The sequence below is a fragment of the Chamaea fasciata genome, unplaced genomic scaffold (genome assembly GCF_029207755.1).
Source record: "Chamaea fasciata isolate MVZ Bird 193981 ecotype frontalis unplaced genomic scaffold, bChaFas1.0.hap1 SCAF_25, whole genome shotgun sequence".
Taxonomy (NCBI): domain Eukaryota; kingdom Metazoa; phylum Chordata; class Aves; order Passeriformes; family Sylviidae; genus Chamaea; species Chamaea fasciata.
This window is the reverse complement of record NW_027094110.1, coordinates 2,439,717-2,575,519: the sequence shown is the minus strand read 5'-3', so window position 1 is coordinate 2,575,519 and position 135,803 is coordinate 2,439,717. Positions and strand designations below refer to the sequence as shown.

Sequence of the window (135,803 nt, the reverse complement as noted above, 5' to 3'; positions counted from 1 at the left end):
GAGAGGGGGATGGTGGGGAGGGAGAGGACCCCAAATCCCAGGGATTCTGGGATCAGGATGGCTGTGGGAGGGGGACTCTCAGGGCTGGGGGGCTCCTGTGCCCCCTTGGATCCCAAATTTCGGGGTTTCTGGAATAAATCAGGATAAATGTGGGAACGCGGTTCCCAGGGTTGGGGGGGCTCCTGTGCCCCCCTGGATTTCACATCCCGGGGATTCTGGGATCGGGATAACTGTGGGAGGGCGATTCCCAGGGCTGGGGGGTTCCTGTGCCCCCCCCGGACCCCTCAGAGCTCTGAACACGCCACAGGTCCCGGGATCCTCTGAGCCCCTCGCGGACAGAAATGGAGCAGGAATGTCCCCCCCGAGCCCTCCCGCCCGTGTCCCCTCGGCGAGCCGCGGTTTTCCAGCCAGGAAAATCCCGTGTCCCCTGGGCAGGGACCCTCAGCTCGTGCGCCACCACCGTGTCACCCCCTCCCTGTCTTGGTGAGGCGCCACCAGGATTTGGGATTCCACTTCGGGAAGCGCCACCAGGATTTTGATTAAAGCTGATCCCCAGCCACCCAACCCCTTCATCCCATTCTCCAGGTTCCGCCCGGGGGGACCGGGAAATCGGGATTTGGGGACCGCCGGGAGTCCCTGCGGGTGGCGACAGGGGGACACCCACCCGCTGGAAAACTGCAGCTCGCTCCTGGGAAAGCGGAGCCGGCGGCGAGGGCAGGGCTCACTCCGTGATTAATTAGCTTTGTTTTGAAACAAGGAGCTGCCTCCGCAGCAGCAGCAGCAGCAGCACAGGAGGAGGAGGAGGGAGAGGAGGAGGAGGGAGAGGAGGAGGAGGAGGAATAGGAGGAATTGTTGCCAGAGCCGCGTGTGTGCGCCGAGCCCCGCCGCGCTCGGCTGCCAGAGAAAGACGTGATTGTTGTCACCGTGCCTCGCTGCCAGCCCTCCCAGCCCTCCCAGTGCTCCCAGTGCTCCCAGCCCTCCCACCAACAAAACCCCCGCGCCCGGCCCGGCTCGCTCGTGGCGGAGCGGACAGGAGGAGGAGGAGGAGGAGGAGGAGGAGGTGGAGGAGGAGGAGGAGGAGGTGGTGGAGGAGGAGGAGGAGGGAGAGAGAAGCCAGAGAGAAACTTGTCCTGGGGATTAGTAGGAGGCAGGAGGAGGGAGAGGTGCACACAGGTAAGCTCTGGGCAGGTGTTTCCCCCCCAGCCCCAGGATCTTCTCACCTTGCCTGAGCCTCCCAGCCAGGACACCCAGGACGACGCTGCTGCCCTCTCCGGCCTCCCTTCCATCCCCGAAAACATCCGCTCTTCCTCTTTTCCCCCCTCTCTCCTCTTGGTTCTCCTGTCCCGCAGCGCTCCGGAGTCTTTGTTCTTTCCCTCCGCTCCGCTCCCAGGAGTTTCTCTCGCCTTGCGGGGGGGGGATATGTGGGATTTTGGGGGGCTGTGGGGTCACAGGGGAGCCCCGGGGGGTGTGACAGCGCTGCGGCCACCGCCGGGCGCCTTTTGGGGGACACTGAGGCGCCCTTTGTGTGCCCCCCACCCCCCCAACCCCAGCACTCTTGGCTCTGGGGGGCCGCGGGGGCTGCAGAGCCCAAACTGGGGGCGCCGGGGGTCGGGATTTGGGGAGCCGCGGGGGCTGCACGGCCCCCGCCGTGCCCAGGACAATCCCCCGCCTTGGGAAACAGGAGGGAAAACAAGCGAGGAGAGGCTGAGAGGAGGAGGGACCCCATCCGGAGGCAGGAATGTCACCTTTGGGGACATCGGGGCGCCTTGTGCTGCCTGGGGCAGGGGCTGAGCAGCCGGATGGGGTTGGGGGGGGGGGGCTCTGGGGGGCTGCGCCCATCTCCCCGTGTCGGACCGGGATCAGGGAATTTCGGGAGCGAGGTGGGAGCGGGCAGCCCGATAGCCCCAGGGTTTCCTGCCTGGATCGCACTGAACATTCCCAGGGCACGGAATCAATCCCAGTTTTCCTGCCCGGAGCCAGCTCAGCTCCAGGTGGGCGGGGACGTGCAGCCCCCTGCCCGCGCCCCCCTCGGGGGTCCCGGTTTGGAGCCGGCTCTTTGTCCCCCGCTCCGCCAGGAGACCATGGGAGGAACAAGAGGGAGATGTTCGCCGAAATCCTGGGAAAAAAAACCCAACCAACCAAACAAAAAAAAACCCCAAAAAACCAACAAAAAAAAAGGGGGGTTTTGTTGCTTGGAAGAGGCTCATCCCAAACCTGCCCTTCCCCGCCGGATGGAGAGGTTTAGGGAAAAGCAGCTCCAGAGTGAAACATGGGAATTTATCCCGCCCGGAGCGCGGCACGTGAGGGCTTGGAAATTTTCCTGGGATCCTGCGATCCTGGGATCTGGGGAACCCGGGATCCTGCGATCCCGGCCCTGTCCAGGGTATCCCAGAGCTGCTCCCCCGGGAATCTCAGCGCCCTTTCCCGGGACAGCCAGGATGCGGGAACGCTGTCCCTGCTCCCCGGGGGAATGAGCGATCGGCGCTTTCCAGCCCGGGAAGAGATCAAAGCGCAGCCGTGGGAGGTTTTCCCTGCCCTTGGAAGAGGCTGGAGAGGAGGGAAGGAGGCGTCGGAGCCGTTTCCCAGCCCGAGGGGGAAGCGCAGCGGGGCGAGGCGCTGCTTGGGGGGCGAGCGGGGCGTGTGTGGGGTCGGGGCCGGCGGCGCTTTGGCAGCGGCTCCTGCCAGGATCCGCTTTTGTCCCTGTCCAGCTCTTCCCGCTGCGTGTGGCAGCGGGATCCGAGCCGGGAGCGGCGCTGGGAAGGGTCGGGACACGCAGGGAGGGAGGAATTGCTGACACCGGGAAAGCCGAGGACGGGACGAGCCTTTGGGAAGGATCCCGGGGACTTTGGGGACGCTCCCGGCGCGCAGGAGCCCCGCGCTGTGTCCCGGCCGAGCCCCGGCTAGTGTCACCCGTCCCCGCAGGGACACAGCGCCTTTCCCAGCGGGAATTGTCCTGGGAATCCCAGGGCCGAGCCCCGGCTCCAGCGCGGCTCCGCTGCTGGCTGGGAAAGGGCGAGAACCGCTGCGTTGCTGCATCAGGGCTGCGCTTCCCAAGGGACCGCGGCGACGCCTGGGTGACAGCCTGGCTGCCCTCCCTCTTTTTCCACGATTCCCAGCGCTCCAGAGCCGCTGGATAATCGAGCTCCGTGTTTGGGCCGGGCTCTCGCAGAGACACGAGCCGTGCTGGACGCGAGGGAAGCCAAGGAAGGAGCTTTGCCCGGTCCTTGTGGTTATTTTTATCTCGTTCTCGCTGTTCCGCTCCGCCATTCCCAGGCTGGAATGGGGGCTTTTCCCCCTCCAGGGACGGCGGGAATCGCGGGAATGTGCGAGAGGAGCTCACAACGAGCTGGAAAGGGGCCCTGCTCCAGCCCATCCAGGCTTTTCCTGCCTCTCCCAGAGTTAAAATTCCCTTTATCCCTCTGCGGGACGAATCCCCGGGCCCAGCTGCTCCCTCAGCGCCGCAGGAGGCACCGGGGGGACAGCGCGGGGACTTCAGCCCGTGACAAATCCCCGGCCAAGGGTGACCTTTGCACGGCTTCTCGCTGCCCTTGGCGCCCGTCCCGGGGCTGGCAGCCAGCGCCGCTGCGAGCCGGGGTTTCGGGGATGCAGGGAAGAGAAACTATGTGCAAAGCAAACCCCAGCGGCATTCGGGGCTGGAATTTCCAGCTGTTGTGCCGATTGTTTGGGGGTTTTTCTGGGGGTTTTTTTCTTTTTTTTTTTTTTTGTCCATTGTAACCGGGGACAGCTGAGGAAGCAGCTGCCTCCTTCTGGGAAAAACCCCGGGACCTGTTGGGTGCCTTGGATTTGGGGCCAGGCCGAGCTCGGGAGGTGTCAGGACTGGTTTGATCCATGAATTGAGCCTTTTCTCCACGCCAGGCCGTCGGTTTCCTGAATTCCTCCGTTGCTCCATGACTTAACTCTGTTGCAGCGGTGCGGATTCCTTGTGGGCAGCTGGAATCGGAGCTGTCCCGTAGGCTGGCAGGGCAGGGGCTGTGCTGGGGCTCCGGCGGGATCAGGGAATTTGGGAATTCAGCTCCTGGAATTCATGCCACTAAATCCGACTGGACGGAGAACAGACTCCCAGCTTTTCCACATCCAGGGAGGGCTGGCTTGGAATCTTCCAGCGACGCTTGTGATGGCCTCGGGCTCGTTGCATCCCTGGGATTTTTGGGAATGTCACGGCTTTCCTGCAGTTTGCTTGGAAGTGGGTCCTGCTTTCCCTAGGCAGGCTGGGGACCAGTGTCAGGGAAGGGTGGTGGCAGTGCCACCAAGGCTGGGACAGTCCCCGCGGGGCGTGGGGTGGATTAAAGGGGCCGCGTCGCCCTCCCACCACTGCCCATCTGTGCTGACAAAATTCCAAAGGATGTTGTCACTCCCCGGCCGGGATTCCTGGCTCGGGCGGCTGTTCCTGCTCCGTGCCGAGTCCCCAAACAGCTGGGATGGCAAATCCTGGAGTGGAGGGCACAGGGTGACAGCACTGCCCTGTCCCCCGCCCTGCTGGGACGTTGCTGGGTGGTCTGAGTGGATCCAACACCTGAATCACGGCGTGTCCCAGCTGGAATATCGTGTCCTGGATGGAAGATCACCTCCCAGCTGGAAGATCACCTCCCAGCTGGAAGTTCTCATCCCAGCTGCTTCCTCCCCTCAGCCCCGGGCCAAGCTCAGACTTCAGCCGCCGGCCACTCCCTCTGGAGTTTGTGGGGGTTAAAATCCAGGTTCTGGAGCAGAGGAAAAACCCCATGGAAAGCTCTGGGACCCCAGGAAAAGCTCTGGGACAACACAGAGCGAGATCCATGCGCTGTGGGTGGGGAATGGGAAGGGCAGATCCCTGTCACGGATTTCCCCATTTTTCCCAACACTGAATCCAGACTGCGGGGACAGGATCGTGTCCGTCCCCGAGCCAGGACCTGCCGCAGCTGTGCTGGGCTCAGGATCCGGCAGCTCTGGGCTCCTTCCCTGCTCCTCCCTTCCCCCAGCGAGATGCCGGAGCCCTGATGGAAAGCAGCCGGCCCGGGAGGCGTGCGGGGTTAACCAGAGCCAGATGGGAGCCGGGAGGAACCGGCTGGGCCTGCAGGGGGGGCGAAAACGGGATCTTTTCCTGGAGAAAGTCCATTCCTTGGGGCCCAGGAAAGCCTGGGATCGCTTCCAAGGGAGCCAGGGCTGGCAGAGGTGGCCCTGGAAGAGGGTGGCTCATCCCAGGGTGGGACGCGGATCCTGCTGGGGATGGTGTGTAGCCCGGTCCCTGCAGTTCCCGAGTTGGGTGGGGGCTTTTCCCCCTCCAGGGGTGATGGAAACTGGGGGTTCCAGGCGTGAGGAGAGCTGGAAATGAGCCGAGGATGGGTAGAGAATCCCACTCTGCTGTGCTGGATGGGAGAGCCGGAAGTGCTGGATTTCCCCCCAAAATCAGCACCAAAGGCTTCTCCCACCTCGGCAGCACTTTCCCTTCCCTTCCCCTCCTTCCTTCCTCAGGTTTTCCTCATTTCCCTCCCTCTCCTCTGTCTCCCTGCTCCTTCCCACCCTCCTCTGCCTCGCCCCGCGTCCAGCTCAGCTCTGACCCTGCCGGGGTGACGGATCCAGCCTTGATTTCCAAAACCATTCCACAGCTCACTGTTCTGACAATGAGACGGGGCCTGCTGGGCTGCCGCGGGGCAGGAGGGAAGGAAAACACGGCTGGCTGCCAGGGGTGTGCTGCTCATCCAGCCCTCGGATGAGACTGAGCAGAGATTCCCAGTAAATCCCAGTGCCCAACGCTGCCTTCCCAGGCAGGTTCGTGGGGAGCAGGTTATCCGTGGATAACTTGGGAATGTCCCATGCCGAGGTGAGGCAGGGAGAGGAATCCCATGGATAATGGAGAATGAGAGAGGAATTCCATGGATAACGGTGGGGCAGGGAGGAGAATCCCATGGATAGTGGTGAGCCAGGCAGGGGAATTTCACGGATAATGACGAGCCAGGGAGGAGAATTCCATGGATAATGGTGAGGCAGAGGAATTCCATGGCTAACACTGAGCCAGGGATGGGGACCTCAGCAATTCCTACTCTGCGGAGGGGCTGGATTTGTAGACAACTCCCACCAGGATGGAGACAGGAACGCAGGCAGCGGGGACGAGGGACAAACCCCTGCGTGCCAGCGCCGGGGAGGTGACAATTCCTCCACCAGCCCCTTCCCAAACCCCCTCTCCTTGTGTCCCTGCAGGAGAACACCCGGACCATGAGGGCGACCCTGGCCTTCCTCCTCCCGCTCGTGCTGGCGCTGGCGCCGGCGGCGAGCGCTCAGCGCCGCAAACCGCCCCGCAGACCCACCCGGCCGCCCGCGCCCTTCGAGGAGCCCGTGGAGCCCACGGAGCTGCCCCCTCCCCTCCCTCCGGGCCCTCCCTCCGTGTTCCCCGACTGTCCCCGGGAGTGTTACTGCCCCCCGGACTTCCCGTCGGCGCTGTACTGCGACAGCCGCAACCTGCGCACGGTGCCGGTGATCCCGCCGCGCATCCACTACCTGTACCTGCAGAACAACTTCATCGCCGACCTACCCGAGGAGTCCTTCCGCAACGCCACCGGCCTCAAGTGGGTCAACCTGGACAACAACCGCATCCGCAAGGTGGACAGGAAGGTGCTGGAGAAGCTGGAGAACCTCATCTTCCTCTACATGGAGAGGAACCAGCTGAAGGAGGTGCCCGCCTTCCTGCCGCCCAACCTGGAGCAGCTGCGCCTCAGCAGGAACCAGATCTCCAAGATCCCCGCCGGCGTCTTCAACAAGCTGGAGAACCTGGTGCTGCTGGACCTGCACCACAACAAGCTCAGCGACGGCGTCTTCAACAAGAACACCTTCAAGGGGCTCAAGAACCTCATGCAGCTCAACCTGGCGCACAACATCCTGAGGAAGATGCCCCCCGGCGTGCCCAGCGCCATCCACCAGCTCTTCCTGGACAGGAACAACATCGAGGACATCCCCAGCGATTATTTCAAGGAGTTCCCCAACCTGGCCTTCATACGGCTCAACTACAACCAGATCTCGGATAAGGGGCTGCCCAAAAACTCCTTCAACCTCACCAACCTGCTGGTGCTGCACCTGGCCCACAACAAGCTGACCAACGTGCCCTTCATCAGCTCCAAGCTGGAGCACCTCTACCTGAACAACAACTCCATCGAGAGTGAGTCCCGCGGCTTGGCTGGGGAGGGGGTTTTTTTTTGGGGGGGGGGAAGAAAAACCTCGGGGAGGTCGTTTCTCACCCGGTGGGATGTGATCCCTTCCAGAGGTGGTGGGATGGGAGGGTCTGGGTGGGAGGAGCAGAGGGAAACCCCCGCTGGTGCTGCAGGACTTTTCCTGGGTTGTTTTTGGGGCCACGTGCCCCTGGAAGAGCTTCTTCCCTGGTAAAAATTGGGACTTTTAAGGAGAAGAGGCTGGATATTTTAGGAACAGATGCCAAACGCGCGGCTCGGGGTGGTGAGGAGATATCCCAGCCCTGCTCCGTGTGCGGAAGGAACGGGGAGAACAAGGCTGAGCAGCCAGGGCTGTCTCACACCATTCCAGGTGTGAATTCCAGCTGCGATTCCATGGGAGTGGAGCCTGGGATGTGTGGAAACAGAGCGAGCACAGAGGAGGAGACAGAATCCCACTGCATTCCCACTCAGCTTCCCAGCGCCTCAAGGGGCTCCAGGAGAGCTGGAGATGGGTTTGGGATGAGGGCTGGAGGGACAGGACACAGGGAATGGCTTCCCACTGCCAGAGGGCAAGGATGGATGAGAGATTGGGAAGGAATTGTTCCCTGGGAGAGAGGTGAGGGGCTGGGATGGAATTCCCAGAGAATCTGTGGATGCTCCACCCTGGGAGTGTCCAAGGCCAGGCTGGACAGGGCTTGGAGCAACCTGGGATAGTGGAAGGCGTCCCTGGGTCACCTTTCCACCCCAAACCATTCCAGGATTCCAGGATTCCTGGTCTCCCCAGATGTTTCCAAAGATGGAGCTCCCTGCTGCCATCACATCTGGCTCCAACGCGCGTTAATCTGCATTTTTAATCAAACACCAAAAATCTGAGCTGGGGGAGGACCTTGGGGTGCAGGTGGTGACTCCTGCTGGCCTCCCACATCCCCAGCATCCAGGTCCTGCCAGTTTTCCATGGAGACAAATCCTGTGCACGCCCTGACCCAGCTTTTCCTCTCCTGTTTCCCCTGGGTTTTAGGAGGTTCCCATCCCTGGAGCCAGGTGCTGACATCAGAATCCCAGGGTTTATTTTCCATAACGCGGGGCAGGGACATGTGGAATTCCAGAGGCGAGCACCGAGCCGGGTGCTGACGTTATCTCCAGACGTTATCTCCGGCCTGACAGGGCTGGAGCGGATTCCTTGATGTTTTTTTGGGAAGCTCGGGGCTGGCTCGGCAGGTTCCGGGAGCGGGATGCTCCCTTTTCTCCCCGGAATGCCACCGCATCCTCCGGAGGAACGCAACCTACTTCACTCCTGATCAAAAGCCGGATTTTCCCTCTTGCTGGGGCTTTGGGAACAGCCGGGGATTGTCCCTTTTGGTGGCAAAACAATCCCAGTTTGGGGTTCAATAACGGGGGGGGTTCAAAAATCCCTGTCCACATTCCATTTTCCCTATCCTGCCTCCTGCAGTTCCTCCTGTCCACATTCCCCTTTTCCCTAACCTCCATCCTACTGTTCCTGCTGTCCACATTCCCCTTTTCCTTAATCTCCATCCCATTATTCCTCCTGTCCACATTCCTTTTTCCCCAACCCCCATCCCACTGCTCCTGTTTCCACATTCCCTTTTCCCTAACTTGCCTCCTGCCCACACTCCCTCTTCCTTAACCTCATCCCACTGTTCCTGTTGTCCTCATTTCTCTTTTCCCCTCCTGTCCATATTCCCCTTTTCCCTAACCTCCGTCCCACTATTCCTCCCGCCCACATTCCCTTTTCCCTAACCTCATCCCACTGTTCCTGTTGTCCACATTCCCTTTCCCCTAACCTGCCTCCCTCTATTCCTCCTGTCCACATTCCCCTTTTCCTCTCCCGCCCACGCTCCCTTTTCCCTAAGCTCATCCCACTGTTCCTGTCGTCCACATTCCCTTTCCCCTAACCTCCGTGGCGCTGTCCCCGCAGAAATCAACGGCACGCAGATCTGCCCCACGTCGCTGGTGTCCATCCAGGACGTCTCTCCCTCCGACCTGGACGGCGTCCCGCGGCTGCGCTACCTGCGGCTGGACGGGAACCTGCTGAAGCCTCCCATCCCTCTGGACCTGATGCTGTGTTTCCGCCTGCTGCAGTCCGTGGTGTTTTAGCCCTGCCCCGCCTCTCCCAGGCCCGGCTCCGCTCGGACATTTCCCTCCCCTCCCTCGGCGGCGTTTGACACGTGGGACCCTCTCTCCTCCCTCCCTCCCTCTCCCCCTGCTCACTCCCCGCCTCCATCCATCCGTCCATCCCTCTCCCCGTCCTCCCGGTTTTTCCTCCCCCCCGCAGGGACGCTGGTGGCTCCTCGGGGACCGCTCCCTGCGGGACAGCGCCGTGTCCCAGCTGCCACCCCAGGTCACAGCTCCCTGTCCTTATCCCCCAGGCCATGCCCGGAGCCGGCTCCGTCTCTCCCTTCGCACCCAGCAGAATTCCCGGGAAGGGTTTGGATCTGGTCCGGATGGAGCTGCTGGGCTCGGGGCGTGTCCCTTCTCCCGGGAAAACGATTTTTGGAGCTGGGCTGGCCTTGAGGGCGGGTGGGATCGGTGGAAGTGGAGGGAGGATGGATAATCCGGACATCCCGGGGGATGGGGACACTCCTGTCACCTTCTGAAGAGCTTTGGCTCCACATTTCCCTGGAGGAGGAGGATCTCAATCCCTGCTGGAGCTGTGGGTTTGCCGGGATGGAGCAGGGAGGGTGTCCCGCCCCTGGATCCTGCACCCTGTGTGGGTCACACCTTCCCGCACCGCCCTGGGCAAGACCCGCCCCTTCCCGGCCTCAAATCCCCCATCCCAGCACCGATCCCAAAATCCTGCATCGTTCCCTGTAAAATCTGGGATCAAGGGCCACATCCATTGGCTCACAGCCCCACCCTAAAATCCTGCACCTTTCCCTGTAAAATCTGAGGATGCAGGGACACATCCATGGGGCCACATCCCAAAATCCTGAATCCTTCCCTCTGAGCTGGGGGGATACAGGGACACATCCATGGAGTCACAGCCCCATCCCAAAATCCTGCACCTTTCCCTGTAAAATCTGAGGATGCAGGGACACATCTGTGGGGTCACAGGCCCATCCCAAAATCCCGTACCCTTCCCTCTGAGATCTGAGGATTCAGGCCCAAAACCACGGCTCAGTTTCTCTCTGGAGCCAATCCCTCATTGTGGGTTTTGCCTTTTTTAAATTTTTATTTTATTAGAAACCAAAGGAAAGGAAAAGAAAAGGGACGAATTATCCTTTGGAAGAGCTATTTTTTATCCCTTCTCCTCCCTGCCCTCACATGTATCGCTTCCCCCTTTTCCATAGCTGTACCTGCATTTATAGGGTGTCCGGGTTTAGGGGGGATTATTCTCCTCTTTTCTCCCTGAGTCTCAGGATTTGGATTTAAAGGCCGAGCATTAAGAGAGGAGGAAAAAAAAAAAATCAAATCAAAATCCAATTGCAACGAGCATTAAATAAACCAAAGAAAGCTCCTTTGTGTCCAGGCAGCAGAAATGACCCTTCCTGGGGTGGCCACGGACGGGCACCGTGTCCTTGTCCCTGCTGATGGCACAGGGATGCTCCCCTTTCGTTCTCCATTCATTAAAACCTCTAATTAAGGAGGTTTTGGTTGGGGTTTTTTTTTTTTTTCCCCTGATGATAAAATTTCCTTTCCAGCTCTCCCTGCAGTTGGGTGGGACAGGTTTGAGCCCTAAACCCGGACGGAACCCCGCTCTGGATTTACATGTATTTATATCTGATGTGTATATAGACTGGTAGAATGTACAGATATTCCCTAGAGCCACGTGTAGCTCCCGGCCCAGCGACTTCATGGGAATTTTTTGTTTTTCACTCCCACTCCCCGCAGCAGTGAAAATAAAATCATTCACTAGGGACCCCGAGCCTCTCCCTGATCCATCCGCGTCCTCATCCAGTGGTAAAATTCCCTTGCCTGGGGAAGGAACTCTCCCGATATTTTTGGGGGGTTTGGGCTGGAGTGATGCTGAATTTGGGAAGGAATTCTGGGCTGGGATGGAATTCCTAGAGAATCCGTGGGTGCTTCAGCCCTGGAAGTGTCCAGGGCCAGGCTGGAGCACTCTGGGGTGGTGGAACCCCTGGAATGGGAATGGGATGGGGTTTAAGGTGCCTTGACCCCGAACAAGGGTTTGAGGGGTTGGGCTCACAGCCCTGGGGTCAAAGGCCGGGCCCCACGTGCTTTCCCTAACGAGCATCCCTGCTAATTAGGAGAGCCTCACCCTGGCTGCAGCTCCCAGGGCTGTGGATGCCGCTGTCATGGAGGTGACACCGAACATCGGGGCGGGTGACAACCCTGAGCTGCCCCCATGGCACCAGCGGAACCCCACAAACCTCCCCGGGGTGATTTTCCCAGTGGGAGCAGCACTGAGATCTCCCAGGCACCCCTGGCAGGAGCCAGGCTCCATCACGGGGCTCTAAAATCTGGGGTGCAGGGACACATCCGTGGGGTCGCAGCCGCAAACCAAAATCCTGCATCCACATCCATGGGGTCCCAAAATCCTGCATCCACATCCATGGGGTCCTAAAATCCTGCATCCACTTCCATGGTGTCACAGCCCCATCCCAGCATCCCACATCCTTCCCTACAAAATCTGGGGTCAAGGGCCACGTCTGTGGGGTCACAGCCCCATTCCAGTATCCCACATCCTTCACTGTAAAATCTGGGATCAAGGGCCACATCCGTGGGACCCCGAAATCCTACATCCCCATCCATGGGGCCACAGCCCCATCCCAAAATCCTGCATCATTCCCTGTAAAATCTGGGGTTTAGGGGCACATCTATGGGATCACAGCTCCATCCCAAAATCCCGCATCCTTCCCAGTAAATCCCGGGGTTTAGGGCCACATCCCCGGTGCCCCATCCGTCCCCGGGGCCCCTCTCCCGGCCCCGGAGCAGCAGCCGGGCTCCGAGCGGGGCCGGGGCCGCGCGTGTTCTCACACGAGTGGGGTGGGTGGCGGCAGCGGCTGCTCCTTCTGCGCGTCCCCAGCGCCGATTCCCACGTGAATCCCGAGCGGAGAGGGAGGACGGCCGTGGGAGAAGGTGTGAGGATGTGGGATGGGGCCGGGGGGGGTTTGTGGTGTTGCGGAGCAGGCGCAGGCACCCCCCCCCCCTCGCCCCTCCCGATCCCGCGGTTTCGTAACCGGAGCGCGAATCCCCCCACTCCCAGCGGGGTTTTCCCTCCCCGGGGAAGGCAGAGCCGATCCCCCAGGGGAGCCGAGCGGCCCCGAATCTGCTCCCTGCAAACCCTCGGTGTCCCCGCGGGATTGGGGTTGGGGCCGGGGGTGTGGGAAGTGACAGCCGCTGACTGTGGGGTCGCTGGAACCCCCCCGTTAGTGGGGTCAGAGGGGTGGGGGCTCCTCAACCGCTGTTCCCAGTGCTGGGAAGGTTCTGGATCCCCCAGGAATTTGGGATCAGGGGGAATTCTGGCTCAAATTAATCCCCCCTGCAGCTGGTGACCCCCCAGCCAACCCCGTTTGTGGGTTCTGAGCAGGGCTGGCACCCTCTCGCGCTCTCAGAGGGTTGGCCCCGACCCTTCGGGGGATGCCGGGCACTCAGGGACATTTGGGATGGGCACAGGGGCGCAGGGACCTTGCAGGTGACACTGTCCGTGCAGGCAATGCTGAGAGGGGACAAGGACAGGACATCATTCATGGGGTCAGGACAGAAAAGCAAAGACCCCAAAGACCCCATGGCCCTGGGGATCCTTCACCCTTAAAAACCCTTCACCCCTAAAAACCCTTCACCCCTGGGGACCCTTCATCCCTGGGGGACCCCACTGCCCTTGGGGACCCTTCACCCCTGGGGATCCCACTGTCCTTTGGGATCTTTCAGCTCCGGTGACCCAACTGCCATGGGGACCCCACTGTCCTGGGGACCCTTCACCCCTCGGGGACCCCTTCACCCCTAAAAACCCTTCACACCTCGGGACTCTTCACCCCTGGGAGACCCTTCATCTCTCGGGGACTCCTGACCCCTAAAAACCCCTCACCCCTAAAAACCCCTCACCCCTGGGATCCCTTCACCCCTAAAACCCCTTCACTGCTGGGAACCCCACTGTCCTTTATGACCCTTCACCCCTGGGAGACCCCTTCACCCCTTGGGGACCCTTCACCCCTGGGGACCCCACTGCCCTGGGGACCCTGGGCCAGCTCCTCCTTTCCCACCGCTGCCGCCCCCCTCCCGCCCCCCCAGCTGCCACCTCTCCTCCGTCACGGCGGCCACCGAGCCGCCTAATGAGGGGCTTAATGATGATTAGCGGCCGCTCCGTGCTGAGCGGGGCCGGGGGGGGGACACACTGGGGGCTGCGGGGGTGTCCCCGCGAGCAGATGGGTGCGTGGGTGGGCGACAGGAACGTTTTGGCGGCCGTGGGTGGCTGGGTGGGCACCAGGCTGCCCGGGGGGGGCTGCAGCGCTCGCCCGGCCCCTCCTGGGCTGGCCCAGCCCCGCGGTGACATCGCCCAGAGGGGTGGTGGCCCCCCGAGCTCAGCGCTGTCCCCGGGGTGGGGGCGCACTGGGTGGGGGGGGGCGTTGGGGAGTGTTTTCCCACCCTACCGCAGTGAGGGGAGCAGTGCTGAGCCCCCCCTGCACCCACATCGGCTTCCCTTCCCCAAAACACCCCAAACCTCTCAGAGTGTGAAGGTTTGGGGTGCTGAGCCCCCTGCACCTCCCTAAAAAGCCCCCAAACCACCCCAGAGTGTGAAGGTTTAGGGGTGCTGAGCCCCCCCTGCACCCACACCGGCTTCCCCTCCCCAAAAAAACCCAAAACCACTTCTGTGTGTGAAGGTTTGGGGTGCTGAGTTCCTCCTGCATCTGCACTAGCTCCCTGTCCCCCAAAAACCCCAAAATCTCTCAGTGTGTGAAGGTCTGAGGTGCTGAGCCCCCCCTGCATCCACACCAGCTTCCCCTCCCCAAAAACCACCCCAGAGTGTGAAGGTTTGGGATGCTGAGCCCCCCCTGCACCCACATCGGCTTCCCATCCCCAAAAAACCCCAAAACCTCTCAGTGTGGGAAGGTTTGGGGGTGCTGAGCCCTCTGCATCTCCCCAGAAAACCCCCAAAACCACCCCGGAGTGTGAAGGCTTAGGGTGTTCAGTCCCCCCTGCACCCACACGGGGTTTTTGGGGGGAAGGGGAGCAGGTGTGGGTGCAGAGGGGGCTCAGCACCCCCAGCTGGTGGTCCCGGTCTGGTGACACCACCTGGGGTGGCCCTGGCTCTGTCCCCCCGCCCAGGGGGGGCCGTGTCCCCACCGCCCCCGGGGACACCAGGGACAGGTCGGGGGACACCTGGGACAGATCAGGGGACACCAGGGACACTGGGGGGGGCTCACTGCCCCCCCAATCCCGCCCCTCTCGGCCCCAGCTCGGGCTGTTGGAGCAGAGCCACCGCCGGGGCCGCCTGGCCCTGGGGACAATGTGAGGTGGCAGCAGGGGACGCCGGTTTGATTGGCCGCATCCTGCCTGCCCCCTCGGCCAGACCCCCAGAGCAGCCCCCTCCTCCTCCTCCTCCTCCTCCTCCTCCTCCTCCTCCTCCTCCTCCTCCTCCTCCTCTCCGAGCGTTAAAACCCAGCAGCCCTTCCCCAGCCCCTGCAGCCGAGAGGGGCTCTCCACGCCGAGGAGGAGGAGGAGGAAGAGGAGGAGGGACAAGGGGGTACGTCCGTGCCGGCTTCGTTTGGCTCCTCCAGAGCCCCCACCCCGGGCTGGGAGGGTTTGTGGGGGTGCCGGGGGTCTCAGCGCCCCGGGAAAGGGCGGGTCTGGGGGAAAACAGCGGGAATTTGGGAGCAGCATCCTCAGGACAGAGTGAAAAACTCTCTGGGCCGGGTGGTGGATTTGGGGTTTGGGCTGGGAGAGGCTGGAGAAGCCGGGATCCTCCTCCTGCTCTGCCGTGGGTGTCCCGTGGGAGGGAATTCTGTGGGAATGGACCCTGGAGGGTTTGGATGTGGAGCTGTCAGGACTGGGGGGGTTCCCGTGCTGTCACATCGATCCTGTGGCCTCTGGCCCGCCAGGATGTTGGAAAAGCAGAATCCCGGGATGTAGAGCTGGATGTGGGGGCAGAAGGGGGGAGCAGCAGTTCCAGCTCTCCCCGGCTGCTGGGCTTGGGGGGCCGGTGAGCGGTTCCACCCACGGCCACGAGTGCCCTGACCCCCTCATCCCCTCCTGACCCCCTCCCGACCCCCTCCCGACCCCCTCATCCCCTCCGGGGCGCTGCGCTCCCCCCGGGGCTGGGAAAGCCGGGAAGCCCCGGCATCGCAGCGGGGCCTCTCCTGCACAGCCGTGCGTGAAATGGGCCGAGCAGGGTCACCAAACGTCCCCGGGGCCGGGGGCTGCCTGTCCCCTCCCGGGGCTGCCTGTCCCCTCCCGGGGCTGGGGGCTGCCTGTCCCCTCCCGGGGCTGCCTGTCCCCCCCCGGGGCTGGGCTCAGCCACATCCCGGCCCTTCATCCAGCCCTTGGTGACCATTCCAGGCCCCGTCCCTCGGCGCTGTGACCCTGGCCGCGCGCAGGATGTGTCCCCTGGGCTGGCTGGGAGTGGCCAGCCTGTGCCTGGGGACACTCTGGGCTGTCCCCGCCAAGGAGAGGAGGAAGGCGGACAAGCCCAAGGCCGACCTGAGCCTCTATGAAAACCTGGATTTGGACAACTACGACTTGACCTTGGATAACTACGGGGAGATCCTGGACCTGAGCAACTACGAGGAGCTCTACGACTACGGGGACCTTGTCCCGAAGGTGAGGGGGACACAGGAGAACCCCTGAGTGCACCCCGGGATGGGAATTCGGTGCCAGGGACGGATGTGGCACCGCAGGAGGAGCGGTGGCAGCGACTGCCCTGGCAGCTCTCCCGGTGCTGGGGAAGGTTTTACCAGAGCCAAACCTCTGCCAGCTCTTTGTCCCCTCCTGCCAGCTCTTTGTCCCCCTGCCAGCGCCTGGATGTGAGGATTCCTTCATCCCTCCGGGCGAGGAGGGGTGAGGGGGGAGTCCCTTGGAGAGCTTTCCAAGAAGGAATTAAGAACCCCAACCCAAATCTGCCAGTTAGTCAACCAAAACTAACGTCTGGGTGGCTTTAGCCAAATGCATCGGATTTAAACATCCTCTGTCTTTCCTGTACAATCCCAGAAAAGGTTTCCCACCTGTCCAGTCAGCACACCAGTGGATGCTCGGCCAGTTCCAGAAGGAATTGACAGAACCAAAGTACACTCACAGAATCATCCACGTGGGAGTTCTGATCCCCAGTAGACGCACAGGACTGGCGGGTTCCTCACCTTCCCAAGGCACCTTTTAAACACAAATAATTAGACACCCCGAGCTCTGTCAGCGGGACCTTCTGTGCCAAATTTAACCACGCAGCGCCTGTGACCCCTCACCGGTGCCGCCCACCCCGCAGGGGGACAAGTGTCCCTTGTCACACCCCTCCCACCCGGCTGTGTTTTTGCAGATCGAGGTCGGCACCTTGGCTCCTCGCCCCAAGGAGCCCCAAACCCTCCCAGAGCTGGGGGAAACCACGGCCGGAACCCCCAAACTGCAGCCCCCGAGCGGGGCTGGCCCCGTGCCCCCGGCGCCCATCCCCGGGCAGGGTGAGTTGTGTTCCCTTGGGATGCGTCCCCACGGCACAGGCGTGGGGTTTTTGGGGGAAAAATGGGAATTCTTGTGCTGCCAGCAGCTCTTTGTGAGGTTTTGGGGGTTGAGTCTGCTCACACAGCGAGGCGGGAGGGCTGCAGAGAGAGAGAGAGAAATTTCTGGGGGAAAAAAAAATAACGAACTCCAGCAAGGCAGCGAGGCTTTAATGAGCTGAGGCTTTGCGACAGTGGCAATTAGATTAGTGACAATTAAAATCCTGGGGAGAGGCAGAAATATCTGTATTCCTTCTCTGTCACTCCAGACTGGCACAAATTGAGTGGGAGGCGAAAGGAAATCGGTGCTGAGCTGCTTGGAGCCCCTCCTCGAAGGGATGAGGAACCTCGGGGATGGGGAGCTGGGGGAGAGGAAAAGGATCAGCTGTGGGGTTGGGCTCGGTTTTACCCCACCTGATAGAGCCTTTGGGGCAGCTGGGACAGATTTTTCTTGATGCAAAATCATTTTCTGGAGTTCTGCTTCCTCCAGTGGGAGAATCAAGGGGGCCAGGAGAGCTTTGGGTGTAAAAAAGCTGAATTTGGGAGCTTTAATCTCCCCTCCTCCTGCCAGGGGGATTTGACCCTGGGCATTTCATTTATTAACAGATTTTTTTTTTTTCTGGGAGTCTCTGGCCCTTCCCTGGATGGTGCTGGGGCTCTGACAGCTCCCCGTGTCACAAACTCCATGTCCCCAGAGCGTGGGAGGGTGGGCACATCCTCCCGCTGTTCTGGGGTGTTTTGTGGGGTCAGAGGGCTGTGACAGCTCTGGTGTCATGGACTCTGTGTCCCCACAGTGTGGGCATATCCCTGTGCTGTTCTGGGGTATTTTATGGGGTCATGGGGCTGTGACAGCTCCGTGTGTCACAGATCCATGTCCCCACGGCAGGGTGGGCAGATCCTGCTGTTCTGGGGTATTTTCTGGGGTATTTTCTGGGGTCAGGGAGCTGTGACAGCTCCACGTGTCACAGATCCATGTCCCCACAATGGGGTGGGCTCCTTCCACTGCTCTGGGGTATTTTATGGGGTCAGGGAGCTGTGACAGCTCCGCGTGTCACAGATCCGTGTCCCCATGGCAGATCCTGCTGATCTGGGGTATTTTCTGGGATATTTTCTGGGGTCAGGGACGGTTTCCATGCCCAGGGTATCTCTGTTCCCCCCAGGGCTGCCCAGCTGCCAGCTGTGCCTGTGCCTGGGCACCTCGGTGTACTGCGACGATGCCGGGCTGGAGTGGATCCCGGCGCTGCCCGCGGACACCGTGTACCTGTACGCCCGCTTCAACCGCATCGGGGCCGTCCGTGCCGCAGACTTCACCGGCCTCGGTGCGTCCGGGTCACCCTGAACCCAGGGAGAAAATCCCTGGTGTCATGGTTTGGAACGACAGGTGTCTGCCAGGGAAAAGCTGGAGCTCCCACTGGAATGGAGAATTTAAACTCCCTCCCTCCAAATTATTATAGTTTTGCAATTAAGGGGCTTTCAGGGAAAGATATGGGAATAGGGATAACAGTTCTTTACTGGGAATATTAAAAATATAAATGTAGTGGTACAAAAAAACCCAAGTAAACAAAAAGCAAATCCTAGAAACCGTGCCAGAGTGAGACCAGGCGCTGACCCGCTGTTGGTCGGGGTGTTGGTGTCAGCCCAGACAAACCCTCCTGCAGCGCCAGCTGCGGTTCTGCTGGAGCAGAGATGATCCTGGAGAAGGGCCCGGTGGCGCTGGGATGGGTCCGGGCTCCCTCTGGGAACCCAGTGCACACAGGCTGTGCTGCGGTTCTGAATGCCAGCGGCGATCCAGGCGGGAATGCTGGGCTCCTCCCCCTGGGTGGAGCCTCTCCCCGTGGGATGATGGGATTGTATCAGCCCTGCAGTGAGCCTCGATGGCCCATGGACAGCAGATATGCCCTGGGGGGAGGATGGGTCCTGGAAGGGATAAAGAACTCGGCCCCACCTGGTTTAACAGCTGCCCATCAACAGAAGGCAGCCGCCCCCTCCAGCCAGGAGTTATGAGATTTAAAAAAAAAAAAAAAAAAAAAAAAAAAATGTCTGCAACTGGTTTCAACAGATTGGGAATAGAATCCATCCTGCATTGCGACCCAAGACTCCTGGCAGCAGCCTTAGAGTAGAAAAGTTGAAAAGCAGAATTCTATCAGAAGCTTCCCGGTGGTGATGGGCACGGCCGGGACTGAATTCCTATGGTTCTGTAAGGTTCATTAGGTAGGATATTTAACTTGAGCATTTGTATTCCTACAGTTTTATAAGGCTGCTTAATTAGGATATTTAACAGGTACATTTGGATTTCTACAATTTTATAAGGATAATTAATTGGGATATTTAACAGGTGCATCCAGTAGGAGATTCAGTTGTGCCACGCGTCAGCCCCACTCTGCCCCACTTCTTATTGTAGGTCCCCTCCTCGGAATAACACCAAACAATATTTCAGGGATGTGTTTGGAAGCTCAGCTGACTGTCCTAGAATCTGAGAGGAAGGGTGGGAAAAGTCCCAGAGTTGGTTAAGGAGCTATATCACAGCAATCTGCAGAACTATTCAGCTATTTCTTCTGAATATACAAAAAAATGCATAAAAAAATGCAAAAATCATCACTGGGAAAAGGGGGAAAACCCAGGATTTGGATGGGGAATGCAGGGAATAAACCACCCTGGTTTTATTGAACCGTTCCCTCTTTTCCCCCTCCCCTCAGAGAAGCTGAAGCGCATCGACCTGAGCAGCAATTCCATCTCGTGGGCGGAGGCGGACGCGTTCCGGCAGCTGCCCAGCCTGCAGGAGCTGCTGCTGCCCGAGAACCTCCTGACGGCGCTGCCCGAGCTGCCCCGCAGCCTGGTGCGCCTGGACGCCCGACTCAACCACCTCACCAGCGCCGGGCTGCGCCCCGAGGCCTTCCGGGTGTGCCCCGGGGACAGCGGGGACAGGGGGACAGGGGGACAGCGGGGTGGGAGCACGGGGGTCATCTCTCTTGGGGTTTCATCTCTAGGGAGATTCGACCTTAGGGGTTTTGTCTCTAGGGGGATTCGTCTTTAGGGGGTTCATCTCTGGGGGGTTCATCTTAAGGGGATTCACCTCTAGGGGATTTGCCTCTAGGGGGTTCATCTCTAAGGCGTTCATTGGTTCATCTCTAGTGGGTTTCATCTCTAGGGGGTTCATCTTTAGGGTTCATCTCTAGGGGATTCGTTGGTTCGTCTCCGTTGGGGTTTCATCTCCAGGGAGAGTTGTCTTTAGGGGATTCATCTCTAGGGAGTTCATCTCTAGGGGGATTCGTCTTTGGGGGGTTCATCTCTAGGGGATTCACTGGTTCATCTCTAGTGGGGTTTATCTCTATTTGGGTTCATCTCTATTGGGGTTCGTCTTCAGGGGTTCATCTCTGCCCTCTCCCCGCAGGACCTGAGGCAGCTGCAGTTCCTCCACCTCTCCGATAACCAGCTGGATTTTATCCCGGTGCCCCTTCCCGAGAGCCTGCGCTCACTGCACCTCCAGGTGGGACGGGGTTTGCTTGTACCTGAGCCTAGCAGAGCCCTCCTCCTCCTCCTCCTCCTCCTCCTCCTCCTCCTCCTCCTCCTCTTCCTCATCTTCTTCCTTGTCCTAGTCCTGGCCCTGGTCCTCCTTATCCTGGGCCTAGGCCTAGGCCTGGTCCTCTTCGTTGTCCCTTTGACTCAGATTTGTCCCTTTCCTTGCACTTCCAGCTGGGATGAGGTTTACCTGAGTTTAGCAGATCCCACCACCTCCTCCTCTTCCTATTCATTGTCCTGGTCCTGGTCCTCCTTCTCATCCTCATCCTTGTTGTCCTGGTCCTTTTCCTGGTCCTGGTCCTGGTCCTGGTCCTGGTCCTGGTCCTGGTCCTGGTCCTCCTCCTCCTCCTCCTCCTCCTCATCCTCGTTGTCCTTTTTCTGGTCCTGGTCCTGGTGTTCGTCCTTTTCCTGGTCCTTGTCCTTTTCCTGGTCCTGGTCCTGGTCCTGGTCCTTTTCCTGGTCCTGGTCCTGGTTCTAGTCCTAGTCCTGGTCCTTTTCCTGGTCCTTGTCCTTGTCCTTTTCCTGGTCCTGGTCCTTGTCCTTTTCCTGGTCCTTGTCCTTTTCCTGGTCCTGGTCCTGGTCCTGGTCCTAGTCCCGGTCCTGGTCCTTTTCCTGGTCCTGGTCCTTGTCCTGGTCCTGCTCCTGGTCCTTGTCCTTTTCCTGGTCCTGGTCCTGGTCCTGCTCCTGGTCCTGGTCCTCCCGTGCCTCTCCCCCGCTCCCTCTGACCCGTGTTCTCCCTCCCCATCCCCTCCAGAACAACAGGATCCAGACGATGCACGAGGACACGTTCTGTGACAGCCAGGACCAGGGCCAGATCCGCCGGGCGCTGGAGGACATCCGCCTGGACGGGAACCCCATCAACCTCAGCCTCTTCCCCAACGCCTTCTTCTGCCTGCCCCGCCTGCCCACCGGCCGCTTCTCCTGAGCCCCCAGGGCTGGAAACGCAGGAAAGAATTCCCAGATCCCGTCCCAGACCGCTCAGACCCTGCTGCTCCATGGAAAAATGTGGTTAAGGTGGAGGGGTTTCACCCCAGGGTGAGCTCGGCGCTGGGGCAAACCCAGCAGGGAGTGATGAAATAAAAATAGAAGATAAAGGTTTTTAAATGCATTCAAAGCTTTGTTCTGGACGGTGAGAGCAGAGGGAAGCCTCCCACAGCCCCAGCCCAGCAGCTTTGCTTGGATTGGCAAAGATGGGATTTCCCTGTGTCCCGTTTCTTCTTCCGCTCCCTCCCAGAGCCTCAGGAAGATCCTGGGATCCCGTTCAGGGTGTTCCGGCCAGGGATCAGGAGCTGCATTGCCCCAGGGAGGTGACGCTGCCGCCACCTCAGGTGGGATCTGTCCCCTGGGCTGTCCCCAGCTCCAGCTGTGCAGCTCCAGGGGGTGTGGCACATCCAGGTGTGAGCTCTGGGCACAGCTGGGCTGTCCTCGTGTGCTCCCAGAGGGGATAAAATGAGAAATCCCTGCACACAGCAAATGGAATCTTCCATCCCCTCATCCCAAACCCACTACAGTCCTGGGAACAGGGACTGGGAGCTGTCCGGGCACTGGGAGGGATCTCCAGCACCCCTGGATTTGGGACTGCAGAGAAACCTGGAAACCTTTGAGTCCCCGCCAGGAGCAGCAGGAAAATCACTGGGATGGAGTTAAAATCTCCGGGATCATCCCGGCTTTCAGGAGCCGGGAGGAGCTGCCCAGTGGTGTGGGATATTTTCGAGGCGATGTATTCATCCCTTATATTTTTATCCACATGTAACCAACACCGCGAGGGGGATGACACATCCCCGGAGAATCCAGAGCCCCGAACTGAAACCGCGGAGCTCAGCCCACATCCTCGGAGCCCGGGGAGGCATCCGAAGGCGGCTGGAGAAAACCTGGGAAGAGGACCCGGCTCCTCATCCCTGGAGACCCGGAGCCCGCGGCGCTGGCAGAGCACAGAGAGGAGTGTGGGGCACCTCCTCTCGCCCCTTTTCCATGCAAAATCCAGCGCAGAAGTGGATTATTGACCGCAAATCCTTGGGAAATGGGAATTCGGAGGTGTTTCATCCAAAGTTCCAGGGTTTGTTGGCGCTGTTGTGGTGCCACCCTCGAGGCGGCTCTGCCTGTGGATCCGCTGTCCCCGCGCCCTCCTCCGTCCCCACCCACCCTCCCAACACCTTCCCACCGGCCTTTATCCCGCTGATCCCATGGGATGGAGCCCCCAGCTCCCTCCTCCCCAAATCCAGCCCCACCTCTGCCCGTCCAGAGCTCTGGAAAAGGTGGGAACCCTCCTGTCTCCTCCTGTCCCCTCCTGTCCCCTCCTCCCCGGGTGTGAGGGGACCCCAAATCCACCCAACGCCCCCAAATCTCAACTCTCCTCCAGCAAATCCCCCCGCCCCGTGAGCTGCTCGTTTCTTTGGGGAAAAGAAACCAGCAGGATGGAATTTCCCAAATTTTCCCGGGCCGGGCCCTTCGCGTTCGTCCCGCTAGAGGGCAAAGGGAGAGTGCCGGGAACGCCGGACCTTCCCTCCGGACCGCGCTCTGCCTCCTGCGGGCTCCGGGCCTCCCGGGAATTCCCGCCGGGATCGGGAATGGCCCGGGAATTATCGGGAGAAGGGTCCGGAGGAGCTGCAGAAGGCTGGGACGGCTCCCGGATTTACAGGGCGGGTGTCTGCCCCCGGCGGCTTTTGTGTGTCCCTGTCACCGGCAGGGAGGAGGGACCAGGACGGGGCGGGAGGGACCCCGGGCTCGGTTATCGATTATTGGGGCGGTTATTGATCACCACCTCGCTGGGGCTGTTTTGGGGGTCGATTATTGATTATTGGGGCAGTCATTGATGGCGGCCTCGCTGGGAACGGCCACCCCGTCCTGCCACTCGTCCCCTCCATGTCCTGGATCAGCCAGGAGGGCACGGAGCCCCTCCCCGGGGTTGGCATCGGGGTTCTGCATCCCTGTCCTCCCCTCCATCCCTCCTCCCTCGCCCGGGGAGCGTTTCCAAGTGGAATTCCTGGCTCTGCCTCCCTCCTCCCTGCTGGCTGTGCCGCTCAAGGTCACCTTTGCCTCGGCGGGGCCGCATTGTCACATATTGATCGCCGGGCTCCGGCAGCGCCGGCTCGCAGCGCTCCCGAGCCCCCGCCAGCTCAGCATCCTGCGGCTCCCGGCTGCTCCATATGGGCCTCCTCCCGCTCCTCTCCTCCTCCTCCCGCTCCTCTCCTCCTCCTCCTCTCCTCCTCCTCCTCCTCCATCCCGCCCTCCCGCACCAAAACACAGACGGGGAATTCTCCAAATTTTCCGAGCCCTGGAGAGCGGCCCCGCTCCCTCTCTGCCTCTTGAGGGATGTGGCACCAGCACGGCCCTTCCCCTGCGGGGGCAGGAGGAGCTGGGACAGTGTGTGACACTCCTGGGGCCTGTGTGTGACATCCCTAGGGGCTGTGTGTGACACCCCTGGGGGCTGCGTGTGACATCCTTGGGGGCTGTGTGTGACACTCCTGAGGGACAGTGTGTGACACCCCCTGGGGGACAGTGTGTGACACCCCTGGGGGCTGTGTGTGACACCCCTGGGGGCTGTGTGTGACACCCCTGGGGGCTGTGTGTGACACCCCTGGGGCCAGTGTGTGACATCCCTAGGGGCTGTGTGTGACACCCCTGGGGCCTGTGTGTGACGCCCCTAGGGGACAGTGTGTGACATCTCTGGGGGACTCTATGCGACATCTCTGGGGGGCTCTGTGTGACACCCCTGGAGCACAGCGTGTGACAACCCTGGGGGACAGCGTGTGACACCCCTGGAGTACAGCGTGTGACAACCCTGGGGGACAGCGTGTGACACCCCTGGAGTACAGCGTGTGACAACCCTGGGGGACAGCGTGTGACATCCTTGAGGGGCAGAACGTGACACCCCTGGGGGACTCAATGTGACATCCCTGGGGGACAGTGTGTGACCTCCCTGGAGGACTCTGTGTGACCTCCCTGAAGGACTCTGTGTGACATCCCTGGAGGACTCTGTGTGACACCTCTGGGGCACACCATGTGACACCCCTGGGGGACTCCATGTGACATCCCTGGGGGACTCCATGTGACATCCCCGGGGGACTCTGTGTGTGTCCAGGAGTTCCCTCCATCCTCCCCTGCCCAGGGATTTCCAACTCCACATTCCCAATTCCCTCTCCCCAATTTCCCCTCCCTTCCCCCGCCCCCCCAGATGCAGCCCAGGTGTCCTTTGGCCACCACGCGGGGACAGAGCTGTCCCCTGGTGTCCCTTGGCAGCTCCTCACCCAGGGCCAAACAGCAATCAGGGGAAGAGGATGGAAGTTTTCAGCTTCCTGGGCCCTGGGAAGATCCCCCAGAATGACCAAACCCTCATTTTCCTGCCTCAGTCCCAATGGGGATTTTGGGGTCGTTGCTGGAGTCATTAACTCCCCCCAGGAATTAACAGATTATTCTGATTATTAATGGTGCTGCTCCAATTCCGGACTTTTCCCCATTTTTTTCCCCCCCCAGAATATCCCAGCTCTGGGATTGATTAGGTGGGAGCTGGGGATGAAAGGGCCACCCACGAATTACCCTTGAGGTGTGGACAGCTCTGGGGTCCCTCCAGTTTTGGGATTTCGGGGTTGTTGCTGGGAGTTTACAGATTATTCTCATTATTAATGGTGCTGCTCCAATTCCGGACTTTTCCCCATTTTTTTCTTAATTCCCCAGAATATCCCAGCTCTGGGATTGATTAGGTGGGAGCTGGGGATGAAAGGGCCGCCCGTGAATTATCCCAGAGGTGTGGACAGCTCTGGGGTCCCTCCGGGGAAACTCAACAATGGGAACGGGAACGGGATGAGGGGGGGGGGGGAGCAGCCTGAGCTTTTCTTCTCCCCATTTTCCCCTTCACCACTTGAAAAACAAAAACAAAATCCAAAAAAAAATAAAAAAAAGGAGGAGGGAAAAACGCAGCAAAAAGCAGCAAACACGTTCCTTGTTTTTTTCTTTTCTTTTTTTTTTTCTTTTCTTTTTTTTTTTTTTTTATTTTTCACAGCCCCCTCCCCCTCGAACTGTGTAAAAATAACCGGTAGAAATTCAGATTTCTCGGGCTCAGCCCCCTCCCTGCAGCGTTCCCGAGGGACTGGGGGGTTCCTGCAGCATCCCGGGGCTTTCCTGCCTTTCTCTGGGATCGGGATCCCGCGCCCTGCTCGGCTCCGGGGCGGGGGATGTGACCCGACACCGATATTTTTAGCGGCGACGCGTTAGGTGCTGTCAACAGGAGCCCCTGACGCCTGGGAATGGCTCCGCGGTGGGAAACGTGAATTCCCGGGGAGGGGAGCCGCGGGTGAACCCGATTCCTGCTCAGGGAGCAGCTCCCAGGGCCCGGGCTGGGGGTTCAGGGGTGCTGGGATGGGGTGGAGGATGTCGCAGAGCAGGAGGTGGTGGCCCTGTGACAGTGTCACCTCCTTTTGGGGGTGACAGCAGCGCGGTGGCCCAAAATTTGGGATGTTCTCCCAGCCCGCTGCTGCTCCCAAGCCGAGGGCTCCAAGGGCAGCCGGGCACAGGGAAAATTCTCTCCAGCCCCATTCCCAGGGGGATCATCGCCCATCTGATCGCGGAGAGGTGATGAAAAGGAGGAAAACGCCAGCGGGAATGGCTCTTCCATGGCACATCCCGGCTTTTCCAAGGCCCACATCCACCGTCCTGACGGGAATTCAGCGTTGCCCCATTTTATTTTTTTAGATTTTTTTTTTTTTTTTTAATTTTGACCTAAATCCGAGCTCTTCCAGGCGGGATTTGGGTTGGTTTGGAGGGGATGCTCTGCTCGGGAAGGGTTTGGGGAGGCAGGGGAGCCGAGGATGAGGACGGGAGGAGGAGGAGGAGGAGGAGGGGAGCTCTGATTGATCGGCGCCTTTTAAAATAACCACGCGGGGCCTGGATCTTCCCTTTCTGTGGGATGTGGAAAACCTGGAGAGGGGGAAGAGAGAAACAGCTCCGAGCGAGCCGAGCGCGAGGAATCGCTAATTTATGATCAGAGAAGTGTTGGGGAGCTTGCAGGGGAAGGACGTGGCGTTCAGCTGAGGAGAAACCTGTTTTCTCCGGGGCTCGGGGAAAAGGCTTCCCCGCAGGGAAAATTGTGGGAAGGCAGAGCTCGCTCAGCCCAAATCGCTGCTCGAGGAATTGTTCCTGCCTGCCTTTCCCTCCCCTGGCGCTTCCAGCTGCGCGGGGAGGATTTTCTGGCCCTTCGAGGATTTGGGGGCCCTGCCCGCCCCGTCAATTCCCCTTTTGCTGGGTTTGTTTTTAGGGGGATGTTCCTTTGCACACCCAGAGCAGGAATTTGAATTCCCACATCCCGGAGGACTTTCCTTCCGGGATCTCCGGGACATTAATTTTTTTCCCCCTGGGGTGTGTGACCCTCTGGTGACACCGCTGTGGCCCCGCTGTCGCCGTCCTCGAGGGGACCATGAGGTGATGAAGGGTTTTTTTGGGGGGCTGAGCCACCCCGAGGAGCCGGGCGGGAATCGCGGCACATCCCGCAGGGATCGCTCCCTCCTCCTCCTCCTGTCCCCCGTGTCCCCTGCCTGTCCCCTCCCTCCCGGGGTGACCAGGGGTGGCTCGCCGCAGGGCAGCGGGCTCTGTCCCCTCCGCGGTCCTCAGAGGGTGACAAGCGGGTGACAAAGGCCAGCCGAGCGCGGAGGACAAACGACCCTGCAGGGGCCGCATCCCGAGTGTCTTCCCAGGAAACGCCCCACGGCCCCTCCCGTGACATCGGGGACTGTCCCCACCCCGAGGTGGCGGCGCAGGGGAGGTGACAGCAGCAGGAGGGGTGGCAGAGTGCATTTGGGGCGCGGGACAGCCCCGGGTGGGTTTTTGTTTGGTTTTTTTTTGTCCCTGCAGCTCCGTGGTTATACCGACTATTAATTAACTCACGAGAGGACAATCAGCTCAAAAATCAATTAATGACAGCTCCAATCAGCCCGGCCCCCGAGAGCTGCCAGGTTTCGCCAGATTAAAATTCCAGATGTGTGGGATTTTACCCGCCATCAGCCCGGCCCCGAGGGCTCCGGCACAGGCGGGGTGAGATCCCTGGAGGGCAGGGAAACTGAGGCCCGGGGCCCGAGGGGCGCTTCCCAAGGATTCTTCCCAAGGATTCTTCCCATGGAAGAGGAGAGCAATCCCCCCACAGCCCTCTGTGCCTCAGTTTCCCCCAGCTTGGCCCCACAGGGATGATTTGGGGTGCCGGGGCTCTCCATGGGATGATTTGGGTCAAGGTCCCACTCGGCACCCCAAATCCTCTTTTTTCTCCTCAAACACGAATTATCCCGTTTCCCTGCCGGCATCCAGAGGGTTTGCCAAAGGTGCCGAGGGCTGGGGACAAGGGACACGGGGGGTGGGCAGACACCGGGACATCCCTTGGAAAGGGAAAAGCGGGATGAGCCGAGCTTCAGCAGGTCATCAGCTGGCTGTGCCAAGCGGATAATTATTGGAAAATCATTGGAATGGCTCGGAGAACCCCTGGAATGGTTTGGAGAATGCTTGGAATGGCTTGGAGAGCCCTTGGAATAGTTCAGAGTGTCCTTGGAATGACTCAGAGAATCCTTGGAATGGTTTGGAGAACCCTGGAAGAGCCTCAGAGAATCCCTGGAATGGCTTGGAGAAGTCCTGGAGTAGCTTGGAGAACCCTTGGAATGGCTCACAGAACCCTTGGAAGAGCTCAGAGAACCCCTGGAATGGCTTGGAGAATCCCTGGAATAGCTCGGAGAGCCTCTGGAATGGCTCAGAGAATCCTTGGAATGCCTCAGACAACCCCTGGAATAGCTTGGAGAACGCTTGAAATGGCTCAGAAAATCCCTGGAATGGCTCAGAGAAGTCTTGGAATGGCTCTGGGAACCCCCTGTCATGGCTCAGAATGGCTCAGAATCCCTTGGAATGTCTCAGAGAACCCCTGGAATGGCTCAGAGAACCCTTGGAATGGCTCAGAGAACCCCTGGAATGGCTCAGAGAACCCTTGAAATGGCTCAGAGAACCCTTGGAATGTCTCAGAGAACCCCTGGAATGGCTCAGAGAACCCTTGGAATGGCTCAGAGAACCCCTGGAATGGCTCAGAGAACCCTTGGAATGGCTCAGAGAACCCCTGGAATGGCTCAGAGAACCCTTGGAATGGCTCAGAGAACCCCTGGAATGGCTCAGAGAACCCTTGGAATGGCTCAGAGAACCCCTGGAATGGCTCAGAGAACCCTTGGAATGGCTCAGAGAACCCCTGGAATGTCTCAGAGAACCCTTGGAATGGCTCAGAGAACCCCTGGAATGGCTCAGAGAACCCCTGGAATGTCCCATCCTGCCCTTCCCCACCCGGCCGTGCCCGGGTTCCGCTCACTGCTCCGACCCCGCCGGAGGACATGCTGGAAAATCAATGGCTGTGCTCGGGAATTATGGATCTGGGTGGATCAATTCCCGCTGAATTCCTGACAGGGAGGGAAAGGCCGGGAATGTGCCGCCCCAGCCCCTCCTGCGCCTGCATTTATTTGTCTTTTCAGTCGATTTATTCGGCGTTGGAGCTGCTGGGAGTGAGATTATCCCGCTGGGCGCCGTTTCTCGGGAGGGGGCGGATTTGGGAAATTCCAGATTTCTGATGGAACCCCCGGCTGCACTCCCAGCAACTGTCTCTGCAATTGAAACCCTTTTTCCCCCAAAAAACAATTCCATCAGGAGCTGGAGCTGATCACCGGCTTTGGGGGAAAATTCAGGAGATTCGGGAAATTTGGGAAATTCAGACTCTGGGGTGAATCCCGCCACCGATGTCACCAGGGACACCGGGCTGTGCCCCCGCTGGGTTTTGTCCTTGTCACTTTGGCTGTGCTGGCACAGGGCTGACCCTCCGGCATGTCCCACATCCCTGCTGAAATCCCAATCCATAAATATCCAGGAATCAGGATAAAAACCCCATTAGGGGGATAAATGCGGCGGTGCCGTGGATCTGCTTCGATCGCGTCCCGCTCTCCCCGTTTGCCATCAGCAGAGCCGCACTTTGGGAAATTTGGCTTTGAATCCTTAATTAATGGGAATTTGGGAATGTGCTGGATGCTGTCTCCATGTGGGAGAGGAGTTGAGATTCACGGGAATTGTTTATCCCGCCCTAATAAAGAAGAAAAGGCGGAAATAAAGGAAGAAAACGTGAAAATTGAGATTATGAGGGGGAATTCCCGCTCTGGCCCATCCCGATTTTTCCTGCAGGGATTGGGAGCGGCAGGGACAGGAGGGAGGGGACATCTGGTGCCATTGAGGGCGGAAAAAAAATAAAAATCAATTAATAATCGCGGCCACATCGATCCTGCGCTCTTCCTGCTTTTCCCTGCGCCGGGAGCAGATGGAGAATCCCAGAGCCGGGGGCATGGAATGGTGCCAGCACTTTTCAGGTGAAAAGTAGGGAATTTTTCCCCGAAATAAAGGATTTTTCCTTAAATAAAATGTGGAATTTTTTCCTTAAATCAAGTAGGAGCTGCTTGAGGGGTCTGGAGCAGGATGGTTTTGCCTCTCTGGGGTTTTCCCCAGGAGCCTCCAACAGCAAAAAACACCTTGAATCACGAAATTTTCCAGCTGGAAGTTCTGGAAGTGCTTCCAGAGGTGGGGAACGGCCTGATGGGAGCTCAGAGAAGGCTGTGAATGTTTTGGGGGAAAAGTGAAACTACCAGGAATGAAAGTGGACCCAGGGAAAATCAATTTTAGGGATTGGAATAGAATTTTTTTTTTCTGGGAAAATGAGGATTTTCTGAAATCCCACCATATTTATGGAAATCCCCCACATTGATTTCAAGGGATTTCTGCTTCCAAATGGATTTTGGGGGTTTTTTTTGGAGAAAGGAAAACTTCCCAAACTGCCAGAAGATCCCAGGCAAGCACTTCCCCGCTGGTGCAGAATCCATTCCTCAGCTCCCCCAATGACTTTCTCATTTTGCAACACGTGTTGCAAAATCCCCTTGGAAGGGGCTGAAATCCTGCTGGGAACGGCCAGGGAGGATCCTCGGGATTAACTCCTTCCATCTGCGGCTCTGGGGTTCTCCAACTATATCCCTCTTTTCCCTCCTTTTCTTTTTCAGGAGAGTTTTCATCACATCCCACCCAATGCCCATCCCATGGATCCTGTCACATGGAGCCCGTCCCATCCCATGGATCCCATCCCAAACCATTCCATCCCATCCCATGGATCTCATTCCAGGGATCCCATCCCATCCCATGGATCCCATGGATCCCATGGATCCCATCCCATCCCAACCCATCCCAACCCATTCCATCCCATCCCATGGATCTCATTCCATGGATCCCATCCCATCCCATGGATTCCATCCCAATCCATTCCATCCCATCCCATGGATCCCATCCCATCCCATCCCATGGATCCCATCCCGACCCATTCCATCCCATCCCATGGATCTCATTCCATGGATCCCATCCCATTCCATGGATCCCATGGATCCCATGGATCCCATCTCATCCCATCCCATGGATCCCATCCCACTCCCTGCCCCATTTGCACAACCAAACCCCCAGGCATTCCTCCAGCCCCTCCAGGAATTTCAGTTGGGATCAGCTCCAGGCCCTGATCCAGCCCCTGGGATCATTCCCAAACACATTCCCAGGTTTTCCTTGGAGTGGCCACAGCTCTGGAATCCTGCTCCTCTCCCTGACCATTCTGTCCCCATCCCAAACCCTTTTCCCCCTAAATCCCCTCCACATTTTCACCCTCATCCTTTCTGGATCGTGTTTTTTTGTGGTTTTTTTTTTTTTCCCCAGGAATTTCACTCCTTGAAATTTTCCCCCTCGGCCTCCTTGCAAAACCACTTTCCTGAGAACTTTGCCACGGAAAAAAAAAAAAAAAAAAAAACACCAAAAAAAAACCGGGAAAGAACCATCCCCTTGTTCCGAGGCTGCCCCGGCTCGTTTTCCAGTCACAAGGGTGAGCTGGAGCAAAACTTTCCATCCCTGGCAGGAACAGAAAGAGAGAGGGAGAAGGAACCAACCCTCCTTCAAAAAAAGAAATTTAAAAGGTTAAAAATTTCCCCCCCAAAAAAACCCCCAAAATCAGCAAATCCAGCGCTGCCTTTCCCCCGTGTCCCTGGGGTTTTTTGGGGAAAAATCAGGGATTTTGTGGCTTTAAGCTGGAGGAGGTGCCGGAGTTCTTTGGGATGGGAGTGCTGAGGGGTCGGAAAACAAATCGCAGCAAGTGTTGGTGGTTTTGGGTTCTTCCTGTGCCAGGGACGCTGGGAGCCATCCCTGCATCCCGGGCACCTTGAAATCCCGGGATTTCAGGGGATTTTTTTGGGGATACACAGGGCCAAAGAGGACGAGATGTGGTTTAAATTCTGAAGGCCCCCACAGAACTCCAGGAATTGGGGTTGTGGGAACACCCTGCCCGGGCTCTGGAATTGACATTTCCAGCTGGGAATTGTCCGGGAGCACCCACGGAGGCCTTGGAGAGGGGAAGTTTGGACACAGGGATTTTTTTTTTTCTTTTTTGGGAATATTTGCTCTGCAGCATCTTTGACTTGACCCGAGGGGCACCCAGGGTTGCTCGGGAGGGGTGATCCCAGTTGGAAGCACCACTCTGGATATCCTGGAACACAATTCCAGCCTCCTGGAGCCGCTCCCAGCCCTGCTCCACAAAAACCCCTCCGGGGACAGCAGCAACAGCCTTAAAAGGGGCGACAGGAGCGGCGGGATGCTCCGGAGGTGGCAATTCCCCAAGAATTCCCTCTTTTGTCCACGTCATTCCCCAAATCAGATCCCTGGGGGAATTTCGGGAGCAGGGATGGGGCTGGGATGTCCCCAGATCCCACAGGGGACGTGTCCCGGCTGTGACATCGGCGCCCAAAATCTCCGGCCGGCTTTCCCGGGAAGGCTGGATGTGGTTCGTAGGGATAAAGTGGGAATGCTGAGGGATGAAAATTCCACCCCCTGTCCTCTGGAAGTCCTGAAATTTACCCGGAGGAAATTATTGAGAGATCGAGAAAGGATTTCGGACAAACAGGGGGAAAAAAATAAGGGAAAAAAGGGAATAAAATATGGGAAAAGGGGAAAATAAAATAAGGAAAAAAGAAGAATAAAATCAGGTAAAAAAGGGGGAATAAAATAAGGATAAAGGTGAATAAAATAAAGAAAAATAGGGGAATAAAATAAGAAGAAAGGAAATAAAATAAGGAAAAAAGGGGAATAAAATAAGGAAAAAGGGGGAATAAAATAAGGGAAAGGGAGGATGAAATAAGGAAAACGGGGAATAAAATAAGGGAAAAAAAGGGGGAATAAAATTAGGGAAAAGGGGACTAAAATAAGAAAAAAGAGAGATGTGGGCGAATAAATGCAGAGGAAAATAAACCTTTGGGCAGCCTGGATTTGCCGAGGGATGCTGGGAAGGGTCTGGATCGGGAAGCGTCCCCAAAGGGGCTTTTCCAAAGTTTCCCCGTGCCCCGGGGGGCTCAGGGGTGTGGGATGGAGCCGCTGGGATTCCCTGACTTAAACCCCGCTGGTTTTTTATCCCCTCTGCCCAGCCCAGCCCAGGGCAGGGTGACACACCTTGGAGCTTTTCCCACCTGGATTTACGGCCTCAAACCCCTCTGATTTTTGAGGTGGCTTTGTCACCTCCGGCCCGAGCGCCGGCGGGGCCGGGTGACACCGCGGGGACAGCCCGGGGTGGCACCGGCCGCTGCCACGTGCCGTGGTTTTCCCGCATCCACGCGGCTCCAGGGCGGAGAAATGTCCCTTCCCTGTCCAACCCCCCGTCCTGGTTGATTTTATTTTAAGCTTTTTTTCCCCGGCTCGTGCTGCCACGGGACTCAGCGGGAGCCCACGGTGTGTCCCCGCGTGTCCCCTGCCACCCCCCAGCCCGTCCCTGAACTTGTCATCAGCTCCGGGAAGCGGCTCCAATAAATCACCCCGAGAGCCGGGAAATTAAAATCGTTACGGTGATAAATGGGGTTTATTTCGCTTCTTAAGGAGCGGGATGGTGGAACGCGGCGGGGAGGGAGGAGGGAAAAAGGAGGGGCTGCGTTTTCCAGCCGGGAAAAATGGTGGGATAAGAGAGGGAAGGTAGTGCTGAGGATTCCTTGCAGGGATGGAGGGAATATGGGACGGTGGGAGGTTTTTTTCCGGGGGGCTCGGTGGTTTTGGGGTGCTGTGCTGCACGGCTCAGGGCTGTGCTCACCCCACAGGGGTTTTCCTGGCCCCATGTGGAGTGGTCCAAATCCACAAGGAGATGCAATCCTTGGATCCAGGCGGGGGGGATTATCCACCGGGCTCGGCAGGGCCTGCAGCACCCAGATCCCACAGGAACCACATCCTGCAGCGCCCAAATCCTGCAGAACCCAAATCCCACAGAATCCAAATTCTGCAGCGCCCAAATCCCACAGGATTCACATCCCGCAGAACCGAGATGCTGCAGAATCCAAATCCTGCAGCACCCAAATCTTGCAGCACCCATATCCCACAGGATCCAAATCCTGCAGCACCAAAATCCCACAGGATCAACATGCTGCAGAACCCAAATCCTGCAGAATCCACATCCCAGCATCCCACAAGACCCATCCTGCTTCATCCAAATCCTGCAGCACCCAAATCCCTCAGCACCGACATCCTGCAGCACCCTCACCCCTCACTCCTGCATCCCAACAATTCCTGCATCCCTCAGAACCTGCATCCCTCGGCATCCACATCCTGCCGCACCCACGTCCCACAGCATCCACATCCCAACAATTCCTGCATCCCAAATCCCACACCACCCAAATCCTGCAGCCCCCACAGCCCACAGCCCCCAAATCCCACACCACTGATACCCCACAGCCCCACATCCCACATCCCGCAGCCCCACATCCCACATCCCATATCCCACATCCCACATCCCACATCCCACATCCCACATCCCACACGCCAGCCCCGAGCCCCAGCCTGGCCCCGCAGCAGCTCCCTCAGCCAAGGGCAGCCCTGCACGGAATGACTTCAGGACTTGGCCGCGGACGGCGGGGATGGGATCCTGCGCCCATAAATCACGGCTGACCCAAGGCACAGGGCATTTCCTGGGATTAATGACCGGCTCCGGGAGGAGTCAGTGCCTTGGGATGAGGCCAGAGATCCCATTTACCCCACCCGCTGCTGAGTCCCGGCACGCTCCTCGTGCCAAGGTCAGCAGCACCTCCTCCAGCCAATTTTTAAAAGTTTTATTAATAAGAATAATCAAGCGTTGGGGATGGATTTTCATTTCCCACCACGGCGGTGCCGCCAGGTTCCTGCGGAGGGATGGGGGATGGACACCCCTGATATTAAAAATGGAAACGGAAAGAGCATCCCCGTCCCCCAGGAGCCTTTTCCCGACTCTCCTGGGGACAGGAGGGTGTCGGGGACATTCCTTGGCCTCTCCTGGAGTTCCCACCGGGATTTGATTGTCGGGAAGGGATGGGGCAGGGGAAAACCGGGTCCCGAGAGGAGCAGGATGAGGGATTCTCCCGATGGATGTTTGCGGGTTGCCGTGGCAACGGGAGAGCCGGGATAATCCTCGGCTTTCCTTCCTTCAAAGGGGAGAAAGTTTTGTGCTCCTGGCCGCGGGCGGGAACGCGCTGGGATCGGAGCCGTGGGATGCGCCGGGAATGCGGGAACAGCGCCGTGGGAAGCTCGGGCTCCGCTGCCGCCACTCCCACGCGTGTTCAGGGACACGAAAACACCCAAACACGCCGGGAAAATTCCAAGCCAAACCCATCCCGTGTGGCGATCCGGGGGAATTCCAAGGGCTGTCCTCCCGTTTGGGATCGCTGGCTGTTGGTTTGTGGTCCCCACCCGTGTCCCCTCTCCCGTCACGGGGACAATCCCTGGCTGCTCCCCCGGGTTCTGAGCTGACCCACAGGCACAGTTTTGGGCCGGGAGAGGATCCCAAACACATCCCAAGGTGGAATCCAGGCCCTGGGCAAATCCCAGTCCTGGCCTTCCCCACCCAAGGAGAGCAGCCCTGGTCGTCCTGGGCACCACGGGGAGGAAAATCTAGCTGGGAAAACATCCCCAGCTCCATCCAAGGAGACGCCTCCAGCCAAAGCTCATCCTTGTCCCAATCCCAAAGGGAGCCCAGCGAGCAGGGAGCATCCCAAATCCTGCTGGGAGCCCCTCCCGCTGCCGAGCTGCTCCTCCCGCCCTCCCTGCTCTCGCTGGGAAGTTTTATGGCCGCTCTCTGTTTGTGATTAATCATTTGGGTTTAATTGCTGCTGCTCCAGCTCAGCCAGGCTTTGATTCCTCTTGGTTGCTTCCCTCAGGATGGAGAAGCCCGGAGCGGGAGCGGTCCCTGGCAGCAGGAGGGGCAGGTTTGGGATCAGGATCCTGATGGATCAGGGTCCCAACAGAGCCCTGGGAGCTCCCACAGCCAGACCGGGGCTGGAAAATGGGATTTTGGTCCAAGCGCTCAGGGTTTGATTCCAGCTGGGAGCCAGCAGGGCTGCCAGGAACACGAGGGTGGCCCGGGGTCATCCCGGGACATCCTGGTGGGTGACACTGGGTGGCCACACGAGTGTCACACCAGGGCCTGTCCCAAAGGGGCAGGAAGGAGCCACAGGGACAGAGAGGACACGTGTGACCACGGCCTTGGGCATCCTGAGCGTCCAGCTGCTCTTCCTGCCTTTCCCGAATCCCCCCAAAGTGCGGAATGAGCCGGAATGTCTGTCCCCTCCTGGACAGCTCAGTCCCCTGCCAAGCCTGGGAGCCACGGGAATCCTCACCTCGTGCAGCCTTGGGAATGGGGGATCACTGTCCAGTGTCCCAGTGTCCCCAGTACCCAGTGTCCCAGCTTGCAGTGTCACCAGCTCCTGGTGTCCCCAAATCCCGGTGTCCCCACAAACCCACTGGGAACAATGGAAACCTTCACCTCATCCAGCCTTGGGAATGGGGACCAGTGTCCCCAGATCCCAGTGTCACCAGTTCCCAATGTCCCCAGCTCCCAGTGTCCCCAGTTCCTGGTGTCCCAGCTCCCAGTGCCATCAGTTCCCAGTGTCCCCAGCTCCCAGCGTCCCCAGATCCCAAATCAAACCTCGGGATTTGGACACCCTGGGAACAACTCCACGGCCACAGCAGCAAATCCAAGGAGCCGAGGGAAGCTGTGAGGTGGAAATCAGGGAGCAGGCTGGAATTACCGCGTATCCCAGCGTTCCCTCCATCCCCGCAAGGCTCTCCCTGCCTCCAGTGACCCGCGAGAGCCTTCCTGGGAATTCTGATGGTTCTCCAGGGAAGCAGATTCGCTCCTGGAGGTTTTTCCCTCCGGCCTCTGTGCCCAGGGTCCCCAGCCTGTCCCGGCACATCCAGGTGTCACCGTGTCCCCTGGTGTCCCCCAGTGTCCCCCGGTGTCCGCCGGTGTCACACACGGCCGGAGCCACCCCAGCCCCGGCTGCCCTTCCCTGCTCAATTAGTGACAGCCACAAAATTTTCATCCCTGGCTCATCAAAAATTCACCCTCCTTGGAGCTGCTGGTGACAGAGACGTGTGACAGGGCTGGGCAGGGGACAGCCCTGGCCAGAGGGAGCCGTAAAAGATCGGGAATTTGGGATGTTATGGGAATTTGGGATGTCCCGGTCCCGTGGGCAGGGGGTTGTCCTGGGGATGGGACCCTCCTTGATGAGCACAGAGGGTCAAAAGCCTCCCGAGTGTGGCAGTGCCACCAAGTCCTGCTCAGTGTCCCCACCTGCCCTGTCCCCCCGCCCTGGGAGGGCACGGCACAGGCTCAGCCACTCCACTGAATTCCCAATCCCACTTTCCTGCCCCAAAGCCATCCCAGGGCACTGTTGAATGAACTGGTGGCTGGTGGCCGGGCTGGGGGTGACCCCAAAAATCAGCCTGTCCCCACTGCCACCCCAAAATCCAGCCTGTCCCTGCTGTCACCCAAAATCCAGCCTGTCCCCACTGTCACCCCAAAATCAACCTGTCTCCACTGTCACCCTAAACCCATCTTGTCCCCACTGCCATCCCAAAATCCAGCCTGTCCCCACTGTCACCCCAAAACCATGGGGCTGGCCGCCAAGGCAGCCCAGCTCCCTCCTCGGCTGCCGGGCGGGCAGAGGGGACAGCGGGTGACAGAGCCACCGGCAGCGATGGCAGCGATGGCAGCGATGGCAGCAGGAGATGTGAAAGGGCCGCCCTGCTTAGCGGGGTTTATGTAAGGATGGGAAAACAGCCGGGAACGGGAAAAGCTGCTCGGAGCAGGGGAATCCCTGCTGTGGGGTGAGGTGACACCCGTGACCCGCAGTGCCACCCGGGGCGGGCACGGCCACCCCCTGCGCTGTCCTCACCGTGGCCCCAGGCAGCTCCCACCACCCGCCTATGGCTAATTAACACTCATTCATTAATCCACGGCATTCAGGGCTGTCCCCAGCACGTCCTTCCCGCCTTTGGGGTGGGCACCGTGTGGGGAAGGGTTCGGGCTCATCCCAAAATCTGGGATTTGCCAGGAGGTGCCAGAGTTTTTTCCTTTCCTCTTTTCCCTTTTTTTCCCCTTTCCCTTTCCCCTTCTCCCCTTTTCCCTTTTCCTTTTTCCTTTTTCCCTTTTCCCTTTCCCCTTTTCTCCTTTCCCTTTTTCCCTTTCCCCCTTTCCCTTTTTCCCTTTTCTCCTTTCCCCTTTTTCCTTTCCCCCTTTCCCCTTTTCCCTTTCCCTTTCCCGTTTCCCATTTTCCCTTTCCCGTTTCCCATTTTCCCTTTCCTGTTTCCCATTTTCCCTTTCCCCTTTTCCCTTTCCCATTTCCCCTTTCCCCTTTTCCCTTTCCCCTTTCCCCTTTCCCCTTTTCCCTTTCCCATTTCCCCTTTTCCCCCTTTTCCCTTTCCCATTTCCCCTTTTCCCTTTCCCCCTTTTCCCTTTCCTTTTCCCCATTTCCATTTCCCATTTCCCATTTCCCCTTTTCCCCTTTTCCCTTTCCCATTTCCCCTTTTCCCTTTCCCCCTTTTCCCTTTCCTTTTCCCCATTTCCATTTCCCATTTCCCATTTCCCCCTTTTCCCTTTCCCCTTTCCCATTTCCCCTTTTCCCTTTCCCCTTCTCCCGCCTGGCCCGCGGTGACCGCCGGGCTGGAAAGGAGCCGGGAGAGCGGCACCTCGGCCAGCAGGTTCGCTCCCCTTATGGAAAGGCATTCGGGATGTGTTTATTCCTGTCGGAGCCCTTGGCCCGCGGCGGGGAGCGGGATCAGTCCGCGGGGAGCGGGCACCTGCTGCCAAGATCCCCCCCCAGAGGAACAAGAGGCGGGATTTGGGGCGGGGGACACAACTGGGGGTCCCTTGGAGGACCCCCTCCTCTCAGGGATCACAGGAGGAAAATGAATGAAGTGGAGGGGAGGGAAAAGAAATCCCCGGGATCACTTCGGGCTCCGGAGCGGAGTTTTGGGATAGATCCTGTCCCAGCCGGGCTGGGCGAGCTCGGGAACTCCAGCGAGGCAGGAATTGGGAGAGGATGTCCTAAAAGGCCCGTTCCCAGCGGGATGTCCTGGAGGGCCACACGGCTGACACCGAGCAGGGCGCGGGTCAATAATGTCGCCGTGTCCCCGGGGCAGGCGGTGTCCCCGGGATTGGCGGCGGCCCCGGGGCTGGAGGTGGCCCCGACCTTGTCCCCGGAGCTTGTTAATTATCCCAATCCATGATCGTCATCCATCATACGGGAATGATGACAATCATCATTGCGAGTATGTGACAATCATCATCATCATCATCGGCTCTTCGGGGACATCGGCACCTTCTGCTGCCCTCCACACCCGTCACTGTCCCCTCCTGCCTGTCCGTGCCCAGCCGTGCCCGTTATCCAAGGATTTCCTCGCTTTTATCCCTCTCATCCACCTGCCGGGTGTTGCCTCAGGGCTCGAAGGGATCTTCAGGGGATTTTTCCCTTTTCGAGCTCCCCAGGGTTATCCTCACCCTCCTCGGGCGGGCAGGAACCACGAGAAAATAAAAACAAAAATAAAAATATATTTAAAAAATAAAAAAAAAAAACAAAAATCTAAAAACTTAGAATTGAAATTTAAAAAAAAATAAAAAACTAAAAATTAAAAATAAAAATTAAAATTAAAATCCTTCTTTGGGAGCTGCCCTGCCGAGGTTTCAGGGGCGGCCTGCAGATCCCGCCCGCCCCAGGGGGTTTCCCGGCTGGACAATCTGGATATTGCTGGGACAAACCCAATTTTTTATTGGTGAGGATGTGCAGAAATCTGTCCGCTCTAGGAGCGGGGTCGTGTCCCGGAGCCCATCCGCGGGGTCTGACCCCGGAGCCGCCCCAGTCCCCGGGGGAACCGGGACCCGCCGGGGCGATCCCAGCGCGAGTGGCGGCGGCCCCGCTGCCGCAAACATCCCGGCTCGGGAGCCGCGTCCCAGTTTCCTCGTGCTGTTTGCATTGATCTGCCTCCCGGGCTCCGCTCTGCTCCAGTTTTTCATGGAACCTCACCCGCCGTCAGCCCAGAACGCGGCTCTGCCCCTCCCTCACTCCACAACCAGGTTTTTTTTTCCCCTCCCATTTTCCCTCTAATTTTCCCCATTTTTTTCCTCCCCTAAATATCTCGAGATCGCCTCGGCAGCAAAAAGCCTCACGGTTTGTTTTTTTTTTTTGGGGACCCTCACCACGCCCAGGGTTTGTGCCTCCCCCCAAACCAACCCAATTTTGGTCAAGCTGCCGCAAAAAAATAAAAGAAACAGCCCCCGGGAACTTCCTCGACCTTCTGGAAGCTTCACCAAACCTTTGGGAATGACCCTGAGGCTTCACGGTGATTTCCTGGGAGTGTGTGTGTGGGGGGGGGGGGATATTGTGGTTATTTTTATTTTTTTTTTTTTTTCCATTCTGAGGGGGAAAATGAAAATCGCTGAGGCACAGAAAGACTCTCACTTCCCTAAAAATCCTAATTTTAGCGCCCAGCGGGAGCCTCGTGCCGCCCGCGGGGGGTGGGAAACTGAGGCACGGGGATTTAAGGAGGTTTTTGGGGAGAAAAACCTCCTGAGTTTGCCCTGAGGGTGGTGACGGGGAATGTTCCCGGTCCTTTCCCGAGGAGGATTCCTTGGGTTTGCAGAGCACCCAGGAAACACGGAAAAATCATGTGGAAAATGGGGGGAAATGAGGGGGAAATGGGGAAAAACGGGAGGGAATGGGGAAAAAATGAGGAAAATGGGGGGAAATGGGGGAAAAAATGGGGGAAAATTGGGGAAAGTGGGGAAAAATGGGGGGAATGGGCGTAATGGGAAAAAATGGGGAAACGTGGGAGGAAAATTGGGGGGAAATGCGGAAAAATGGGGGAAAATGTGGAAAAATGGGGAAAAGGGGGAAAATGAGGGGGAAATGGGGGGAAATGGAGAAGGTTGGGAGGAAATGGGGAAAGATGGGGGAAAAAATGAGGAAAATGGGGGGAAATGGGGGAAAATGGGGGAAAACAGGGAGAAAGGGGGAAAAAATGGGGGGAAAATTGGGGAAAGTGGGGAAAAATGGGGGGAATGGGCGTAATGGGAAAAAACGGGGAAACGTGGGAGAAAAATTGGGGGGAAATGCGGAAAAATGGGGGAAAATGTGGGAAAATGGGGGGAAAGGGGAAAATGGGGGGGAAATGGGGGGAAATGGAGAAGGTTGGGAGGAAATGGGGAAAGATGGGGGGAAAAAATGAGGAAAAAATGGGGGAAAACGGGGGAAAAAAAGTGGAAAAACGGGATCCTGCTGCCCCACAAGCACCAGGAGAGGAATCAGCGCCGCCAGCTGCAGCCGCGGCTCCCTCGGGGCTCGGCGGCGGTGACAAGGAGCGGGCAGGCGGGGACACGGGGCCGGGGCGAGCGGGGACAGCGGCGCCGTGTCACGCCAAGCGACAGCCCCAGGGGCCGCCAGCGCTCACGGGCAGCAGCGCCAGAGCCGGGAAAAAATGCCCCAAATCCCGCTTGTCCCAAAGCCAACTTTCCGCTGGAAGCCACCGGCTGTCCCCCGGCCAGGTACAGGGACTTTGCCACGGCTTTGGACGCTCCCCTCATTAGTCACAGCCTGATTAATTACCCTGCTGCCTCCCTTCCCAAACAGATCTGGGTATCCAAGGCGCTAATGAAGAACTCCAGCGATTAATTGCAGGGGGTGAGTCCGCTCCTAATTAGGAGCAGATTTAGGGAATGAGCACTGGAGAGCTCTTGTGCCTCTGCTCGATTCCGACCTGGGGGCTTCTTAATGAATAATTAAGGAGCTGATTAAGCCCCGAGCTCGGAGGTTCGTGTCAGCCAGGCCGGCTGGGAATCGGGCCGGATCCTGCCGGGATCCAGGCGGGATCCAGCCCTGCTGGGAGCGGTTTTGCTGCTAGGAAAGGAGGTGTGAAGGTGGCCGGGAGCTGCCGGGTCCAGCCAGGCTCTCCGTGGGCGGGAAGCTTTTTACAGCTGCTCCCAGATTCCCAAAAATATAGTGAAACATGGGAATTTCACACTGCGTTATAAGAGCGTCACCTGGAGCAGGGACGGGGCTGTCCCTTTGGGATGTTTGGGTGCTCCAGGCTGGGCTCTGCCCGTCCCCTTTGGGCAGCAGCTTCAACCCTGCTGCTCCAGCTGTCCCTGACAAATCCCAAAGGAAAGGGGGATGCTGTTCTGGATTTCCCTGTCAAATCCCAAAGAAAAGGGGATGGAGATTTCCCTAAGCAATCCTAAAGAAAAGGAGATGCTGCTCCAGCTGTCCCTGACAAATCCCAAAGAAAAAAGGAGTTGCAGATTTCCTTAAGCAATCCCAAAGAAAAGGGGATGCTGTTCCTGGCTGTCCCTGTCAAATCCCAAAGAAAAGGGGGATGCAACTTTCCCTAAGCTTTCCCTTGTCCCCTCCCTGTCCCTGGCCAGGCTGGGCCCGGCCCCTGTGGGCTCTTGTTTAGGGCCGCGCCCCCTTTGCTGGGGATTCCCAATGGAGCTGGGGACAGGAATTTTCCGCTTTTCCCCCGCGGATCTCCCTGCTCGGAGCGGAACCGGGCGAGCCCCGCACAGTCCCAGTGCCAGAGGTGACGCTTTGTCCTCCAAGGGTCACTCAGGGCTGGGGGAGAAGCTGGAAATTAAAAAAAAATAATAATAAAAATTAAAAATCAGCACCCAAACGCCCTGGAGGAAAAAGGGCCAGAGAGCAGTCGAGTTTCCATCAGCGCTGGGTCACTGGAAAATCTGAGTGGGGAGAGAGGGAAGGAGAGAACTTCTGCTTCCTGAGAGCTCGAGGGAGGGAGCGGCTCATGGGGGCTCGGAGCGCTGCCGCCCTCGGGCTCTTCCCCAGGCTCCCCTTCCCTCCAAAAACTCCGCTGGAATGAGGATCCCGGGAGTTGTGCGGTGGCTGCTGCTGCTCCACTGATAACGAGGGACAAAGAGCAGCTGAGGTGTCCCCAGACAGGACACTGACCTGTCCCCACAGGCCAGACACTGACCTGTCCCCACAGGCCGGACACTGACCTGTCCCCAGGCTGGACATGGATGTGCTCACAGGCTGGATTCCAATCTGACCCCACAGGCCGGACGCTGATGTGTCCCCAGGCTGGACAATGATGTCCCCCACAGACTGGACATTGATGTCCCCAGGCCAGACACTGATGTCCCCACAGGCCGGACTCTGATGTCCCCACAGGCCAGACACTGATGTGTCCCCAGGCCAGACACTGATGTCCCCACAGACTGGACATTGATGTCCCCAGGTCAGACACTGATGTCCCCACAGTCTGGACTCTGATGTCCCCACAGTTTGGACTCTGATGTCCCCACAGGCCAGACTCTGATGTGTCCCCAGGCTGGACAATGATGTCCCCACAGTCTGGACATTGATGTCCCCAGGTCAGACACTGATGTCCCCACAGTCTGGACTCTGATGACCCCACAGTTTGGACTCTGATGTCCCCACAGGCCGGACTCTGATGTCCCCACAGGCCAGACTCTGATGTGTCCTCAGGCTGGACAATGATGTCCCCACAGTCTGGACTCTGGTGTCCCCACAGTCTGGACTCTGATCTGCCGGGTGCAGCTTCTCCTTCTCCAGGATCTGGGCTGGAAAGCCTCGATCCCAATCCCGGCTCAGGCGGGCTGGGATTTCAGGATTTCAGGGAGAATGGGAAGAAGGATATTTGTGACAGGGAGACGGGGACAAAGGGCGGCTAGAGGGGCTGTGAGTGGGGCAGGGCTGGAGGGTTCAATCCCTGCCGGATGGGAATCTCTGCCTCATATCCCTGCTGGATTCCTCCCTGCCTGGCTTTGCCGGGCAGAGCTGAGCCTGCACCTGCAGCCCCGAGGGACCACACGAAGCCTCCTCCTCCTCCTCCTCCTCCTCCTCCTCCTCCTCCTCCTCCTGTCCTGCTCCCCATCTGCTCGCGGCGCTGCCCACAGCTCCCGCCCGAGAGGGGAGCCTGTTCCCAGCCGCGGTGCCCGTGGCTCGGGATCCGCAGCCAAATCCAGCCGGGCAGGGCAGGGTGCGGGGTGCGGGGGCTGCGGCTCCCGCACAGCCCCTGGCTGGTCCTTCCCTGCAAACCCGGGGGGCTCGGGGGGGCACAGCCACGGGAAGGAGCTGCAGGGATGCCAGAGCTCGCCTGGGGAATGCCGCACCGCTGGTGGGATCCCGGAATGGTTGGGGTGGGATCCACACCTCCCACTGTCCCAGGCTGCTCCAAACCCAACGTCCAGCCTGGCCTTGGGCACTGCCAGGGATCCAGGGGCAGCCACAGCTGCTCTGGGAATTCCATCCCAGCCCCTCCTCACCCTCACAGGGAGGAATTGCTTCCCAGTCTCCCATCCATCCCTGCCCTCTGGCAGTGGGAAGCCATTCCCTGTGTCCCATCCCTCCAGGCCTTGTCCCCAGTCCCTCTGCAGCTCTCCTGGAGCCCCTTGAGGCCCAGGAAAAGGTTTGGATCCTGGAGCACACCTGGACTCAGGTTTGCATCCCCACCTCCAGCACCTGCCCTGGATCTTTGCCCCTTCAACCCCCAACCCGCAGCATCCCAACCCTGCAGAGATCCCTCATCCCTTCATCCTTCACCCCTCATCCCCTGGGCTGCACCATCCCCTGCCCGGCCTTTGGGGACGGATTTTCCCTCCTCTCCTTTGGGGACAGATCCTCCCTCCCCTCCTTTGGGGACAGATCCTCCCTCCTCTCCTTTGGGGACGGATTCTCCCTCCTCTCCTTTGGGGACAGATCCTCCCTCCTCTCATTTTGGGACAGATCCTCCCTCCCCTCCTTTGGGGATTGATTATCCTGCTCCTCTTTTGGGGACAGATTCTCCCTCCTCTCCTTTGGGGACAGATCCTCCCTCTCCTCTTTTGGGGACAGTTTCTCCCTCCCCTCCTTTGGGGACGGATTCTTCTCCCCTCCTGCCCTTCTTTGGTCGGTTTTATTATTTTTTTCTCCCCCGGGAGCTCAGCCTCATCCATCACCATCCTTTATGGATGAGATGTGTCATCCCTGACCCGGGTTCACCAGGGACGCTGCCAGCCCAGCCCGTGGCCCCTCGTTAGCTTAATTGCTCCTGGGGAAGCCGGGACGTGCCAACCCCGGGGCCTCCCGGTGCTTCATCACCGCCTGTCACGTCTTGTGCGGAGCAAAGTGGGGCTCGGCAGGGAGAAAAAAAAAAAAAAAAACCACAAAAAAGAAATTAAGGAAAAAAAAAAAAAAAAAGGGAGAAAACAGCTCGGTGGCAGTGGAAATGAAGGGCAGGTTCCCACGTCAGAGCCGGGAGCTGGGATCGGCTGTCTCAGCAGCCAGCGGGGACAGGAGCTGCTGGCGTCACCGCTGATGTGCGACACAGGCACAGGAGGGAGGGAGGGAGGGACATCTGTGCCAGAGCCGCAGCGCGGACCCTCCCGCCCATCCCGGCGATCCGAGGTGATTCCTGCAGCCCGACGTGTTCCCGGAATCCCGGACTCGGCGAGGCTGGAGAGGCCCTGCAGGATCGTGGAGTCCGAGCTGTGTCCGGTCCCCTCGTTGTCACCCGGAGTGTCACATCCAGGCCTTCCATGGACACCTCCAGGGATGGGGACCCCAAAGCTCCCTGGGCAGCTCCAATCCTGCTTTTTCCAGGGAAAAATTCCTCCCGGTGACCAACGTGACCTCTCACCCTGCGTGGGGACAGATGTCCCTGTCACCTTCCCAAGCAAGGCAGGGATCCGCTTTTCCAAGCCTGGCATTCCTGGGTGCCAAAAGCTCTGCGTCCTCAGGGCTGCAGGGAGAATCCTGCAGGGAAAATCCTGCAGGGAAAATCTTGCAGGGAAAACCCTGCCCTCAGCTTGGTGGTGGGGTGACAGTGGCTGTGTCCCAAATCTCCAGGTGTCCCACGCCATGGCTGCTTCCCAGTGAATTCCCATCCCTTTTCCCGGTGTGTCCAAGCCCTGCTGCCAGCTCTCCTTCCCTCCTGCTGCCGTGAGCTCCCTCTCCTCTCCCTGCCGTGACTCATTTCTCTCCTGCCAAGAGAAATTCTTGGATTTTTAAAGAAGCCCTGGGAGGGTTTTGTACCTGCAGAAGCTCCCAGCAGGTGCTATGGAGCTTTTCCAGGCTGGATACGGGCACGGGAGGATGGATGGATGGATGGATGGATGGATGGATGGATGGATGGATGGAGGGATGGAGGGATGGATGGAGGGATGGAGGGATGGATGGAGGGATGGATGGATGGATGGATGGATGGATGGATGGAGGGATGGAGGGATGGATGGATGGATGGATGGATGGATGGATGGATGGATGGAGGGATGGAGGGATGGATGGATGGATGGATGGATGGATGGAGGGATGGAGGGATGGAGGGATGGAGGGATGGAGGGATGGATGGATGGATGGATGGATGGATGGATGGAGGGATGGAGGGAGGGATGGAGGGATGGAGGGATGGATGGAGGGATGGATGGATGATGGAGGGATGGAGGGATGGATGGATGGATGGATGGATGGATGGATGGATGGATGATGGATGGATGGATGGATGGATGGATGGATGATGGATGGATGGATGGATGGGGATCAAGGAGCTCTCAGCGCCCAGGACCCGGCAGATGGAGCCAGGTTTGGAGCTGGGAATGGGATCCCACACTGGGGCAGGACTGTCCCTGTGCTCAGCCGGGGTGGAGCAGGGACGGGATGTTCCAGCTGCGGCAAAGTCCCCGGGAAGCACAACCCAAGCCCTGGGAGGGAAAAGGAAAACATTCCAGCCTGAGCAGGATCCCTGCAGGTTCTGAGGAGCCTCCCCCAGCTCCAGGAACGGAGCTGTTTGTGGAGGGTGGGAAGAGCTCCAGCTCCACCAGCCTGGAGCTCTGCCCCATCCCTGGAAGTGTCCCAGGCCAGCTTGGATCAACCTGGGACAGCGAGAGGTGTCCCTGTCCCCAGGGATGAGCTTTAAGGTCCCTCCCCACCCAAACCATTCCAGGATCCCATGAAGCGGCCTTGGCTCCCCTCTGTCCCCATCCCAGGTGACATTTCCTGGAGCTCACTCCCTGCTCCCTTCCCAGCCGGAGGTGAGGGGGAGCTGCCAGCCTGCTCCTGGCCCCCTCTGGACGGTGACAAGCGCAGGATTTGGGAATGCCAGGCCACAGGGTCCGGGATTATCCCAGTCCCCGGGATCCCTTCTCCTGCCCCACCACCCTGGGATGGGAATTTGGGGGTGTCTCAGTCACCCCAAAGTCACAGTGACACAAAGCCACCCCCTCCCACCTCAGCGTGGCTCTTCCAGCCCTTATCCAGCCGCTCTTCCCAGTCAATATTCACATTTTGCCTTTCCCAAGGAATTCCCGTGGCTCTCCCAGCCCTTGTCCAACAGCTTTTCCTGGTCAATATTTGCACTCCGCCTTTCCCAAGGAATTCCTGTGGCTCTCCCAGCCCTTGTCCAACAGCTTTTCCCGGTCAATATTTGCACTCCATTTTTCCCAAGGAATTCCCGTGGCTCTCCCAGCCCTTATCCAGCTGCTTTTCCCGGTCAATATTTGCACTCCGCCTTTCCCAAGGAATTCTCGGTGCCTCCTGCAGGCCCTGGGCCGCTGCCAGAGGGGAGGGAGGCCATCACCATCTGCACCTCCCCGAGCAAACTCCGGCCTTCCCCCGGCAGCCGGGGCCCCTCGGGGGCCGTGGGTGCGGCCACGTGCTCCCCGCAGGAAAATTTCTCCTCCGTTTTTGGTTGTGTGTGTTGCTTTTTTTTTTTTTTTTTTGTGATTAATTCCTTCCTCCCACCACGGCCGCCCGCAGTCCCATCTTTATCCACGGCTCCCCACTCCTCCTCTTCCTCCTCCTCGGCTGTAAAATATTTATAAATCCCTACATTAGGGCCTTTTCTTGATTTTTTTTTCCTGCTTTTTTTTTTTTTTTTCCCCCTTTTTCTCCCCTGCCTTCCACCCGGGCTCCCCGGCTCTGCTGAGCTCCAGGAATTGCTTCATTTCCATAAATCTCGGGGAAGGCTGTGAGGAATAATTTCGGGTTTTTTGGTTTTTTTTTTGGTTTTGGGTTTTTTTTTTTATCTCGGGGAATGCGCTGGGGGTTTTTTTTTGTTTGTTTGTTTTTTGTTGGTTTTTTTTTTTTAATTGCACTCATCTGCAGCTCCTCAGCGATGCATTATTGATGGCGATTATTCCAATAAAGGAGCCGTTCCTGGTTTGTTTTCCCCGGGAAAGCGCTTGGAAATGTGTCTGGTTTTCCCTGGTCCCTTTTTGTCCCTTGGTTTGGGAGGGGGTCACCTCTGCATCCGAGATTTTTCCATCCATTTTCACCCCTTTTTAGGGTATTTCACCCCTTTTTGGATATTTCACCCCTCTTTTAGGTATTTCACCCCCTTTGTTGGGTATTTAACCCGTTTTTTGGGTATTCCACCTCTTCTTTTGGGTGTTTCACCCCTCTTTTTGGGTGTCCCACCCCTCTTTTGGGTATTTCATCCCCTTTTTTGGGTATTTAACCCCTTTTTGGGGGTATTTAACGCCTCTTTTGTGTATTGCTCTGTGACATCAACACCGGTGATGTCCCCTTATCGTCACCCATTGTCCCGCAGGCACCTGAAGGCGGGTTTAGAGGGGAAACCGACCTTTCTGGAAGCAGGAATCCAGAGAATCCTGGAGGCTGGGAATGCCTGGAGGCTCCGGGTGGCTTTGCAGGGACTCCCCGTGCGCCCCCGGGCTTTGCCCCGCTGGTCTGGCCTCCAAATTTTGGATTTCGGGGGCGCGTCTGGGCATTTTCCTCTGGGAAAGCTCCTCCCGACCCCACAGCTCTGTGAAGGTGACAAAAGTGGCCCCGGCTGGGGTCGACCCTGCCCTGGCTGTCGCACCGCATCATTCCAACCCTACACTCCATGGGGTCACCAGCATCCAGGTGGGACCAAGGGCATCTCCAGCACCTTTTTATTTTTGTTTCCCCGCATTCCCGGAGGGAAGAAAAACCCCCAAGTAGGGCTGGGGAGCTCCCCCGCCTCCCCAGCTCGGGGCTGACAGCTCGGGAGTGACGGGCAGGGAGGTTTTTTCTCTCTCTCTCTCTCCCGCGCTGTCACTTCGCTCGGGTCCCTTTCAGCACCGCCCACCGCGCTGTCACCGCCGGTAGCGGGGACTTTCCTCGGGCCCACCAAGGTCCCCGAGCTGTTACCGCGCTGCAAACACCGAGTACAAGGTTCCTCCTTGATGTGAGGAACGAAACGAGGTCGGAACTGGAGGGAGAAATGTTCATTTCGGGAGGATCTCGGGGGTTTTCCCTGGAGTTGTGTTTCCCCGGGAATTGCTGGGGAGAGGATCCCGAGGATCCCAAGCGCTGCTGGCGGGGGGATCCGTGGAAAAACGCGGATCCAGCATTCCGAAATTCCTCCTCATCCCACCCAGGGATGCTCGGGAAGGAGCAGCCCAGAGGCTCCTCCTGAGCTGTCGCAAATTGTATTATTTTTTTTTGGGGGGGGGGTGTTTAATAACGGGCCCTAAATAGATTTAAAGCCTGCCGTGCGTCCAGCGCAGGGATGGGGAAGGGAAAAGGCTCCCGGGCACTCTGGTGATGAACTCCGTAGGTGAGCAAACAATTTCGTCTCCTAATTACAGCCATAAAGCAAAAATCCCCTCCCAGTCCCCAAATTCCTCCTCTCCTCCTGTCAAACCCCTTTTCCCCCGACGAAGGAGCTGTTTAATTAGGAATTAACGGGGCTGTTGGAGTAATTGGGAGCAGGAATGGGCTGGGAGAGGTTCATTAGTGCCGTGATGGGTAATTAGCAGCTCCGTGGCGGCGGGAATTTATATTTTTGGGGGGGTCTCCAAAGGCTTTGGAGTGAGGGGAAAGCCGGGAGATGCCACGATGGGACCTTTCCCGTCGGCATCCCAAATTCCAGGCAGGAATCCGAGCCTCGAACAGGCGCCTCCGGGTGCTGCAGCTCAGGGGCGAGCAGGGAGAAGGGAAAAAAGTGGGAGAAAAAAACAGGGGGGGGGAAAAAAAAAAATCCCTTTTCCAGCAGCTGCGGGAGCATCTCCAGCCCCGCGGTGCCCCCAGGACCGCCCGGCGTTCCCGGCAGAGCCTCTCCCGGGTTTATTTATCCCCCAGCACCGCCAGCCACGGCGCTGGCGCTCGCTCTCCCTATATTTAGCCCTTGAATGGAGAGAGATTTTTACAGACGCCTGACTCTCTCTCCCTCTGCCTTGTGCTCAAGAGTCACTCAGTGTTTCCATGAGGAACCCGGGGGGGGTCCAATCCCCAGCTCGGCTGGCCGGGCACGGTGACAAAAAAACCTTCCCCGCGTGTTCCAGCGGCGCTGGATTTACCCCCCTGCGCCCCCTCCGGGGATGAGATCAGGATCTGGCCCCGGGTTTTGATGGGTTTGTAACTTGGCTGATACAACTCGGCTGATTTAATTCATTTTTCGGGCTGAAGAAAACTCCACCTACAAGTTCCCAGCCTGGGAGGCATTAAAGGCAAATTAATCCAAATATTAGGGGCTGGGTTTAAAGGGAAATCATCGGGGAAGCCAGATTTTTTTTTTCCCTTTTTCTTCTTTTTCTTTTCCTTTTTTTTTTTTTTTTTTTTTTTTTTTGGGGAAGAGCCTGGTGGAGCGATGTTTTCTATTTTGGGATTATTTATTTTACCTCGGTGCTGCTCCTCGAGGCCTGGCACTGCCCAGGCCGGGCACTGCTCTGCTTCTCTTCCAGAGCAGCCAGAAAAGTGCTGGGAGAAGAAAAGAGGTGGCAAAAAATCGGGATAACAGCGGAGATTCCCATGGGGATTTATGTCCCTGATGGAGAACTCGGGTGCTGCTGGTCACCGGGGAGAGTTTGGCTGGTTTTCCAGGGAATGGGAAGGGAGAGGCCTTTGGAGACAGGATCCAGAGGAGCCTGCAGCAGGTGCTGGGTGCAAGGAAAAAGAGAATCCATCCAGGAATCCCTCCTGCATCCTGGTTGGATCTGATCCCCGCATCCATGGCCAGAGCCATGGAAAAAGGGGGATAATTAATGACCCAGAGATGATCTGAGGAGGATGAGGAGGATGAAGGCACAGCACAGCCCTGCAGGGACTTCCCGGTGGGATCCAGAATGTTCCCTCAGGGCTCTGCTGTGAGCTCCTGACAGAGCCTAAAGAGTCTGTCCCCACTGTCACCCCAAATCCAGCCTGTCCCCACTGTCACCCCAAATTCAGCTTGTCCCTACTGTCACCCCAAAAACCAGCCTGTCCCCATTGTCACCCCAAATCCAACCTGTCCCCATTGTCACCCCAAAAACCAGCCTGTCCCCATTGTCACCCCAAATTCAGCATGTCCCAATGTCACCCCAAAAACCAGCCTGTTCCCATTGTCACCCCAAAAACCAGCATGTCCCCAATGTCACCCCAAATTCAGCCTGTTCCCATTGTCACCCCAAAAACCAGCCTGTCCCCATTGTTACCCCAATCGAGCCTGTCCCCACTGCCACCCCCGTGGCTGTGACACCTGGAGCTGCCCCTGGGCTGTCCCCTCCTGCTCCAGGCCGGGTGAGCGGGACAGGAGCGGGAGCTCTGCTGGCTCAGGGCTCCTCGTGTCCTTCTCCTTCCTGCCCTGGCTGCAGCGTGGGGACACCTCTGTCACCACCCCGGGGAGGAGCAGGAGGGGTGACACCAGCACGGGCAGGTCACACACACACACACACACACAGAAAGGGTCCTAAAATATTCTCTGAAGGGATTTTTCCCGTTTGTAGCATGTGGGGACAGCTCGATGCCGGCTTGGAGGTGACGCTCCCGCTCCTGCCAGGATTTTCCCTTTTCCTCCACGTGCTTCTCCTTAAACACAGCCTGGAAGAGGCCCTGGGGCTGGTCACGGCCTGTCACTGCGCGGGAATCACATTTCCCACACGGATTTTTGGCTGCTCCCTCCCTCAGCCGCCGCCCCGGCTGGAAATCCTGCTTTTCCCCCATTTCAACCCCAAACCAGCAGCCCCGAGGAGGCTGCAAATTCCCGGCATTGCCGAGCTGCCCTGCTCGCAAGGCTTCCCTGAGGCAGGAAGGCTGATTTCCTCCCAGGAGCCCCCAAAATCCAGATGGTCAGAGATTCCTTCCAAGCTCCCAGAACCTGTTGGAAAAGGCCATTTACGTCTCAATAGCAGTTTTGCATCCCGGGCCCTTTGGAAGCCGGCGCCTGCCAGCTGCTCCAACACCTCTTTTCCAAGCTGTTCCAGGGTCATGGAGAGCCAGTCTGGTCAGGGCTGGCTGATCTTGGTGGAGGGATAAAATCCGTGTGTTTATTCCCTTTTTTTTGGTGGAGGGATAAAATCTGTGTGTTTATTCCCATTTTTTGGTGGAGGGCTAAAATCCGTGTGTTTATTCCCAATTTTTTGGTGGAGGGATAAAATCCATGTGTTTATTCCCAATTTTTTGGTGGAGGGATAAAATCCATGTGTTTATTCCCAGTTTTTAGTGGAGGGATAAAATCCGTGTGTTTATTCCTAATTTATTGGCGGAGAGCTGAAATCCGTGTGTTTATTCCCATTTTTTTAGTGGAGGGATAAAATCCGTGTGTTTATTCCCATTTTTTGGTGGAGAGATAAAATCAGTGCGTTTATTCCCATTTTTTTAGTGGAGGGCTAAAATCCGTGTGTTTATTCCCTTTTTTTTTTTTTTTTTTTTTTTTTTTGTGTGTGTTGCCAAGCATGGAGCGGTTCAATGGAAGAGGCCTGAGGTTGTTTTTTGAGACTCAACGTTTTTCCTCGTAGTGAGAATCCCCAGCCTCAAAATCCTTTCTTTTTTCAGAAGGAACAACCCCGTGAACTCCCCCGGAAGATGCCGAGGAGGAATTCCCAGCCCAGGGCGTTTTCCTCCCCTCAAAGCAAAGCTCAGAGCCAGGTCGTGCACCAAAGGACGTAGAGATGGAATTAAATCCAACGAGGGCAGCTCTGATGCCACTCAAACACCATTCCCTGCTCCAAACAAACCCCTGGATCAGCTCAGCTCAGCGGGAAGCTCCATCCCGGTGCGCTGAGAGAGGGATTTCGCTGGAAAAGGGAAAGGAGGAATTCCCAGGCTCGGGCTCCTTGGCCTGTGCAGCAGCACGTTGAGGAATGTGGAATTATGGAGCTGCAGGCCCCCAAGGGGGGAAAATCCGCGTTGGGAGCTCTAATGAGGGGCTGTGCCCGCACGGGTGTTGCACTGGTTTAACTGGAACCGCCGGGAACCCCAGCTGGGCCTCGGGGAGGGGATTTCAGGTGTCCCCTCCCAGCCCCGCTGGCCCCGAGGGCACGACCGGATCGTTCCCGGGCTTTGGGATGGAATCCATCAGGGATTGTATCCGGGTTCCTTTAAAAAAATAAAAGGGGGTGAGGGTGAGGTCTGGGATGGGGGAGCCTCGTGGCTCTCAGGGTGCCGCTGTCCCCAAAGTGATGCTGTCCCATGGGGGGACGGCCGCTCTCAGGGCGGGTCAGACGCGGGGGATCAACCCCAAAACCCCCAAACCCACCATAACCCCACAAAGAACCCCGATTTTGCCACAGGTCATGAAGTTCCTTCTGCCTCCCCCACACCCGGAGTGAGCGTGAGGGTGCCCTCGCTTTTTGGGGTGCCCACACCGCCCTGGGAGGGGTCCCCACATTGCCCGGGGATGTCCCCACACTTTTTGGGGGGGCACACCGCACACTGCTCATTGGGGTGCCCACACTGCTTGGGGGTGCCTGGGGCTGCCCCTGGGGGTCCCCACATTGCCCGGGGGGTCCCCACATTATTTGGGGTCGCACCCCACATTGTGTCCGTGGGGTCCTCACACTGTTTGGGGTGCACACATTCTCTTGTCCTAGGGGTCCCCAAACTTTCTGGGGGTGCACCTGGCACCCGGTCCAGGGTGTCCCCATTCTTCCCGGGAGTGTCCCCACCCTTTCCGGGGTGCACCCGCCGCCCTGTCCAGTGTGTCCCCATCCTCCCGGGGGTGTCCCCATGTTGCCCCGGGGGTGTCCCCACCCTCTCCGGGGGTGCACCCGCCGCCCTGTCCAGTGTGTCCCCATCCTCCCGAGGGTGTCCCCACTCCTCCTGGGGGTGTCCCCACCCTTTCCAGGCGTGCACCCCCCACTCTTCCCGTGATCTCCAGCCCCAGTTTGGGGTCCCCCCGCGCTGTCCCCCCTCTCCGGGCCGTTCACCCCGTTCCTTCGGCCGTCCCCCTTAAGCCGCCGTCGGGGCGTGCAGCCACCTTAAGGGAGCCCCTCCCCCGGCGGGCTGGGACGAGCCCTCCCCCTCCCTGCCCGCCGTCCCCTCCCTCGCCGGCCCGGCCCCGCACGGCCCCGCACGGCACGGGGGTTGCCATGACAAGCATTTTCTCCCGTTAGCTCCGGGACCGGTGCCCCCCTCCATCCCATGGCCAGTCGCGGAGGCTCCGCCGCCAGCCGGGCGCCGTGGGACCGGAGCCGGTGAGTGCCCGGGGGGGTGGGGGGACCCCGGCAGCGGGCTACGGGGGGTCCCGGTGTCGGGGGCACACACGGCAGCGGCGTGGGGCGGCGGTGGAGGGGGTTCTTTGCAGGGGCGGGGGGCGCGGGTGGGCGGCAGCATCGCCGCCGCCGCTCTGGCGGGGCGGGTGGGGCGCTGCCAGCGGGGGTTTCACCCGCCCCGATCCGTCCCAGTGCAGCAGGTGGGATGGCGGGGGGCTCGGCGTGGGTTCCTAAATCATGGAGGGGGGGCTCAGCGTGGGACCCCCCCCCCCCGGACCCCAACCCCACGTGGGGTGATGGGGTGACCGCGGTCCGGCCGCTCTGGGGCGTGGGCGGCTGCGGGGCGTGCAGCCCCCAAATGTCTCGTGGGGGGGGGGGCAACTCCGGCAGCCCCCCGGTATTTGGGGTGGGGAGGACGCTCCGCTCGGATCCTACAACTTGTTGCCTGCCCTTGAAGCGGCGGAGGTGGGGGATATGAGGTGGGGGGCGCGGGGTTCCCGGTGGCGCGTGGTGCTGGATTTTTTGGGAGGCAGCGAGTTGTGGCATTGCGGGGAGGAGGAGGATGAGGACGATGGAGGAAGGAAGAGGCGGGGGAAGGGGAGGGGGGCTTGCGGCAGCCCAAGGACAGAGCGGGGAAGGTGCTGCGTGGGTGGGTTTGGGGTGGTTTTTTTTTTGGGGGGGGGGCTGCTCCCTGCCTGGAGTGGGGTGACTGGGGTGGGGGGGCGCGTGGGGAGGGTGGGATGCGGTTGGGGAGGTGCGTGGGGGGGTTGCCCACGCCGCGGCTGGGCACGTCCCCCCTTTCCTGCCTGCACCAATCCAGCTGGGCAGAGCCACGGCAGAGAAAACAGGAGTGGGGAGGCGGAAAAATAAATTAAAAAAAAAAAAAAATCAGGAAATCTATCGCAAAGCCCGGCCAGGCTCTTTGGCCTCGTCCGTCTCCTCCTGCCTGTGTCCCCAGCGCTCTCCCAGCGCATCCCGGCTCCGGAGCCTCGCAGCATCCCTGGCCCGGCTCGGTGGGTCCGTGCCCCCCGTGGGCTGCCCGGCGGCGGGGGCGGGGGGGGCTGTGCGGAGCTGGGTGGTCCCTCCCCGCTTCGCCAGAGGCGAGTGGAGATGTTGGGAGGGGAGGAGGGACAATAGGTTATTGTGCTCTTTCTTATCTCTGGAGACCTGAGCTTGGGTGGGGGTTTGCAGTGCGAGGCTCAAACCAGTGCAGCCAGTTTCTGCCCGTGGCCGTGGACCGGCGGCCCTGGACGTGGGTGGACGGGCAGGAGCCGAGGGCAGCGAGCTGGGGTGGAGGTGAGTGCTCAGAGCTCGTCGTGGGGCACCCAGAGCCGTCCTGGGGCCGGGGGACCCCGAGCGGAGCCCCCCACCCCAAACCCCCCCCTCCCACCCCGGGCTGCGTGGACCAGGCAGGGGCTGCAGCGCTGCCTGCGCCCCGCCTGCCTCCAGACACTGCCCTCAATCTTTCGCTTCCCTGAGCACTGAAACGCACCTAAATTATTAAATCATGAGCGAGAGAGAGCTGACGCCCCCGCGCTCCGCCAGCCCCACCCCGCCGCGCCCCGGGGATCCCTCCCTGGCCTTGGGCTTCCCTCCCCGGGTGACCCCCCCCGGAACCCCACCCGGGGGCTGGCTGGCGGTTCGGGGGGGGCTGCAGGTGCCCGTGGCATCTGGGGGGTGGAGGACCCTCCCTCAGCGGTGGGCGCAGGGTGGGCTTGGAGGCCTCCCCAGATTGCAGGCTGTGACTGCCTGGGGCCGGGCTGGATTCACTCGTGGCCGTGGGGAAGGTGCCAGCGCCGGGATGGTGCAGGTGGAGCTGCAAGCGCCCGGGGCAGGAGGGCAGCGCTTCCCCATTCCTGCCCTGGCTCCCCGCATTCCCCGCGGGCCCCGGCCCCGTCCCACCCCGGCCGTCGGGTGGGAGCCCCGGCTGCTTCCCTGCGCCCTTCCTGGCTGGAAAAGCGCTGGGAAGTGCTGCGGGTAGAGAGGTTTTGAGAGGGCGCCGGCTGTTGTTGGGTGTTGGTTTCTTTTTTTTTTTTTTTTTTTTTTTTTTTTTTTTTCTCCCTTCGCTGGCGATGATGACGGAGGGAATTCCCTGCGCTGCCGGCTCGCCGCTCTCGCGTGCCGTGGGTCCCGCATCTCTTCCCGGGGGAATTGTGTCGCTGTCACCCGAGCCTGGGCGCCTCCGGAGCCGGGAGCAGGCGTGCCCGAGCCCCGCGGGCAGGGCGGGGGCAGCCCAAGGGTGGCACAGGTCCTTGGGCAGGATGAGTAAGAGCAGGGAGGGACGGCTGCTCCTCTCCACTATTGTTCAGCAGCCGAGAAAGCGCCGGGGTGGAGCTGAGCCTGGAGTTTCCCCTTGTCCCCAAGCCCTGGCGGAGGAGCCCAGCTCCTTCCCCCGCCTGCCCCCTGCCCGCCCCTCGCCGGGCTCTCCGCGCCTTCCCCGCTCCTCTCTCGGCTTGTGGTTTGTCGGGTTTTTTTTATTTTTTATTTTTTTTTTTAATCCTTTTCCTGTTTCTCCTCCCTGCTAGGCCACGAGCGGAGTTTTCCCGCAGCGGCCACACGCGCCCGTTCCGGCAGCGCGGCTTGGAGCCCGTGGGGAGATTTGGGGACCCAAAATCTCTGCGGTGGCGGCGGAGGGGGGGGACGACTCGCAGCCGCCCGCCCGTTTGCTGCTGCTGCTGGTCCCCGCCGAGGGCCCGGGCAAGGGCTGGCAGCTCCGGCTTCCTCCTCGCCCACGGCTCCTCCCCGCCGGGCACGGCTGCGCCCTGCCGGGAGAGGAGCCGGCCGAAAACCTGGGGTGAAAGCGCGGGGACCCCGCGGGGCTCCGGGAGCGGCCGGGCAGGGACGGAACGAGCCCCGGCACGGACGGGGAGCCCCGGCAGGGATGCTCGGTGTGACCGTGGTGATGGGTGCGGGTCCTCTGGGAAGTGACTGATGGTCAGTGATGAGAGTGACCATGGCAATGGGATGGAGGTTCTTGGATGGGAAGGGACCAGTGATGAGAGTGACCATGGCAATGGGATGCAGATGGGGTGGTGACTGGTCAGTGTGGCTGTGGCAATGGGATGCAGGTCCTTTGGGGAGTGACCATGGGATTGAGATCCTTAGATGGGAAGTGACCCATGCTCTATATGACCGTGGCAATGGGAAGTGACCTTTGCTTAGTGTGACCACGACAGTAGGAGGTGACCAGTGCTCGGTGTGACCATGGCAGTGGTCAGTGACCAGTGCTGGGTGTGTCCATGGCAGTGGGATGCAGCCCTTAGAAAGGCAGGTGACCAATGGTCAGTGTGACCACAGCAATGGGCTGCAGATCCTTGGATGGGAAGTGACCAGTGCTGGGTGTGTCCATGGCAGTGGTCAGTGACCAGTGCTCGGTGTGACCACGGCAATGAGCGGTGACCAGTGCTTGGTGTGACTTCCCTGGCGTCTCCCATCTCCTGTGGTTTGCTGGGAGCTCCAGGATCCATGGCCGCTGCTGGGTGCCTGCAGCATTCCCAGTGAGGGGATCTGCTGTGCAGAGCAGGAGATGATCAATCAGTGGGGGCAGCTGGGAATCTGAACCCTTCCCTGTCCCCCTCGTGTTGTGCCGGGTGGGAACAGGGACCCGCTGGATGGTCACAGGGCTGGAGATGCTCCAGGGGGAAGCAGCTTTGATGGCTCAGGGTGGCAGAGCTGTCCCCAACCTCCTTCCTCTCCACAAAGCTGAGGGACAGGGACAGGCAGGTGGCAGGATCCTGCCCAGCCCAGTGGTTTTCCAGTGGAAACCACTGGTTTTCCCAGTGCCAGGGGATGTGTTTTGGGGAGCAGGGCCAGCCTTGGGGTCCCTGGGAGCAGTGACAGCCACAATCCCTGTCACCTCCTCCCAGCACCGAGGCCGAGCTAATGAACCCTGTGACTTTGATGTTTTAATTGCTTTTGGCTTTAATGAACGGGGATAATAGAGTTTCCATGGACTTATAAAACCCTGCCCTTCTGCTGGATCAGGAAGAAAAGGGAAAAAAAGACACAAGGTAGGGCTAGGTAGGGGCAGGAGGCAAGCTGGAGCCCTGTGGGGAGCACATGACACCCGCTGGGGTGTCACCCACCCCGGCTGGTGACTCTTTTAAACCGCTAATTAAGCACCTTAAATCCTGGGAGAGCTCTCTGTGAGTAACAGCTGAGTTCAGAGTCCTCCTGCGTTTTGTGAGCTTCGGGGAGGGAGCTCCGATGGCAACGTGGGAAGCTGGTGCACAGCCAGGCCCCTGGGATCAGGAACTGGGGATGTGGGATTCCCTTTGGGGGCTCCCTGCAGGGTGACCAGGCCACTGTGGCCCAGGCTGGTGACAAGGGACATGGGGACACTGGTGGGGTGCTCCTGGGCATCTCCTTGGGATTTCTGCATTGTGGCATCAAGTCCTAAATGGGGACCAGGAGGGTGCAGGCTGGGGAGGGGACACAGAGCTGTGACACCAGCAGCCCTCTGCAGGGACCAGTGCCACACCAGTGCCACACCAGTGCCACATTGCAGGGACTGGGTCACACCAGTGCCACACCAGTGTCACACTGCAGGCACCAGGTCACACCAGTGTCACACCAGTGCCACGAAGCAGACACCAGTGCCACACCAGTGCCACACCAGTGCCACAAAGCAGACACCAGGCCACACCAGTGCCACACCAGTGTCACACCAGTGCCACACTGCAGGGCCCAGGCCTGTCCCCTGCCACCCCCGCCCACTGCAGCCACCCAGGGCCAGGCCCTGGCGTGTCCCCAACCTGGGGAACTCCTTGGCCAGGGCAGCACCAGCAGCCAAGTGAGGGAAGCTTCAGCCAAAGTGCTGGCGTTTTTTTGTGCTGACGGGGGAAACTTTTTTTCCTTCGACGCTTCCACGGCAGGGATGAGTCGGCAGCTGGGCTGAGCCGAGCGGGGCGCCGGGGGCGAGGCTCAGCGCCGCTTCTCCCGTTCCGTGCCGTGCCGTGCCGTGCCGTGCCGTGCGTCTCCCCGCCGCCCAGGCGGCCGTGGGCTGCGGGAAGCGGCGGCGGCGGCGGAGCCGTGCCCGGGCAGAGCTCGGCAGAGCGTAGGAGTCCCCACCCGGAAGAGTTTGTCCGGCGGGGCCGGGCAGGGAGGAGGAATCCGATCCCTCCTTTTCCCAGGCTGGGATCCCAGCGCGCTTGGCTCTCCGTGGCCTCGGCCGGCTCCCCGAAGCCCCCCGCCAGCCCTTGGTGGTTCTGGTGGCTCATCCCGCCGTGGCCGGGAAGGGTCTTCCCAGCAAAGCGGCGATTCCCGACATCTCCTCTTTTGTCTGCGGCTCGGAAAGGTCAGCCCTGCCTCGCCTTCCCTTTTCAGGAGCTGTAAATAATCCCCCGCGCTCCTTGTGCCGCGGGGCCCGGCTCCAGGGCTGAGCCCAGCATCCTCCTCCTCCTCCTCCTCCTGCAGGAGCCGTGCCCGGGGCAGGCGATGCCGGCCCGGGGGGGACCCAGCGCTGCGGAGCCGGGGGGACAGCGGGGTGGCCCGGGGGGCGGGGGAGGGGGACAGCGGCGTGTCCCATGCCAAGGGCAAGACTCGGGATGGCAGCTCCCGGCTCCTGCCTTCCCCCAGGCTAAAAATAAGCCGCTGGCTTCTCCCCGTGCTGCCTCTGCTGGGGCTGGGGGGGCCGGCGGTGGGCAGGGGGGAGCCGGGGGGACCCTGGGGCAGCGCAGCCCCCCCAGGGCGGTGGCCGGGTCTGTGTGGGGTGTGCGGGGTTGGAAGCGACCTTTGCTCTTTGGGCCTCGGGGTCGGCGATCGGATTTTCGGCTCCGGGCTCGGGTTTCGGGCAGAAGGTGTCTGATTTTCGGCGCCGTTTCTCGAGATGCTAATTCAGGACCCTGGTGCAGCAGCTGGAGCTTTAGTGTCCCTTGGCCATCCCTGTGCTGGGCCGGGAGGTGCCCGCTGGTCCCTGGAATGCCCTCGGCTTTTCTTTTTCGCTCCTCGCCTTTTGTTCCTGCTTGGGAATGCCGATGCCTCGCCTCTGCGGGGCTCCAGCCTTTCCAGAGGCTCAGCGGCGTGGCCCTCGCCGCGTTCCAGCTCCTCGCCTCGCCTCTCCCTTCCCCACCTCCTTAAAAATAACCCCGCTGTTGCTGGAGCGCTGCTGGGGCCGCATCCCGGGATTGGCGTGGGAAAGCTGCTTCCCCACTCCTGCCATCCCACAGGCAGCCCGGGAACGGCGGGATGAGCGAGGGGACAGCTCAGTGCTTCAGCACCGTCCCCTCTCATCCCACGATTTTGGGATGAGCCCTGGAAAAACGGGAAGGCTCCAGCACCGTCCTCTCTCATCCTTGTTCTGTTGAAGCTCCCTGATTTTGGGATGAGTTCCGGGTAATCAGGAAGGCTCCGAGCGGGATCTGCCGGGCTGTGGGATTCTCGTGGCACCTGCAGAGCTCAGCCCCGATCCCCGGAGTGATGGATGGCTGCAGCTGGCAGCCGGCAGCGCCTGGTGCTTCCCGGAGCTTCCCGCTCCAGAGGGGCTTCCAGCCGGAGCCGGGCACGTGGCCGTGCCAGCAGCAGGGACCCGGCGTGGCCTCGGCGATGGGGACACGCCTGGGGCTGACCCGGGCTGGGAGGGAGCTCGTGCTCCGGCGTGAACCTGAGTTAAACATTTATTCCTGCCTCTGGAGCAGGGAGGGATTAGTGCGAAGGAGGGAGAGCGCAGGGAAATGAGGGCAGGCTGGATTTGTGGCTGCGCTGGCAGCTGGGAATGCCAGGCTGGCTCTGGATGGCCGGAGCGGGGCTGGAGGAGGGTCACAGCACGGGTGACAGCCTCTGGAGCAGCTGGAATGACAACCGGGATTCATCCCCACGGCACAGGCCTGGCTGCCTTCACCCGGGGTGGAATCAGCTTGCCGGGAGCCGGGATCAGAGCCTTGGCTGGGCCGGGAGAAGCCGGGAAGCGTGGCTGGGATCTTTCCTGGGTGTCCCGCTGCAGACGTGGCTCTGAGTCACCACATCCTGCCTGGGAAAGTTTTGGGTCCTCTCACACTTCCACCGGAGCAGCCGGGCAGGGCTCTGGGATGGCTCCTGCTGGATTCCTTGTGGGAATCCCGTGCTCATCTCTCGGGGCAGATCTGCGGCGCTGGGGGCCGCAAACCCCCGTGTGCAGGTTGGAGCTGGGAGAGGGCGAAGCTCCTCGTCCTGCGTTTTCCGGTGTGACTGGTGCTGGCTATTTTTAGTCGTCCAAATTAAGCTCGCCTTAAATGCTGTCTTTTGAGGTTTCTTTGAGGGAGGAGGCCTGGAGTGGTGTTATTTCCCAAGTGGCGGGTTGCTCTCCAATCTGACCCCGACTGGACTGGCCAAAAAAACCCAGGGAAGGAGCAAAGCTGTGGCTGGGAAGTGTTTCCTCCCCGCAGGGCTGAGCCCGAGGGTGTTTCCCGGGTCAGCAGGAGATTTCCTGGGGGAAGGAGAAAGCAAACAGCCCAGCCCTGCTGGCATCCCTGTGGGGAAATCCAGCTGGAAAACCTCATCCTGCTACCTGCTGTGGGTGTGCTGTGCCCCTGGGAGCCGGCCTGGCTGTTCCACGGAGTGTTGAATCAGAGTCAGAATCCATGCGTTTCTCATCTCAGGGATATTCTGGATTTACTGGAGAGTGCTGGGTGCTGCTCGGGGGGCTCCTAGAGGAGGTGGGAAAAGCTGGAATCACGGGGTTCTGAGATGTTTTGGGGGAGGCTCCTCCAGTGGGGGCTGTCCTGGTGTCCATGGATTCTCCAGGATGAGTCCAGCCCCAAATCCATCCCCGCCGTGCTCCAGCTCCGTATCCACCGCTGGACTGTGCTGTGCCAGCTCCTGACCCGCTGCCTTTCATCCCTCCTTGGCACCGTTTTCCCACCTCTCCCGATGCGTGGATGTGCTCCGTGCCTGTCTCGCCTCTCCGGGCACCTGCTGGAGCATCCCACGCCCGGAGCCGGGTGCAGGGATGGTTTTCCCTCCTCCTGCTGCTCTCCCTTTTCTCCCTCCCTCCCTCAGCAGCAGCAGCAGCAGCAGGCGGCGGGTGTTTCCGTGCAGGTCAGCAGCCAGGGGATCCTCGGGCTCCTGCAGTCGGACGTGAAATGCATCCAATGCCGGGAAGATGCTGCGGATGGAATTTCTGCAGCGCCCCGAGGGCAGGCTGGAAGTGTTTCCTGGCAGCTTCCAGTCGTCGGGACTGTCCCTTTTCCCCCGGGAAAGGACAATGAGGGAGCCTCCCTTCCTCCTCCCACCCCGCCCTGCACAGCCCGGCCTGGTGGTGTCTCGGTCCCTGGGAACCCGCTGGGATCTGTCCGCTCTCGGGGCGATCCGCTGGGAAGGGATCCAGGAGAAGCCAGCAGGGAGCACAGAGGGGTTTTCCCAAATCGCAGCCTCCTCACCTGGGACCTGCCTCCCCTCGAGTGTGGGGGCAGCTGAGGGGATGCTGGGTCACCCCAAATAATGCTGGGTGGCCCCATACAGTGCTGGGGGGTCCCAAACAGTGCTGGAGGATCCCAAGGAGTTCTGGGTGATCCCAAGCAGTCCTGGGTGATCCAAAAAAGAGCTGGGTGACCCCAAACAGTTCTGGGTAACCCCAAATAGTTCTGAGGGATCCCAAACAGAGTTGGGGGATCCCAACAGTTCTGGGGGATCCCAAACAATTCTGGGTGACCTCAAACAGTTCTGGGGGATCCCAAACAGCGCTGGACAACCCCAATCCCAGCTGCCACGCTGCATTCCCGCTCTCCTCGTTATTCCAGGAGCAAACCCACCGGCCCAGCCCCTGCCTGGGCTCCGTGGAAGGTGCAGAGGCTGGTGGGGAGGGTGAGGAAGGCCCCTGATCCTGCAGGGAGAGTGCTGGGAGAGGGAAGAGGAGCCAAAGGCTCGGGAGTGGAGGGGATTCCGGCAGGCAGAGCAATCCGGTGTGGGACAGCTGGGCTGGAGGGGGAATCCTGCCCGTGGGTTTGGCATTTTTCCCTTGGGATGGGCAGCGGGAATCGGCGCCCTGAGGCGCGGGGGTGTGTGTCTGTGCTGGGCTCCAGTGCCCGGGGGGATCCCTCACTGTGTCCCACAGATCCCTTGCTGCGTCCCCTTGGATCCCTCACTGTAGTCCCTCAGATCTCTCACTGTATTCCCTTGGATTCCTCGCTGTATTCCCGGGATCCTTCGCTGTATTCCCTCAGGTCCCTCACTGTATCCCAAAGATCTCTCACTGTATTCCTGGGATCCCTTGCTGTATTCCTGCTCATCCCTCACTGTATCCCATGGATCCCTTGCTGTATCCCCACACATTGCTCACTCAATTCCCACAGATCCCTCACTGTATCCTGCAGATCCCTTGGGGTATTCCCACAGATCTCTTGCTGCATTCCCGGGATCCTTCACTGTATTCCCACAGATCCCTCCCCATATTCCCGCAGTTCCCTCACTGCACAGGCTCCGGCGCCGCTCGGCGCCAGCGCTGCCCCCGACACCCAGATTTTCCCCGTAATCTGGGCCCTATCGCTGCTAAAGCCGCAATTATCCCAGGATTAGCGCTGCTGCTTAGGGATCCACCTGGGGCAGCGCCAGGGCCGTGCCAGAGCCACCCCAGAGCCCCCCCCAAAACCTCCCCAGGGCCTCCCCAAAGAATCCCCAAAACCTCCCCAAAACCTCCCCAGAGCCCCCGCAAAACCTCCCCCAAAACCTCCCCAGAGCCTCCCCAAAGCCCCAGCTCCGGCCAGGACAGAGTGGCCGGTGGCCACTGTCACCTCGGGTGACGCCAGGGCCACTTTGTCCCTCTTGTCTGGAGGCTGTGGGGTTTTGGGGGAGCGTCACTTGGGGCGTGAGCCCTCCCCTCAGCGCCGTGTGCTTGTCCCTGTTGTGTCTGGGATGGGATGAGCTTTAAGGTCTCCTTCTCCCCAAACCATTCTGGGGTTCTATCCCAGCATCATTGTAGTTTTGTTTTTTTTTTTTTCAGTCTTTCACCCCAAACCCTTCTGGGATTCTGGGATTCCATCCCAGCGTCACTGTCTGTGGGTTTTTTTGTGGGGGGAGCTGGGATTTATGGCACATTTATGGCAAAGCCTGGATTTGGGGCCGTGCCGGAGGGGCTGGAAGGCCCCAATCCCTTCCTTGCAGGGATGTGGGAGCTCCGAGGGAAGGGAAATCCCAGTTTGCCGGGGTTACTGGTGCAGCTGGGAGGAGGACGAGGAGGACGAGGAGGAGGAGGGAGCACTCCGGGTTGGATGCGGCATAAACAGGATGGCAGGTCAGGACTGTGCCGGCAGCCCCGGGCTGCAGGGCGGGGCCGGGAATGACAGAGCCGGGAATGACGGGCTTGGGAATGACACGGGGTGGGAACGACAGCCCCAAATGCGCGGCTCCAGGTCGGGGTGACGGTGGGGCAGCAGGACAAAGCCCAGTTTTAGGGAGCAAAGAGCCGCGTCCAGCTGGAAGCAATGCCCATGTTGATGATGATGATGATGATGATGGTGTCTCCTCAACTCGGCGACTCTTCAATATAATCAGCACTTAATTAAAGCACGCCAACGGTTTTTAATTGCTCTGATCCCCCGGGACAGGCCCCGGGAAGCGGGGATGTGGTGCCCGCTCTGGATTAGGGCAGTGCCTGGCGCTGGTGGGGAAGCACAGCTCCGACAAAAGCGGCTCCGAGCAGCAGCTCCAGGGCTTTTCCCGAAGATTTTTCCATCCCTCGAAGGGACAGTTCCCCCAGAACACCGGTGGGGTTCAGCTGGGAGGGGCAGGACCCGAGTGGGTGCCCGGGGTCGTTCCCTTTGGATCCCTCCCGGTGCCTCCAGGCATTTCCCACCCCTCCTTCCAGCCCCTTGAATTCGCTTCCATGTTTATTTTCCCAGCCGATTCCTGCTGTTTACTCGGATCCTCGCTTCTCCCACCGTCCTGGGAGGCTCCCGGGGGGTGGCTGTGCCCCCCATCCCGCCCCATCCCGGCTCGGAGGAGCTTTCCCTCCCCCTCGCCCTGCCCCTCCCCGTGCTCTCCTGGCCCATCTGGCTCTCCCCTCCTATTTCTCCATATTTTCCATGCTCCGATTTGCCTCTCCCGCCTGGATTTTTTTTTCCCCTTTTTTTTATTTATTTTATTTTTTTTTTTTGCGATCTCCACGACGCCACCACGGGACTTTTTTTTAATTTTTTTTTTTTCCCCTTTGCTGGGCGAGGGGGTCTGGATTTCGGGGGATTTTGGGGATGGGGCTTCTTTTCTCCGGGATAAATATCGCCTTTCGCTGCTCGCCTGGCTCCCTTTAATTAGACTTCTTACTGCATGGAACAGTTCGCAGTTATATATGGAAAACAGCCCACACTTTCCCAGGAGCGGGGCATGTTGGGAAGGGAAACGGGAGCAGCCGGCGCGCTCTTCCCTGGGAGCCGCGTGTGTTTTTCCTATCGCTTTTCCCGACTTTATTTTTTTTAACCCTTTGCGGCAACGAAAAGCCCTCGCAGCCCCTTTTTTTAAATTTTTATTTTTAAATTTTTATTTTTTTTTTTTTTTTTTTTACCCCTTGTTGCCAGCTTGGAAAAATCCCCGCTGCGCTCGGGTGTTTGTTTTTTTTTTCTGTTTGTTTGTTGTTTTTTTTCCTTTTATTTTTGGGTTTTATTTTTTGTTGTTTTTTTTTGGTGTTTTGGGTTTCTTTTTTGTTTGTTTGTTTAGGGGTTTTTTTCTGTTTGTTTTTTTTTTTTTTTTGATGGGAAAATATGGATTTAGGGCTGGAGGAGCGTGGGGAGAGGGATGCCGGGATGGCAGGAGTTAGGGCAGGGATGTGATCCGGAGCGGGAATTCTCCGAGGTGCCGGCGCAGGGACACCCATCCCGCCTCACGTGGTGGCGGTGGCAGGAGGGGCATCGCTGTCCCCGTGTCCCCAGGGCTGCTGCCACCCTCGGGATCTGAGCTCCCTTCCCTCTCTTGGGCTTCCCCTAGAGCACATCCCGGCTTTAGGGGATCCCCCTCTCTCCGGGCAGCCCCAAATTTCCCTGCGGTTTCCCACCAGCTCCGTCCCTCCTGCCTCAGTTTCCCCTCGCGGCGCTCCGGAGGGGGATTTTTGGGAAGGGATTCGCTGCCTCGGTTTGGGGTTTTCTCCCGCGGGATTCTTCAGGGAACAGGAGGAAGCGACTCATGGCAGCGCTCCGGTGACAAGGTGAGCCACCAAGTGTCCCCCACTGTCCCAGGGTGTCCCAGGGCACCCCAAAACCCGCGGGCTGCCCCTCTCCTCCTCCCTCCTGCCTTCCCGGAGCAGCAGATGCTTGTCCCTGGCTGCTGCTGGAGGAAGTGACGGGCCCTATTTTCAGCCCCCAGGGATCTTCGGGGTAGGAATCCCCTGTCCCTGTGTAATCCTGCTAAAAATACCCCCGTGCCTGTGTCCTCCTGTCCTGCCCGGTGCCTCTCCCGTCCCCCGGGCGTTGTTTTGCCTCTCCGACTGCCCCGTGCTCCGGGTCGGGCTTTGCCCGCTAGGTTTGACTTGATTTAAGCCGAGTTTAAAACTCCTGCGCTTTCCAAAGGGGATGCGGGAGTCGGGATTTGTGGGATTTCTGCTGTTTGGGTGCTCAGGTGTGTGGGGAGATGAGCTGGACACCAACAGCTCCTGGGCTGCCCCATCCCACCGGAGAGCTGGAGCATCCCTAGGCTGGGATAGACCAGGCTCTGCCCTAAATCCCGCTGGCCTGGGATCCAAAAATCCAAAATCTTGGCGGTGCCTGTGGCTGGGAACAGCTCTGGGGCTCTGGAGCAGAGAGCTCCGGGTTCCTCCCACCCTGCCCTTTGGATCCCGGCCCTGTGGCCTCTCCTTGGCCCGGCCAGCTCGGACACTGCTCCCAGCCCTGCTCGGGGCCCTCCTGCTCCTCAGGAGCCTCCCAGGAGAGAATCCAAGTGCTTGGGGGCTGCAGCACCTCCCTGGGAACGCCACCACATCCTGCCGGGATTCCCGGTGTCACCTCCCTCCCGGCCAGGTGTGCCGGGACCTGGGAGGGTGCCGGTGGCTCTGGCAGGGCTGGGATGTGGCCACTGCTCCACCGTGTCCACGCTGGTGGTGCTGCCGGAGCAGCCCCAGGGCTTGGTTTTGCCGCCCTGTTGTTATCCTCCAGTCCCGCTCCGCAATTCCCAGCTGCCCAAATCCCAAAGCTCGGCTTTGGGCTCGCTCTGGGCTGTAAATCAGCGCTAAGCCAAGCCCAGGATGGGTCTGGAGGAGGGAGGAGAGGTGGTGGACACCTCCCTGCACCAGCTCGACCCGGAGGGAAGGCAAGAGAGGGGCAAAGGGCACCCACTGTGTGCCAGCTGCTGCCAGATCACCCCGGGGCAGCTTCCCGGCGCTCCCGGGCTGGGAAAAACCGATTTCCTGGTGCCATGTGGGATGGAGAAGGAGCGGATAAAACATGCGGGACAGTCACCTCACCGAGGACCAGGTGAGGTGACAGAGGGGACAGCCCGGGGATGCTGTGGCCCCGCGGAGGGTGAGGCCTGCCTGCAGGTGTTCGTGGCCCCAGGAGGGGTTGGGTTTGCTCCCCATCCCGCTGCATTCCCGCCCCGGCCCTGCTACCTTGTAAAGCCCCAGAGAATAATGAGAGGAGCGGCGCTGATTTAGTGCAGGCGCCCGCCGGAGAAATACCAAGGCCTTAGATGGAAACATTCCCCCCTTGACAGCTCGCCTGGAGGCTCCCTGCTTTTTCCTTTGCTTCCACCCGCCCTGGAATTCCTGGGCTGCTGCACCCTGAGGAGCGGGGAAGCCCCGGGGGGCCGGGGCAGATTCCTGACCCCCGGCACCGCAGCTGCGCCGCTGCCTCCGGCACGTGGATGTGGCGCTTTTGGGAGGCCTGGACGGCGGGAGCCGGGGTTGTCACAGCCCCTGGTGGCGGCAGGCTCAGAGCTGTGGGCTTTGGGGGCTCAGAGCTGTGGGCTTTGGGGGCTCAGGGTTGCGGGTTTTTTGGGGCTGGGCGCCGGGGTTTGGAGCGCGGCGGCCGTGCGAAGGCCGTGCCCGGCGTTCCGCCTCCGGCCTCTTCCCTGCCCTCGGCGGGAGTTAATTGCTGCCTTGGGCACGCCAAAACCCAGCAGTTTTCCAACGTCAATTAGCAGGAGGCAAAATAGGAGCGGAATGGGAGCCAGGGCAGCTGCAGTGAGCGGGGGTGGCGGCAGCGCGTGAGCGCGGCTGCGGGGACGTTGGTTTTTGGGGGAATGTCACCTCCTCCTCCTCCTCCTCCTTCTCCTTGTGCTTTCCCCGTGACCTTGGCCCTGCTGCCGTCCCTGCTCTTGGTCCCACGGCCTGGCAGGAGGAAGGAGAGGAGGAGGATGGTGTGACACGGGCAGGCGTTGGGACAATGCTCTGGTGGCCTGCCCACCCCGCGTGGGGTCGAGGTGTCACAGCCAAGGGGGTGACAGCCGGTTTGGGGACAGGCCTCGTCCCCTGCACGTGGCAGCCCCGTGGCTGCGCTGCTGGCACCGGGAATTGTGCCTGGCACAGCCCTGTGGGAGGAAACACTGCGGCGCTGTGCCGCCCGTGGGTGACAGTGACACCGCGGGGACAGCGGCTCCCTGCCGGCGGCGTGTGGCGCCCTGAGCCTGCGGTGTGCGGTGGCTTGTGGCATTGTCCCCTGCCTTGTCGCCAGCCCGATGTCGCGGACGTGGAGGTGCTTGGGAGACGGGAATTGTCACTCGTGGGAGACGGGAATTGTCACTCGCGGGGACGCGGGACGAGGGGAGGCAGCCCTGCCCTGCCCTGCCCGCGGGGGCTGCATCCCAAGAACGAATTCCCGCTGGAATTCCCGGGCTGCAGCGCCAGCGCTGCGCTCTGGGCTCAGCCACTGCTCCGTGACTGCTTTGTCACTCGCTTTGTCACTCACTCGGCTGGTGACTCGCCTGGTGACTCGGCTGGTGACTCGGTTTCCCTGGCGCTCCTCGAGGCCCCAGCGCTTCCCGGGCGTTTTCCTGCTCCTTTTCCAAGGCATTCCCCCCACTTTCATTCCCCCCCCATTTCTCTATGGCAGGACGGAGCCTGCGAGCTCCTTCCCCCGCCGTGCCCCGCGAGGGAACGCGGGCTCTGGCCGTCACTGGGGTCTCCCCGCAGTGCCCCGTGTGTCCCCAAGGTGTGACGGGGGTGTCGCTGTCGCCTTTGGGGTGCGGGGGGAGCCCCGTCCGGGCGGGGCGATGTCGCTGTCCCCACCCCCGGCGCGCGCTCGGGCGGAGGAAGCGGATGCCGCGGCGGGAGGGAGGGGACGTCCCGCGGGTGCCACAGGTGGCTGTCCCCGGGAGCCCCGGGGTGACGCCGCTTCTGCTTTCGGCCCCTGCAGCAGCCCGGGGCGACGAGCGGGGCGAGGGGACAGCGGAGTGACCGGGGGAAGGGGACAGATCCTCCCGAGCCGCGCGGGGACAGATCCTCCCGAGCCGCACGGGTGCTGCCACAGGGTCCCCGAGTGCCACCAGGGCTGTGTCCGCGCTGTCGCAGCCTGCCCTTGTCCCCTTGGCTTCCCTCGTGCCACGGGCACGGACGTTCCGCCGCCGTGACCTTCTGCCATCCCGCCCCTCCCTCCTCCCCTGGAAGCTCTTCAGCACCCGCCGGAGGGTGACAATCCTCTCCGGGATGTCCCCCGTCCCATGAGGTTTGTCGCCGTGAGGCCGGCGGGCGGGGCAGGCGGCAGGCGGGCGGGGGAGGCGACAGGCGGGCGGTGTCGCCCGCGGGTGTCGCGGCGGGGCGGGGGTTAAGGGGCGCCGCTTCCCTGGCCGGGGCTGTTGCTGGGACAGGCACATTGCGATTCGGTGAGTGTGTCACGGGAGGGGCTGCCCGCTCCCCCCGGCTGCCCGCCGAGGCTCCGGGGACGGGGGGAATGGGGAGCCCAAAAAACCCCAGCCCTCCCCAAAGAGTCGCTGTCACCGCGGGCTGGTCACCGCGGGCTGCACGTGGCAGGGTGGTGGCCTTGTCCCGGGTGGGACACGGGGCTGGTGTCCCTCTTGTGCCCCCCCTCTCTGTGCCCTCCGTGTCCCCAAGGCTGTCACCACCCTCTTTGGAGGGTCCCAGCGCAGACCTCTGGTCCCACATTCCCACTGGGAAGGTGTTCCCGGCTCTGAGGGGTGCGAGGGGGGCTCGTCCCCTCCCCAGCCCCTCTCCCCCACCAGTGGCGGCACCCCCCGGGTCTTTCCCGGTGGTTTCCCCGCCGGATTCCGGCATTCCGGAGGATTTTCACCTCCCGCACGTGGGCCCGGCTCGGTGTGTGGGGAGGGAGAGCTCCAGGGACGATTCCCAGCCGGTGGGGCGGGAAAGGTGCTCCAAGCTCCGGGTTTTTTTCCATGCTTTTTGACCCTTGGAGTCTGTTTGTCCATCTGGAGAACGGCTCTGTCCCTCATCCCACTGCGGGCACAGCTTCGGATCCACAACGAGAAAAACCTCAAACCCGAGCCAAGGAAGGGTGATTTCGAGGGAGTTGATTTTTATTTTTTAATTTTTTAAAAATTTTTTTAATTTCCCTTCCTCCCCACTTGGCAACATAAACAGCATCGCTGACAGCTTTACATTGAGTTTGCCATGGCAACCCCCGGCAGCCAAGTGTTCCCAACAGCCCGTTCCCAAAGTGGGAGAGGAGATGGACCCGGGGACGGGCAGAGTGTGGGGCTGGCATCCAGGTGCTTGGGGAAGGGGATTCCACCTTGATCCACCTTGATCCAGCTGATCCAAGCTGGGGTTTGTGCCTCCGGGCACGGAATGTGGTGGCTGATGGGGCTTTGCCTTGGCCTGGTGGTGGGAGATGTCCCAGCTGGAGGAGCTGAGGTGGGGCATGGATTTCATCCTCCTTCGTGGGTAAAACCAGCCCCAAATGGGGTAAAACCAGCCCCAAATGGGGTAAAACCAGCCCCAAATGGGGTAAAACCAGGCCAGATGGGGTAAAACCAGCCCAAAATGGGGTAAAACCAGCCCAAACGGGGTAAAACCAGCCCCAAATGGGGTAAAACCAGCCCCGAACGGGGTAAAACCAGCCCAAATGGGGTAAAACCAGCCCAAATGGGATAAAACCAGCCCAAGCGGGGTAAAACCAGCCCAAATGGGGTATAACCAGCCCCAAATGGGGTAAAACCAGCCCCAAACGGGGTGGATCAATGGAAAAACCCCCTGAGCTTGGGGTTGCCCCATCTCTGACCATCCATGGGAGGACGGAGCAGTGCTCCCGTCCATCCACCGGGATCTGCTCCGATGTCCTGAGGCAGGAGGATCCCTGTCCTTGCCCGGGGACCCAGCCCCGGCTGCCGCTGGCACGTGCCGGGCTCCTGGTGCCATCGGCAGTGCCACCAGCGCGGCAGCAGGGCCACCCACGGCGTGCCTGAAGTTGTCACTTGTGGCATCTGCGGCTGATTAATGTTTCCCCGTCGATTTTCGAGCGCTCTCCTGTCTCAGAGGTTAAATCCAGCAGGTGCTGGGGCTGGGCTGGGCACAGGGGGTGCCGGGGTGGTGGCCCTGGCAGGACAGAGGTGACTATGGTGGGCACAAGGGGACACTGGGGTGGTGGCCCTGGCCGTGGGCACTGTCCCTGGCAGGATGGAGGTGACTGTGGTGGGCACAGGGGACACTGGGGTGGTGGCCCTGGCCGCGGGCACTGTCCCTGGTGGGATGGAGGTGACTGTGGTGGGCACAGGAGACCCCGGGGCGGTGGCCCTGGCCGCGGGCACTGTCCCTGGCAGGACAGAGGTGCCGTGCTGCCGTTTATTATTCCGGGCAGGTTCAGCTGCAGCACGGCGGCGGCTCCGGCGCTCCTCGGCAGCTCCTGCCTGGAGCCTGCACGTTCCTTCCTCCCCTCACAGCCCGGGAGGACGTCCCCACGTCCCCGTCCAGCCCGGGGAGGTGACACAGGTGCTGTCGGCACAGGGAGCTCGGGGCCCCACTCCTCTCTCTCCGGGCTGGGCTGTTTTCTTGCCTCAGGGAGAACTTGGCCTGGGGGCTCTGGGAGTGAATTCCCAGAGGGAAGGGCAGAACCTGCTGGAGTCACTGGGAGCTCCTCAGAGTGATGGCTCTGGCCTGGGTGGGTCCTTCCCCGCCTGGCCAGGGAGCCTGTGCTGCTGGGACGGGGCAGGGATGGGAAACGGGGCTGTGATCCCAAAAGGGCTGGGGGAGGATGCTCTGAGCCATCCCACACCTCGGTTCCAGGCTGGAATCACCAGTGGGACACAGGGATGATGCTGGGTCCCTCCTTTCCCCAAGGATGGAGCAATTTCCAGGCTGGAATCTCACAGTGGGACACAGGGATGGTGCTGGGTCCCTCCTTTCCCCAAGGATGGAGCAATTTCCAGGCTGGAATCTCAGTGGGACACAGGGATGGTGCTGATCGCTGCCCCCTGAGCTGTGTCAGGGGTAATTAAGGGCTAGGCCGTTACCGTGTTAATTAACTGTCTCCCTGTTAACCTCTGAGCTCTCCTCAGACAGCGCCGGTTGCTATGAAAGAGAAGGAAATGAGCGTGGTGGGGTGGGGGAATTATCGTTTTTTCTCTTAATCAGCAGGAGCCTGCTTAATTGGGCCTGCCACCTCCTGCTTCCCGCTGCCGGGAGCTGCTGCCGCGCAGGGATGGATGAGCTCAGCTCCACGAGGAGCCGTGGGATAGCGGGGCTGGGAACGGGCAGGGATGCGGGAGCTGGGGATCCCTGCTGGATCCCGGGGCAGCAGCAGTGCTCCGGGCCCGGGGGGAGAGCTGCAGTGTCCCTGTCCCTGTGTCCCAATCCCTGTGTCCCAATCCTTGTGTCCTATCCCTGTGTTCCCATCGCTGTGCTCCCATTCCTGTGTTCCCGTTCCTCTGTCCCATCCTTGTGTCCCAATCCCTGTGTCCCCATCCCAGTGTCCCATCCCCATCCTCCCCATCCCAGTGTCCCCATCCATGTGATCCCATCCCTGTCCGCCCTATCGCCATGTCCCCATCCCAGTGTCCCATCCCCATCCTCCCCATCCCAGTGTCCCCATCCCATCTCTGTGCTCCCATTCATGTGATCCCATCCCTGTCCACCCTATCCCCGTGTTCTCCATCCCTGTCTCCCCATCCCCATTTTCCCCATTCCTGTGTCCCCCATCCCTGTTCTCCTAATCCCAGTGTCCCCCATCCCAGTGTCCCATCCCAGTGTCCCCCATCCATGTGTCTCCATCCCCAGTGTCCCATCCCAGTGTCCCCCATCCCAGTGTCCCCATCCATGTGTCTCCATCCCAGTGTCCCATCCCAGTGTCCCACCCCAGTGTCCCCATCCTCCCCATCCCCACGCTCCCCCATCCCCGCAGCAGGGGCGCAGCAGGTCCCTCCCGAGGCGGGGACACTGTCGGTGTCCCTGCTGTCCCCGGGCTTCTCTTGGTGCCTGTGGTGTCCTGATAACGCCGGGAGCTGTCCCGGGGCTGCTGCGGAGGGATAAGGAGCCGATCCCAGGGCCAGGCAGGGCGGGGTTTGCTTCTGTGGGGTCGTGCTGCCCCAGAGATTGAGAAGGCCCCGTGATCAGGGCTGGAATGGGGCGGGTTGGGACAGTTTTGGGGCGGTTTGGGACAGAATTGGGGCGGTTTGGGGCTGGGATTGGGACGGTTTGAGTTCTGGAACTGGAATTGTGGCGGGTTAGGACAGTTCTGTGCTGGAATTGGGGTGGTTTGGAAAGGTCTGGGGCTGGAATTGGGGTGGTTTGGACAGGTCTGGGGCTGGAATTGGGGTGGTTTGAGACAGTTTTGGGGCTGAAAACGTGGCAGTCTGGGAGAGCCCTGGGGTGGAATTGGGGTGGTTTGGACTCTGGAACTGGAATCGGGGCAGTTTGGGTCAGCCTTGGGGCTGGAGTTGGAGTGGTTTGGGTCAGCCTTGGGGCTGGAATTGGAGTGGTTTGGGACCGCTCTGGGGCTGGAATGGTGTTTGGGCCAGCCCTGTGCTGACTTGGTGCCTTTCTGTGGGGTTTGCGCATCCCTGTGTTCTGGGATCAGCAGGGCACGTCCTCCCCCCGTCCTCCCCTGTCCCTCCCCGGCTGCTCTGCCATCCCCGGGCCCCGTCTGGGGCGGACGCTGCCCGAGTGGCCCTTCCCCTGTTGTTCTTTATTTATTTTGCCCTTGGAAAGATTTGATTTTCTCTCCACGAGAGCCTCCCCTCGCGGCCTCTTTGCCTCTGGAGCTTCCCTGGAGCTTGGGAACGCAGCTAACCCTGCCTGACAAAAAGCCCTTTTTCCCCTCTGGCCTGTGCTGTTCCCTTCATGTCCCCGTTTGTCCCTAGAACTCTGAAATGCCGGCGGGGAATCCCAGCCCCCAAATCCCTGACGAGTGGGGGATGCTCGTGGTCCCTGCCTGGCTCGGTTGAGGCGTTTTTGGGGCTGCCCTGTCCTCGCTGGGGGGGTTGTGACCTGGGTGGCAGCACCTGGGGACGCTGGGAGCCCTCAGGGAGCCACCTCGGGACAGGTCATTCGTGGAAAAGCCTCGATTTCTGGGAAAATCCCAGGTTTTGGTGGCTTCTCTGCCACTTGTGGCCTCTCTTTTGGGGTTCCTGTGGCTGATGTAGAGCCCACGGGGTGCTGCAGCCCCTTTCCCGTGGAGATTGGGGTACTGGGATTTGGGGATTTGGGGATATTAGGTATTTGGGATATTGAGATTTTGGGAATCTGGGATATCAGAATTTTGGGAATTTATTGGGATATCTGGATACTGGGATTTTGGGATAATGAGATATTGGGATTTGGGGAATTTGGCATACCGGGATTTTGGGAATTTAGGATATCAGGATTTTGGGAATTTGGCATATCGGGATATTGGGATACTGGGATTTAGGGAATTTGGGATATTGAGATATTGGGGTATAGGGATTTTGGGAATTCGGGATATTGGGATATTGAGAGTTTGAGAATTTGGGATTTTGAGATTTTGAGAAACTGGGATTTTGAGATTTTGAGAAACTGGGATATTGAGATTTAGGGAATTTGGGATATTGGGAATTTGGAATTTTGAGATATCGGGATTTTTTGATACCGGGATCGTTCCCTACCTGCCGGCAGGGCGATGCTCCAGCCCCGGCGTCCTGCCAGGGGAGGAAGCAGCTGTTTCCCACCGCCGAGGGGTATTTTTAACCCAGAAATCAACGGCAGGGTTTGCCTGGGCTGAAAGTGAAGAACCACCTGGGCTCCTTTCCTGCCCGGCCCCGCAGCTGCCTCTTTCCCCCCGCTCCACGTTCCGAGCTCAACTTCTCACCCAGGGATTTTTTCACCCCAAACCACGCCGACGCCGCGTTCTCCCTAAAAAAATCAATCAATCAAATCCCCTTCTCGGGGTGACACGGCTCCCCTCTTCCCTCCCCACTTTGGCCTCTTCCCAAAGCCCTCCTAACGCCGATATTTTTTATTTTTTTTTTTTTTTCTGTTTTCCCACGGTTGTTTTCGCAGCTCCAGTTGCTGTGGTATCCAGGGAGCCCCCGTCCTCCTCCTCCTCCTCCTCCTCCCGCTGCAGGAGCTGCACGCCGGGCGTTGCTAAGGTCGCCTCCGCGGTAACATGCACATCCTGTTTACACCTTCATCCCGACAACTTGGGCTCGGATAGAGCCGCCCGTATTCCCCCCGCTCCCGCCCCGGGAAGCCCCCCCAGGGAAAGGGGCCACGCCGAGCGTCCCCCCCGTCCCGGAGCAGCCCCAGCTGTGGCACCAGTCGCCGCGACAAGATGACGAACAACGTGGCCGACCACCACCCCGGGAACTCGGTGGCCGAGGGCAGCCATGAGGGGGACTTTGGGTGCTCCATGGTGGAGCTCAGGAACCTCATGGAGCTGAGGAGCGCCGAGGCCGTGGCCCGGCTCAACGACTCCTATGGTGGCGTCCAGAACGTCTGCAAGAGGTTGAAGACGTCGCCCGTCGAAGGTAAGTGGCGCTGCCGTGGGCTGGGGTTGTCACCTCTGGGGTTGTCACCTCTGGGATTGTCACCTCCAGGATGGAGCCACGGGGAGGTGACATCCTAGAGTGGTGGCTCCCGTGGTCTGGGGTTGTCTCCTCTGGGGTTGTCACCTCCGGGATGGAGCCATGTGAAGGTGACACCCAAGGGTGGTGGCTCTTGTGGTCTGGGATTGTCTCCTCTGGGGTTGTCACCTCCGGGATGGAGCCGTGTGAAGGTGACACCCAAGGGTGGTGGCTCTTGTGGTCTAGGGATTGTCACCTCTGGGGTTGTCACCTCTGGGATGGAGCCATGTGAAGGTGACACCCAAGGGTGGTGGCTCCCGTGGTCTGGGGTTGTCACCTCTGGAGTTGTCACCTCTGGGATGGAGCCATGTGAAGGTGACACCCAAGGGTGGTGGCTCCCGTGGTCTGGGGTTGTCACCTCTGGAGTTGTCACCTCTGGGATGGAGCCATGTGAAGGTGACACCCAAGGGTCATGGCCCCCAAGGTCTGGACTTGTCACCTCTGGGGTTGTTGCCTCCAGGATGGAGCCATGTGATGGTGACACCCGACAGTGGTGGCCCCCAAGGTCTGGACTTGTCACCTCTGGGGTTGTCGCCTTTGGGGTTGTCACCCCTGGAATGGAGCCATGTGAAGGTGACACTCGAGGGTGATGGCACCTGTGGTCTGGGGTTGTCACCTCTGGGATGGAGCCATGTGAAGGTGACACCTGAGGGTGGTGGCTTTCCAAGGTCTGGGGTTGTCACCTCTGGGGTTGTCAACTCCAGGCTGGAGCCACATGGAGATGATGTCCAGGGGTGGTGGCTCCCAAGGTCTGGGGTTGTCACCTCTGGGATGGAGCCATGTGAAGGTGACACCCGAGGGTGGTGACAGTGGGATGGTGACAGCCCCGGGGCTGTGGGATGGGGACGGGGCCATGCCCAGCTGGGACAATCTGTGGGATATTTTTAGTGCTGCAGGGGGGGATTTGCAGCTTCCCAGCTGGGAGCGGAGCGGGAAGGAGAGACAATCTCGGGATGTCGTTAGGGAAGGGGGGAAATCCCGGTGCAAACACAAAGCCCAGGTCACAGAACAATGTGCCGCGCCCTGCCACAGTGGGGTCACGCTGCTTTGGGGCGAGGGGAGAGGCGGGGTGAGAACCCAAACGGCTCTTTTAGGGCAGGGGAAGGGTTCGGCCCCACCCCAATCCTGGATCCCGTGCCCCCGGCACATCCCTCCCGTAGGGCTGAGCTGTCTCAAATCCCAGATCCCAAATCCCAGATCCCAAATCCCAAATCCCATCCCACTGAGCCCAGAGAGCAAGGAAAGTTTCTCTCCTCCAAGCTGGGACTTTTGGGAAGAGCAAAATCCCGAGGCGACCTCTGTCAGATCCCCCGGAGCGGAGCTGTGTATCCCAGCTCCAGACATCCCAGATGTTTGTCCCCGTCCCTGTTCTCGTTGTCCCCTTGCTGGGTGGCACCGGGCCTTGTCCTCCCGGTGTCACCTGCTGGCACAGCCGCGCCAGCCCGGGCTGTCCTGCCAGCACCCCGGTCCCCCTGGGGGATCCTGGGGTTTGATCCCACCTGGATCCGAGTGGATCCTCGCTGCCACTCTGTGCTGCAGGGCTGGCTGTCCCCTCTCCAGCCTGGGGCTGTCCCCCAGAGCCTGCCGTGGGTGGCCCTTGGGGTCCCCACCCGTCTGAGGGGTCCCGGTGTCGCTTTGGGGTCTGCTGGTGCTGCAGCTCCAGCTCTGCCCCAGGAGGTGCCAGCGGACCCCGACCCGTCGGGGCTGTTCCCCAGGTGGCTTTGGGGTGGCCTGGGGTGTCCTCCCGCTGTCCCTGAGTCACCGCTGTCCCCTGTCACCCTGACTCACCCGGCGCTGCCACCTCTGTCCCAATCCTGGCTCCGGGTCCTGCGGAGGGTCCTTGTGCCCCCCTCCCCACAGCCGCTGTCCCCACGCCCGGGGCTGGTGACACTTGTGGCGTCCACCCAAAATTTCCACCCCGTTCTCCCCTTCTAATCCCGACCCCAGAACCTGCGGTGGGATTTGCCCAGGGGTGGCACCTGCCCAGGGCTCTTTGTCACCTTCTAATCGAGAAGTGACGTTTGGGTGGCGCGGGCTCTTTGTCACCCTCCCCGTGCCACCAGAGCCATGGAACCCGCCCTGGGATCGTTCCCGTCAGTGGGATGTGCTTTGGGATCCCTGGCTGCCGTGTCCTGTGGGGCGGGCCCGTGTCCCCGTGGGTGCCCACGTGTGTCCCCACGTGTGTCCCCACGTGTGTCCCCGCGGCTCGGTGGCCGTGAGCCGCATTTTCCATGGGTTGGGTGGGAATGGGGGCCGGGACATCCCCGGATCCTGCTCGGGGCGGGGTGGGGACACGGCCAGCCGCCAGCTGTCCCCTCCCTGCAGCTGGGCGGGAGCGGGGATGGGATCGGGAATGGGATCGGGAATGGGATCGATGCTGCTGCTTCCTGCTCGGGGTGACACGGGGTGGCAGGGGGTGTCCCCAAAGTGACACGGGATGGACAGGGGGTGTCCCCAGGGTGACACAGGGCTGGCAGGGGGTGCCCCCAAAGTGACACGGGATGGACAGGGGGTGTCCCCAAAGTGACATGGGGTTGGCAGGGGGTGTCCCCAGGGTGACACGGGGCTGGCAGGGAGGTGTCCCACAGAGTCACATGGGGCTGGCAGGGGCTGTCCCCAGAGTGACACAGGGCAGGCAGGGATGTGTCCCCCCAGTGTGACTCAGGGCTGTCGGGAAGGGCATCCCCTGGAATGACACAGGGCTGGCAGGGAGGTGTCCCCAGAGTGACAGCTGTCCCAGGGTGACACGGGGCTGGCAGGGAGGTGTCCCCCACAGTGACACGGAGCTGTCCCCTGTCCCGAGGCCCGGGTCCCCTGTCACTGCCAGGCTGCTCCAGGCACCACCGACCGGGGTGTGTTCGGGGCCATTCCCGGAGCATCCCGGGACCTGGCAGGGCCCCAGGGACGGCTTAAGGTGGAAAAGGATCAGGGGGTGTCCCTTAAGGTGGTGCTGGGCAGGGGAGGCTGCTCCCCCTGGGGACACCGCCGTGTCACATTGTCACTGTCACCATGGCCTGGCACCCCACCAGCATTCATGGCTTTGTTAGGGGTGGCCGTGTCACGCTGCCACTGTCCCCCATCGCTGCCTGGGGGGGCTCTGATGGGACTCAGGCTCCCTTTTATTCCCCATTTTTCCCCGTTTCCCCCCATCCCCTCTCCGGCCTCGCTCCCAGCTCCGTGTCCTGCTCCCTCCCTGCCTCCCACACTTCTCCAGCAGCAGCAGCACAAACCCTGCTCCATCTCCAGCAGGATCCAGCCTGGATCCCGTGTCCCCAGGGCTCAGAGACACTCCAGGGCTGGCAGGGGACTGGGCTCAGGTGGCAGGGGCACTGTTGGTGCCAGATTTGCCCAGATTTGCCCAGATTTGCCCAGATTTGCCCAGATTTGCCCGGATTTACGGCTCATTTGATGTAAACAAAGCCACCCGTGCCAGCTGGCAGTGCCTGGGCACTCTCCTGGTGTCCCCTGCCCGAGGGTGACAGTGGCACCTGTCCTGCTGTCGCTAGAGCCACAGGTAGATTTTGGAGGGCTTAGGAGTTATTTTGTTCTGGGATGTGCCGTAGGAATTCTTTCATTCCATCACACCCGATTCTTTCATGGGTTTTTCGTGTATTTATCCATTAAAAAAAAAATGGAGAAACTTTTCTTCATTTAATTTTTTTTTAATTTTTAAATTTGATTTTTTAATATTTTCTTTCTTTCTTTATCATTTACTTATTTGTTTTAAATTTTAAAATTTTCCTTTTAAATTTTTATGAAGTTATTCGTTTCTATTTTATTCGTTTCTATTTTATTCGTTTCCATTTTATTTGTTTCCATTTTATTTGTTTCTATTTTATTTGTTTCTGCCTTGGCTCCCTGCTGCCAGCACCTCACGTTCTCCGGGGCGGGCAGGGAGCTGCTCCTGGCTGAATCCCATGGGGACAACAGTGGGATTTACCCTCATCCCTGTTTCCCCCACCCCTCCAGGCCTGTCTGGGAACCCCACGGACCTGGAGAAGAGGCGCCAGGTCTTCGGCCAGAACTTCATCCCCCCCAAAAAGGCCAAGACGTTCCTGCAGCTGGTGTGGGAGGCGCTGCAGGACGTCACGCTGATCATCCTGGAGATCGCAGCCATCATCTCCCTGGGGCTCTCCTTCTACCACCCCCCGGGAGGGGACAACGAGCGTGAGTGTCCCCCCGGCCATGGGGGGCTCCGGGATCTGCCCCGTTCCCTGTGGGAGCAGGGATTTGGGATGGGGACTCCAGGATCTGCCCCACTCCCTATGGAAGCAGGGTTATCCAATCGGGGAATTGTCTCCAGGCAGTGTGTGGGATTTTCCCATCGGGGTTATCCCAAGGGGAATTCTCTCTCCGGGCAGTGTGTGGGGTTATCCAAGTAGGAATTCCCTGCTCCAGGCAGTATGCAGCGTTATCCAAAGGGGAATTCTCTCCAGGCAGTGTGTGGGGTTATCCCATCGGGAATCCTGTCTGAGCAGTGCAGGGGGTTATCCCATCAGGGTTATCCAATCAGGAATTCTGTCTGGTCAGTGTGTGGTGTTATCCAAGCAGGAATTCCCTGCTCCGGGCAGTGTGTGGGGTGATCCCATTGGGGTTATCCCAAGGGGGTTATCCCTTCAGGAGTTCCCTGCTCCAGGCAGTGTGCAGGGTTATCCCAAGGGGAATTCTCTCCCTGGGCAGTGTGTGGGGTTATCCCATCGGGAATTCTGTCTGGGCAGTGCGTGGGGTTGTCTCATCGGGGTTATCCAGTCAGGAATTCTGTCTGGACAGTGCGTGGGGTTATCCAAGCAGGAATTCCCTGCTCCGGGCAGTATGTGGGGTGATCCCATTGGGGTTATCCCAAGGGGGTTATCCCAAGGGGAATTCTCCCTGGGCAGTGTGTGGGGTTATCCCGTTGGGGTTATCCCACTGGGGTTATCCCAAGGGGGTTATCCCAAGGGGAATTCTCTCTTGGGGCAGTGTGTGGGGTTATCCCATCGGGAATTCTGTCTGGGCAGTGCGTGGGGTTGTCTCATCGGGGTTATCCAGTCAGGAATTCTGTCTGGACAGTGCGTGGGGTTATCCAAGCAGGAATTCCCTGCTCCGGGCAGTATGTGGGGTGATCCCATTGGGGTTATCCCAAGGGGGTTATCCCAAGGGGAATTCTCCCTGGGCAGTGTGTGGGGTTATCCCGTTGGGGTTATCCCACTGGGGTTATCCCAAGGGGGTTATCCCAAGGGGAATTCTCTCTTGGGGCAGTGTGTGGGGTTATCCCAAGGGGGTTATCCCAAGGGGGTTATCCCAAGGGGAATTCTCTCCCTGGGCAGTGTGTGGGGTTATCCCATCGGGAATTCTGTCTGGGCAGTGCGTGGGGTTGTCTCATCGGGGTTATCCAGTCAGGAATTCTGTCTGGACAGTGCGTGGGGTTATCCAAGCAGGAATTCCCTGCTCCGGGCAGTATGTGGGGTGATCCCATTGGGGTTATCCCAAGGGGGTTATCCCAAGGGGAATTCTCCCTGGGCAGTGTGTGGGGTTATCCCGTTGGGGTTATCCCACTGGGGTTATCCCAAGGGGGTTATCCCAAGGGGAATTCTCTCTTGGGGCAGTGTGTGGGGTTATCCCAAGGGGGTTATCCCAAGGGGGTTATCCCAAGGGGAATTCTCTCCTGGGGCAGTGTGTGGGGTTATCCCGTTGGGGTTATCCCATGGGGGTTATCCCATGGCGGTTATCCCAAGGGGAATTCTCTCCCGGGGCAGTGTGCGGGCAGTCCACGGGCGGCGTGGAGGACGAGGGCGAGTCGCAGGCGGGCTGGATCGAGGGCGCTGCCATCCTCTTCTCCGTCATCATCGTGGTGCTGGTGACGGCCTTCAACGACTGGAGCAAGGAGAAGCAGTTCCGGGGCCTCCAGAGCCGCATCGAGCAGGAGCAGAAGTTCACGGTGATCCGCAAGGGCCAGGTGATCCAGATCCCCGTGGCCGAGATCGTGGTGGGGGACATCGCCCAGATCAAGTACGGTGAGTCGGCCCGTGTCCTGCTTTAGGGTGGATTTGGGAGAAAACCCCTGAAATGGGGTTTCTCCGGAGGGCAAACACTAATGGTCCCTCCCCGCAGCCGGTCTGGGAAAAGAACTTCCTTGGAGGAAAGTGGAAAAAAAAATTTATTCGACAAAAGCAGTGCCCACAAGCATAAAGAGTGAGCGATATGGAACAATAAAACCTTTCTCTGTTCCAGAGTGAGATGGCAAATTGAGAAAGTCCTTGCCGTGGGTGTAGCTTGGCTCTTATCAGTCCCTTATCAGTCCCTCCGGAGGTCCAGGCCCCGGTGTGCCACAGGTGTGAGCTCCCCGCGCTCCTCTGGTTTTTTCAGTCCAGAGCGGGTTTAAACAGTCCCAAGAAAAAGGGAAAAAATGCAGTCCAGGAAGCTTCTCTGCCTCAGCGAGCTAAAACTAACTAAAAGCAAGAAAAGATTTCTGTCCCACTGCTGTTTGTGCCTCAGCCGAACACACCAGAGCAGGAATGCAGAGGAGTGAAAACTGTTTTTCAAAACAAACTCCCTGCTTCTTTCCCTGCTTCGCTCTCAGAACCGGCCTGAAAGGCACAGAACTCAACATACAGCACAAACAGAGCAGACAGCTGGGGATACAATCATCATAAAATCACCCCAGGGCAGGCCGGAGCTGTGCTTCCCCTTGGGATCCTCCTCCCCGCTTCTTCCCAGCCCTTCTTCCTCGAGGAGAAACATCAGCTCCTCTGGTCACTGCCGTGGAGGTGATGGAGCTCCACTCACCTTCTCGCCTTGCCCTGGAGCTGGGCTGGCAGCTTTTAGGAGCTGCTGGATCAGAATGAGTTCATTTTGCCAACCTTGTCCCTGTTGAGGATGTTTCTTTATCCAGGAGATGTTGGGGAATGTTTCCTTGGCCAGGAGATGTCGAAGAATATTTCCTTGGCCAGGAGATGTTGGGGAGCGTTTGCTTACCCAGGAGGTTTTGGGGAACATTTCCTCATCCAGGAGATCTTGGTGAATATTCTGTTACCCAGGAGATGTTGGTGGTATTTCCTTACCCAGGAGATGCTGGGGAATATTCTGTTATCCAGGAGATGCTGGGGAGTGTTTCCTTACCCAGGAGATGCTGGGGAATATTTCCTTGGCCTGAAGGTGTTGGTGGATGTTTCCTCATGCAGGAGCTGCAGCCCTTGGGATCAATCAGGCCCTGCTCCTCGTTTCCCAGGGGGAATATTCCTCCCGTTCAGGAAGGAGATTGATCCAGCACCGTGTTTGTTTTCCCAAGGGCACAATTCCACGCTTGGCAGGTGGATACGGTGGATTCTGGATGCATCAGGAGCTCTGGGAAGGATTCATTCAAAGCAGATGGGGAAGCACTGAGCAAAATCCTCCGCAGGACTCTGCATGCACCAGCGAGGATTTGGGAGCTCTTGGATTTCATTGCACCTGTCCCTTACCAACCCCACCTGCTGCTTCTCCTCCCTCTGGAGCTGGTCTGAGCCTGAGTTTTGGATCCTTTTGGAGCATTCCCGTGGGATGGAGCAGGCAGGGCTGGGCTGATCCCTGTTTTTCCTCCTCTCCCAGGTGATCTCCTGCCAGCGGACGGGATCCTGATCCAGGGCAATGACCTGAAAATAGACGAGAGCTCTCTGACAGGGGAGTCAGACCAGGTCAAGAAATCAATGGATAAAGACCCCATGCTGCTGTCAGGTGAGGGTGCTGGGATGGATTTGGGCTGGGATGAGGGGGGCTGGGTGGGTCCTGGTCTCAGGGGGGTGCCCTAGGCCAGGCTGGACAGGGCTTGGAGCAAACTGGGATAGGGGAGGTTGTCCCTGCCCGTGCCAGGGGATGGAATGGGATGGGATCGAAGATCCTTCCAAGCCAGACCAGCCTGGGATTCTGTGGGATGGGGATTGGGACTCTCACTGTGTCCCCATGGCATCCCTGCCGTGCCCTTCCACGCCAGACCAGCCTGGGATTCTGTGGGATGGGGATTGGGACTCTCACTGTGTCCCCATGGCATCCCTGCCGTGCCTTTCCAAGCCAGACCAGCCTGGGATTCTGTGGGATGGGGATTGGGACTCTCACTGTGTCCCCATGGCATCCCTGCTGTGCCTTTCCAAGCCAGACCAGCCTGGGATTCTGTGGGATGGGGATTGGGACTCTCACTGTGTCCCCATGGCATCCCTGCCGTGCCTTTCCAAGCCAGACCAGCCTGGGATTCTGTGGGATGGGGATTGGGACTCTCACTGTGTCCCCATGGCATCCCTGCCGTGCCTTTCCAAGCCAGACCAGCCTGGGATTCTGTGGGATGGGGATTGGGACTCTCACTGTGTCCCCATGGCATCCCTGCCGTGCCTTTCCAAGCCAGACCAGCCTGGGATTCTGTGGGATGGGGATTGGGACTCTCACTGTGTCCCCATGGCATCCCTGCCGTGCCCTTCCACGCCAGACCAGCCTGGGATTCTGTGGGATGGGGATTGGGACTCTCACTGTGTCCCCATGGCATCCCTGCCGTGCCCTTCCACGCCAGACCAGCCTGGGATTCTGTGGGATGGGGATTCGGACTCTCACGGTGTCCCCATGGCGTTCCTGCCGTGCCAGGTACCCACGTGATGGAGGGCTCGGGCAGGATGGTGGTGACTGCCGTGGGCATCAACTCCCAGACAGGGATCATCTTCACCCTCTTGGGAGCAGGAGAAGGCGACGAGGAGAAGAAAGTGAAGAAAGGTAAGGAAATACCCTGGACTTGCCTTTTCCTTCCTTTCTCCCTTTCCTGGGAAGCACCCACAGGCTCCCCTCACATCAGGGTCAGCTCCCCTGGCCCAGGCAGGAACAGGGACAGGTTGGGGGTCCCTCCACGTGGTCCCCCCGTGCTCCCAGACCTCTTTGGGACCCTTCTCCAACTCCCTCCTCTCCACCCTGGAGCTGTGGGATCAAGGATCCCCAAGGGAAGGGGGGCCGGTGGTGACTCCCCCCCGGTACTCGTTGCCCACCCCATGGTGGTGGGAAGGTGAGTCCTGTGTGCCCACAGGGCGTCTTTAGCCCATCCAAACCCTGGAGGACTCGGCTGAGGCTCTCCTGAGCATTCCCTGAGCTGCCAGGGGGAGAGGAGGGGATGGCAGGAGGCAGAGGAGGGGCGGCACAGCAGCCAGGCTGAGGTGTTCCCGTCGTCGTGCTGGGACTTGAGCCCTCTCCCGTGTCAGCTTTCACATCCAGCTGCTGGTTCCCTGCTGGGGAAGCTGGGGAAGCTCCCTGATCCCCTGCCCAGCAGGTTTGGCCTCGCTGGGATCAGGCTCTGGCAGCAGCACCGGGCTGGCACCGCCGGCTGCTCCGGCATCCCCGTGCCAGGGAGGCGATGCCAGGCGGGGAGAGGCTTCCCGGGCTGTGCTGGCTGCCAGCTCAGCTCCGTGTGTGTGTCCTGCCTTCCCCAGCTCTGGCATCCAACAGGATTTGGGAGCTGGGGAGCTCCCGGCTTCGGCTGGCACCGTGGAGGTGGCAGGACAAGGGAGTGGCACTGGGAGTGGCACTGGGAATGTCACTGCCGTGGGAGCCACCCGGTGCCTGGAGCTTTCCCAGCCTTCAAGCTCAATGGATCTGGGAGCAGGGCAGGCCAGGGGGTGCCACCAGTTTGTCCCCACTGGGGCTGTGGGGTGACAAACTCACTGTCACCTGAGGCTGGTTGAGGTGCAGCAGCCCTGGGCACCCCCATGTGCCACCCTGGCAGATTTTGGGGGCTCAGACCTCCCTGCTCTGGGTCTGCCCACGGTGTGGGACAAGTCTGCGCTTCCCAGACGGATCTGATGGCAGCGGGAGGGAGGGACCTGGAGCTGCAGGAGGGTTTCTCCTCCTGCAAATCTGCTCTGTGGTTTCTCCTCCTGAAAATCCGAGGCAGCTCCAGCGCCCTCGAGGCGCTGCTGGCGCTGTAGGGGCGATTTACAGGTGGGGAAAATTGGAGTCTTTAGGAACAGGAGGGTTTCTCCGTCTGAAAATCTGCTCTGTGGAGCTCCATGGTTTCTTCTCCTGAAAATCTGAGGCAGCTCCAGCGCCCTCGAGGCGCTGCTGGCACTCTGGGGATGATTTACAGGTGGGGAAAATCGGAATCCTTGGGAATGGAGTGCCCAGGGCAGCCCAGGAGCTGCAGAGCCTCGAGCTGTGTGGTGAACCAAGGCTTGGTGTCCAGAGGGTGACCACTGGAGTGGCCCCTGGGAGCATCCCCCCAGCTGGGCGGGGACCTGTGGCTCCGTGTGCTCAGCCCTCCACCCTTTCTCTCTTTGAACAGGTAAAAAAAGCGGAGCCCCCGAAAACCGCAACAAAGGTAACGCCAGCCTCTCTCCATCCTTTGAACCAGCACCACACTAACTACCGAGCATTCCTCCTTCCTTCTTCCTTCCTTCTCCTCATCAGTCTGTGCTCTTGGCTGCTCCGGCGGGACTCTCGCCTCGTTTTCCCGGGACAGGGTGCAAAGGTCCCGTGGCCGGTGGCCCTGGCACAGCCTCCTGGTGTCCTTGGAGGACACAAAAGAAAGATGAAAGACTCCAAATATTTCAGAAGGCAAAAAAAACTAGAAGAAAGGCTTTATTGTCTAATTCTTACTACCTTTTATAAGGTGTTCCCATACAGACTTGCCATGGTCGGTGAATAGGAGCGACACCTCTCTGATCCCACTAGAGAAACAGCAAAACAACACCTGGAGAAAGGTGGTTTTGAGGAAGGAGAGTTGTTGGCTGAGACTGTTTTAAGAAGCTTCCTTGAGAAATTTTTTTTTCCTTGGGAAAAAGTTAGCAGCTGCCAGCAGGCTGAAAAATCTCTCAGCCCCAGAGATATCAGGCCCCACGTCGTGGTGTCCCCAGAACGCCGGCACGGGCTGGGTTGTGCCTTGTTGGGGCTACCTAAAAACAGAGGCCAGGCAAAATTAAGGGAATTCAAAGTGGTTTTGTCTATGGAAGGGCTTTCAGGTATCTTTCAGGCAGACAAAAAAAATGGATGGCAGGTCACGGGTTTTCCCACTTCAATAAGTTTGGTCCATTTGCATATTGGGGAGTAATTTTTTTCAATTACAGCATCAAGTAATGAAGTTATTTACCCCCCCCAGTTTGCTCCCCCTCAGCTCATTTTTGTTTACCTCTCTCAGGGCCTGAGGCAGTGAGGTGTCCTTGATTCCCAGGCCTGGGGAGGAATTGTTGTGTCTGAGCAAAACAGGAAAAAAGCAGCAGCTCACACCGTCTGTGGGGTTTAAGAGTTACACACTAAAAAACGACATTTGTATGTGAGAAATACAAAAACTAAACTCCTAAGGCATCCCTGTGGGATGAACCTTCCTGTTGTCCCAGCGTGGGGAAAAGCCATTTTTCAGGGAGCACAGGGCTCTTCCAGCAGCACTTTTGGCAGAGCATCCCTTCCTCGGGATAACTCCTGGAGTCCCAGCTGAGGATTTGGTGATTCAGTGCCCGTCACACGCTGTCCCTGCTGGTGTTTGGGGCCGAGCTGGAGGTGCCCTCGTGGCATTCCTGGGATGAGATCTCCCCCAGGGCCTGGCCCGGGGGACGCTTGCACCCTGTCCTGCCATGGCCTCGACTCCGTGAGCGTCTCCTCGCCAGTGTTTCTCACACTGTTCTTTGCAGGCTGTGGAGGAAGCCCCATTCCTGCACCTCTCTCTCTCCACCTCTCTCTGTTTCTCTCTGTTTCTTTCTCTCTCTCTCCTCTCAGCAGTTTGAGTCCGGGTGCTTTGTTGTGTCCGTGTCGGGTCTGTTGTCACCGTGGAGGTTCCTCTGTGGAGCTGCTCCGGGGTGGCCTCCAGCCCAGGAGGGGACAGGTCCCGGGGTGGCCCTGGCGCCACTGCTGCTCCTCCAGCTCCAGCAGCTGAGGAGGAGCCTCTTTGGGGGGGGGCTTCCCATCCCTCTCCAAAGCTTCCAGGCTTGGGTTTCCCCCAGGGCAGCCTTCCAGCTGGATTAGCCCAATTTTAGGACCGGGAAGCCGGGGCTGTCTGAGGTCCCAAAGGCGTGGTGGATGGCTCCGGGCTGGGATTCGAGGATTCCTGGCTCCCTGCTCTTCAATCTCCATCCCAATTTCTAACCCTTCCCCTCCATCTCACTCCCTGTGGCTTCCCTGGCCGGCTGGGCTGCCCACAGGGCACCGCTGAGGCGGCACCAGGGGGAAACTGGGGGACACTCATCGAGGGACTGGGGGCACTGCAGCATCTCCGGGCTCATCCCAAAGCTCTCCCAGCCCGCTGAATGCCTCGAGGCTGGAAGAGACCCCGAAATCTGGCCTAGAGGGTTTCTTGCGGAGGTGTGACCGGTGCCAGAGTCACCTCACCGTAGGCAGGGGGCAGGTGACAGAAAATCACCCCTAGAGAAGCGGCAGGGCCCTGGGACACGGAGCTTCCATGTGCTCGGACGCGTGTGTGCTCGGGAGTGGTTCTTGTCCTGGGATTTCTCTCTCTGGCTCGCTCTCTCTGCCACCACCACCATCCTCCTCCTCCTCCGTGGTGTCCGCCAGGCTTCTCCGGGTCTCTCTCCTATTCACACGTGGTGTCTTGTTTTTAACCCCCCCGGGCTGTAGCTAAAACTCAGGATGGTGTGGCCTTAGAGATCCAGCCCCTGAAGAGCCAGGAGGGGGTGGAAAACGAGGAGAAGGAGAAGAAGAAGGTGAAAGTGCCCAAGAAGGAGAAGTCGGTGCTGCAAGGGAAGCTCACGCGCCTGGCGGTGCAGATCGGGAAGGCAGGTGAGTGACAGTGACAGTGACACTGACCCCAGAACTGGTGGGGAAGGGCTGTCCCTGTCCACTCTGACCCCGGAACTGGTGGGGAAGGGCTGACCCTGTCCACTCTGACCCCGGAACTGGTGGGGAAGGGCTGTCCCTGTCCACTCTGGCCCCGGAACTGGTGGGGAAGGGCTGACCCTGTCCACTCTGACCCCAGAACTGGTGAGGAAGGGCTGTCCCTCTCCCCAGTGACCCCAAAGCTGCTGAGCAACAGCTGTCCCTGCCCCCTGTGTCCCCAGAAATGGTGTGAAAGGGCTGACCCTGTCCCTTGTGTCCCTTCACCTTGTCCTTGTCCCCATCCCCAGTGACCCCAGAGATGGTGGTGAATGGCTGACCCTGTCCCCAGTGACCCCAGAGCTCATGGGGCAGGGCTGTCCCCGTCCCCAGTGACCCCAGAGCTCATGGGGCAGGGCTGTCCCCATCCCCAGTGACCCCAGAGCTGGTGGTGAATGGCTGACCCTGTCCCCAGTGACCCCAGAGCTCATGGGGCAGGGCTGTCCCCGTCCCCTCTTGTCCCCTCACGTCGTCGTCCTCCCCAGGCCTGCTCATGTCGGCCATCACCGTCATCATCCTGGTGCTCTACTTCGTCATCGACACCTTCGGGGTGCAGAAGCGGCCCTGGCTGGCCGAGTGCACCCCCATCTACATCCAGTACTTCGTCAAGTTCTTCATCATCGGCGTCACGGTGCTGGTGGTGGCCGTCCCCGAGGGGCTCCCGCTGGCCGTCACCATCTCCTTGGCCTACTCCGTCAAGGTGAGGCCTGCGCGCGGCCTGAGGGGAGGGAGGGAGGGAGAATCCCGCCTCTCCGCCCTGACACGTCGGGAAAGGTGAGACGGGGAAAGCCTACAAACGTGATTGCCTGACAGGAAATGCTGAAAACATAAACTGTGAGGGGTGTAGGAATGAAAGGCGGCTTTGAGATGTGGGCAGGGCGGGCAGGAGGACGGCGATTAGCTGGTGATGGGTTGGGTGATAACAAAGGGGGTCCGGGGAGCGGCGCCCCCCGAGGGATCAGGGGAAAGGTAGATAAGAAAAGGCAATCTTTAGAGTTTAGAATGCAGGTTAATGTGGTAGTACAGCAGTTCCGATAGGCTGCGTGCAAAGTTTGTAGGTTTTGTGTCTCGCGCCGGTTGGTTAATGTAAAATAGAATATTCATTAGAGATGAAGATACAGTGTGTTGTAACGGGGTCCTCAGCCCTTCTTCTTGCCCTTTTTGGCCCCTTGGCCCTTTTCCCTTCTCACCCCTTTTGCTTTTACCTCACGACCCTCGCAATAAAACCTCGCATTCCTGTAAGTGTCTCAGGCTTGCAGAGTTCCCTGTCCCCTGCCGTCCTCGGCCGTCCCTACCCTGACCTTCTCTGCTCTTGCAGAAAATGATGAAGGACAACAACCTGGTGAGGCACCTGGACGCCTGCGAGACCATGGGCAACGCCACGGCCATCTGCTCGGACAAGACGGGCACGCTGACCATGAACCGCATGACCGTGGTGCAGGCCTACGTGGGGGACACGCACTACCGCCAGATCCCCGACCCCGAGGCCATCCTGCCCAAAATCCTGGACCTCATCGTGCACGGCGTGGCCATCAACTCCGCCTACACCTCCAAAATCCTGGTGGGCTGCAGCGCCAAACCTCTTTCTTGTTGTTGTTGTTGTTGTTGTTGTTGTCCACGGCCCGGGTTTGGCATCCAAACCTGGGTTTTGGGGTCTCTTCGTTGAAGACTCTGGCGATGGGTGGTTGTTTTGCTTTCCGCTTTGTAAAAGGGTTTTTTTCGCTTTCACCCATTTCTGTTTGCCGAATCTAGTGCAGCGGTTTGAGTGTTTGCTCTTTTTTTTTTCTTCCCCCAGTCTGTGAGGTAAGATCAGGAGAAGCAAAGTCCTTTGTTGCAGGGCTGAACCAGCCTCCTGGAGGCCTTTCCCAAAACCAGCCTCACGAAGGCCTTTTCTCAAAACCAGTCTTTCTCTAGGTGGAGTTTTTGCTGTTTTTTCTGTCCAGGAATTGAACCTGGGTCACAGTGAAAGCACCGTATCTTAACTACTAGACCACCAGGGAAAGGCTGTTTTGAGAAAGGGCAGTTGCCCGCCAAGATTGTTTTGAGAAGAAACTTCCTTGAGAAATGTTTCCTTTGGGAAAAATCTCTCAGGCCCACATCTGGCCGTTCACAGAAGGCACCAGCCCCCTCCTGCCCGGAGTTACGAGATAAAGAGGAACAGATTGGGAATAGAATCCGTGCCTTTGGTTGTATATTGCAAGACACCCTCGTGTCACTGTTAGGGACACGAAAGAACCACGCTCACTCAGGCTGAGAGATGAGCAGAGAGAGTTGATTATGATTTGAGCTTTAAACAGGATTTGGGATTTGATCAAGGATTGGGAGATGAGAGGAACACCCCTCTGAGCCCGGTGCTCGATTCAGCAGTCCATCACAGAGGGAAATGAAAACAATCTGCTTTGCCCACGTTAAATGCGTGAGAGACTCCAGTCCGAGAATGTAAACAATCCGAAGGCTGAAAACCAGGGCGACATCCTCACGTTTCTGTTTGACCCAGGGGGATTCTTACTCCCAACTCCATCCTGTTTCTCCAGCCTCCGGAGAAGGAAGGGGGGCTGCCCCGGCAGGTGGGCAACAAGACCGAGTGTGCCCTGCTGGGCTTCGTGCTGGACCTGAAGCAGGACTACCAGGCCGTGCGCAACGAGGTGCCCGAGGAGAAGCTCTACAAGGTCTACACCTTCAACTCCGTGCGCAAGTCCATGAGCACCGTGCTGCGGAACGGCGGCGGCGGCTTCCGCATGTACAGCAAGGGCGCCTCCGAGATCATCCTGCGCAAGTAAATCCCCGTCCTGCTCCCCTTCCTGTGGGATTGGGGGGGTCTGGCTGCCCCACGGGGCGAGGGGAGAGGTTGGGTGGGGTTTTTGGGGTGGGTTTTTGGGGAAGCTGGAGGGGGTTGTGTGGGAAGGGGGTGTCCAGATGGGGTGGCGGGAATGTGGCGAGTGGTTTTCGGGTGGGTTTGGGAAGGTTGGAGGGAGATGTGCCCCTTTTGTGGATGGGGTGACAGCAACGTGCCGGGTGTTTTTGGGGTGGTTTTGGGAAGCTGTAGGAAGATGTGAAAAGGGGGACAGCCCCTTTTTGCAGAGGGGGTGACAGGAACGTGACACCGCCCCAGGTGCACCAAGATCCTGGACAAGAACGGCGAGCCGCGGGTGTTCAAGGTGAAGGACAGGGACGAGATGGTGAAGAAGGTGATCGAGCCCATGGCCTGCCACGGCCTCAGGACCATCTGCCTGGCCTTCAGGGACTTCCCTGCGGACGCTGAGCCCGACTGGGACAGCGAGAACGAGATCCTGTCTGACCTGACCTGCATCGCCGTGGTGGGGATCGAGGATCCCGTACGGCCCGAGGTGCTGAATCCCCCCTGCCCTGTGCTGTTCCCGGCCCTTTTCCTGCTGATCCCCTTAGGAATCCCATCCCTGGTGTGCCCCCAGCTCGCTGCTGCAGGAATTTCTTTCTCTCCCATTTTTTTGGACTAAACAATACCATGGCAGCTTGCTCCTGTCACAACAGGACACGAGATAAAGATGCTTGACTCCAGTCAGGAGGCAGTAGAAATCCGAAGGTTTTATTTACAGTTTATTCTGCTCTTTTATAACACGCTGTGCTAAAAAACCACGTTATTGGCCCGTAGGGCTGACAGTTTTCTCATTGGCTGGGTAACAGAAATAGCAAACGACACCTGTTGTTGTGGGAAAGGAATATTGTTTACACAAGGTTGTTTTGGGAAAGAGATTTTGGGAAGAGCTCAGCAATTCTCAGGCTCAGAAAATCCCGAGCCCACATGTTCCCACCCGAAATTCCCGATCTTCAGGGTCTGTGCTGCTCCGGGCTGCACCAAGGGTGGGTGGAAGCAGCCAGGAAGAGTCTCTGGGCTCTGTTGTTTTCCCCTCTGAGCTGTCTGCTGGGCTAATGCAATAATCCCCTCGTTCCTGCCTCTGGACTCTGATTTGGAACTCTCCACGCTGCTCCGCTGGTCCCTGATGAGATGTTCAGGGATCTGGCAATCTGGGAATTGCATTACGGATCCCCCGGCTGCAGCGGCTCTGGAGGCTCCTGATCCGATTTGCTCATCCCTCGCTCTGATATCCCCTGTTCCCTCACTGCTCCCTAATGAATAAACCCATTAGTGGGCTGGGAGAGGGTGGAATTCCTGTTTTTATGGATGGCCTGGCCGCACCTTGGCACCCAGGGAGGTGGCAGCGAGGTGGCAGCGAGGTGGCAGCGAGGTCCCTTCCCCTTGGGGTGGCAGCTGCAGCTCCCTCACCCTTCCAAAACCTTTCCCAGATCCTTCCAGGGACGAGGAGCTGCCCCTCTCCCGGCATTCCCAGTGCCAACCCCGTCCCCGTCCCCAGGTGCCCGATGCCATCCTCAAGTGCCAGCGCGCGGGCATCACCGTCCGCATGGTGACAGGGGACAACATCAACACCGCCCGCGCCATCGCCACCAAGTGTGGCATCCTGCTGCCCGGGGAGGACTTCCTGTGCCTGGAGGGGAAGGAGTTCAACCGCCTCATCCGCAACGAGAAGGGAGAGGTGGGAGAGAGGGACGGGGAGCACGGGGGAGGGAGGCAGCGCCAGCAGCAAAAGGCTCCAAATCCTGATGGGTTTTCTGAATCCTGATGGGTTTCCCGAATCCTGATGGGTTTCCCAAATCCTGATGGGTTTTCTGAATCCTGATGGGTTTCCCAAATCCTAAAGGGTTTCCCAAATCCTGATGGGTTTCCTTAATCCTGATGGGTTTTCCAAATCCTGCTGGGTTTTCTGAATCCTGCCAGGTTCTTCAAATTCTGTTGGGTTTCTCAAGTCCTGCTGGGTTTTCAGAATCCTACTGAGTTTCCCAAATCCTTCTGGGTTTCCTGAATCCTGATAAGATTCCCAAATCCAGCTGGGTTTTCTGAATCCTGCCAGGTTTCTCAAATTCTGTTTGGTTTCCCAAATCCTGCTGAGTTTCCCAAATCCTAATGGGTTTTCTGAATCCTGATAAGTTTCCCGAATCCTGCCGAATTTCCCAAATCCTGATGGGTTCCCCAAATTCTGATGGTTTTTCCAAACCCTGATGGGTTTTCAGAATCCTGGTGGGTTTCCAGAACCCTGCTGGCTTTCCCTTGGATAAGGAATTTGCTGGCACGCTCAGCAGCGTTCGGGGCGAATCCATTTTCCTGTCCCGGTTGGGATTTGCTCTCGGGTGGGACAGCAGATTCCTGGAGGGGGAATTCACTTCTTCCCTTCCCTTTTCCCTGTCCCTGCAGGTGGAGCAGGAGCAGCTGGACAAGATCTGGCCCAAGCTGCGGGTGTTGGCGCGCTCGTCCCCCACGGACAAGCACACCCTGGTGAAAGGTGGGGCGCTGCCCCTCCCCGGGGGCTCATCCCTGGGCTTTTTCCAGCCTGATCCACGCTGGGAGCCTTCCCTTGGGGTTGAATTCCTCGTTTTCCGTGGCAGGAATCATCGACAGCACCGTGGGTGACCAGAGGCAGGTGGTGGCTGTGACAGGGGACGGCACCAACGACGGCCCAGCCCTGAAGAAAGCAGACGTTGGCTTTGCCATGGTAGGGCCAGCCTGGGGTTTGTGGTTTTTTGGGTTTTTTTTTCCTTTTCTCCATGAGTTTTATTCCACTGGAGTTGCTTCCAGAGCGTGGAAATCTCTTTTTCAAATCTGTGGGATGGCCTAAAAATCCAAAAAATTAGTTTTCTTATGGTGTTGGATTTGAATCTGAGCTGCGCAGGACTGTGAGCAAGGGATTGGGAATCCCCTGCCCTGTCCTGGTGTCTGTCCTGGACCCAGGAGAGCTGTGGGAGCCCCAGGATTTGGTTTTCCCTGCAGCTCTTCACCCCAATTCCAGGCATGGTGCTGGATCAGGCTTTGGGAATTTATTTATGGTGGAAAACTCCGTTTTGACGCTTTTTTATCGTGTCTGAAAGGAGCAGGGAAAGAATCCTGTTGTTTTTAACAGTTTCCCTGTGGATTAATTTTAGGGACGTGAGCAGGAGCCGGGTGAGGAGGCAGCACAGGGAGTTTTGAGGAAATGAGAGATATTTTTGGGGGGGGATGTGTTTTTAAGAATGTATTGAACATCCAAACGCAATTCCAGAGCCTTTAGGACGAGCAGGGAAGGCTGTTCCCCTATAAAAGCCTCATGCCCTGCAACAGGCAGGGATTTCCCCTTCGGGGTGGGGTTGGGATCCGGGGAATCTAGGGGTTTTCGGGCACGGCTGGGAATTCCTGCATGGAATTCCTGCGGGGTGAGCGCCTCGCTGTGCCGGCACCGGGAAGCGCAGCCCGGCCCGGGGCTGCGGAGATGCTGCGGGAGGATTTTGGGAATGGCTGCAGGACACAAACCTCGGGGCCGAGTTCTCCCTCCTTTGGGCGCCCGGCAGAGATGCCCGGCCCGGGATGGAGCCATTCCCTGGCATGAGGAAGGAGCTGTTTCCAGGCTGTTTCCTGGCTTTTTTCCAGCTGTTTCCCAGCTGTTTTCCAGCTTTTTTCCCAGCTGATTTCCAGCTGTTTTCTGCCTTTTTTTCTGGCCATTTCCCAGCTGTTTTCCAGCTGTTGTCTGTCTGTTTCCTGGCCATTTCCCAGCTGTTCCCTGGCTTTTTTCTGTCTGTTTTCCAGCTTTTTTTCTGTTTCCTGTCAGTTTTCCAGCCATTTCCCAGTTGTTTCCCAGTTGTTCCCTGCCTTTTTTTCTGGCTGTTTCCCAGCTGTTTCCTGTCTGTTTTCCAGCTGTTTCCCGGCCATTTCCCAACTGTTCCCTGTCTGTTTTCTGGGCATTTCCCAGCTGTTTTCCAGCTCTTTCCTGTCTTTTTTCTGGTTGTTTCCCAGCTTTTTTCCAGCTGTTTCCTGTCTGTTTTTTGGCCATTTCCCAGCCGTTTCCCAGCTCTTTCCTGCCTTTTTTCCTGCCGTTTCCCAGCCGTTTCCCAACTGTTTCCTGCGTTTTTTCTGGCCGTTTCCCAGCCCTTTCCCAGCTTTTCTGCACCGTGGCTCTGTCTGGGACATGCCCAGGCAAAGCTGGGCTGCCCTTGACGCAGCTCTGCTGCCACTGCCGAGCACGGATCGGCCTCATCTCCATGAGCTTTTCCCGCTGGGAACGCTCCCGGGGAGCAGCAGAGCCAGGAGGGCACGGTGACCCAGCCCTGGCTTTGTCCCCAAGGGCATCGCGGGCACGGACGTGGCCAAGGAGGCGTCGGACATCATCCTGACCGACGACAACTTCACCAGCATCGTCAAGGCCGTCATGTGGGGCCGCAACGTCTACGACAGCATCTCCAAGTTCCTGCAGTTCCAGCTCACCGTCAACGTGGTGGCCGTCATCGTGGCCTTCACCGGCGCCTGCATCACGCAGGTGAGCTCACCTGGGCGGGTGGGACACCTGGGGGGACTCACCTGGGTGGGTGGGACATGGTGGGGTCTCACCTGGGTGAGTGTGACACCTGGGGGGTCTCACCTGGGCAGGTGGGACATGGTGGTCGTGGCCTTCACCGGCGCCTGCATCACTCAGGTAGAGAGCAGGAGCATAAATTCCTTTGATTTTTAACAAACTGCCAGTGGGTTGTTTTCCAGCGGAGGAGGAAGATAAACTTCTTGTGTTGGGCAGGTTTTTAGTGGATTGTTCTTCGCTGGAGCAGGAGAACAAATCCGTTGGATGTCACAGGTTTCCTGTGGGTTGTTTTTCAAAGGAGCAGGAGAACAAACCTGTTGGATGTCACAGGTTTCCTGTGGGTTGTTTTTCAAAGGAGCAGGAGAACAAACCTGTTGGATGTCACAGGTTTCCTGTGGGTTGTTTTTTCAATGGAACGGGAAAATAAATCTGTCGGGTTTCACAGGTTTTCAGCGGATCGTTTCTCAGTGCAGCAGGAGAATAAATTTCTTGATTTTTAACAGATTTTCAGTGGATTTTTTTTTTTTCCTAGCAGAGCAGGAGAACAAACCTGTTGGATTTCACAGGTTTCCTGTGGATTATTTTTCAATGGGCCAGGTTTATTTTGGTGGCGTGACATGTTCTACTCTTCCCCTGCAGGACTCTCCCCTGATTGCCGTGCATGGAGCTTGGAGAAAATATTTGGGGAATGTTTTAGGAAGGTGTTAAATACCCCAGAGCAATTCTGGAGCTCTCTTCAGGAGGAGAGCGAAACCAGGAGGGGAAAAAAAGGTGGATTTTGGTGGTGGGATGTGTTCTCCTGCTCTTAGGACTCTCCCCTGAAGGCCGTGCAGGGAGCTTGGAGAAAAGAGAAATATTTGGGGGGTGTTTTAGAAAGGTGTTAAATACCCCAGGGCAATTCTGGAGAGGTTTTTCAGGATGAGAGTGAAACAAAGAAGGAAAAGAAGTCAATATTGGTGCCATGATGTGTTCTCCCTGTCTCAGGACTCTCCTCTGAAGGTGGCGCAGGGACCTTGGAGCAAAGGAGAAATGTTTGGGAAGAGTCTTTTAGGAAGGGACTCCAGAGTAATTCTGGAGTTCTTTTCAGGATGAGAACGAAACAAAGGGGTAAAAAAGGTGGATTTTGGTGCCATGATGTGTTCTCCTGCTCTTAGCGCTGTCCCCTGAAGGCCGTGCTCTCCTTGGAGCAAAGGAGAAAAATGTGAGAATGTTTTAGGAAGGTGCTAAACACCCCGGAGCAATTCTGGAGCTCTCTTCAGGAGGAGAATGAAACCAAGAGGTAAAGAAAGGTGGATTTTGGTGGTGTGACGTGCTCCCCCTCCCGCAGGACTCCCCGCTGAAGGCGGTGCAGATGCTGTGGGTGAACCTGATCATGGACACGTTCGCCTCGCTGGCGCTGGCCACCGAGCCGCCCTCGGAGTCGCTGCTGCTGCGCAAACCCTACGGCCGCAACAAGCCGCTCATCTCCCGCACCATGATGAAAAACATCCTGGGCCACGCCGTCTACCAGCTCACCATCATCTTCACGCTGCTCTTCGCCGGTGAGCCCGCGGCCACGGGGGGCCCTGGGGGGAAAAAGAGAGGGAGAAGGGAAAAAGGGGAAAGGGAAAGGAAAGGAGAAGAGGAAAGAAAGGAAAGGGGAAGGAGAAAAGGAGAAGAAGGGAAGGGAAGGGAAAGGAGAAAAGGAGAAGGGGAAAAGGAAGAAAGGAAAGGGAAAGGAGAAAAGGAAGAGGGAAGGCAAGGCAAGGCAAGGAGAAAAGGAGAAAAGGAGAAGGAAAGGGGAAAAGGAAGAAAGGAAAGGGAAAAGAGAAGAGGGAAGAGGGAAGGGAAGGAAAGGAAAGAAGAGAAGGAGAAGAGAAGGAGAAAAGGAAGAGGAGAAGGAAAAGAAAAGGGAAAGGGGAAAAGGAAAACGGAAGGAGCAAAGGAAAAGGGGCAGAGTCCCCTCCCTGCCCACAACCCACCAAGGGCACCCTCGTTGTCACTGTCCCGGCGCCCTCATGCAGGACAGAGCTTTGTGAGCGATGGGTGGGGAGCAGAGGGGTGACCCAGAGAGGGTTCTTTCGCTCCTGGATGCAGAGATGGAGCTTCTCATCCTTTTTAAGGATATTGAGGTTCAGCCTGGCTGGCGCAGGGTCAGGCTGCCCTAATCCTGAAGGAAAGGAAGCAGAAGGAAAAGCAGCATCACCTCATCCTCTGCTCTCTTCCCCCTTCCCCCAACTCCCCATTTCTTCCTGCTCAGGGGAGAAGTTTTTCGACATCGACAGCGGCCGGAACGCCCCGCTGCACTCCCCGCCCACCGAGCACTACACCATCGTCTTCAACACCTTCGTCATGATGCAGCTCTTCAACGAGATCAACGCCCGCAAGATCCACGGCGAGAGGAACGTCTTCGAGGCCATCTACCGCAACCCCATCTTCTGCACCGTGGTGCTGGGCACCTTCGCTGCCCAGGTGAGCCCCCGCGGCCGCCTCTGCCCTGTCCCCTTGGGGCTTGGTGGCACCAGAGCCGGCCAAGGGTTGGGTGGAGCGAGCTGAGCGGGTGGGAGGTGTCCCTGCGCACGGATCTGGGTGGGGTTTAAATCTCTGCCGGGCCAAAACGTCTTGGGGTTCTGTGGTTTGGGGGGTAGGGAGTGTTGGGAGGGGGGATCTGGTGGTTCGGGGAGTTCCTGGCCTGGGTGTGAGGTCCTTGCTCCTTTTTAGTGTTCCACAAAATTCCCAGCCTGGGTGTGAGGTCCCTGCTCCTTTCTGGTGTCCCATAAATTTTCCAGCCTGGATGAGAGGTCTTTGCTCCTAAAATTCTCAGCCTGGATGTGAGGTCCCTGCCCTTTGCTGGTGTTCCACAAAATTCCCAGCCTGGGTGTGAGGTCCTTCCTCCTTTCTGGAAGGAAAAATGCCAAAAAAATTCAACAAAAGTTCCAAAAAATTTGCATGAGGTCCTTGCTTCTAAAATTCCCAGCCGGGGTGTGAGGTCCTTGCTCCTTTCTGGTGTCCCATAAATTTTCCAGCCTGGATGAGAGGTCCTTTGCTCCTCTGTGGTGTTCCACAAAATTCCCAGCCTGGGTGTGAGGTCCTTGCTCCTAAAATTCCCAGCCTGGGTGTGAGGTCCTTGCTCCTCTTGCAGTCCCAGGAGAGGGATAAGTGTGGCCCAAGGGGACCTTTCCACGTCCTGGGAGCTGCCCGGGGTGTGACTCTTGTCTCCTGCGGTGCAGATCATCATCGTGGAGTTCGGTGGGAAGCCCTTCAGCTGCTCCGGGCTCACCCTGAGCCAGTGGTTCTGGTGCATCTTCATCGGAGTGGGAGAGCTCCTGTGGGGCCAGGTAAGGGCCAATCCCAAAATCTTTGCCTCCCTGCCCGTGTTCTCCCCGGTTTTCCTCCAGGGCAGCTCTTTAGGAAGGTGTTCAGGAAGGGGCTGATGCCCCACCCCACCCCAGCAGCAAGAGGAGGTCCCTCATCCCCTCCCCATGCCCACCCTGCTGCCGAGGGCCACACCCAGCAGTGACAGTGACATCCTGGCAGCTCCCCGGGGCTGGTGGCACTGCCACCACCTCGGCCTAACACGTCCCTGAACGTCCCCAGCTGATCTGCACCGTGCCAACCAGCCACCTGAAGTTCCTGAAGGAAGCCGGGCACGGCATCACCAAGGAGGAGATCCCCGAGGAGGAGCTGCCCGAGGACGTGGACGAGATCGACCACGCCGAGATGGAGCTGAGGAGGGGACAGATCCTCTGGTTCCGGGGGCTCAACAGGATCCAGACCCAGGTACCCAGGGCCAGCAGGGCCGGGGGGGCTCTGCCTTCTCTGTCTCCTCCTGTCTCCCCCTCTCCAGGGGCTGTGTCAGCGCACAGGTGACGCCTGCTGCTCCCAGCCCGGGCGCCTCCGCTGCCTGTGCCTTTCCAGGGAACCGGGGAAACCTGGAATTTTGGGGACAGCTAGGGGTGGTGGGGAGCTTGTTCTGCTGCAGACACTGTCCGGCTGCGGACACCGTCCTGCTGGTCAGCAGGAGGCTGGACGTGCCACTGATGGTCACCTCGGCAGCACAGGAGGCTGTGAGGGGTCCAGGCTGTGCCGTGCTGCTGCTGGGATGCTGTTCCCAGTGGGAATGTGCCCGGCAGGGATTTGCCAGCACGAGGCCCCCCGTGCCACCCCTCTGTGCCAGCTCCACACCCGGAGCTCTCGGCCCCACGGCACGGAACGGGGAGAAATTCTCTCCGTCTTCTTTTTGCATCCGTTGGTTTTCCCTTAACTTTTTTTTCCCTGATTTTTGCCTTTTTTTTCCCCATCCCCAAAGGGGTGAGGTTTTTTTGTGCTCCCACCAAGCAGGGAGAGCTCTGTGCCCCTCACTTTCCCTGGAGGCCAGGGCAGGGCTGTCCCACGGAGGGAAGTCCTGGTGTCCCCAGGCACGAAGAGCTGGGACAAAGGCACAAAGAGTCACCTTTGTTCCTCCTCCTTTCTGTCCCTGTGACAAACAACCAGCCCGGGGACAGGGGCTGGGGCAGAGTTAACTTTCCCTTCTCTGTGAGCTGCCACCTCCACCGTGTCACCTCGATGGCTTCAAGGTGAAGCTCAGCCTCGACTCCCGGCTGGCTGTGAGCACCGAGGGGTTTTCCTGGGGGTAACCAGCGCTTCTCTCACAGGAACAACATGCTGGGAGCTTCCAGGATCTTCTGGAAGTGGCCCAGATGGAAATCTGGGAGCTCTGAAGGGCTGCAGTGCCAGAGGTGTCCCTGGGGCCGAGCCTGGAGCCTCCCAGGTGTTCCCCTGTGGTGGAGCTGAGCTGAGCTCTTGCCACATGAGAAATGCTCCTGGGTGCTGGAGCCTCTGCAGGGAACTGAGCCTTGGGGAGCTCCTGTCCCTGCTCAGGGTGTCTGAAAAGGGCACGGGGCTCTTCCCCCCAGGCCAGGGGAAAGGAGGGACATCAGAGTGGGGCAGGAGCTGAGCCCCAGGGCTGGGGCTGCAGGAGGTGTCCAAAAGGTGCCACAGGGCTGGCATGACCCGGCCACAAAGGGCCCAGGAAGCCACGGGTGCTGCTCAGCTCCTCAAACCTTGGGACACGACACCCACAGGGCAACCATGGTGCATCCCCTGCAGCCCTGAGACCCGGGAGAGGGGCTGCAGCACCTCCTGGAGCCCATGACACCCACATGGTGCATTTCCTGCAGCCCTGGGGCCCGGGAGAGGGGCTGCAGCACCTCCTGGAGCCCATGACACCCACATGGTGCATTTCCTGCAGCCCTGGGGCCCGGGAGAGGGGCTGCAGCACCTCCTGGAGCCCATGACACCCACATGGTGCATTTCCTGCAGCCCTGAGGCCCGGGAGAGGGGCTGCAGCACCTCCTGGAGCCCATAACACCCACATGGTGCATTTCCTGCAGCCCTGGGGCCCGGGAGAGGGGCTGCAGCACCTCCTGCTGCCACGGCAGAGCCCATGGAGCATCCCCGAAGCATCCCTACAGGGCTGGGGCACCAGCAGCCCTTTCCCACCAGCTGCCCACTCGCACCTCTGCCCACCTCTCTGTCTCTCTCCGCTCCTCCTGCAGATTTTCGGGATCACCCCCCCGGGTGTTTTCCTCTGCCACTGCCTCCCTCCAGGGCCTTGTTTTCCCCGGTGGGGGGACCAGCCCTGCCGCTCTCGCTGCCGTGGGACGGGCAGAGCTCTCTCTGCTCCCCCCCAGCACCACCGGCAAAACCCCACGCGGGTTTCGGGGAGCGTGGGGTGGTGTGGGGGGGGCTCTCTCCTCTTTTCCTCCTCCTCCTCTTCCTCGCCTCTCCATCCTCCTCCTTGCTGTCTGTGTGTCTGCCCGGCCTCCCTGCTCCCTCCCCTGTCCCCTGTCCCTGTCCCTGTCCCTGTCCCTGGCCGGGCGTCGCTATCTCACTCTCTGGTTCTTTGCAGATGGACGTAGTTTACACATTCCAGACCGGCGCCTCCTCTTTGCAGGGAGCCCTCAGGAGACAGCCTTCCATCGTGAGCCAGCACCACGATGTAAAAAATGTTTCTAGCCCAACCCATGTAGCTCTTTCCTCCGTCAATTCCACTCCCACCACTTCTGCTGTTGCTGCTGCTGCTGCATCTCCTCCTGCGGGCAGTGAGTGATGGTCTATTACAATGCATGACTTCTAATAACCACAGAGAGCACCTGCACCCACCTAACCCCGCCTGTTCTCTCTCCCTCTCAGCCTTGACTCGCACACTCAGTCCCCAAACCTGAAGGACGGGGCGGGCAAACCGTTCAAAAACCACCCCCCAGGTTTTTTACGCTGTTAACAAAGTTACGAACCTTTCTGGTCCTTTTTTTCGCCCCGGTTCCTTGTTGCTTCCTCCAGTTTTACCTCTTCTCCTCCTTTGCAGGGCTGGTGTTTGAGCCCACCCCTCCTTGAGGGCGGGCAGAAATTGGCGGTTCTTCCTCAAAAAAAAAAAAACCAAACCCCCGAGTTCACGAGCATTGCTGGGAGAAGGGCAAGGCTGAGCCCAAATCCTGCTGGTTCTGCCCGCTGCCCGGCCCTGGCACACCCCAGGGATGGGCAGAGGCCTGGCTTGGAGTCTCTGTTGGAGGCAGAGTGGCCGCTGGGACTGTCCCCAGGGCCGGCTGAGCCACGGGGAGGAGGGACAAGCAGGATTTGCTCCTGCCGTGGCTGCTGCCTGTGGGCAGCCCTGCCCGTGGCTCAGCTGGTGACACCTCGGGGCTGCTGTCCCCTTCTCTGTCCCCACCTGGGGACTTGCATGGCCTGGGGACAAAGCTGAGCCATCCCTGTGCTGCCCTGGGGACATCCCCTGGGGCTCTGTGGGGACATCCCCGGGGGCAGCCACAGGATCCTCGGTGCCCACCTTGCTCTGCACGCTCTGGATTCTGGGGTGTGCAGACACTGCTCTGCATGGAAAGGGGCATGGAAAACAATTCCCGCTGGATCCCAGTGGGAATTCTGGACCCTGGATCTGGCAGTGGGTTTTCAGACCCTGAAAGAAAAGCCCTGTCTGGTGCAGAGCCTCTCTGTGTGTTCATCGTGGGCTGCTCTGCCCGTGCTGGATCCCAGGGTGTGCAGACGCTGCTCTGCATGGAAATGGGCATGGAAAACAATTCCCGCTGGATCCCAGTGGGAATTCTGGATCCTGGATCTGGCACTGGGTTTTCCAACCCTAAAAATGGCCCTCTCTGTGTTCACCATGGGCTTCTCTGCCCACACTGTATCCCAGGGTGTGCAGACACACAACTGTGCATGGAAATGGGCATGGAATCCTCATTCCTGCTGGATATCAACGGGAATGCTGGATCCTGGGTTTCCAGACCCCCCGAGAAAGGCCCTGTCTGCCGTCAAGCCCCTCTGTGCGTTGGTCGGTTGGGCTGGTGAGCACGTGGCCGTGGGTTCTGTCTGCAGGCTGGGAGCAGGGGACGTGTCCCTGCTGGATAATTGGCTTTTTTATTGCACAGTCACTTATCCCCGTTCTCCTCTGATTAGAGAAATACCCTCGGTGACTTTCTGGAGAGCTTTCAGGCTCCGCTGTTTATGCACTGTGGGGGAGGAGAGAGAATTTGGGATAATTTTGTTTTCTCTCTGTTTAGCTGACTCTGAGGCTGGCAGCTGATTGAGTTTAACCCCAGCGATCCTGGAGCAGCACAGCTGCCTCCTGCTGCCGCCTGCATCTGGGGAAAAAAAAAAACAACCTCCCGGGTTTTCTAATGGGATAAAATCTGCTTCGAGGGGCTCAGAGCAGAGGGGTTGGGAAGGGGGATGAGACCAAAATGCAGCTTTTTTTGCAGTCTGCGCATCCATGTTTCCCCCATTTTTGCAGCGAGGGGGCTGGAAAGCTCGGCTAGCTCGTGCAAACTTCACACCAGGAGCTAACCCCAGGTCTCCAAACCTTCCCCGCTCTTTTCTTGCCTGGATTTCTCTTCGTTTTCCCCTCTGCTGCTTCCCTCTCTCCCAAAGCTCCTCTTCCCTCCACGCAGATCCGTGGTGTCCCTGTCCCGTGGATGAGTTTTTCCAGGGCTGGGCTTGCCGTGTCCCTCCTGGAATTGCTGGAGAGGTCTGGGGAACGATGCTGAGGTTTTGCAGGAATTCTGCCCCGGATCCAGGGAGCCGGGCAGAGCCAGGGCGGGGGGATGTCATTCTCTCCCAGCACGTGGAGGTTTCACGTTTCACGGCAGTGAGTTCCAAGCGTGGAGGTTGTTGCATTTGAGGTTTCCAGGTGGAGAGGAGGCGGGAGCCGGGCCGTGGGTGGGAGGGAGGGGAGGGAGGGGCGGCTCCAGCCTGGAATTCAGCTTTGCCTGGCTCATTCAGAACACATTTCCTCGCTGTTCCCTTCCTTTTGACGAGGGAACAGCTGAATTCATCTCGCAGCGGGCGATGGAGGAAGGAGGAAAATCTGAGGGAAGCTGCAGCAGGAGCTCCTTGTGGGGGCTGAGAGGGGCTGGGCAGGAAACTGAGCACAGATTCCTTGGAATTGCTCCAAGGGAGCCTTCTCTGCTGCTCTGGACAGATCTGCAGTGCTCTGGAGGTGATTCCTTGGGAGACGAGATCTCCTGGTCCCACAGGAGCTCTGCTCCACTGTGGAGCTGCTCCTAAATCTGAGCCTGTAGATGCCACCTCCTCGTGGCTCTGGCAGTCCCTGGGCTCTCCTCGGCCACCTCCTCATGGCTCTGGCAGTCCCTGGGCTCTCCTCGGCCACCTCCTCGTGGCTCTGGCAGTCCCTGGGCTCTCCTCGGCCACCTCCTCGTGGCTCTGGCCGTCCCTGGGCTCTCCTCGGCCACCTCCTCGTGGCTCTGGCAGTCCCTGGGCTCTCCTTGGCTTGGTTGGATTCGTTATCCTTGATCCAGTTGGTTTTTTAGGGGTCAGGACTTGCTGTTCTCAAGTCGTTGCTGATGTGACAGGTGATCAGTCCGGGGTGGCCTCGCTGCTGTCCCTTGTCCTGTCCCTTCAGCTGAATTTATCCAGGGTCATCAGTGCACAAATCCAACTCTAAGCTGGTTCCCAGCTCCCTCAAATTCCCATTTTTCCAGGCCAGTGGTGCTCCAGCACTGGGGATCCCCAGCCCAGGCTCGTCCCCTTGGTGCTCCAGCTCAGGTGTGTGCCCTGCTCCCCCCGCCAGGAGCTCCTGGGGCTGCTTCCAGCTGGGGTGAGCCGAGCCCATGCCGGGAAATTCCTCCCGATCCTGGGCCAGGTGCTAAAGGAACTTGGAATGGCATCCCCGGTGAGAGGGGGCAGGGAGAACCTGCAGGGTTCCGGGTGCAAGGAAGGAATTCCCTGCTCTGGTTTTGTGGGATCCGAGATCCTCAGGAGGCGTTTGGCTGTGCTGGGGGCTGAATTCCAGGGACAGTTGAAATAAAGGGACAGTTTAGCCCAGCCCATCCCACCAGGATTTGGGGTGAGGTCTCTGCTCCCCCCCCACACCTGCAGCCCACGGAGGTGGCAGAACCAGACAACTTCTGGTTTCCTTCACCACCAAGGGGATTTCAGGATCGTTCCCCCCTCCAGCTCTGCTCTCTCCGCTCCCTCAGCTGGGGAGGATTCCCACAGGGATGCTGCTCCCCTGCCCCTTTTGTGGGATCTGTGGATCTCCTCCCTTTTGTGCCGCAGTTTCAGCCATGGGGACACCAGGGAGCAGGCAGGGGATGTTCCTCAGGGGTGGGGGAGCAGGTGGACGCAGCTGAGGAGGAGCAAAGCTCCTTCCACAGGGCAGGAGACTGAGCACGACGACTAAAATTGCTCCAGGGAGTTTTCCCTGCCGCTTCCAGGCGTGCTGGACAAACCTCCAGGAGTCTGGAGGTGATTCTGTGGGAGAGGAGATCTCCTGTTGCTTCCCTAAAACCCCAGCAGAGCTGGGATGTGACACGTGTCACCCACCTGAGCCAAAACCCGTGAGCTGGAAGGGTTTGAGGCTGGAATTGCAGAGGATGTGGAGGGAGCAGCGGATCCACTGGGAGCCACCAGAGCTCTCCCTGGCAGTGCAGGGGAGGTGGCAGAGCCATCCCTGGTGCTCCAAACCAGGCTCCGCACCTCCTGCTTGAGCCTGGATTTCGGTGGAGCTGCCCCCGAGGGGTTTCCAAGGATTGTGCGTGTGGCTGGAATTCCTTTAAAACACCCAACAGAATCTGAGTTGGTTCCCAGCTCCCATCAAATTCCCGTTTTTCCAGTTCCAGTGGAGCTGCCTTTGGAAACCAGTGGGTCTCCTGCAGGTGCAGGGAAGCATCCAGAGCTCGGGCAGTGTGGGGAAACCCAGTTCCCTCCTCACGGCGCCCACCTGGATCTCGCGCTTCCCGCGGGCTCCAAAAAACCCGGAGACGCCTTTGGGAACCCCCAATTCCTCTCCAGAGGTGTAGGGACGACCCTGCCCAACCCCAGCCAGGCCTTCCCGCAGTAGTTTTCCCCCCCGCTGTTTGCCTAACCCACCTCCTTTTGGAGCCGTAGTTCCCCCACCTCGTTGTCCTCGTGTCCGTGAGCGCGCACACACACGACACACACACACACACGGATTTAACGAGCGGCTAATTAACGCATTTTGGCTTTCCGTCCGTCCAGACCCGTGGTGTTGGGGTGGCGGGTTTGAGTCGTCCCGTGTCTTTTCTTGCAGCTTCTGAGGTGGGTTCCCACCACCCCCGTAGTGCCTCACTCTGACCCCAGTTCACCGTAGATGTCTCATTTTTTTGTTTTTTTGTGTTTTTTTTTTCTTCTTTTGACCGAGCTGTCTGTTCAGTGGTGGTTTCGTTGCCTGTGGTCGTGCTGTTGTTTTTTCTTTGTTCGATGGTTGTCCTTCATCATTTTATTTTCACTTCCTCCCTCGAGCCCTGCCCTCTGGCAGCCCGACTGACGCCCTGTTTTTTCTTCCCCACGCCTCCCCCACGCCCGCCCAGATCAAAGTGGTGAATGCGTTCCGTAGCTCCCTGTACGAAGGCCTCGAGAAACCCGAATCCAGAAGCTCCATCCATAACTTCATGACTCACCCGGAGTTCATCCTGGAGGAAGACGAGCCTCGGACACCATTCCTCGACGGCGCCGAAGACGAGCCCGAGCCCGACGGACTCCAAAAGCGAGGTGGGGGCAGCCTGGCGGGGTCAGGGAACAGGAACAACAACGCCGTGGACAGCGAGTTCAGCTTCCCGGAGCCCGGGAGCCCCTTCCACAGCCTGGAGACGTCTGTTTGACCTTTGGAACTTGGAATTCCCCCTCCTCCTCTTCCTCATCATCATCATCGTCCTCGTCCAGCTCGGCGCTGTGTGATCCCGGCACCAGTAACTGATCACACGCTCCGTGTCAAACTGCTCATGCCTGTGTCATCATCTGGGTTTTGTCGGGGTTTGTTTTTATTTGGTGGGGAAGGGGAGGGGTGTTTATCCGGTTTTCATTTTGTTTTCATTTTGTTTTCATTTTGTTCTTCTTTTTTTTTTTTTTTTTTTTTTTAACAGTTCTTTAGCAGTGGGAACCAGAGTACCACCACGCTGGGTGTTGGGAGAGAGACTAAGCCAAAAAAAAAACCCAAAAAAACCAAAACAAAAAAAGCCAATTGTGCATCTCCATCCCTGATTTTCCGTGGTACTCGCCCAGGGGAAGCTGCCAGGTTCTTTGCTCGCCAAGAGTTGGGCGCCAGGCACCCGCAGCCGGGGGCTTTTCACTTTGGAAAAATGCATGTTCCAAGGAAATTCGAATTGTTGTAGTCTTACACGCCCTCAGCCCCAAGGCTGGGGGTGCACTTGTGACTTGATTTTATTTTCTTTTTTTTTTCTTGTTTTTTTTTTGTTTGTTTGTTTTGTTTTTCCACTCGTGGTTTTTAGGGTTTTGGGGTTTTTTTCTTCTAATGTTGGGGTTTGCTCTTTGCTTGTGGGATTTGCCCCCCCTTTACCCAGTGGGAATTGGGGAGAGGGGCAGTCACACTCCAGTGTGAAAATTAAGGAATAAACTAAAAACTCCCAGCCCAGGGGGAAGGCGTTTACTCCCAAGGTTGAGAGATCCAGGGATGCCCACCAGTCTTCCACCTTTGAGAAATGGTACCTGGGCTTTTTCCAGCTCCCCCTCTGCGCGTGCCCACACGTTTTTCTCTCCCTCTCTGGCTCCAAACGGGGAGAGGAGAAATGAAGGTGGCTCGGCTCTGACCTTGCCAGAGGGGAGAGATTCTGATTTTCCTGCCGAGGTGGAGGTGAAGCCGCCAGGGGGAAAAGGTGGGGAGAACCCCCCCAGGTTGTGAGGGCCGCGGGGGTTTTTAGGAGAGGCCTCTCTGCTGCTCTTGGTCAGGGAGGGAGCTCTTGCTGAGAGGATTTTTGCAGCTCTCCCAGCTCCTGCCCTCCGGAGCAGAGGGATTTTTGCCCTGTTCCTGTGCTCTTTGGGGTGTGCCAGCACCCTCAGCCTCGCAGCGCCGGCTCCGGGGAAGCGCCGAGGGATCCGGGAGGAGGCTCCAGCTGTGCCCAAAAGCCACGGGAGGCTGAGTGGAGAATTCTCAGGGCACAGCAGCTCCTCAATCCTGGCAGGGATCAATCCAGCTGTCTGGTGATCCAGTGGAAGGCAGGGAGGCCCGTGGATGATCCCAGATTTTCCCGGAGGTTTGGCTTGGACGGCTGCAGGTCCTCCAGGGAAGGTGCTGCTGGAGGCTTGGCCTCACTTCGCTGCTCGTTTTTTTTTTTGGAGGTCGCCTCTTCCCCTCGAGCCCTGCCTCACCTCCACCGCTGGGAATAATCCAGTGAGAGTCCCTTTCCTTGGAGCTGGCTCTGGATTGTCCCTCTGGCCATCCCTGGAGCAGGAGACGGGGCGTGTGGGCTTCTCCTTCCCCCCTGCTGCAGGCTGTGACCTGGGGGAAGCTCTGCCACCTCCCTCCTCTCCTCCATCCCCTCTGGCTGGCCTGGGAGCCAAGGGAACGTGCTGGAATCGCCTGCCCGAGGTCATTCCCATCCCTGGGAGCGCAGAGAATCCCATAATTTTATTTTATTTTTTTTTTTTTGGGAAAAGGCTGGCTCTGGCTGGGTTCTCCTCCCCCTTTTTTTCCCCGTCAGGAACGCACAGCGGAATCTCCCGTGCCTTGTCCGAGCACTGCCTGCAGCACCTCCTGCCACGCCAGGGCCCAGATCTTTGCCAAGATTTTTTTAAGTGTTCCTTAAAAAAACAAAAAAAAAAAAACCACAACACGAACCAAGTGTCTTGTTTTTCTCCTCCCCTCCCCCTGGCATCACCTCGTCCTTCCCGTGCGGTGGGAGGAGGAGGAGGAGGAGGGAAGGACGAGCTCGTTCCTGCTGAGGAAAAGTCCTTTTCCCCCCAAAAAATCCCAAATGTCCCGAGTGTCCCACCCTGGTGCTGGCGAGCTGGGCTTCGTTCACTGCCAACAGCAAAGAAGAAATTGCCACCACTGCCCGTTCCCAGTGCAAATTCAGTGCCCACCCCATGCCCGGCTCCTCCTTGCCTCCCTCCCCAAAATAATAACCCAGGGGAGAAAGAGGGGATTTTGGGTTAAACACCAGGAAAAAAAACCCAACAAACCAACAACAACAACAACAAAAAAAAAACCCCAAACAAGGGGTGGTTTTGGGGTTTCGGTTCTGTGCTAAAGGTGACGTTGCTTTAAAAAAAAAAAACAGCTAAAAAAAGAAAATCACTTTTTCTATTTTAAATACTTACAGAAAAACCTAAAAAACCACAAAAAAAAAGAAAAGAGATATGGTGTGCTTACATAAATATTTATTAAATACTTTTTTGGGGGGATGCACCAAATTTATTTTTTTTTCTTTTGATATTTTTTTTTTAATACCTCAGACCTGTTGAAACAAAAACAAAAAAAAATTAAAAAAAAAAAAGAAGAAAGACTCAAACCAACAACAACTTCAAGCCAACTTTGGAAGGCTCTCAAAAGTCACTCCCAGGAATCTGTGACTTGGCAGGGGTTTGCCACAAAGGGTCTGGTCGTTCCTTTCGTTTGCTCTATTTTTTGTCGTTCTAGTTTCCATTTTAGGAGCGGGGTGGGCGGGGAGGGGAGGGAGAAATAAAGCTCTATAAATATTATGCAACAACAAAAAAAAAGTAAAAAAAGAAAAAAAAAAAAGAGGAAAAAAGAGAAAAAAAAGTCTAGTTTTCTTTAGCTCAGAAACTTGATATTTTTACGTCAGCCATATGTATTTTGTTTAAAGAAAAGAAAAGAAATCTCGAAGTCCCGCCCACTGCGTGAGGGCAGTTGCGAGGGACACTTTAATTAATTCCGTGGATTAATTAATTAATTCAGCCATCGGATGCCAGTCAGCTTCCTTTTCTCTGAGCAGCCATCTTTCTACTAGCCGTGAGTTGGATGACACAAACGGGGTTTTTTTTATATAAATATCTATAAATTATGTTGGTGTATGGCTGGTCGCTTCGAGTATAAATGTTTCTTGTGCAGATTTCCTGTAAAGTTGCTTTTTTTTTGTTTGTTTGTTTTTTTTTTTTAAGTTATAGTGATATCCTGGCAGCAGCTGACTCTTGGCTTAAGTTATTGAGGACATTACACACAAAAGAGATTTGGGGGGGAGATTGGTGCTCCAAGAAGAAAATAAAATAAGGCATGGTCGGCGGCACGGACTTTTCTGGGGACTCTCTGCAACATGCCTTGACTAAGGGGGAGATATAAATATATATATATAAATATATATTATTATGAATAATTTCGGGGGGGAGGTTGGTTTGGGGTTTTTTTTTTTCTGTGCTTTGTTTGAACTGCCACGAGTGCGCACGGAGCAGGGGAAGGGCCAGCGCCATGCCCCCCGCCCCGCCAGGAAGCCAAGTCACCCCCTCCCCTCCTCGCTCAACTTTGCCTTGGAATGCTTCGTTATTAAAACACTCTGAACACCCTCCTGCCATCCCGTCCTTGATCCCGGCAGGCCCCCCCCCCCCCACTTGGTGGCGGATTTTCCGTGGATTTTGTTTTCTCCCCACCGTGGGAAATTGGCGGAGTCGGTACCAAAGACATCCCACCGCGGGTTTGCTGGCCAGGCAGCTCTTGGAGGCGTTTTCCTGCTGAGGTTTTGATGATTTGCACAGGGAGAAAGGTGTGGGGAGGGGGTTTAATTAAGTTCACTCTTTTTTTTCTTCCCAAAATTGTTTTTGTTTTTTTTTTTTTCTTTCTGTGCAATAAAGCTTCCGAGTGAAATTTTTCCAACCGATCTCGAGAAGGGAACGAACTAAAGCGCGGTTTTACCATGGGCGGCCTTCAGGGCTTTTCCTTGCCCCCGGGGGCTGGAGGGCTCAGCCCCTCTCTGAGGGTGACCTGGAGAAAAAAAAAAAACAAAACCAACCCATCCCAAATGCAGGAGGGCATCTCCGAGGTGCCACTGCCATCTCCTGTCACCACCCCGAGTCCCCCGGCAGGTTTTTGTCCCTCTGAGGGGACACCTGTGCCTGCATCGCTTCTGTTCCATCCCCAACCCCTCAAGGAGCTCCGAGCCCCCAAAACGCCCTCCTGCACCCCCAGATCTCCCCTTGGGACATGGGAGATCCTGTGCTCCTTTTCCTGCTCCTTTTCCTGCTCCTTTTCCTGCTCCTTTTCTACCCAAACGGGGCGATTTCGGCACCTCCTCCTCTCCGGCATCACCCTCACCCCGACTCTCCCCCGCTCCCCAAATCCCCCAGTTTTCATCCAGCAAAACCCATGGCTAAAACTGCCTTTGGTTTATTTCCTTCCCCTTCAATAAATATATATATATATACAGTCTGAACTCAACATTTATGTGTGTGTATATATATTTATCCAACTGCTCTCACAAAACAAAAACTTTCTTTTGAAGAGGGCACGTGGAGCTGAGTTTTTCTTTCTTTCTTTTTTTTTTTTTTTTCCCAGTAACTCAGTATAATAAGCACTGGTATTTTTGTATAAAAAATGGGAGAGAGAAAAAAAAAGGAGAAAAAAAAAACACAACCAAAATACAAAACAAAAGACTGAGTATTATGTGGTATGCATGACATTAAAAACAAAAAAAAAAACAAAACAAAACAATGGTGGTTTCAAAGCAATATGTACCCTGGTGTGTTTGCCATATCCTAGAGTCCAGCTTAAAGTGCACCTGATCTGTATTGCATTTTGATATTAATCTCTATGTACAATGTTTTGCATGTAATTTATATGGATCTTGGGAGAAAAAAAAAAAACCACAAAAAAAAAAACCAAAAAAAAAAAAACCCAGAATCTGAATGAATTGTCCGTTGGCTTCTTCCGAAAAAACAGACTCCAGGCAGAGATAAGACTCCCAAGTGGAAGCAGCAGAGTGGTTGAGGGGTGGGAAAAGGTGCAGTAAAATAAAAATAAAAATGAAAAGGGAGAAAGGGGAACGGTTTGGAATCAATAAAAGCTTTGGCTGTTGAGCAGAAACAATGCGAGTGCATCCGGAGAATAAAATGTGCCCACGTGTAACTGCGCCGTGCTCCGTGTGTCCGGCAGCTCGGGGGACCTGCCCCAAACCCTCCCCGAGGAGCGGCTCCGTCCCCGTGGGGTGGAAAGAGGGATGGGGATCCAGCCCAAGCTCCCCTCGGCGTGAGGTTTGTCACTTCTTCTCCCACCTCCTGCAGGCAAAGTCCCCCAAAATTGCTGCCAAACGCCACCAAAAGGGGCTGCCCTGGGTCGGGGATCTCCCTTTCCCCAGAGCCGTGCTGCTGAGGTGATCCCTGCTGGAGCTGGGATCTCCATCTCCTTGGGATCGGCTTCCAGCCACGTCCAGCTTCCATACCCCTGTGTCCTTTCCTTCCCAAGAGGAATTTTGTCCAGGAAAGAAGGGAAATGGGAAATAAAAGCAACCAGGCCCTTAAATCCTCTCATTCCCAAGCACTGATTGATTGTACTGGAGATATTTTTTAATGGAGAAGCAACGTCTTCTCTCCGAGTCTTTGATACCCCAGGGCCGTGATGAGAAAATCCCAGCGGGCTGAAAGAAAATTCAGTCCCAAACGTCTCCAGGTTGATCCCTGGAGCTGATTCCAAGGGACAGGAAGGGGCTGTAAAAGCTTCGTGGTGCAGTGTCACCCTCTTCCCTGCTTTCCTAGGGAGGTGGCCATGCCCACAGCTCTTAAATAAACACAACAGTCACAATCCCCTCTTTATTTTTTTTTTTGGTAAACAGTCTGGGCTGGATGTGAAAAAAAAAAAATAGAAAAAAAAGGAACCAAAATGGGCTGGGAATTTAAAATACCTTCCAGTTTGGAATTCACGTCCCTGAGGAGGTGTGAGGGAGGGGACGGCACCGCAGGGGCGGGGGGGTTTGGCAGGGACTGGGGACCATTCTTGGGACACGGGGAGGAATTTCCTCATGGAAAAGGTGGCCGGGCTTTGGAAAGGGAGGTTTGGAATCTTGCCCATCCCCGGAGGTGACAAGGACGGGCTGGACGTGGCCCTGAGGGCTCTGGGGGACCGCGAACACCTGGATGACCCCGGGGGGGGGATTTTCCAACCCAAATTCTGTGCGCACGGGGCAAGGCGGAAAAACGCAGCCCTATTCGCTTCACAGCGAGAAGCTTCGCCCTTGTTTTTTGAAGGATTTTTAAAGCGCGGGGAAGCAAAAAACCAAAAAACACTATAAAAAATCCCGCCCCCGCTCCGCCCGCCCTCTTTATTCCCGTGAGGCGGCTGAAGCCACTTCCGGCCGCCATCTTGGCGGCGGGCCCGTTGAGGCTGCGCGCGCGCCGGGCGCCATCTTTGAGCCGGGCACTGCCGGGGACACGGTAACGGCGGCGACACGAACGGCCACAGCGGGGGGGACACGGCGGCGACAGCGGCACGGCGGGCCCCGGGGGCTCGGGAAAAACTCCCCGATCCACCGTAAATAGAAGCGCTTCGGAGCCGCCGCCGCGGCTGGCGGGAGATGGCGGGGGGGAGGAGGACGGGAGGGCCGGGGGGTGTTGGTTCAGCTGCGGCTCCTCTCGGCCGGCCGCGCTCCCCACAGCGGGAGCGCAGGGCTGAGGTGGGCTGAGGCGGACTTAGCGGGATTTTGTGGGAATTCGTGGGGGTTTTGTGGGAATGAAGCCGGGGGGAGGTCGGTTTCTGTCCTGGGTAGGCTTGAGGCCTTTCCTTAAGGCTCGTCCCCCAGCTCAGATATTTTCTAAATCTCGTTATTTTCAGCTAAAACCTCCTTCCTTCCTGTTCTAGCAAGGCGTCTAAAGAGAATATTTCGCGTATTTCTGCTGTAGTCACCTAATTACTCGTCACTCCCTAAAGGAATTTCAGGAGCTGAGTAACTCTGGATGCATCCGGGCTGAATTCCTGCCGCAGGTTGTTAAAAACAAAAGCGATTTTTGAGGGGTTTTCTTGGTTTTTTTTTTAAAGCTCAGAGGTTTGTGCTTTCTACCCTCGGTTTTTGTTGTGGAAACGCTTAAAAGGCTTTTTTTAAATTGTTGTTATCGGAGGTTCCAGAGCCTCCGGGTTATTCCACTCGGGGTTTATTTCTAAATAAAACCCGTAAAAAAAAGAGAATAAAAGTTGATTTTCTGAAGGAAATAAAGGATTTTAGGGTTGAGTTTGGGCTCACCTGGAGCTGTTGTTGGATGTGTCCAGGAGTTTTCCAGGGGCGCTTTTCCAAGGTGAAATCCAGGGGGAAATCGATTTTTTTTTTTAGTTTTTTTTTTTACAGGAAATCGCTGCCAAGGCCTTGGGGTTGAGCTCAGAAATATGGAAAAAACAAAAAAAGAAATTGATTTTCTTTAATTATTTCTTTAAGAGTGGATGGAGCAGCTTCCCTTGGTTTGGGGTCGATTCCTGAGGAGGAAAAGCTGGAGGAGGGTGGAAAAAAAAAAAGCCTAAAAAAAGGGATCAAAACTCTTTTTTTCACCTGCTAAACAGGAGGTGAATCATCAAAAGTCTTTTGTCAGGAATTCCAGGCACAAAAAAAAAAAAAAACAGGAGAGGCTTTTCCAGGGAAATTTGAGGGCTTTAAATCCAGGAATTCCTCCCAGGAAAACTCCTCTGGGGTGTTTTTATTTCTTGTCTTTTTCAAAACTTGATTTGTTTGTGCCTGGCATTTTTAATTTGGTTTTTTTTTTTTTTTAAACCAATAACTGGGTTTAAAAGAAGTTTTGCTACGAAAATGTAATGGCATTCTGGGCAAAAAAAAAAGTTTAAAATTCTCGTTTAATTGAATTGATTCCAGACCTGCTGAGTGCACCAGAGTTACTCACTTTTATTCAGATTTTCCTTGGTTTTGTTTTTTATTCGTTTGCCACCTTGACACCAGTTTAAAATAAGAGGGGGGGGAAAAAAAGGATTTTAATGAACCTTTTATTTAATAATTAAATGACCTGGGTGGAGTTTAGGACTCAGAGGGGTTTTTTTGGAGGGGTAGGTTTTGGTTGAGAGGTTTTTTTTCTGTTGTTGTTGTTTGTTTTCAGGGTTTTATTGCCAGTCTTTAAATGAGATTCATGCTTTGAGCTGGAATATGGGGGAAATAGGGGAAAAATAGGGATTAAAAGGGGGAAAAGGGGGGAAAAAAGGGAAAATAGGGGGAAAATAGGGATAAAAAAGGGGGAAATAGGGAGGAAATGGGGAAAAATAGGGGAAAAATACAGGGAAAGGGGAAAAATAGGGAGAAAAAAACGGGAAAAATACAGGAAAGAAGGAAAAAAAGGGGAAAATATGGGGAAAATAGGTGAAATACGGGAAAACCCCAGAAAAAAAAGCCAACTGCTGCTTTAGTTTCTGCAGGAATTAAACCTGAAGGGATTTTTTCCCCCCCAGGGTGGTGGATTGGAGGAATTTTGCATTTTTTTAGGTGTTTCTGGTTGCCTGAGGAAAGGAAATTTCACCTTCCACCTTCAAATCCCTCCTGATTTAGGTTGGAATTTTCTCTCCCAGAGGATTTCAGTGTTGCCTTGAGCAAAACTTGGAAGAATTGAGGCTTAAAACTTTAAATTTTGAACTCCCCAAGAGGATTGAGGGGATAAAAAACCAACCTGGAAGAAAAAACAAGTTAGAATTTCCACAAGAAGCAGCTCCAGGGATTTTTTTAGGAGATCCCAAATCTTAATTTTGAAGGTTTAACAAATGACTTTACACCCCCTGTGGAGAGATGGAAGAATTCCATTTTATTTTATTTCATCCTTTTAATTCCTTTTATTCCCTTTATCAGGCAGTTAAAAAAAAAACCCCAAAAATCAATATAAGGACTCAACTTTTCCTCTCTTTCTTTTTAGATTTGGGAAAATTCCCTGGGGCAAAAAAAGGGAATTTTTTAGAGAAAAAATCCCCTGAAATTGGGAAAAAATAAATATCCTGGGAAAATTCATTAATGTTGGTGTGAGTTAAAGGTTCCAAGGGTTTCTTCTTGACCTGTAAAAAAGAATTTCATTGAGTTTGGGCAGAAATCTTTTGCACAGAAATGTCAGAGGGGGGAAAATTAACTTTTAATTTTAATAGGGAAGAAAAAACCCCTAAAAAGTCTGATTTTTATAAGAATATCCATAGGAAGAATATGGGGAGAAAAAAGCTGAATAAAATCAAATTTTTGGTGGCACCAAATCAGAATTGGATCCAAGGCAAGATAATGGTTCATGGATTTAAGGAACAACGAAAATGGCAAAAAAATTGTGATTTTTGATAGAAAACCCACCTGATCCTGCCCCAAATTCCCAACCCATGCAGCCAATTAAATATTAATTAATTAAGTAATTTTCATTTAATTAAAATAATGAACAGGAAGTGATGGTAATAAATTCCCAACCCACGCAGCCACAGCAATCCTTGCTTAATTTAATTAATTTTAATCTAATAAAATAATTAAATGATGGTAATAACGTGGAATGATGGGTGGTTATGACATATTATGGGATGGATGCTGCTCCTGCTTTTCCTTGGTGAGGGATAAACCAGTTCCTGAGGGTTGGATGTGGTTGTGTCCCCAAATCCCCTCATCCAGAATAACCAAAATAATCTGATTTTCCCCCCTGATTTTCCTTTAATAGGTTCAAATGACCAAAATAATCTCATTTTTCCCCCTTAATTTTCCTCTAATACGTTAAAATTCCTGGTTTATTTTTTTGCTGGGTTTGTTCTGCTGTCCCTCCCTTGTTTTGGGGTGTGTATAAAAACACATTTATGTGTTTATACACGCAAGAATTCAATGTGTAAACAGGGGTTTTTGTGCTGTACAGGTCATAAAGAGGGGGGAAGGGGTTTTTTTGTTGTTGTGTTTTCTTAATAGGTGAAGAAATCACGGAAGAGCCGAAATTGCAACTTCCTGAATTAAATAATTAAAAAAAAAAAATAAAAAAATAATTAAAAATTGCCCCAGCTGTGGAAGATGGAGCCTCATTTTTTTGCTGAATCCTGAATTCATCTTTAAAAGCAAAAAAAAAAAGGAGCTGGGGCATTTTATTTTTAAATTTTTTTTTGGTTATTTTTTTGTTGTTTTTTTTTTTTTTTTTTTACATTTTTTTATTGGAAGAGCTAAAAAAAAAAAAAATTCTCCCTGGCTGTCTCCAGTGGTTGCCACTTTTCCAATGGACTCGATTTTAGTTGTCAGATTTTGGTTCTGATGAGAGCACCTCAGAGTTTGGAATTGTTGGCTGAGAGGTTTTTTCCCTTTGGAATTGTCAGGAGAAAGAAAAAAAAAAAAAAACAAAGGAAAAAAAAGAAAAAACAAAAACCCCCAAAATTGTTTCTGCCCCTTTGTCGTTCATTGACGGACTCCTTCGGCCTACAGGAGAGGGGAGCTGCAGGGCTGGGAGGATCAGAGCCTGGGCTCGGCGTGGCCAGGTGGGTGAGCTCCACAATCCTCCTGGGGGTGGGGGGAAACGGGGGAAAGATTGGGAAAAAATCGGGGGAAAATATCAGAAAAAATCCCCTTTGGATTGGGGAAAAAATGGGGAAAAAATCGGGGGAAAATATCAGAAAAAATCCCCTTTGGATTGGGGAAAAAGTGGGGAAAAAATCGGGGGAAAATATCAGAAAAAATCCCCTTTGGATTGGGGAAAAAATGGGGAAAAAATCGGGGGAAAATATCAGAAAAAATCCCCTTTGGATTGGGGAAAAATTGGGGAAAAAATCGGGGGAAAATATCAGAAAAAATCCCCTTTGGATTGGGGAAAAAATGGGGAAAAAATCGGGGGAAAATATCAGAAAAATTCCCCTTTGGATTGGGGAAAAATTGGGGGGAAGATTTCCTTGCATTGGGGAAAAACGGGGGGAAAATCCCCTTTGGACTGGAGAAGAATCCCTCTGGGGTTGGGGAAAAAGTGGGGAAAAAAATCCCCCTGGGATGGTGAAAAAATTGGGAAAAAATCCCCCTGAGATGGGGAAACAAATCCCCCTGAGATTGGGAAAAAATTGAGAAAAAATCCCTTTGGGATTGGGAAAAAAATCTGGGAAAAAATGAGGGAAAAATCCCCCTGGGATTGGGGAAGAATCTGGGAAAATTTTGGAAAAAAAAAATCCCTTTGGGGTTGGGGATTTGGGATTGATGTGTTCTGTTGTTGTGGTGTGGTGTTACTATGTGATGATTATTATTATTTCGTTAGTAGTAGGTGATTATTTGTATGCAATTCCTATTAAGATCTAATTATTAAAGTGCAATTTATCTCCATTTCCCACATGACTCCATTTAAAAACTGCGGTATTTTACAAATATTAGACAAAGGTGATTTCAAACCGTCACCTTTCTCCAGAAATAAATCAGTTAATAAGAAACAACTCTAAAAAGAGCCATTTTTGCTCCTTCTCCCTTTGCTTTAGGGTCACTTTAAAACAGAAGCTGTCACTGCTAAACCAGGAGAAGCCTTTGGAGCCAAACCAATTCCTGCCCAGGCTGGAGGAGAAGAACCCTGAGAGAGAACCAAACCCTGAGAGAGGAAACACCAAACCCTGAGAGGGAAAACATCAAACCCTCAGTGGGGAAACACCAAACCCTGAGAGGGGAAACAGCAAATCCTGAAAGGGGAAACAGCAAAATCCTGAGAGGGAAAACACCCTGAACTTTCCCGGGATTCCTGCAGCATGTCCAACCAGGGAGACGACTGCTACTTCTACTTCTACTCCACCTGCAACAAGGTGAGCTCAGGGCTGGTTCCCTCTGCATTTCCTCTTGGCTTTCTGAGCAAAGAGTGGGAAGAGAGAAGAAGAAAATTCCTCTTCGTTAATGAATTATTCAGCTCTCAGTTCTGAAAACTGGGGGGTTTTTAATCTATGTGATTTCCCTTCCCAACCCTTTTTTAACTTGTGTGGTTCTCCTTTCCACACCATTTATTTTTTAACCTGTACGCTTTTCCCATCCCATTTTTTTTAACCTTTGGGCTTTTCCCTTTCCAACCCTCTGTGTCTTTTAACCAGTGTGCCTTTCCCATCCCGTTTTTTCAATCTCTGTCCTTTTCCCATCCCATTTTTTTAACCTTTGTGCATTTCCCATCCCATTTTTTTAACCTCTACCCTTTCCCCATCCCATTTTTTCAACCCCTACAATTCTCCTTCCCACCCCTATTTATTTTTTCGAGCCCCAGCATGTTTTTTTTTTCCCCCTGGTTTGTTTTTTTGCTGATTTCCTGTGTGTATTTCAGGGAGATTCCTGTTCCTTCCGGCACTGCGAGGCCGCCCTGGGCAGCGAGACCGTCTGCACCCTGTGGCAGGAGGGACGCTGCTTCAGGAATGTCTGCAGGTTCAGGCACATGGAAATCGATGTGAGTGCTCCCTAAAAACCTTCTCCTCATCCCAAAAAATCTGTCAGACCAACCCCAGGGGTGTAATGGGGATAAATGTCATTTTTTCGGCAGAGATTTATAAGGATTTTGGTTACCAGCAGGGAAAAAAAATGAATTTTTGACATGTTTTTTTCTCAGCAGAATTTTTTTGTTAAATGCTGTTATTCCCTCCCAGAATTTTTGCCAGAGCGAAATGGATCCCACTCCTTAAATGAGGTGGGAAACATTCCTGAGAGGTGAAAAATAACCCTGCATTTCTCCCCAAAATTTTATCCTGACCTCTCGGAATTGTACAAGATAGGAAGAAAAAAAAAAAACCATGAAGGAGCTAAAGCTCTGAAAGAGAAATTTCACCAGCAATTCAAACCTAAAAACTGAAATCTCCCCCTGTTTATAATCCCATTATTTGGGATTTTATATTAATTTATTACCACAACATTCTGTTAACTCTGTGACAGCGCCCTGTCTTTTCCAACTGAACGACAGGAAGAAAAACCCCAGAAAAATCCCATTTTCCCACTTCCCTGTGACCTGCAGACAACGTGAGGCAGTTTGCAGGTCCAGGGGAGAATTCCCTGAGTTGGGCTTTGTGTTCTTTCCCCCAGAAGAAGCGCAGTGAGATCGCCTGTTACTGGGAGAACCAGCCTGGGGGCTGCCAGAAGCACAACTGTGCCTTCCACCACACCAAGGGCCGCTACGTGGACGGGCTCTTCCTGCCCCCCAGCAAAAGTGAGTTGGTCATCTCTTTTGGCATCAAAATGTCCAAGAATTGAGGCTGAATATTCCTTGAAATTGTGCGGATGGGCTCTTCCTGCCATTGAGAAAAAGTGGGGTTTCTGTCTCCTTTTTTCTTTGAAATATCCAAGAGTTAATGTTGGATATTCCTACATGGATGAGCTCTTCTTCCCCGCCAGCAAAAGTGAGTTTATCATTTCTTTTTTTTCCTCCAAATGTCCAAGAATTTAGGCTGAATATTCCTTAAAATTATGTGGATGAGCTCTTCCCTACCCCTAAGCAAAAGCAAATTTTCCATCTCCTGTTGCAACAAAATATCCAAGAATTTAGGCTAAATATTCCTTAAAATTACATGGACGAGCTCTTCTCTACCCCTGAGCAAAAGTTGAGTTCTCCACCTCTTTTTTCCTTGAAATTTCCAAGAATTTTGGGTGAATATTCCTTGAAATTGTGTGGATGGGCTCTTCTCTACCCCTCAGCAAAGGTGGATTTTCTGTCTCCTTTTTTCTTTGAAATATCCAAGAATTAGTGGTGGGCTTTTCTTCTCCCCAGAAAAAGTGAGTTTTCCACCTCCTTTTTCCTCAAAATATCCAAGAGTTCCTGGTGAATATTCCATAAAATTACGTGGAGGCTCAAAGAACTGTTTTATGGCTGAAGGGGAGTTTGCAGCCAAGTGAAATTCTGATTTTGGGATTTTTTCCCTGCTCTGTGCTTGGTGATTTTTGCTTTTCCAGGTTTCCTTTTCCCTTCTCCTTTAACCCCTGTGTGGGTGTGGAATAAGGAACTGAAGCCAGGTGTGTTCTGTTATCAGATTTACAACATTTGAGGTCAAAGTTTGGGATTTCTGAGTCACTTTTGAGGTTTTTTCCCAGCCACACCTCCTGAGAGGGACATTTACAGTTGGGAACGGAGCAAAATTCTAATCTGAATTTTTTTCTCTTCTTTATACTTGGTGATTTTTGCTTTTCAAGGTTCCTTTTCCCTTCCCCTTTAACCCCTTTATGGGTAGGGAATAAAGAACTGAAGCCACATGTGTTCTGTTCCCAAATTTCCACCTTGAGGATCAAAACTCGGGATCTTTTTCTTTCCCAGCCACCCTCCCAAGCCCCCCCGAGGCTGCAGAGGACGAGGTGAAGATGGTGCAGCTGCAGCAGAACAAACTCTCAGTCCAGTCCAACCCCTCCCCACAGCTCCGGGGGGTGATGAAGGTGGAAAACTCGGAGAATGTTCCCAGCCCCACCCACCCCCCTGTGGTCATCAACGCTGCAGATGATGATGAAGATGACGATGGTGAGAAATCTGGAGTTCATTGCAGATATTTCTGCTTTCTTTTTATATCTCAGTGGCGATATAAACCATGAAAATTGTGGATTGTGCAGTGCTTTAAGCTGCAGGAAGGAAAATACGAATGTTTTGATGGCTTTGAAATACTGAACCACCTCAAAGTGAGAAGTTTTGGTTCAATCTTTACTCCGTAAATGATTTCATTTTGGGTTTATTTTCCCTTTCCAGACCAGCTCTCTGAAGAAGGAGAAGAAACCAAAACCCCAGCCCAGCCACCACCCACAGAAACCCACAATGGGCTGAGAGTGATTTCCACCAGGAAATCCAATCCCACTGCAAAGCCAGGTATTCCAAGGAGGAATTTGGGAGGGAGAATTTAACAACTAAAAGCAAAATATTCCTGAAATAAAAGAAAACAAACCCCAGGGATGCCGAATGGAACCCAGGAGTTCATTCCCACCTAATTGTGTTCCCCAGAGCAGGGAAAAATCCTCCTGGTTTAGTTTTGTGGGACAAAATAAAATATAAATGGAATTAAAGGGGTTTAAAGGTGGAGTTTAAATGAAGTTTAAGTGTCTGAAATTGTGGAAATCCAGATCCGAGGAATCCAGGAATCTTTAATCCCTCTCCATGAATTCGTGTTCAAAAGTGTGTATTTTCCCTTTTAGGGTGAAAAAAGCTGCCAGTTTTCCCAAATCCCACCTTTTTAAACCCCTGGGGGATGCTGACAGGGTTTATTCCCGATATTTTGGGAAGGATTTTCTTCAATTTCCTGAACTATTTTGTGCTTCCAGACGACAACTTAAATTTCGGGATCAAAACCTTGGAAGAGATCAGATTGAAGAAACTCAAGGAGAAAGCCAAAAAACAAGGTGGTGAGTTCATATCCCCTAAAATCCCTCCTTTAAAATCCTCCTTTCTGTTCAACCTTTAGTTTAATCCTCATTTTCCTTGGATAATTTAAAGGAAAATAATTCTTTTTGTTGCAATTTGGGACATCCTACAAGGACAAACTTGCTTTTTTTTTTTAAAGGGTTGCTGTGGCATGTGGCAGCTGTTTGGAATTCCAAGGAAAATTGTTAAATATCCTGATTTTTCTGATTTTTCCATGTTTTTCCATGCAGAAGGTCCTTCAGGAGTGGCTGTGGATCCTCTCCAAGCCAGGAGCATCCCCGTGCCAGAGAAGGAAAACGTCAGGACCGTGCTGAGAACTGTGACCCTCTCCTCCAAGGAAGGTAAATCCCAAAAAATTCCCTTTCCACAGATAATAAATCAAGTTATTGGGAATTAGGAGAATTCAGACGTGCTGCTGCCTTTTCCTGATTTTTTTAAAGGTTGTGGTTGTGTTGGAAAAGTTGGGGATTTGTCAGTGCTGGGTTTGGTTGGAATTAAAACTCAGCAAGTTTTAGCATTAAAACCATTTCCCTTCACAATCCTTCTTTAGTTCCTATGGTTTGGGGGATGAAAATGTCGTTTTTTGGGGATGAAAATGTCATTTTTGGGATGCTTTTGGTGCACTGCAAAGATCCTTCCTCGTTTTAGGGGAGGACCCCGTGATCCAGCTGAACCTTCCTGACAGACTGGGAAAAAGGAAAACCCTCCCAGGTGAGAGCTTTTTGTGAAGCGTTTACATCAAAAACAACCAATTCTCTTAACAACTAAAACCTCAAAAAATATTAAAAATTAATCTGGGATGATTAAGGTTCGTGGGGGATTGTTCTAAACCCTCCTGCTGAGGAATATTCTGAAGGAATTTCTCCTTTTGTCTCTTTCTGAAGGTGGGAAAACTTTCCTTCCCCTGAGGAGGAACGTTGCTGACAGGCTGGGGAGGAAAGCTGAGCTGCAGGAGAACACTGACAGAGCCCCCAGGAGAGGCACAGGTACCAAAACCTCCTGGAATTCCTCTTTGGGATTTTCTCTCCTGGGTTTTATTTTGGGATTTTTTTTTCCTCCATCTTTTCTGGTTTTGGATTTCCTCTTTTCTGGGATTTTTTTGGGGATTTTCTGCTCCTCCTTTCTTCTGCTTCTTTTTTCCACGTTGGTTGAGGGTTTCAGGTCACTCTGAATCCCACTGAGGTGCTCTCCTGTCTCATTTCCCACCCAAAATTGGGATTTTTTTACCACTTTTTAACTTTTCCTCTGGTTTGTTTTGTTTTTTTTTTTTTCAGTGCAAGTCCTGAAATCCCTGAAGGAGAGACTGGGGCTGCCCTCGGAGCAGACCAGCACCGAGACAGGTAAAAATTAAATTCTGAATATTCCTTCTTTGCTTTTTCTTCCCAAGAACTTCCATGCAGCCTTAAATTGGTAATTTGAAAGGATAACTGGCTCTGATTTTCCAAATCCAAGGGGTTTAAAGGAGGGAGAGAAGTTGATTGTTCAGGGAATTGGGATTGTTCAGCCTGAAGAGGAGGAATTTTGGGGTGATCACTGAAGGGAACCTGCAGGAAAGGTGGAGAGGGAATAATCCCAAAGGGGAATGGGTTTAGGTGGGATTTTTTGGGAATAAATCCTTCCCTGGGAGGGTGGGGGGGGGCTGGGATGGAATTCCCAGAGGAGCTGTGGCTGCCCCATCCCTGGGAGTGTCCCAGGCCAGGCTGGACTGTGGATAAAAGAGATAAAAATGGGTAAAATTAATAAAATGGATAAAATGGCATCCTGGGATAGTGGGATTGGACTGTCACTTCCAACCCAAACCATTCCAGGACTCCATGGGCTGCTTTGGATGGGATTTTGAGAATAAATCCTTCCCTGGGGAGGGGCTGGGATGGAATTCCCAGAGAATCCCTGGCTGCCCCATCCCTGGGAGTTCCTGGGATATGGAACAACCTGGGATCATGGAAGGGTTGGGGTGGGGTGGGAATGGGACAATCCTTAAGATCTTCCAACCTAAACCATTCCATGATCCCATAAAAAATCCCAATTCCAGGACTCATTCCCAGCTTACAAATTCCCAGAGAATCCGTGGGAGTGTCCCAGGCTGGGATAGGGAAAGATCATCCTTAAAATCCTTCCAACCGTCATCCCAAATTCCCTCAGTGCTGGGAGAAACTCTGGAGACTTGAGATGGAATTTATGAATTTATTCCCCCTCCTCTGAGCGCTCTTTGATTCCTCTGACCACACAGACAAAGCTGCCAAACCCATCGAGGAGATCCGAGTGAAAACCCTGGAGGAAATCCGCCTGGAAAAAGCCAACCAGAGGCGAGGGGAAGGCCCAGGCAAAATCCCAGGAGAAGGCAGGAGAGCAGAAGATCCCAATTTAGGAGCCAGACCCTCCCCAGCAGCTCGAATCAAATCCCTGAGCGGAGCCTTGGCAGAGAAAAACCACAAAAGATCTGGAGAGGAGAAGGAAAAACCCGAGGAGTTCCCCAGCAGGGCCAAAGCTGAGGCTGATGGCAGGAAACAGAACGTTCCTGCTCCAGCTGGGGCAGGCAGGGTGCAGCTGGCAGAGCCAGGAAGAGCCAAAGGAGCGGGAGAAGTTCGGATCAAGACCCTGGAGGAGATCAAGAGGGAGAAGGCGCTGAGGATGCAGCAGAGCGGGGAGAACGTGCCCGCCCCGCCCGGCCCGCCCGAGGCCGCCCTGAGGGGCAGGAAACTGCTGCGGGTCACCAAGCTGCTGGGTGAGCAGGCCTCTGCTTCCCTGGGGGGTCTGGGTCTGTTCTGCTTCCCTTGGGAATTCTGGTTCAGTTCTGGTTCTGTTGTGCTTCCCCCAGGGAGTTCTGCTTCCCCCCGGGGAATTCTTCCCTTCGAAAATGAATCCTGTTCGCTCAGGAATTGCCTGGATTTGTCCTTCTGGGTGTGTTTGAAAGGTTGCAGGCTCTGGGGTTAAAAGGATCACGGGATTCTCCATGAATTCCATGATGATTTCCCGCTGGAAGTTTCGTTCCTTGAGGAGTTTTCAGGTTCCAGAGTTAAAAGGATCGTGGGATTCTCTATGAATTCCGTTGAAATTTCCTGTGTTTCCCGCTCAAAAATTCATTCCTTCCAGAATTAAAAGGATCACAGGATTTTCCCTGAGTTTCTTGTGCTTCCCATTGGAATTCCATGATAATTTCCCACTGGAAAATTCAGCCCTTGAGCTTTCAGGCTTCAAAGTTCAAAGGATTTTGTGGTTTTTATGAGTTTCCCAGTGGAAAATCCATTCCTTGAGGAGCTTTGGGGTTTAATTTCCCGCTCTTTTTCTGCCCTGGGTTTGTGGGATGGGATTTCCCCCTGTGCTGGAATCCATTCCCCTCAGGAATATTGTTTGGGAAGGATTTATCAGCACAAAGGCATCAAAAATTTCATCCTTCAGATTATTTAATCCACCATGGGACTGAAGGAGAGAGAAAATCCTGCAGGATTTGCTTCCTGTTAATAAAAACAGGGAATTAACCCTCCCAAGAAACCAAAAAAAAACCCCAATTTTTGGATGTTTTTTCTTACTTTAAAGCACCTGGAAGAGAAGAGAAAATGATTGTGGAGCTGAACAAACCTTCCCCCAAGGGGAGCTCTGCATCTGCTGAGGTGAGTCTGAACAAATTCGTGATGAAACCTTCACACTTCTCATCAATTCCTCCCATTTCTGACCATTTTGGGCATAAAATAATTAATTTTCCCTCGTAATTATTTCCTTTATGCCTGACAATGGATTAAAACCAAAGGTGGGCAAAATATTTTTGTTTTCAACCATTTTTTCCCTGGATTTTTTTTTTTTTTCCCTATTTTTTAAAATCCTGAAGCTGGATATTTTAACCCTAAAAAATGGGATTTTAAAAGGAAATCAGAATCTGTGGAGGAGCTTGGATGGTTTTATATTCCCTAAAAAAATTGGATAGGCTGCAGGCAGAACCTTCAGCTCCATGAAAAGTTGGGATTTTTTGGGAATTTTCAGTTTTCAAAGTGCATTTCCATAAGGAGGGACCTTGGAAAAGAAAAAAAAAAAAAAGTTGGATTTTAATGGTACCACCCACAATTCCTTAGTGAATCCACAGATTTTTATCCAGATTTTTATCCTAATAACCACCTTGGGGTGTTTTTTTCCCTCCTTAGAATTCAGGGAATTCTGGAATTCAGGTGAAGAGCCTGGAGGAAATCATGTGGGAGAAACGTCAGCTCAAACAACGCCAGGAGGAGAAACTCCAAAAAGGATCTGGGACAATTCCAGCTGAAAACCAGGAGAAAACCAAGGAGAAAACCCCGGGATCAGGGAGCCCTGAGGCTGCTGTGGGATCAGCTCAGCAGCTGGGCAGGAGGAAAGGGGGAAAATTCCAGGAGGATCCAATGGGAAGCCCAGAAAAGGATCCAGGGAAAAAAGGAGCTCAGCTGACCGAGAGGAAAACCAGAGGTTGGTGGGAATGTTTTTGGGATTCATGGAAGAAAAAACAACTCAGTGGGAGGCACCTTGGGAATATCCAGGAATATTCCTGAGATCCCAGCTGGAATGCTGCAGCCCAGAGGATGAGGAGGGTTGGGAATGTTCGGGAATGTTGGGGATGTTCACCTGGAGAAGGATCCAGGGAGAGCTCAGAGCCTCCTGCCAGGAGTTTTGGGACGAGGGATGGAGGGGACAGGACACAGGGAATAGCTTCCCACTGCCAGATTTTGGGATGGAATGGGATGGAATTCCCAGAGAATCCATCCCTGGAAGTGGTCAAGGCCAGCTTGGATCCCCCTGGGATCATGAGAAACACCCCAAACCGTCCTGGAATTCTGGGATTTGTCACAAACCCTTTGAAAGTTTGTTTTATCTTTAACCCAAAGCTCCTCATTCCTCCTTTTCCCTCCCTTCCAGCCAAATCCAAGGTGTGCCTGAAGCCCCTGGATGGCAAATCCAGCACGGCCAAGCAGCCCCTGAAGAGGAAGGGCCCCGAGGGCCACCCCCCTGCTGTGGTGGCAGTGAAGCCACTCAGTGCCACCCCCGGGGACACCCAGCAGCCCTCAGCCAAGGTGAGGCCACAAATCCCTCCTCCTTCCCAAAAAAAAAAAACCTGGAAGAACAAACCTCCTCCAGCCCTTTTCACCCCACGAGTGTTGGGGGCAGCACGTTCCTGCTTTGGGAGCATCTCCAGAATTCCCTGCTGGGGTTTTGGGATGGATTTTGTCTGTTCTGAGGCAAAAATTCCTGAAGAATTTCTCCTTTCAGGTGAAGCAGAAAAGAAAAAAAAAAAAAAAAATTCTCCTAAAATGTAGAGGTTTTTATATCCTAAAAGTTGTTCTGCTCTTCATTCCCAGGTTGTTGTTGCCACTTCTCCAGAGGACAGCCCAGGCTCCATCCCTCGGGGGGAGAATTCCCAGAGCAGGTGAAGCCCAAGTCCCAACTTTCCCTTCTCCTTCCTGATCCCAGGGCTGGGCTTTGAGGGGTGGCCACCGGTGGGAAGTTGCAGTTTTGGGGGAATGGACGCTGAAATCCAACAGAGTTAATTGGAATTAGTGTTTGTGCAGCAGAACCTTTGGGTTCCCCTAAAATGCTGCACCAGGGCAGAGCTCTGCAGTGGCTTTTGGGGGGTTTATTTCAGTGATTTTGGGGTTTTTTCAGTGATTTTTGGGAGGTTTTTTCAGTGATTTTGGGGTTTTTTCAGTGATTTTTGGGAGGTTTTTTCAGTGATTTTTGGGAGGTTTTTTCAGTGATATTTTTGGGATTTCTTTCCAGTGGCTTTTTGGAGTTTTGGTGACTTTCTGGGATTTCTTTTCAGTGACTCTCTGGGTTTTTTCAGTGATTTTTGGGAGGTTTTTTCAGTGATTTTTTGGGGGCCTTTTTGGGGTTTCTTCTTGCCCCTTCTCTGGCACATTCCAGCCGTGTTTCCTCACAGCTAAATCCCCAAACCCCGAACTGATCCACCTCATCCAGGACTTCCCCAAAACCGATCCTGGACTTCCCAAAACTGACCCTGGTCTCCTAAACCTGATCCTGGACTGCCCTCAAATGATCGTGGACTCCCAGAATCGTTCCAGGACCCCCCAATCCGATCCCAGGCTCCCACCTCACCCCGGTGTAAAACTCAAACGGTAAAACTCCACCTCACTGATTTTTTTCCCTGTTTCCCCCAGCCCCGAGCTGCAGGCTGGGAGCCAGAGGGATTCCCTGGCACAGTCAGAGGTGTCTGGATCTTCCTCCTCCTCGTCGTCCCTGGAGGTGCCGGCGAAGCTGCGGCGCCTGAGCTCGGCCGGCGCCGCCAAACCCGCCCTGTCGGTGGAGGACGACTTCGAGAAGCTCATCTGGGAGATCTCCGGGGGAAAACTGGAAGCAGAAATCGACCTGGATCCAGGGAAAGACGAGGACGATCTCCTGCTGGAACTCTCGGAGATGATTGACAGCTGAGAGAGGGGGAGGTTTAACAAAAAAAAAAAAAACAAAAGGGGGAGAAAAGACGCGACACCAAAAAAAAAAAAAAAGTTAAAAAACCAACAAAATTCCTTCCCCACCCTCACAGAAATCCTGTAAATGTTGTTGGATCCTGGAGGAGATCCTTTGTCCCAGCTGGAAGCACAGTTGGGTTGTTAGTGAGTTATCCCGAAATTCCGAGCACAGGACGAAGCACTTGGAATTCCCTGGGGGAGGACACACAGATCCCATCTCCTGAGCCAGCCCAGCACGGGATCACAGCTCCCCCCGGACACCGAATCCCAAAACATATCCTGGAGTTACTATGTCAACTCTGGAATTCGCGGATGGACACTCTGCCTCCCGACTGGGAACTGGGGGGAAATTCAGGGAGAAGCGAGTCAGGATTTTGGACCAAACGCTGCCAAGGGTGAGCCTGGCTCAGACTTTTCCCTGAGGGGCAACCAAAATTCCTCCTGGCTGCCCGCAGGGATTTGGGAAGAGGAAGGATTGCTTCAAGTGCCTCTCGGTTCTGAGGATCCCTCCCTGCTCCAAGACTGGAATGAAGCTCCACATCCAGCTGGGATCGTTCTGGGAGGGAGGAAAAGCACCTGGAATGTTCCCCCTCGGCTGCTTCCCTCTTTTCCAGCCCCTTGGGAGATGGGATTGGGTGGAATCCCTGTGGGTATTTTTTTTTTGTTTGTTTGGTTTTTCTTTGTTGTTCTGTAAATATTTTATTCTTCCATTTTATATTTGTATGATTCTATTTAAGGGATTAAAGGTAGGCTGCTCATTCTGGTGTCCGTGCAGAGCTCTCTGCTCGCCATGGTTTAATTAAGGAACGGGAGCATCTGAGTGTTAATTAGGAATTAAGGAGGCAGAGGGTGGAGTTGTGGGATCAGCCAGAGGGGCTGGAGTGTGGCCAGGGAAGGGGAAATCCCGAGGGAGCTGGGAAGGGGCTGGAGGATCCCGAGGGAGCTGGGAAGGGGCTGGAGGATCCCGAGGGAGCTGGGAAGGGGCTCAGCCTGGAGAACAGGAGCTCAGGGGGAATTCCTGGCTCTGCACAACTCCCTGCCAGGAGGGGACAGCCAGGGGGGATTTGGGATCTCATCCCAGGGAACAGGGACAGGAGGAGGACACCGGGGATGGGAGATACTTGAGTGATTTTTGGCTTCTCGGGTGTTCTGTGACCTTGCAGGACAAATTAAGAGGCAAACTCTGGTGCCTGTAAGGACACAAAACGCCGCTTGATTTGACAGTCGGGGCTTTAAGGCACAGCTCTGCTGTAGCTCTGAGCCAGGGGAATATTTTAATTTTATTTTTCTAGGAAACATAGTTATTAAAACGAAATAAAATAATAGCAATAAAACCCCTAATAATACAAACAAACAAACAAAAAACCCAAAACACTAAGAGCAAAAACCAACCCTAAAAATAATGATAATAAACCCAATAAGAAAAAAACTCCCGCTGCCCTCACACCGCCACTATCCCACAGTGCCCCGCGCGCTGGTCTCCCCCTCACACCGCCACTATCCCACAGTGCCCCGCGCGCTGGTCTCCCCCTCACACCGCCACTATCCCACAGTGCCCCGCGCGCTGGTCTCCCCCTCACACCGCCACTATCCCACAGTGCCCCGCGTGCTCCCCCCCATCCCCTCACACCGCCACTATCCCACAGTGCCCTGCGCTGTCCTCTCCCCTCACACCGCCACTATCCCACAGTGCCCTGCGCTGTCCTCTCCCCTCACACCGCCACTATCCCACAGTGCCCTGCGCTGTCCTCTCCCCTCACACAGCCGCTATCCCACAGTGCCCTGCGCTCACCCCCCCCATCCCTACACCCCGCCGCTATCCCACAGTGCCCCGCGCGCTGGTCTTCCCCCTCACACCGCCGCTATCCCACAGTGCCCCGCGCTCCCCCCCCATCCCCACACCCCGCCACTATCCCACAGTGCCCCGCGCGGTGCCGCTCCTGCCCCGCCGCTATCCCAGAGCGCCCGGCGGCCCCGTGCAGCCATGGCGTACCGCGGGCAGGGCCAGAAGGTGCAGAAGGTGATGGTGCAGCCCATCGTATCCTGCCTCAGCCCCTCGGGGCGCCGGGGGAGCGCGGGGAGCGCGGGGCTGGCGGCTTTCATCACCGGGATAAGGGCTCCATCCGGGGGGTCACGGCCTGCGGGCCGATCGCGCGTTCCCCCTCAGGGTTTCGGTCGCAGCTCTCGGGGGTGGCGGGTTTGGGCTCCTGAGGGCGGCGGGACCATCCCCGGCCTGTGCTGTGTCCTTAACCCTCGGCTCCAGAACCTGATCTTCCGCTACCTGCAGAACGTGAGTGCCGGGAGCGCGGCCCGGGGCCGGCCCCGCGGGGTCACGGGCCGGCTCGGGTGGGGAGGGTCCCCAGATCCCGTCCGGTGTCCCCGTTCCACGGGCAGGGACACTTCCCCTGTCCCGGGCTGCTCCAGCCTGGCCTGGGACACTGCCAGGGCTGGGGCGGCCAGGGATTCTCTGGGAATTCCATCCCAGCCCCTCCCCACCCGCCCAGGGAAGGATTTATCCCCTCCCAAATTCCAATTGAAATCCTTTTCCTTTCCATTTCAAACCCTTTAAACGTGAGGGGAGTCCCTGCAGCAATCCCACGGGATATTCCCTGGAACCCCAGCCCCGAGGGGCTGAGGGCAGGGCAGAGCCCCCAGAGCTCCTGGGCTGCTCCATCCCTGCTCTTGTCTCCCTGTGTGCTGTGCAGAGATCCAGGATCCAGGTGTGGCTCTATGAGCAGGTGAACATGAGGATAGAAGGCTGCATCATCGTGAGTGTCCCTGTGACCCTCTGGGCTCACCCTCTGCTTCCCTCACATCCCTGAAGCCATCCCCATCCCTGATCCCATCCCCATTCTTTCCTTCCCATCCCTGAACCCATTCCCGTTACTTTTTTTCCCGTTCCTAAACCCATTCCCATTCTCGTTCCTTTTTTTCCATTTTCCTATTCTTAAACCCATTCCCATTCTTCTTCTTCCCGTTTTTCCATTCCTAAATCCATTCCCATTTTTTTTGCCTTTTTTCCCATCCCTAAGCCCATTTCTATTCCTTTTTTCCCCGTTTTCCTAAACCCATTCCCATTCCTTTTTTTCCCATCCCTAAACTCATTTCTTTTTCCCATTTTTCCCATTCCCCTTTTTCTCATTTTTCCCATCCCTAAACCCATTTCCATTCCTTTTTTCCCCATTTTTCCCCTTCCTAAACCCATTTATTCCTTCTTTTCCATGAAAAAACCCCCGTGTGGGGTGGGAACGTTCCTGCTTCTCCCAGGAATTTGGGGGTTTGGGGTTTTTTTGGGACGGTTGGAGGTCCCTGCCTGAGGCTGGTGCTGCTCCTGCAGGGCTTTGATGAGTACATGAACCTGGTGCTGGACGATGCTGAGGAAATTCACTCCAAAACCAAGTCCAGGAAGCAGCTGGGTAGGTCCGGACGGGGAGGGTGGGAGCCTGGAATTTGGGATGTGGGGCGGGAATTTGTGGGGGTGGGACCTGAAATTCAGGGCTGGGATCCTGAACTGCAGGTGGAGGATGTGAAATGCAGTTGTTAAAACCTGAAATTCAGGTGTTAGAGCCAGAAATTTGGGTGTTAAAACCTGAAAATCGGGTGTGGGATCCTGAAATCCATGTTTGGGATCCTGGAACCTGGATTTGGGACCTTAAATCCAGGTGTGAGCCTGAAATCCAGCTGTGGGAGCCTGGAACCTGCGGTTGGCAGCTGGAATCCAGCTGTGGGAGGCTAAAAATTCCAATGTGGGACCCGAAATTGAGGTGTGGGACTTGGAATCCAGGTGTGGGATCTAAAATCCCGGTGCCGGAGCCCAAAACTCCCGATGTAAAACCGGAAATCCCAGCATGGGACGCGAAAACCACCCAGGTGGGAGCCCAAAATCCAGATGTGGGAGCCCGAAAATCCAGGGCTTGGGACCCGAACTGCAGCTGTGAGGCCAAAATCCAGATGTGGGAGGTCAAATCCAAGTTTGGGATGCCAGAACTTGGGGATGGGATTTAAATCCAGGGGTTGGGGGCTGAAAATCCAGATGTGGGAGGTCAGATCCAGGGGTTGGGAGCTGAAATCCGGGTTTGGGGTCGGGATCCAGCTGTGGGGTGGGCGGGTTTGGGGCTCCCCCATCCCAAACCAATCCCACATTCCCTGATCCCGTTGGGTTCCAGGTCGGATCATGCTGAAGGGGGACAACATCACCCTCCTGCAGAGCGTGTCCAATTAAAAAAACTGGGATTGGGAGCTCTGGAAAACCGGGATGTGCCAGCGGTGGAGATCCCCACGCTCCTCTGGGAATTCTGTTTTGTAGTTTGGGGGGGTTTTCTTGGGGGAATAAAAAACGTTTTTCAGAAAAGCTCGGAGTGGGGAGAGATGTTTTCCGGGGTTTTTTTCCCTGTGGGATTGGATCCTGGGGGTTCAGGTTTTCCCAAACCGAGCTCTTTATCCCAAAAACAATCCCGTTGTCCCCAAATCCGTCTCTTCTTCCTAAAACCCATCCCTTCTTCTCCAAAATAATCCCTTTTTCCCCAAAACCAATCCCTTCTTCCCCAAAATAATCATTTTTCCCCCAGAATCAATCCCCACTTTCCAAAACAAATCCCTTTTTCCCAAACCAATCCATTTTGCCCAAAAACTAACTTTTTTTATCCCAAAAATGATCAATTTTTTTTTCCTCCCAAAATCAATCAATTTGTCCCCAAAATCAAATCCCTTTTTCCCAAGGAATCCCTTCCCAATCCTCACCCGGGGGAGGCTCCCGGGGTTTTTGGAATTCTGCGGGAATTTTGTAGGAATTCTGCGGGAATTCTGCCCGGAGCATCCCAAATTCCGGCTAGAACGGGAATAAACCTTCCCGAGGGCTCCGGACAGAAGGGGGAGCTGCGGGCTCGGCTCTGCCCGATCCCAATCCCGGCAGGAATTCCCGGGATGAGGAGGAGGAGATTCCAGGCGGGCTCCGCTTTTCCCAGCCCCTTTTCCTTGGATTTTCTGCTGCCTCTCGCGGTCTTGGCTTTTCCAGAGGGTGAAAATTCCTTCAGCTCCCGGGCAGGGCTGGATGGGCGTGAAGCCATTTTGGGAAGGAATTCCTGGAGGAAATTCCTGGAAAACACCAAAACCCTGGATCAGCTCGCTGGGATGTGGCACAAACCCCATCCCACATCTCCAGGGCTGGGAATTCCCATTCCCTCCCTTTTGCCAGGGAGAGTTTCCCCTTTCCCAGCTCCCACAAACCCCAAATCCAGCTGGGGGCGCTTTTAGGTTTTCCCTTATCAATCAGCCCTGATCCCTTATCAGCAGTGATCCCTTGTCAATCAGCCCTGATCCCTTATCAGCAGTGATCCCTTATCAATCAGCCTTGAGCCTTGATCAGCCGAGATCACTTATGTGATCCCTTATCAGCTGTGATGTCTTACCAGCTCTGAGCCCTGATCAGCCATGATCCCTTATCGACCGTGATCCCTGATCAACAGTGATCCCTTATCAGCCCTGAGCTCTGATCAGGCGTGATCCCCTGTGTGATCCCTGATCAGCTCTGATCCCTTATGTGATCCCTGATCAGCCCTGAGCGCTTATCAGCTCTGATCCCTTATCAGCTGTGATCCCTGATCAGCTGTGATCCCTTACGTGATCCCTGATCAGCGGTGATCCCTTATCAGCAGAGCTGCTCTGATAAGGAGGAAGTGAGATCAGCACGGAGGCAGAGGTGGGAGCTCCGTGTGGGACAGGAAACGGGGAGTGGCAGTGTGACAATGACAGTGTGACAGTGGCAGTGTGACAGTGGCAGTGTGACAGTGTGACAGTGTGACAGTGTGACAGTGGCAGTGTGACAGTGGCAGTGTGACAGTGTGACAGTGGCAGTGTGACAGTGGCAGTGTGGCAGTGTGACAGTGTGACAGTGTGACAGTGGCAGTGTGACAGTGGCAGTGTGACAGTGTGACAGTGGCAGTGTGACAGTGGCAGTGTGACAGTGGCAGTATGGCAGTGTGACAGTGGCAGTGTGACAGTGGCAGTGTGGCAGTGTGACAGTGTGACAGTGGCAGTGTGACAGTGGCAGTGTGACAGTGGCAGTGTGGCAGTGTGACAGTGGCAGTGTGACAGTGTGACAGTGTGACAGTGTGACAGTGGCAGTGTGACAGTGGCAGTGTGACAGTGTGACAGTGGCAGTGTGACAGTGTGACAGTGGCAGTGTGACAGTGACAGTGTGACAGTGTGACAGTGGCAGTGTGGCAGTGTGACAGTGGCAGTGTGACAGTGGCAGTGTGACAGTGGCAGTGTGACAGTGTGACAGTGGCAGTGTGACAGTGTGACAGTGTGACAGTGTGACAGTGGCAGTGTGGCAGTGTGACAGTGGCAGTGTGACAGTGACAGTGTGACAGTGGCAGTGTGGCAGTGTGACAGTGGCAGTGTGACAGTGTGACAGTGTGACAGTGTGACAGTGGCAGTGTGACAGTGACAGTGTGACAGTGGCAGTGTGACAGTGGCAGTGTGACAGTGACAGTGTGACAGTGTGACAGTGGCAGTGTGGCAGTGTGGCAGTGGCAGTGTGGCAGTGTGACAGTGGCAGTGTGACAGTGGCAGTGTGACAGTGGCAGTGTGACAGTGTGACAGTGTGTGTGTGTCACCCCGCAGGTGTGTAAATCACATTCTGGGAGGGGTAAAGAGCCTCAGGCAGGTTTGTGTCGCCCCCCCGTGTCCCCAGACACTGCCACCTCCCCTCTCCAAGGGCTCATCCCGAGGCTGGTCCCGGCTTTTCC

General features: G+C 56.7%; 5 protein-coding genes and 2 long non-coding RNA genes across 19 annotated transcripts in view; 6 read left to right on the top strand and 1 right to left on the bottom strand.

Annotated features, from left to right (window-relative positions):
- The window catches only part of LOC136301065 (uncharacterized), a 2,047-nt gene extending 650 nt beyond the window's left edge, over positions 1–1,397 (bottom strand). The window contains exon 1 of the long non-coding RNA XR_010723787.1: positions 1,221–1,397. This is a non-coding gene — a long non-coding RNA (uncharacterized lncRNA). The remainder of the gene's footprint in view (positions 1–1,220) is intronic.
- Positions 1,067–11,034, top strand: PRELP (proline and arginine rich end leucine rich repeat protein). Its single transcript, XM_066203883.1, has 3 exons — positions 1,067–1,173; positions 6,196–7,147; positions 9,094–11,034. Exons 2-3 carry the CDS (start codon positions 6,211–6,213, stop codon positions 9,270–9,272), a joined length of 1,116 nt encoding a protein of 371 aa, XP_066059980.1. The 5' UTR covers positions 1,067–1,173; positions 6,196–6,210; the 3' UTR covers positions 9,273–11,034.
- A 1,135-nt stretch (positions 11,035–12,169) lies between these two features.
- OPTC (opticin) lies at positions 12,170–21,375 on the top strand. Of its 2 annotated transcripts, none has more exons than XM_066203935.1 (7): positions 12,170–12,215; positions 15,633–15,893; positions 16,600–16,738; positions 17,935–18,093; positions 19,471–19,673; positions 20,166–20,261; positions 21,048–21,375. In XM_066203935.1, the coding sequence occupies exons 2-7, from the start codon at positions 15,672–15,674 to the stop codon at positions 21,216–21,218; spliced, it is 990 nt and encodes a 329-aa protein (XP_066060032.1). In that variant the 5' UTR covers positions 12,170–12,215; positions 15,633–15,671; the 3' UTR covers positions 21,219–21,375. The 2 variants fall into 2 exon arrangements, with proteins under 2 accessions (XP_066060032.1, XP_066060033.1); XM_066203936.1 differs by lacking the exon at positions 12,170–12,215 and adding an exon at positions 14,776–14,820.
- A 32,527-nt stretch (positions 21,376–53,902) lies between these two features.
- ATP2B4 (ATPase plasma membrane Ca2+ transporting 4) lies at positions 53,903–111,194 on the top strand. Of its 10 annotated transcripts, none has more exons than XM_066203801.1 (22): positions 53,903–54,029; positions 75,361–75,827; positions 79,893–80,090; positions 81,659–81,916; positions 83,490–83,615; positions 84,510–84,635; positions 86,188–86,223; positions 88,497–88,631; positions 89,210–89,424; positions 90,043–90,285; positions 91,259–91,500; positions 91,837–92,071; positions 93,077–93,256; positions 93,973–94,060; positions 94,164–94,270; positions 95,870–96,061; positions 97,425–97,638; positions 98,337–98,548; positions 99,307–99,414; positions 99,674–99,856; positions 101,988–102,077; positions 106,942–111,194. In XM_066203801.1, exons 2-22 carry the CDS (start codon positions 75,632–75,634, stop codon positions 107,230–107,232), a joined length of 3,675 nt encoding a protein of 1,224 aa, XP_066059898.1. In that variant the 5' UTR covers positions 53,903–54,029; positions 75,361–75,631; the 3' UTR covers positions 107,233–111,194. The 10 variants fall into 10 exon arrangements, with proteins under 10 accessions (XP_066059898.1, XP_066059894.1, XP_066059902.1 ...); XM_066203797.1 differs by having other exon boundaries at positions 88,470–88,631; XM_066203805.1 differs by having other exon boundaries at positions 88,470–88,631; positions 101,988–102,180; positions 106,942–107,058.
- A 2,483-nt stretch (positions 111,195–113,677) lies between these two features.
- LOC136301105 (uncharacterized) lies at positions 113,678–117,631 on the top strand. 2 transcript variants are annotated; one of them, XR_010723793.1, is made up of 2 exons: positions 113,678–113,840; positions 114,172–117,631. It is a non-coding gene; the product is annotated as an uncharacterized lncRNA (long non-coding RNA). The 2 variants fall into 2 exon arrangements; XR_010723792.1 differs by having other exon boundaries at positions 114,168–117,631.
- Positions 117,632–118,867: 1,236 nt separating this feature from the next.
- Positions 118,868–129,812, top strand: ZC3H11A (zinc finger CCCH-type containing 11A). 2 transcript variants are annotated; one of them, XM_066203962.1, is made up of 16 exons: positions 118,868–119,054; positions 119,558–119,677; positions 120,304–120,427; positions 121,526–121,723; positions 121,946–122,062; positions 122,512–122,589; positions 122,842–122,952; positions 123,260–123,322; positions 123,496–123,597; positions 123,886–123,951; positions 124,842–125,336; positions 126,149–126,222; positions 126,748–127,042; positions 127,490–127,644; positions 127,930–127,997; positions 128,746–129,812. In XM_066203962.1, exons 1-16 carry the CDS (start codon positions 119,001–119,003, stop codon positions 129,014–129,016), a joined length of 2,391 nt encoding a protein of 796 aa, XP_066060059.1. In that variant the 5' UTR covers positions 118,868–119,000; the 3' UTR covers positions 129,017–129,812. The 2 variants fall into 2 exon arrangements, with proteins under 2 accessions (XP_066060059.1, XP_066060058.1); XM_066203961.1 differs by having other exon boundaries at positions 122,512–122,592.
- Positions 129,813–130,934: 1,122 nt separating this feature from the next.
- SNRPE (small nuclear ribonucleoprotein polypeptide E) lies at positions 130,935–133,407 on the top strand. The gene is made up of 5 exons (XM_066204055.1): positions 130,935–131,092; positions 131,318–131,344; positions 131,760–131,822; positions 132,392–132,470; positions 133,221–133,407. Exons 1-5 carry the CDS (start codon positions 131,039–131,041, stop codon positions 133,274–133,276), a joined length of 279 nt encoding a protein of 92 aa, XP_066060152.1. The 5' UTR covers positions 130,935–131,038; the 3' UTR covers positions 133,277–133,407.
- Positions 133,408–135,803: the final 2,396 nt, after the last annotated feature.

Coding starts and splice junctions, on each gene's coding strand:
- PRELP (XM_066203883.1), top strand. CDS start 6,211: ATGAGGGCGACCCTGGCCTTCCTCCTCCCGCTCGTGCTGGCGCTGGCG. Junction 7,148..9,093: donor GAACAACAACTCCATCGAGA/GTGAGTCCCGCG, acceptor CTGTCCCCGCAG/AAATCAACGGCACGCAGATC.
- OPTC (XM_066203935.1), top strand. CDS start 15,672: ATGTGTCCCCTGGGCTGGCTGGGAGTGGCCAGCCTGTGCCTGGGGACA. Junction 18,094..19,470: donor CGCAGACTTCACCGGCCTCG/GTGCGTCCGGGT, acceptor CCCTCCCCTCAG/AGAAGCTGAAGCGCATCGAC. Junction 20,262..21,047: donor TGCGCTCACTGCACCTCCAG/GTGGGACGGGGT, acceptor CATCCCCTCCAG/AACAACAGGATCCAGACGAT.
- ATP2B4 (XM_066203807.1), top strand. CDS start 75,632: ATGACGAACAACGTGGCCGACCACCACCCCGGGAACTCGGTGGCCGAG. Junction 81,917..83,489: donor CATCGCCCAGATCAAGTACG/GTGAGTCGGCCC, acceptor CTCCTCTCCCAG/GTGATCTCCTGCCAGCGGAC. Junction 99,415..99,673: donor GAGAGCTCCTGTGGGGCCAG/GTAAGGGCCAAT, acceptor GAACGTCCCCAG/CTGATCTGCACCGTGCCAAC.
- ZC3H11A (XM_066203961.1), top strand. CDS start 119,001: ATGTCCAACCAGGGAGACGACTGCTACTTCTACTTCTACTCCACCTGC. Junction 122,593..122,841: donor GAAAGCCAAAAAACAAGGTG/GTGAGTTCATAT, acceptor TTTTCCATGCAG/AAGGTCCTTCAGGAGTGGCT. Junction 127,043..127,489: donor GACCGAGAGGAAAACCAGAG/GTTGGTGGGAAT, acceptor CCTCCCTTCCAG/CCAAATCCAAGGTGTGCCTG.
- SNRPE (XM_066204055.1), top strand. CDS start 131,039: ATGGCGTACCGCGGGCAGGGCCAGAAGGTGCAGAAGGTGATGGTGCAG. Junction 131,093..131,317: donor AGGTGATGGTGCAGCCCATC/GTATCCTGCCTC, acceptor CCTCGGCTCCAG/AACCTGATCTTCCGCTACCT. Junction 131,823..132,391: donor GGATAGAAGGCTGCATCATC/GTGAGTGTCCCT, acceptor CTGCTCCTGCAG/GGCTTTGATGAGTACATGAA.